The following is a 144,179-nucleotide window of genomic DNA, read 5'->3' on the forward strand; positions in this document are numbered from 1 at the left end:
CTCTGATTGAGGAGATCCCTGTTGTTATTGTAGGAATCTACCTGTCTCCTCCGGCAGACGTAGGTATCCTTCATACTCTGGTGCAACAAGTCACGTTATACAATGTTGAGAATGTCCTATTTATAGGTGACTTTAATATGACCCCAAATAGGGAATTAGACAGGATTAGACAGCGACATTTCCATCCCACTGATAGGGAGTTTACCTGCCTCTCCACCACACACCAAACCATGTCTCGCATTGACCTGGCTTTTGCCTCCACGACCTTGTGCAGAGGGTGGTCTCTGCAGAGATCCTCTCACGAGGTATCTCGGATCATGCCCCTGTGTTCGTAACCATCCGACTTTCTTCGGTGGTGGGCGAGAGGATATGGAGATTATCCAGGTTCTGGATTGTGGAACCGGAGATCCAAGAGGAACTACCGGAGGCACTGTGTGGATTTTGGATAAATAACGCTGACTCTGCTGGACCTCTGGTGCAATGGGACGCTTTTAAGGCCTGGCTGAGGGGTGAATACATGGCTCGCATATCTGAAAAAAAGAGGCATTCTGCGCAGTCTCTAAAGGCTACTGGAGGAACAGACTAGGTTGAAGGAGGCGGAATATGTGCGATCTCCTGATCAGACTCATTTTGTGCCCTGGCAGGACGTCCTGAGGGAGCTATCTCTTTGTAGGGTTGAGCTTACCAAGAAATCTATGTTGGATAGCGCCCAACGGGTATTCGAATATGGAGATAAGAATGGTAGATTGCTGGCCTGGCTTGCCAGGGGACAACATACTGTAACTCGCATTAGTAGGCTGAAAGACCTGGACGGCAGTCTATTGACGGCTTCAGCGGCTATTAATGCGAGATTTCTTGAATTTTACAAGACTTTATATTCCTCTAGAGCTGATTTCGATCAATCGCAGTTGATTCAATATCTGGACCGAGTAGCCCTCCCCTCTTTAGCGCCAGAAAGAAGCGCTGAACACCTAGATTAAATTTGTTTTCTACTTCTCCTTCTTTCATTTATAATTTGACGTATAATGACGACACGTGATGTCTCCGTTTTCAGGATATTATCCTGGAATGATCGGGGACTTAATTCTAAGTTTAAGAGGGCGATACTTTTTAGATACCTTAAATTTCATTCTCCACATATGGTGCTTTTACAGGAGACGCATCTCAGGGGCAGCAAGTGTTTGGCACTAAAAAAGCCATGGATTCAGCAAGCCTTTCATTCTTCTTATTCTACATATGCAAGAGGAGTATCGATATTAATCAGTAAATCTCTTCCATGTATAATGGAACAGGTCTATACTGATCCCCAAGGCAAATATGTAATAATAGTATTTACGGTGTGGGGTACGCGATATATAGTAGTAGGGGTGTATATTCCCCCTCCTTTTTCTTCGTCCACCCTATACTCAATCTTGGAGAAAGTAATTTCGTATTATCCGGCAAAACTGTTGTTGATGGGTGATTTCAATGCCATTATGGCCCCTGACCCGGACAGACCTGTTCCCCCAAAACAATTTTCTACAGATTTACTTACCTGGGCTCAAGTAATGGGCGTAAATGAGGTCTGGAGGTGGAAACATCCTGAGACTAGAGCCCACTCTTGTTTTTCTGCCACATATAAAACATCTTCTCGTATTGACCTCGCCTTTGCTAATCCGACTATGCTGTCTGATGTATTAGATGTATCATATCTACCCAGCGGACTCTCAGATCACTCGCCATTACTTCTTAAAATTCATGCCCCATCCTATAGAACTGCAGCCCTATGGCGCTTGGGGACCCACTGGCTTTCTCATGTAGACCTGACGACCAATATCACACCATGATCGGCGGAATATTGGGAGTTTAATGAGGGATCCTCCTCTGTTGCAATGATATGGGACGCCTTCAAGGCCTTTTCCAGGGGACAATATATCTCCTCTATTGCTGGGATTCGCAGGGAACAGGCAGCCATTGCAACAGCGTTACAGCAAGCTGTGCAACGTCAGTCTGATATTTATACTACTGACCCTACTAATATCCATTTTGACCTCCTGAATGCTGCAAAACGTAAGCTACATCTCCATCTTACTGAGATCACCAGATTAGATCTACATCGGAATAAACAAATGTTCTTTGAACAGGGGGACCGTAATGGTCGTCTTCTAGCGATGTTGGCACAGCCAGATTATCCTCCAACAGTGATTTCCAATGTGGTGTCTGCCTCAGGTGCATCAGTTTCTTTATTACCAGATATATTAGAGGTCTTTTGCCAATATTATAGTTCTCTTTATACCTCTGTGTTGCCTTCTGACTTTCAGCCCAAGGATTTGGCATCCTGGTTAGACCCATTGGCATTAGGCTGGATTTCAGATAAAGAAAGAGAATCTCTGGTGGGGCCAATAACCCCGGAGGAGGCACTGAGAGCAATCGAATCATTTCCGCGGGGGAAGTCTCTGGGTCCGGATGGCCTCCCCATAGAGTTTTATAAGACACATGGGAATATATTAGCTCCCAAGCTAGCACGACTTTATTCTCAATGCCTGACAGATGGAGCCCTTCCAACTTCTATGAGCCATGCCCATGTTATACTAATTCATAAAGATCTAAAAGATCCCTCATTGTGTGCCTCCTATAGGCCAATTGCCCTACTTAATACAGATTTTAAAATTTTGACTAAATTACTTACCATCAGACTACAGCCACTATTACCATCTGTTGTAGATATTGATCAAACTTCATGGCCAACAGGTCAACCGATGTAAATTTGAGACGTTTGTTTACTAATATACATGCATAGCATTTGAATGAAGGTACTAGGGTGGTGGCCTCCTTAGATATTGAAAAGGCCTTTGATACTATCGAATGGCCTTTTCTTTGGGAGGTCCTTAGAAGGATGGGGTTCCCCCTGATCTTTATTAAATGGATACAGATAATTTATCAAACCCCACCTCAGCTATCAAGTTGGAAGGCAGCTTATCACAGTCTTTTTCTCTGTCAAGGGGTACTCGACAGGGCTGCCCCCTCTCTCCAGCCCTTTTCGCCATAGCGACGGAACCGCTGGCGGAGGCTCTTCGTACTTCCCTCCATGTTAAGGGATTGCGCGTTGGCTGGCTGGAGGAAAGGGTCGCCTTGTATGCGGACGACCTACTCCTCTTTCTTAATGACGCAGGACCATCACTTAGGGGGGCCCTACAGGTCCTCAATTCTTTCTCCGCAGTCACAGGCCTTAAAGTAAACTGGGAAAAGTCACTTCTATTTCCTATAGACTCTGCGGCTCGTGCTACTGCTGATATGGATACCCCCCTAAGATGGGTGGAGAATTTTAAATATCTATGGGTGGTGGTTTCCAGACAGGTTTCAGACTATATATCTTTAAATTTAACACCTGTGATCCAGGAGACTCAACAACGGCTGAAGGCATGGGAGTCATTACCCCTTTCATTGTTAGGACGCATAAATTTAATAAAAATGAATGTATTACCTAAATTCACATATTTATTTCGACACTCTCCCCAGTGGATACCTAAATCTTTCTTTGCAAAGCTACATCAGCATTCATAAGGAGATCAAAGCCCCCTAGGTATAATTGGGCAACATTGGTACGCCCGACCTCCCAAGGTGGCCTGGCATGTCCAGATTTCCATAAATATTACTTGGCTTCTCAGCTAGTAACTACGGCCTGGTGGCTTAACCCAGATACCTCAAATTCCGCTACTCAGGTAGAAGCAGCAGTGCTGGGATCCCTAGAGGCGCTGAAATTTTTGATCTTTCGGGGCCCTCGTGCTCCATATTCATTGACACCATCTATGCTTACCACGCTACGTGTATGGGGAGAGGGCCTCAAAATTGAACGATATCCCCTACAGGCAATATCACCTAATGCTCCCCTCTGGTTAAATCCCACTCTGGAGCATTTCTATTCACTACCCGACCCCTATGCTTGGACTAATTTTAAGATAAAAACAGTGACACAGATCATTTTGGATAAATCTTTGATTTCTTTTTCCCAATTAATCTCTGATTTCAATATCCCTCAGTCGTATTCTTTTCGTTTCCTTCAACTCTCCCATGCCTTCAGCTGTCAATTCTCTGGCTCTCCTCTACAACTAGTCCAATCTGCCTTAGAGAAGCTTCTTAGGTTGGATTGCACAAAGAATGCAGCATCTAAATTGTATCTTCACTTAACAACTGCCTCTCTCCCTGATTTATAGAAATTAAGTTCAAAATGGTCTAAGGATATCCCTGAACTTAATGAGGATGATTGGGATAATATATGGGACTCTCCCTTCAACTCTCTCGTCTCCTTGAGAGACAGACTTATTCAGTTTAAGATAGTCCACAGGGCATATTACACCCCCCATATATTAAATAAAATTAATTCAGACTCTGCTCCTGGCTGTTGGCGATGTGGGGAGATTCCTGGAGACTTTACCCATATATTCTGGACTTGTTCAGCTATCGTAAGGTATTGGGAAGAAATACTAGCTTTTATATTCAAAATAACATATATCCCACTGCAACAATCAATGCCAATATGTATTTTAGGTCTGATAGAGCAATTTATTCCTATGACAGCAGGGCACACTTTGGTGGGGCTGCTTTTGTTCTATGCTCGTAAAGCCATAGCTCTCAGCTGGAAGAAAACGACCCCCCCATCGCTGACTTTGTGGAAACAACTCATTAATAATAACTTACCATTATACAAAGAAACATATATAAATAGGGGTTGTCTCCTCAAATATAAAAAGGTTTGGTCCAAATGGCTCACGGACCCCTTTACAGCCTCAATAGCCTCCTAGAGGAATATGACTCTTTGCAATCTCTCCATTAGTTATTGGGCTCTAGGTGTACATATGTAACACGGGATGACACCTTTCTCTAAAATTAAACTGGCATAGGAATCAGGTATGACCAATGTATGTATGTATGTATGTGGGGTTTGTTTTGTTTTTTTTTGTTTTTTTTGTGTTTCGTTTTCTATGTATATAGTTTCTTTAATTGCTGCAAATATTCATTTTTGTTTGTTGTCTGTTTTTTTTTTAAATTAATAAAAACGTATATTTAAAAAGAAAGAAGCGCTGAGCTGGAGCAGGATATTTCCTTAGTAGAGGTCCAGGATGCCCTGGTATCCATGCAGCAGGGAAAGGCCCCAGGACCGGATGGAATTCCCATTGAAATTTACTCTGTGTACCAAGAACTCTTAGCGCCCAGATTTACTTTGTTGATACAGCAATCTCTTGCTTTAGATGCTCTGCCAGACTCATTCTCTTATGCGATTGTGGTGTTGGTGCCCAAACCCGGCAAGGACCCTGAAGAATGTGCCTTGTACCGACCTATTTCTCTCCTTCATGCGGATGCCAAACTACTGGCAAAAATTTTGGCCAGGAGACTTGGGAAGGTGATAGAGGACCTTGTTCATGCAGCTCAAACTGGGTTCATGCCGGGGAAGGGTACCGATATCAACATACGCCGTCTATTCCTAAATCTGGCTGCTACCCATGATAATGAGGGTACAAGAGTCATAGCCTCTCTTGATGCGGAGAAGGCTTTTGACTCCGTTGAGTGGGAGTATTTATGGGAGGTACTGAGGAAATTTGGGATAGAACCTAGGTTCCTTCACTGGCTGGGTTTGTTATATAGGCCCCCCAGGGCTAAGATTAGGGTAAATGATTTCCCTTTCGGATGCCTTTCTCCTCTGGAGGGGGACCAGGCAGGGTTGCCCATTGTCCCCCAGTTTGTTTGCCCTGGCTGTAGAACCCCTGGCGACACTGGTTCGTGAATCTAGCCGTATTGTGGGACTGCGGGTTGGCCCTCTGGAGGAGAAGATATCCCTATACACCGATGACACCCTGCTATATTTACATGATGCGGATTCTTCGCTGCAGACCGCCCTGGAAATTTTTGATGAGTTTGGGCACTTCTCAGCGATTCGTATCAATTGGTCAAAATCTGTACTTTTTTTCCCTAGATGCGAGGGCCAGGGACCTAGCAACCCAACCTGTATTGAAGTGGGCATAGGAATTCACATACCTAGGTATCAGAATATCGCGCGACCCCCGATCCTATCAACGACGTAATCTTCAACATATAGTCGCACGTCTTAGAGACCACTGCGCCAAGTGGGCCAATCTTCCCCTTAACTTGCTAGGACGCATAAATGTATTAAAAATGATTTACCTACCTAAGCTTAATTATTTCTTCCTCAACTGTCCTATATGGATACCCCAGACATTTTTAAAGAAATAGACAGCTGCATTGGATCCTTTTTGTGGCAGGGGTCCTCCCCCCGGATAGCTAGATCGACTCTTCAACTCCCTGTTAGTTGTGGAGGCTTGGCCTTACCTAATTTGCTAGTATATTATTGGGTGGCCATGTAAGTCACGGTTAGGTGGTGGTTTGAACAGTCTAGGGCCAATGCTGCGGTCTGTTTGGAAGCCGCTATGGTGGGTTCTCTCAAGGAGCTCGGCAATCTGGTGTATCGTGGAGCCTCCTCCAGTCCTGCCTTCTTGGGACCCACTAAGACTACTTTACGCATATGGGGGGTGGCTAGGAGACGCTTTTTATCTCCCACTAGGTGGTCCCCCTACTGTCCATTATGGGGTAATCCTAACCTCCCACATTTTAGGACAATTCCTGACCCACAAATATGGGCCCCCTATGGTATTAAATTGCTGAGGGATATTTTCTCCTCCGGAGCCTTGCTTTCTTTTCAGGACCTAGTGGGGAGACATGGCCTTCCTATAGGGATGCTGTTTCGCTACTATCAGTATAGGCATGTGTTCCTTGCTCAGTTCCCGACACCACCTGTCCTCGAGACGGATGTGGTTGAGAAATTATTGGCACAGGAAACCCTGAATAAGCCCCTTTTGGTATTATACTTGACGATACTGCGAACAGACTAAAAAATTGGATGTACTGTGGAGATAAATGGAGGGCTGATATCCCATCCCTAGATAGAGAGACTTGGGAGGAATGCTTTGAGAATAGTTCCCAACTGGTGATATCGTCCAGGGACAAATTGATTCAAACCAAATTCCTGCATAGGATTTATTTTACGCCTCAGAGACTGCACAGAATTTACCCACAGAGGTCCCCGAACTGCCCGAGATGCCAATCTCTGGACAGCACCTATATACATAAGTTTTGGCTATGTTCTAGACTCTCCCGCTATTGGTCCGCTTTCTTTGAATTTCTTGATGTGCGTCTCCATTTGGAGCTGCCCAAGACGGCAGAGTTGGCCCTACTGGGTATACAAGACGATGACCAAAGACCTAGGTATACTAAACTTCTGCTTTCATTACTGCTCTTTTATGCCAAAAAAGAGATCCTGCTTAGATGGACTTCTCCCCTACCACCTACGGTGGAGTCATGGGTAAACTCAGTTAATGCCATTCTACCAATGTATAAACTAACTTATATGAATAGAGGCTGTCCCCAGAAATTTGAGAAGGTCTGGCAGCCATGGACTGATCCTTTGTGAATTGTAATGTCCTACTTAGTACACTTGCAGGGGCGGATCCAGAGCCTAGTCTCGGGAGGGGCACTGCCAGAAAATATATTTTTTTGGGGTACATCTATCGGGGAAATGGCTGGTGTTGGCGCTTCAATCATCACGGCACCATGGTTGTTATGGTGTCAGGATGATTGAAGCGCATTATTACTATAATTACATTGTTATAAAAAATTAAATAGTTTAACTCACCATAATGCAGAATCAGTGGGAGCCCCGAGTGTGTCACTTGCCATGTCACCTGTCACCAGATGCAGATTGTCACTTGCCACGTCGCCTGCCACGTTTGCGGATTGTCACTTGCCATGTCACTTGCCACGTCGCCTGCCACGTTGCGGATTGTCACTTGCCATGTCACTTGCCACGTTGCGGATTGTCACTTGCCATGTCACTTGCCACGTCGCCTGCCACATGTTGCGGATTGTCACTTGCCACGTCACCTGTCACCAGATGCAGATTGTCACTTGCCACGTCACCTGCCACATATTGTGGATTGTCACTTGCCACGTCGCCTGTCACCAGATGCAGACTGTCACTTGCCACGTTGCCTGCCACCAGATGAAGATTGTCACTTGCCACGTCGCCTGCCACATGTTGCGGATTGTCACTTGCCACGTCGCCTGCCACATGTTGCGGATTGTCACTTGCCACGTCGCCTGTCACTTGCCACCTGCTAAAGTGGTCTCTTGTGTCCCAGAGACAGGCAGCAGAGAGATGATGTAATCTCTCTGCTGCCGCAGCTGCCTGCATGGAGGGGGGGGGAGTTGAACTGCAGGGATGCAGGGCGGGCACCGGGCGGTGAGAGATGATGTCATCTCTCTGCTCCCCCGCCCGCCGGCTCCCTGATTGGCCAGCAGGCAGCAGCCCGCCCACATTGAGCGGCACATGTCAGCAGCAGCTCTCTCACCTATGGAGCCGCCCAGCGGCTCCCTCACTCACGGAGCCGCCCAGCGGCTCCCTCACTCACGGAGCCACCCAGCAGCTCTTTCATTCACGGAGCCTCCCGGCTCCTCTTTCATTCACGGAGCCTCCCGGCTCCTCTTTCATTCACGGAGCCGCCCGGCGGCTCTCTCACTCACGGAGCCGCCCGGCGGCTCTTTCACTCACGGAGCTGCCCAGCGGCTCTGTCACTCACTCACGGAGCCGCCTGGCGGCTCTCTCACTTACGGAGCCGCCCGCCGGCGGGCTCTCTCTCACACCCTGCTCTCTGTCACCCGCATTTCTCGGAGGGGGCAATTGCCCCGTTGCCCCCCCCCCCCGGATCCGTCCCTGTACACTTGTCTTATCTGTTTAGGATGTACTATGGGTGACTGAGCTCTGTGCTTCTGCGTCCACCCCCCTTCCTTATGACACTAGATGATGGATAACTCTTTCTGTTCATGTCCTGTGTAAGGTATACCTACGGTGTCCTATTGTTTACACTGCATAATGTGCATTGCTTATATACTGTTCTTCCACTGATGTATCCACTGCAATAATTTCATGTCTTATAATGTATTGTGATCCATTTTTCCAATAAAGACCAACCTTGTTGTTAAAAAAAATAAGTTCAAATAAAACAATCCAATGGTGTAATGACTAAAAAGTTCCTATCACCAATATTATTCATCCAAGAGTAGAAAAATATTTGATCTAAAGTGACCACCACCACTAATACAGGAAAACGCACATTCCGGAAGTGCGTGCCTATCTCACTACAAGATTACGCAAACACAGTATTAATTCCAAAGATATTCCAAACAGATGCAGTGCACTTTAATGCTTCACATCCACTACTGTGTTCTTCTCATTCATTGGTTAGATTTCATAGCTAGCAAAAAAATAACAAAAAACAGGCTCCCATAGTGTAGTATCTAAAACATCCAAATGTATTTGACACAAGTAATCAAGGTACTCAGAAAATCTTTTTTATGCATAAGCTTAACCACTTCCCGTCCACCTTATAGCAGAATGACGGCCGGAAAGTGGTTAAGTTATCTTGACTGGATGTCATATGACATCTAGCAGGATAAGCCGCGATCGCACAACCGCGGGGGAGCACAGAGCGGCGATCGTTGGTGTGGTGTATCAGTCTGACACACCGCATCACTGATCTCGGTAAAGAGCCTCTGATGTAGGCTCTTTACCATGTGATCAGCTGTGTCCAATTACAGCTGATCACAGCGTTAACAGGAAAAGCCGTTTATCGCATTTTTCTCCACATGCACTGACAGACACAAGTAGAGGAGAGCCGATTGGCTGCTCCCCTGGCAGGGGGGATCAGTGCTGATTGATTATCAGTGCAGACCCCCCGAGGATGCCCATCTGTGCCCGTTAGGGATACCCACCAGGAAGGCCCACCCAGGACCATCAGGTATGCCCACCCATGATCACAAGGGTTGCCAATCAGTGCCCATTAGAGGTGCCAATCAGTGCCTATTAGAGGTGCCAATCAGAAACTAAGAAAAACTTTTTTTTTTCAAAATTTTCTGTCTTTTATTTGTTTAGCAAAAAATAAAAACCCCAGTGGTGATCAAATATCACCAAAAGAAAGCTCTATTTGTGGAAACAAAATGATAAAAATTTTCTTTGGGTACATCGTTGCATGACCGTGCAATTTTCAGGGCAGCCCGGATCCTCCTCTTCTCGGGTCCCGAGCTGGAGCTCCTGGCCTCTCCCTCTGATTGAGTGCCCCTCACAGCAAGCATCTTGCTTTGGGGGCACCTGAGCCGAGCTGCAGCTTTGTGTATTCATTCAGACACGAAGCTGTGGCTCGGCCCCACCCCCTCTCTCTCTCCTGATTGGCTAACTGAGTTTGGTTGACAGCAGCGGGAGCCAATGATGACGCTGCTGTGTCTCAGCCAATCAGAGGGAGAGTGGCAGAAGGCACTCACGGACATTACTGGAAGGAGAGGGGGCTCAGGTAAGTATTAGAGGGGCTGAGGGGGGCTGGTGCACACAGAAGGCTTTTTATCTTAATGCATAGAATGCATTAAGATAAAAAAAAACCTTCTGCCTTTACAACCACTTTAAAATCAAGCATATGGTTGTGTTGGCAAAGATACACAGAGAAGCCGCCAGCAGTCAGCTACTCCAGTCCTTCCCAAATCACAAAAACAGCAAAAATTACAGGACACAGTTCCTACTCACTGCCAGCGTCAGGCACCCTGCTTGTTTGGTCTGGTCTTACTTCATCAAATGGGAAACCCCTATAAAATAGTAAATTTTGTTTAGTGCACTTATTTATTTATTTATTTTTTTAAGTCAGAGCTGCTGTATTATTAACACAATTAAACACAACATAACAGTCATCCTGTCTCTCCAATAGGAATCAACAATGAGTGGAATAAAGTACCTGTTAGGATCTCTCATCCTGGTTATCTGTGTCAATAAATACCTTTTAGGTAAGTACACCACATTTACTTTTATTAGCATGTAATATTCACATCTAACGCAACTGTGTCCAATGTTTTATTAAGGATGAGGGTGTTTTAAAATGTAAGATTACATACATGCAGGGCAGCCATCAGAAATTTTTGGGCCCCTTACACAGCTTTAGGCCCCCCTCACACCTGTATACATGCCAGCCCCCCCCCACACCTGTATATATGTCAGCCCCCCTCACACCTGTATACATGTCAGGCCCCTCCTCACACCTATATATATGTCAGGCCCCCCTCACACCTGTATATATGTCAGGCCCCCCTCACACCTGTATACATGTCAGGGCCCCCACACCTATATATATGTCAGGCCCCCCTCACACCTGTATATATGTCAGGCCCCCCCCACACCTGTATACATGTCAGGGCCCCCCCCCACACCTGTATATATGTCAGCCCTCCTCACACCTGTATACATGTCAGGCCCCTCCTCACACCTGTATATGTGTCAGGCCCCCCTCACACCTGTATATATGTCAGCCCCCCCCCTGTATACATGTCAGCTCCTCACATATAGACATCTGTAAACAAACAAAGCTCTGGCCCCTCCCTGTACACAAACAGCCCCCTCCCTTTTCTTCACAGCCCCTATTTGTAAAGGAGGTCTTCCTACCTGGTCCCAGCTCCTGTTTTCACAAAGCTGACATGTTGCTGAGACACAGAGGGGATGCAGCCGATCACACTATATAACACAGCAGACAGCACACACGAGGGGTGCACATGTGCATAGTAGCCAGAGGTGGCAGTAAAGAGCTCAATGTCTGAGCTCAATGCCACAGAGAGCAGACACTGCAGAGATTGTTTCTGCACTGCACAACACGGCTCCCCTTCACCCGCTCCAAGTTCTCTTAGCCTGGTCGGGCCCCTCCAGACACTTGGGCACCTTACAGTTGTATCGGCTGTACCCTCCCTGATGGCGGCCCTGCATACACGCTAAACTTTTGTATCCGCACTTTCTTGTGCAGTGGATTTAGGAGTTGAGACTTTCTCAAATAAAGTGTATTTTATCTGTACACCAGTGTAAACATGCAATAGTATAAATGCAATATATTTTAGAGGAGCCCCCTATAAATCCTCTTTACATGTTAGCTCACTTGTGACTGGATATCACAGTGATCACCCTGTGAACTCATTCCTGTACTCTGTCTGTATGAAAACTGGAGCAGACAGAATCTGAAGCAGCAGTGCACAGCAACCAATCAGCTTCAATCTTTCCTTTTCGAAGGTTAAAGCAGATTTCCACCCAACAGTAAAAGCTCCACTTATCTGTCTCCTCCCGTCCCCTGGTGGCATATTGGGGGGGGGGGACGGGTACCAGTCCCCACTTCTGAGAGATCTCGCTGCAGCGAGATCACTCTGAGGTTCGCCCCCCTCCTCCTTCGCTCGCCTCTGGGCCATTCAGAAAGCGAAGCACGCTTCGCGCATGCGTAGTAGGGAACTGGCTATGAAGCCGACAAGGCTTCACTGCTGGTTTCCCTTACCACGCATGGCGGCGGCAGCACCCGAGAGCCGATGGAAACATCGACCGGGGTGCAGACATTGCTGGATTCCAGGACAGGTAAGTGTCCTTATATTAAAAGTCAGCAGCTACAGTATTTCTAGCTGCTGATTTTACATTTTTTGCTGGGGGGGGGGGACTCTGCTTTAACTAAACAAGCTGAAGATAGAAGCTGATTCACCACCATGCACAGCTGCTCTAGATTCTGTCTGCTCCAGCTTCAATACATTCTCCCCATTGTATCTTTTTTTTACTAGCCAAAAGAGAAGAATGTAAAAAAATAAATAAAGATAAAATAGCTTGATCAGGGCTTATGCTTAGTGTCAGGGCCTGGGCCAAAGGAGCACCTCAGTGTTTTTAGGTGAGATTAAAAAAATCTTATTTTCAGGCAACAAAAGTCCGACAGCCTGTCCGACAGACTTTCGACGGACTTTTGGCGGACTTGCGGCAGACTTTCTAACGAACGGACTTGCCTGCATACGATCATACAAAAGTCCGACGGATTCGTACATGATGACGTACACCGGACTAAAATAAGGAAGTTAATAGCCAGTAGCCAATAGCTGCCCTAGCGTCGGTTTTCATCCGTCGGACTAGCATACAGACGAGCGGATTTCTGGGTCCGGGGGAGTTACGACGTAAAGATTTGAAGCATGTTTCAAATCTAAAGTCCGTCAGATTTGCGGCTGGAAAAGTCAGCTGAAAGTCCAGGGAAGCCCACACACAATCGGATTGTCAGCCGTATTTTGTCCGCCGGCGTCCGTCGGACTTTTGTAGACGAAAAGTCAGACCGTGTGTACGCGGCATTAGTGTCAGAGTCAGCATCAGTAGTAGTGTGTGTGTGAAGTAGGGATGAGCCGAACACCCGCCGGTTCGGTTAGCACCAGAACCTGCGAACGGACCGAAAGTTTGCACGAACGTTAGAACCCCATTGACGTCTATGGAACTCGAATGTTCGAAATCAAAACTGCTCATTTTAAAGGCTAATTTGCATGGTATTGTCCTAAAAAGGGTTTGGGGACCCGGGTCCTACCCCAGGGGACATGTATCAATGCAAAAAAAACTTTTAAAAACGTCAGTTTTTTCGGGAGCAGTGATTTTAATGATGCTTAAAGTAAAAAAAAAAAATATTCCTTTTAAATATCGTACCTGGGGGGTGTCTATAGTATGCCTGTAAAGTGGCGCGTGTTTCCCTGTTTAGAACAGTCCCTGCACCAAATGTCATTTTTAAAGGAAAAAATCTCATTTAAAACTGCTTGCGGGTTTAATGTAATGTCGGGTCCTGGCAATATGGATGAAAATCAGTGAGACAAACGGTACCCCCCAGTCCATTACCAGTCCCTTTGGGTCTTGTATGGATATTAAGGGGAACCCCGCACCCAAATTAAAATAAGGAAAGGTGTGGGGCCACCAGGCCCTATATACTCTGAACAGCAGTATACAGGCGGTGCAAACAAGACAGGGACTGTAGGTTTGTTGTTAAGTAGAATCTGTTTGTCATTTTGAACGGGTACATTTTTAACGTGTCCAGCCAAAATATCTTTTTTAAGCTTTTTGGAAAACATAGGGAAGGGTTATCACCCCTGTGACATTTGTTTTGCTGTCTTTCCTCCTCTTTAGAAGATTTCACCTCACTTTTTGTCCCAATGACAAATGTTTTTTGAGAATTTGGGGGTTTTTGTGGAACAAGGATTGGAAAGCATCAGTGGAAAGGAGAAATGTTTTTCCCATATTAACACTTACAGGAGAGAATTTCCCTTCCTAGGGGTAGATTTCATCTCACTTCCTGTTGTCTCCTTCCGTTTGCAAGTAGGAGTCGTTTGTAAGTTAGATGTTTGAAAGTAGGGGCCTGCCCTATATACTCAGCAGAAATTTGGGCCTTAAGTGTTGTTGTGGCCACAACAACGTAAGCCCTCACAGGGCCCTGCTGTGAAATATTAGATCAAGAATTGTAATTACATGCCCCTGTTGAACAGGGGCAGAAAAACTGGGCCTTTGGTGGTGGTGGTGGTGCTGGTGCCACAACACTGTAAGTCCTCACTCGCTCTTGGTGGGTGCAGAAATGGGCCCTGCTGTGAAATTTTAGATCAAGAATTGTAATTACATGACCCTGTTGAACAGGGGCAGAAAAATCGGGCCTTTGGTGGTGGTGGTGGTGGTGGTGGTGCTGGTGCCACAACACTGCAACCCCTCACAGACACTCTAGTTGGAACGCAGGAACGAGCCCTGCTGCTAAGTATTGCATCAAAAATTGTAATTACATGCCCCTGTTAAACAGGGGCTGAAAAATTGGGCCTTAGGCACTGGTGCTAGTGCCACAACACTGCAACCCCTCACAGACACTCTAGTTGGAACGCAGGAACGAACCCTGCTGCTAAGTATTGCATCAAAAATTGTAATTACATGCCCCTGTTAAACAGGGGCTGAAAAATTGGGCCTTAGGCACTGGTGCTAGTGCCACAACACTGCAACCCCTCACAGACACTCTAGTTGGAACGCAGGAACGAGCCCTGCTGCAAAGTATTGCATCAAAAATTGTAATTACACGCCCCTGTTAAACAGGGGCTGAAAAATTGTGCCTTAGGCACTGGTGGTGGCGCCCAGAACCAAAAATGTTCTTACAAGCTATCAGCGTGATGATTGATGAGGAAGAGGATAATTACTCAGGGATAGTCACTCAGCATCAGCATAGGCAGTCTTTGAAGGGATCTGAGATTTCAAAAAAAATTATTCGGTTACATCAGCATCAGGTGCTTGGTAGCTGGTGGTGATCCAAGACTGATTAATTTTTATGAAGGTCAGTCGATCGACCGAGTCGGTGGACAGACGCATCGGTTACCACGCCTCCAGCAGCACTGAATGTGCGTTCCGAAAGAACGCTGGATGCAGGACAGGCCAGTAGCTCAATTGCATACTGTGCAAGCTCTGGCCAGTGATCCATCCCCAAGACCCAGTAACCCAGAGGATTTTCGGTGGGAAAGGTGTCCAAGTCTGATCTTGCCCCTAGGTATTCCTGCACCATGTAAAACAGACGCTGGCGATGGTTGCTGGAACCGATCATACCTTGGGGCTGCGGACCAAAAAATTGTCTGAACGCATCGGTCAGACAGCCACCTTCTCCACGGCTCCTTCTTTGACTGACCGAAGCCTCAGCAACACGTTGTCCAGAAACAGGAGTTTGTAACCTCCCAGTCTCTGGGAACGCGTTGCACAGACCTTTCTGCAAGGCCTGCCGAAGATGTTTCATCCTCTGCTCCCTCTGCGATGGCAAGATAAGGTCCACAACCTTACCCTTGTAACGTGGATCAAGGAGGGTTGCCAGCCAGTATTGGTCCTTCTCCTTGATACCACGAATACGAGGATCCTTACGCAGGCTTTGCAGGTTTAGGGAGGCCATGCAGCGTAGGTTTGCTGAGGCATTCGGTCCGGAGTCCTCTGGGTCACTAAGGACGACATGGTCCGCAGCCACCTCCTCCCAGCCACGTACAAGTCCATGTGTTTCTTGGGACTGATCCCTTAAAGACTGCTGCTGTTGCTGAGTGCCAGGCTCCACCTCCATACTGACACAATCTTCCTCCTCCTCCTCCTCGTCCTCTTCCTGTGTGATCGGCGGGCATGCAGGAACACTGTCTGGATAAAGGGGGCCTTGAGAGCTAAGGAAGTCCTCCTCTTCCTGCCTCTGTTCTGCCTCAAGTGCCCTGTCCATTATTCCATGCAGCGTGTGCTCCAACAGGTGGACAAGGGGGACAGTGTCACTGATGCATGCACTGTCACTGCTCATCATCCTCGTGGCCTCCTCAAATGGTGACAGGACAGTGCATGCATCCCTAATCATGGCCCACTGGCGTGGGGAAAAAAAAACAAGCTCCCCTGACCCTGTCCTGGTGCCATAGTCGCACAGGTACTCATTGATGGCCCTCTGCTGCGTGTGCAGCCGCTGCAGCATGGCCAACGTTGAGTTCCACCTGGTGGGCATGTCACAGATTAGGCGGTTCTTGGGCAGGTTAAACTCCTTTTGGAGGTCCGTCAGCCAAGCACTGGCATTATATGACCGGCGGAAATGCACACAGACTTTCCTGGCCTGCCTCAGGACATCCTGTAAGCCCGGGTACCTGCCCAAGAACCGCTGCAAGTTAAGGACGTGAGCCAAACAGGGCACATGGGTCATTTGTCCCTGTAGGAGGGCAGAGAGGAGGTTGGTGCCATTGTCGCAAAGCACCATTCCTGCCTTAAGTTGGCGTGGCGTCAACCACCTCTGAACCTGCCCCTGCAGAGCTGACAGAACCTCTGCCCCAGTGTGGCTCCTGTCCCCCAAGCACACCAGCTCAAGCACCGCATGGCATCTTTTGGCCTGCGTACTTGCGTAGCCCCTTGAACGGCTACGGAGCACCGCTGGTTCCGAGGACAAAGCACAGGAAGAGGCCATGGAGGAAGAAGAAGAGGAGGGGGTGGAGGAGAGAGGTGTGTCACAATCATTAGCATTTTGGAGGCGTGGTGGCGGAACAACCTCCAACACTACTGCACCTTGTCCTGCATCCTTCCCAGCTGCCAGCAGAGTCACCCAATGCGCCGTGAAACTTAGGTAACGTCCCTGTCCATGCCTGCTGGACCATGAGTCAGCGGTAATATGCACCTTACCGCTGACCGCCCTGTCCAGCAAGGCATGGACATTGCCTTCCACATGCCGGTAGAGAGCCGGAATCGCCTTCCGTGAGAAAAAGTGGCGTTTGGGTACCTGCCACTGAGGAACCGCACATTCCACAAACTCACGGAAGGGGGCAGAGTCTACCAACTGAAAAGGCAGCAGTTGAAGTGCTAGCAATTTTGCCAAGCTAGCATTCAACCGCTGGGCATGTGGATGGCTGGGAGCAAACTTCTTTCGGCAGTGCAGCAGCTGGGGCAGGGAAATTTGCCTGGTACAATCTGACATCGGTGTACCAAAAGCAGATTGCCCACAAGTACTTGGCTGAGACACACCTAATTCTACACCTTCATTCCTCTCAGTGCAGGTCTCAGAGAGGACTGAAGGTATAGTGGGGTTGGAAATCTCAGCTGATGAGGAGCAAGGAGAGGTCCTCTTTGTTCTTTGGTGTGGGTCTTTTAGATACGCTTGCCAACGAACTGCATGGCAGGTCAACATATGTCTGGTCAAGCATGTGGTACCCAAGCGGCAGATGTTTTGGCCACGCGAGATACGCTTGAGACATATGTTGCAAATAGCAGCGGTGCGATCTGATGCACTCGTCTCAAAAAAGGCCCACACCAAAGAACTTTTTGAATAACGCGCAGAGACTGCAGCGCCCTGCACATGTGGAGCTTTGGGGTGTGATGCAGTCAATGTGCTGCCCTTATGATGTGCCACCTCCTCCTCCTCCTCCTCCTCTCTCCTATCAGGCACCCACGTTGAGTCAGTGACCTCATCATCCCCTCCCTCCTCATCACTGGAGCAAACCTGGCAGTATGCTGCAGCAGAGGGAGCATGACTGCCAGATTGCTGTCCTTCTTGGGCACCCCCTCTGTCCGTGATCATGTTACTGCCTTCATCGAGCTCAGTATCATCATCAGAGCCTTCCAAACGCTGGGCATCATCCTGGAGCATGTACCCAACACTGTGGTCAAACAGTTCGAGGGACTCCTCAGGAGGACATGGTGGGGCTAGGGAAGGAGTCACTGATGACATTGAGCCGAGGGAAGAGGCCGCTGCTTTGCCAGACAAAGTACCCTGGGCATGGGTGAGAGAGGATGAGGAGGATGAGGACAGCTTGGTCATCCACTCGACCAAGTCTTCCGCAAGTTGCGGCTCAACACGGCCAGCTGCCGAAAAAAAGGCCAAGCATGTCCCACGGCCACGTGCTGATGAGGATGCACCATCTCCACGACCAGCACTAGACACAGAGCCTGCTTGCCCTCTCTTATTGGCTTGTGACTGTCTGCCTCTCCTTCTTGGCCTTCCAGACATACTAATGGCCTGTAGCTGCACTAAGCTGGGATATATATATATATATATATATATATATATATATATGTACTGATACTGCAGCTAGCAAAATCAACTGCCTGCCTGTAGTATGAGAACACCACCAACCTTCTACAGGTAGCTTTAGCTGAACACTGTGAGGTAGACGCACCCCACTAACTTGTAGGTTTAGCTGAACACTGTGAACAGGACGCACCCCACTAACTTGTAGGTTTAGCTGAACACTGTGAACAGGACGCACCCCACTAACTTGTAGGTTTAGCTGAACACTGTGAGCAGGACGCACCCCACTAACTTGTAGGTTTAGCTGAACACTGTGAGGTGGACGCACCACACTAACTTGTAGGTTTAGCTGAACACTGTGAGGTGGACGCACCCCACTAACTTGTAGGTTTAGCTGAACACTGTGAACAGGACGCACCCCACTAACTTGTAGGTTTAGCTGAACACTGTGAACAGGACGCACCCCACTAACTTGTAGGTTTAGCTGAACACTGTGAGCAGGACGCACCCCACTAACTTGTAGGTTTAGCTGAAAACTGTGAAGTGGACGCACCACACTAACTTGTAGGTTTAGCTGAACACTGTGAGCAGGACGCACCCCACTAACTTGTAGGTTTAGCTGAACACTGTGAGCAGGACGCACTGCACTAACTGTAAATAGTCTAGCTGCCTGACTGTGGTACTAATAGGATCAAAAGAACACCAGTAATTTTCTTCAGGTAGCTGTATATACTGTAACAAGACAAGCCTGCCTGTCAGTAAGAAGATAACAGGAACGGATCTAGCTGAACACTGTGAGCAGGACGCACTGCACTAACTTGTAGGTTTAGCTGAACACTGTGAGGTGGACGCACCCCACTAACTTGTAGGTTTAGCTGAACACTGTGAGCAGGACGCACTGCACTAACTGTAAATAGTCTAGCTGCCTGACTGTGGTACTAATAGGATCAAAAGAACACCAGCAATTTTCTTCAGGTAGCTGTATATACTGTAACAAGACAAGCCTGCCTGTCAGTAAGAAGATAACAGGAACGGATCTAGCTGAACACTGTGATCAGGACGCACTGCACTAACTTGTAGGTTTAGCTGAACACTCTGAGCAGGACGCACTCCACTAACTTGTAGGTTTAGCTGAACACTGTGAGGTGGACGCACCACACTAACTTGTAGGTTTAGCTGAACACTGTGAGCAGGACGCACCCCACTAACTTGTAGGTTTAGCTGAATACTGTGAGCAGGACGCACCCCACTAACTTGTAGTTTTAGCTGAACACTGTGAGCAGGACGCACTGCACTAACTGTAAATAGTCTAGCATCCTGACTGTGGTACTAATAGGATCAAAAGAACACCAGCAATTTTCTTCAGGTAGCTGTATATAATGTAACAAGACAAGTCTGCCTGTCAGTAAGAAGATAACAGGAAGGGATCTAGCTGAACACTGTGAGCAGGAAGCACTGCACTAACTGTCAATAGTCTAGCTGCCTGACTGGGGTACTAATAGGATCAAAAGAACACCAGTAATTTTCTTCAGGTAGCTGTAAATACTGTAACAAGACAAGCCTGCCTGTCAGTAGGAAGATAACAAGAACGGATCTAGCTAAACTGAATACATTGTGTGTATATATATATATATATATATATATATATATGCAACACCTGGGATGCATATATATACACAATACACTGTAAGTGCAGCTAACTGACTGATAGGGATGAGCTTCGTGTTCGAGTCGAACCCATGTTCGACTCGAACATCGTCTGTTCGCCCGTTCGCCAAATTGCGAACGATATGGGCCGTTCGCGCCAAATTCGTGTCCACTTTTTGCTACAGGTAAGCCTATAATAAGGCTTACCTGTAGCTACCCCGGATATCTCTTAAACCTGCATGGTTTAGGAGATATCCCCTGTATCTGCATGTGCCCACGTCATCGGCACATGCGCACTGAGGAAATGGCACGTATGTGCCATTTGCTTCAGTGAGTATGCGGTTACCGGTGGCTCCCGCGGGAGTGACATCACGGCTCCGGCCAATCACAGTGCCAGATCCTCGATACCCGGAAGTAACGGGGGAGAAATGTCGCCGGCTGGTGCTGTGTATGGGCGCCGCAGGGGGGGCTTCAATCTCAGGTGAGTATTACATAATGAGCTAGTATGCTATGCATACTAGCTCATTATGCCTTTGTCTTTCAGGTCTTTTTTTTAATGTGGTATGTACAAACACTTTAATGAGGTAAAAACAACCCTTAACAATCTTTTGCAACTTTGGCATGTGCTAGTAAAACTGTCCAGATCATTTCATCTGCATAGTGTATCAAGATTAATTATACCTTGTTTCTTTTCAGGACAAACTGGGTCATTACCGTGACCTATAACCCCGAAAAATCCAACAAATAAATTTTCATGCCCCTGGTGTTTGTGACAATAACCTCAATGTGTAAATTCTTTTTAGTTTGTACCCGTAGTAGAAACAATAGTCCACATTTTGATGTCCTTTTTTAATCCAAACTACACACTAGGGATGAGCTTCGTGTTCGAGTCGAACCCATGCTCGACTCGAACATCGTCTGTTTGCCCATTCGCCGAATTGCGAACGATATGGGCCGTTCGCGCCAAATTCGTGTGGCGCGTCACGGCCCATAATTCACTGCGGCATCGCAGTGCATTGCTGGCTGATGATTGGCCAAGCATGCATGCCTGAACAGAGAGCCGTAATTGGCCAAAGCCAAGGAGGCTTTGGCCAATTATGGCTCAGGGGATTTAGTACACGCCCCACACTATATAAGGCCGCCTGCACGGCGGCCCTGTGTAGTGTGTGTTCCGGCGTTCATTGAGAGAGAGAGACAGACAGTGACATTTGATTTGAGTTAGATAGATTAGGCAGAACAGTCAGTCAGTTAGCTGCACTTACAGTGTATTGTGTATATATATGCATCCCAGGTGTTGCATATATATATATACACTGTATTCAGTTTAGCTAGATCCGTTCTTGTTATCTTCCTACTGACAGGCAGGCTTGTCTTGTTACAGTATTTACAGCTACCTGAAGAAAATTACTGGTGTTCTTTTGATCCTATTAGTACCACAGTCAGGCAGCTAGACTATTTACAGTTAGTGCAGTGCGTCCTGCTCACAGTGTTCAGCTAGATCCGTTCCTGTTATCTTCTTACTGACAGGCAGGCTTGTCTTGTTACAGTATATACAGCTACCTGAAGAAAATTGCTGGTGTTCTTTTGATCCTATTAGTACCACAGTCAGGCAGATAGACTATTTACAGTTAGTGCAGTGCTTCCTGCTCACAGTGTTCAGCTAGATCCGTTCCTGTTATCTTCTTACTGACAGGCAGGCTTGTCTTGTTACAGTATATACAGCTACCTGAAGAAAATTGCTGGTGTTCTTTTGATCCTATTATCTACCACAGTCAGGCAGCTAGACTATTTACAGTTAGTGCAGTGCGTCCTGCTCACAGTGTTCAGCTAAAACTACAAGTTAGTGGGGTGCGTCCTGCTCACAGTGTTCAGCTAAACCTACAAGTTAGTGGGGTGCGTCCTGCTCACAGTGTTCAGCTAAACCTACAAGTTAGTGGGGTGCGTCCTGCTCACAGTGTTCAGCTAAACCTACAAGTTAGTGCGGTGCGTCCTGCTCACAGTGTTCAGCTAAACCTACAAGTTAGTGTGGTGCGTCCACCTCACAGTGTTCAGCTAAACCTACAAGTTAGTGGGGTGCGACCTGCTCAGAGTGTTCAGCTAAACCTACAAGTTAGTGCAGTGCGTCCTGCTCACAGTGTTCAGCTAAACCTACAAGTTAGTGTGGTGCGTCCACCTCACAGTGTTCAGCTAAACCTACAAGTTAGTGGGGTGCGTCCTGCTCACAGTGTTCAGCTAGATCTGTTCCTGTTATCTTCTTACTGACAGGCAGGCTTGTCTTGTTACAGTATATACAGCTACCTGAAGAAAATTACTGGTGTTTTTTTGATCCTATTAGTACCACAGTCAGGCAGCTAGACTGTTTACAGTTAGTGCAGTGTGTCCTGCTTACAGTGTTCAGCTAAACCTACAAGTTAGTGGGGTGTGTCCACCTCACAGTGTTCAGCTAAACCTACAAGTTAGTGGGGTGCGTCCTGCTCAGAGTGTTCAGCTAAACCTACAAGTTAGTGGGGTGCGTCCTGCTCACTGTGTTCAGCTAGATCCGTTCCTGTTATCTTCTTACTGACAGGCAGGCTTGTCTTGTTACAGTATATACAGCTACCTGAAGAAAATTACTGGTGTTTTTTTGATCCTATTAGTACCACAGTCAGGCAGCTAGACTATTTACAGTTAGTGCAGTGCGTCCTGCTCACAGTGTTCAGCTAAACCTACAATTTAGTGGGGTGCGTCCTGCTGACAGTGTTCAGCTAAACCTACAAGTTAGTGGTGTGCGTCCTGTTCACAGTGTTCAGCTAAACCTACAAGTTAGTGGGGTGCGTCCTGTTCACAGTGTTCAGCTAAACCTACAAGTTAGTGGGGTGCATCCACCTCAGTGTTCAGCTAAAGCTACCTGTACAAGGTTGGTGGTGTTCTCATACTACAGGCAGGCAGTTGATTTTGCTAGCTGCAGTATCAGTACATATATATATATATATATATATATATATATATATATATCCCAGCTTAGTGCAGCTACAGGCCATTAGTATGTCTGGAAGGCCAAGAAGGAGAGGCAGACAGTCACAAGCCAATAAGAGAGGGCAAGCAGGCTCTGTGTCTAGTGCTGGTCATGGAGACGGTGCATCCTCATCAGCACGTGGCCGTGGGACACGGTTGGCCTTTTTTTCGGCAGCTGGCTGTGTTGAGCTGCAACATGCGGAAGACTTGGTCGAGTGGATGACCAAGCCGTCCTCATCCTCCTCATCCTCTCTCACCCATGCCCAGGGTACTTTGTCTGGCAAAGCAGCGGCCTCTTCCCTCGGCTCAATGTCATCAGTGACTCCTTCCCTAGCCCCACCATGTCCTCCTGAGGAGTCCCTCGAACTGTTTGACCACAGTGTTGGGTACATGCTCCAGGAGGATGCCCAGCGTTTGGAAGGCTCTGATGATGATACTGAGCTCGATGAAGGCAGTAACATGAGCACGGACAGAGGGGTGCCCAAGAAGGACAGCAATCTGGCAGTCATGCTCCCTCTGCTGCAGCATACTGCCAGGTTTGCTCCAGTGATGAGGAGGGAGGGGATGATGAGGCCACTGACTCAACGTGGGTGCCTGATAGGAGAGAGGAGGAGGAGGAGGAGGTGGCACATCATAAGGGCAGCGCATTGACTGCATCACACCCCAAAGCTCCACATGTGCAGGGCGCTGCAGTCTCTGCGCGTTATTCAAAAAGTTCTTTGGTGTGGGCCTTTTTTGAGACGAGTGCATCAGATCGCACCGCTGCTATTTGCAACATATGTCTCAAGCGTATCTCGCGTGGCCAAAACATCTCCCGCTTGGGTACCACATGCTTGACCAGACATATGTTGACCTGCCATGCAGTTCGTTGGCAAGCGTATCTAAAAGACCCACACCAAAGAACAAAGAGGACCTCTCCTTGCTCCTCATCAGCTGAGATTTCCAACCCCACTATACCTTCAGTCCTCTCTGAGACCTGCACTGAGAGGAATGAAGGTGTAGAATTAGGTGTGTCACAGCCAAGTACTTGTGGGCAATCTGCTTTTGGTACACTGACGTCAGATTGTACCAGGCAAATTTCCCTGCCCCAGCTGCTGCACCGCCGAAAAAAGTTTGCTCCCAGTCATCCACATGCCCAGCGGTTGAATGCTAGCTTGGCAAAATTGCTAGCACTTCAACTGCTGCCTTTTCAGTTGGTAGACTCTGCCCCCTTCCGTGAGTTTGTGGAATGTGCGGTTCCTCAGTGGCAGGTACCCAAACGCCACTTTTTCTCACAGAAGGCGATTCCGGCTCTCTACCGGCATGTGGAAGGCAATGTCCATGCCTCGCTGGACAGGGCGGTCAGCGGTAAGATGCATATTACCGCTGACTCATGGTCCAGCAGGCATGGACAGGGACGTTACCTAAGTTTCACGGCGCATTGGGTGACTCTGCTGGCAGCTGGGAAGGATGCAGGACAAGGTGCAGTAGTGTTGGAGGTTGTTCCGCCACCACGCCTCCAAAATGCTAATGATTGTGACACACCTCTCTCCTCCACCCCCTCCTCTTCTTCTTCCTCCATGGCCTCTTCCTGTGCTTTGTCCTCGGAACCAGCGGTGCTCCGTAGCCGTTCAAGGGGCTACGCAAGTACGCAGGCCAAAAGATGCCATGCGGTGCTTGAGCTGGTGTGCTTGGGGGACAGGAGCCACACTGGGGCAGAGGTTCTGTCAGCTCTGCAGGGGCAGGTTCAGAGGTGGTTGACGCCACGCCAACTTAAGGCAGGAATGGTGGTTTGTGACAATGGCACCAACCTCCTCTCTGCCCTCCGACAGGGACAAATGACCCATGTGCCCTGTTTGGCTCATGTCCTTAACTTGGTGGTGCAGCGGTTCTTGGGCAGGTACCCGGGCTTACAGGATGTCCTGAGGCAGGGCAGGAAAGTCTGTGTGCATTTCCGCCGGTCATATAATGCCAGTGCTCGGCTGACGGATCTCCAAAAGGAGTTTAACCTGCCCAAGAACCGCCCAATCTGTGACATGCCCACCAGGTGGAACTCAACGTTGGCCATGCTGCAGCGGCTGCACACGCAGCAGAGGGCCATCAATGAGTACCTGTGCGACTATGGCACCAGGACAGGGTCAGGGGAGCTTGTTTTTTTTTCCCCACGCCAGTGGGCCATGATCAGGGATGCATGCACTGTCCTGTCACCATTTGAGGAGGCCACGAGGATGGTGAGCAGTGACAGTGCATGCATCAGTGACACTGTCCCCCTTGTCCACCTGTTGGAGCACACGCTGCGTGGAATAATGGACAGGGCACTTGAGGCAGAACAGAGGCAGGAAGAGGAGGACTTCCTTAGCTCTCAAGGCCCCCTTTATCCAGACAATGTTCCTGCGTGCCCGCCGATCACACAGGAAGAGGACGAGGAGGAGGAGGAGGAGGAGGAGGAGGAAGATTGTGTCAGTATGGAGGTGGAGCCTGGCACTCAGCATCAGCAGCATTTTTTAAGGGATCAGTCCCAAGAAACACATGGACTTGTACGTGGCTGGGAGGAGGTGGCTGCGGACCATGTCGTACTTAGTGACCCAGAGGACTCCGGACCAAATGCCTCAGCAAACCTACGCTGCATGGCCTCCCTGATCCTGCAAAGCCTGCGTAAGGATCCTCGTATTCGTGGTATCAAGGAGAAGGACCAATACTGGCTGGCAACCCTCCTTGATCCACGTTACAAGGGTAAGGTTGCGGACCTTATCTTGCCATCGCAGAGGGAGCAGAGGATGAAACATCTTCGGGAGGCCTTGCAGAAAGGTCTGTGCAACGCGTTCCCAGAGACTGGGAGGTTACAAACTCCTGTTTCTGGACAACGTGTTGCTGAGGCTTCGGTCAGTCAAAGAAGGAGCGGTGGAGAAGGTGGCCGTCTGACCGATGCGTTCAGACAATTTTTTGGTCCGCAGCCCCAAGGTATGATCGGTTCCAGCAACCATCGCCAGCGTCTGTTTTACATGGTGCAGGAATACCTAGGGGCAAGATCAGACTTGGAAACCTTTCCCACCGAAAATCCTCTGGGTTACTGGGTCTTGAGGATGGATCACTGGCCAGAGCTTGCACAGTATGCAATTGAGCTACTGGCCTGTCCTGCATCCAGCGTTCTTTCAGGACGCACATTCAGTGCTGCTGGAGGCGTGGTAACCGATCACAGGGTGCGTCTGTCCACCGACTCGGTCGATCAACTGACCTTCATAAAAATGAATCAGTCTTGGATCACCACCAGCTACCAAGCACCTGATGCTGATGTAACCGAATAATTTTTTTGGAAATCTCAGATCCCTTCAAAGACTGCCTATGCTGATGCTGAGTGACTATCCCTGAGTAATTATCCTCTTCCTCCTCAATCATCACGCTGATAGCTTGTAAGAACATTTTTGGTTCTGGGCGCCACCACCAGTGCCTAAGGCACAATTTTTCAGCCCCTGTTTAACAGGGGAGTGTAATTACAATTTTTGATGCAATACTTTGCAGCAGGGCTCCTTCCTGCATTCCAACTAGAGTGTCTGTGAGGGGTTGCAGTGTTGTGGCACCAGCACCAGTGCCTAAGGCCCAATTTTTCAGCCCCTGTTTAACAGGGGCGTGTAATTACAATTTTTGATGCAATACTTAGCAGCAGGGCTCGTTCCTGCGTTCCAACTAGAGTGTCTGTGAGGGGTTGCAGTGTTGTGGCACCAGCACCAGTGCCTAAGGCCCAATTTTTCTGCCCCTGTTTAACAGGGGCGTGTAATTACAATTTTTGATGCAATACTTTGCAGCAGGGCTCGTTCCTGTGTTCCAACTAGAGTGTCTGTGAGGGGTTGCAGTGTTGTGGCACCAGTACCACCACCACCACCACCACCACCAATGGCCCGATTTTTCTGCCCCTGTTCAACAGGGTCATGTAATTACAATTCTTGATCTAATATTTCACAGCAGGGCCCTGTGAGGGCTTACGTTGTTGTGGCCACAACAACACCTAGGGCCCAAATTTCTGCTGAGTATATAGGGCAGGCCCCTACTTTCAAACATCTAACTTACAAACGACTCCTACTTGCAAACGGAAGGAGACAACAGGAAGTGAGATGAAATCTACCCCTAGGAAGGGAAATTCTCTCCTGTAAGAGTTAATATGGGAAAAACATTTCTCCTTTCCACTGATGCTTTCCAATCCTTGTTCCACAAAAACCCCCAAATTCTCAAAAAACATTTGTCATTGGAACAAAAAGTGAGGTGAAATCTTCTAAAGAGGAGGAAAGACAGCAAAACAAATGTCACAGGGGTGATAACCCTTCCCTATGTTTTTCAAAAAGTTTAAAAAAGATATTTTGGCTGGAGCTAAACACGTTAAAAATGTACCCGTTCAAAATGACAAACAGATTCTACTTAACAACAAACCTACAGTCCCTGTCTTGTTTGCACCGCCTGTATACTGCTGTTCAGAGTATATAGGGCCTGGTGGCCCCACACCTTTCCTTATTTTAATTTGGGTGCGGGGTTCCCCTTAATATCCATACAAGACCCAAAGGGCCTGGTAATGGACTGGGGGGTACCGTTTGTCTCACTGATTTTCATCCATATTGCCAGGACCCGACATTACATTAAACCCGCAAGCAGTTTTAAATGAGATTTTTTCCTTTAAAAATGACATTTGGTGCAGGGACTGTTCTAAACACGGGAAACACGCGCCACTTTACAGGCATACTATAGACACCCCCCAGGTACGATATTTAAAGGAATATTTCACTTTTTTTTTTTTTACTTTAAGCATCATTAAAATCACTGCTCCCGAAAAAATGGCCGTTTTTAAAAGTTTTTTTTGCATTGATACATGTCCCCTGGGGTAGGACCCGGGTCCCCAAACCCTTTTTAGGACAATACCATGCAAATTAGCCTTTAAAATGAGCACTTTTGATTTCGAACGTTCGAGTCCCATAGACGTCAATGGGGTTCTAACGTTCGTGCGAATTTTCGGTCCGTTCGCAGGTTCTGGTGCGAACCGAATCGGGGGGTGTTCGGCTCATCCCTACTGACTGACTGTTCTGCCTAATCTATCTAACTCAAATCAAATGTCACTGTCTGTCTCTCTCTCTCTCAATGAACGCCGGAACACACACTACACAGGGCCGCCGTGCAGGCGGCCTTATATAGTGTGGGGCGTGTACTAAATCCCCTGAGCCATAATTGGCCAAAGCCTCCTTGGCTTTGGCCAATTACGGCTCTCTGTTCAGGCGGCGCTGTGATTGGCCAAGCATGCGGGTCATAGTGCATGCTTGGCCAATCATCAGCCAGCAATGCACTGCGATGCCGCAGTGAATTATGGGCCGTGACGCGCCACACGAATTTGACGCGAACGGCCCATATCGTTCGCAATTCGGCGAACGGGCGAAAAGACGATGTTCGAGTCGAACATGGGTTCGACTCGAACACGAAGCTCATCCCTAGTGTGTAGTTTGGATTAAAAAAGGACATCAAAATGTGGACTATTGTTTCTACTACGGGTACAAACTAAAAATAATTTACACATTGAGGTTATTGTCACAAACACCAGGGGCATGAAAATTTATTTGTTGGATTTTTCGGGGTTATAGGTCACGGTAATGACCCAGTTTGTCCTGAAAAGAAACAAGGTATAATTAATCTTGATACACTATGCAGTTGAAATGATCTGAACAGTTTTACTAGCACATGCCAAAGTTGCAAAAGATTGTTAAGGGTTGTTTTTACCTCATTAAAGTGGTTGTACATACCACATAAAAAAAAAGACCTGAAAGACAAAGGCATAATGAGCTAGTATGCATAGCATACTAGCTCATTATGTAATACTCACCTGAGATTGAAGCCCCCGCTGCGGCGCCCATACACAGCACCAGCCGGCAACATTTCTCCCCCGAGTTACTTCCGGGTATCGAGGATCTGGCACTGTGATTGGCCGGAGCCGCGATGTCACTCCCGCGGGAGCCACCGGTAACCGCACACTCACTGAAGCAAATGGCACATACGTGCCATTTCCTCAGTGCGCATGTGCCGATGACGTCGGCACATGCAGATACAGGGGATATCTCCTAAACCATGCAGGTTTAAGAGATATCCGGGGTAGCTACAGATAAGCCTTATTATAGGCTTACCTGTAGCAAAAAGTGGATTGTAAGGGTTTACAACCACTTTAAAAGGTTAAGAAAGCAATACTAGCAGCAGTAACCAAAAGCAAACAGAAGATATCTTTTTTTTGGAGATAGGGTTGTCATCTGTCAGGGATTCACCCGGACAGTCCAGGTTTTAAACCATGTGTCGGGGTTTCAGTCCACCTGAAACCCGGACATAATATTTAGACAGAAATGTGGCTCAGAAGAGGGCCTGACAGGAAGGCAAGGGGGCACTGTGTGTCACTATACTCTTTGGAGTGTCTAAAGGTGTCCCAGGTCTGTTACAATCCTATAGTATATATTAAAAATCTGCTGTGCGCCGCTAAAGTGTTCGGGTTTGGCTTAAAAAAAAAGTGGCAACCCTATTTGGAGTACATTTACAATTTACTTTTATAGATTACCATTATTTTGCACTAGAATCAATTTATTATCATAAAAAGAGACATCCGACTAGTCCACCCAAAACATTATATATGGGTCTATGTGGTCTCATCTTTGTCATCTACAGTACAATGTCAAACTCCTCCTGTTGCATAGTCCATCATGTAAAACAAATATAATTGCAAGTGTGGGTGGGCCCTCCTAATTACCACAACAGTCTGCAAAGACGCTGTCTCTGGATTCCCAAAGAGAAAGAAGTGAGAATTCAAATAATTCAGCTCACCAGCATATGCCCAAGACTGATACAAATTTTCAATCTTTTACAGTAACCAGATTTCACAGATTTCAAGATAGTCAATTTTGAAATAGGATTACAGCAGACCAGTGTTACCACTGAGGGCAAAGTAAACTTCATGCACACTGGGCGTTTAGCTGCAGGTGGAGGACACCAGTTTTCCATCCAGTGTTGCTGCAGGCAGCATGTTCCATCTCTCCCTGTAGCTGCCATGGCTCCTGCTGACAGTGGTTAAGTTGCTTTCTGATAATATGAATGAATGAAAGTGGCCCTGACAGTTCCACATATACAGTATGTGCATGGCGGGAACAGGTTAAAGTACTTCTTCATGTATTTGAGTGTTTATTTACATTTTACTTTTTTGCGGGAATAAGTAATAAGGGGTACCAATGTACTGTGTACTCATTCCCTTGGGGGGTGCCGGGTATCTGGGGGCCCCCTAATTAGAAAGGGGGCTTTCAGATTCTAATAGATCCCCCCTCAACCCACAAACCCCCACACCCCTTTTAGGGAACAGAATGTGAAGAAGAGGACCTTGTACCCTCCAGTATGAGGACAAAGTGCCTTGCAATTGGGAAGGTTTTTTACATTCAGGTTGCATTCCAGCAATAGATTAGATAAGATGCTATTCCTTCCTTAAAATGTCCCAATATTTCATTACAATCATTTTTATATCATAACATTTGCTAGAGAAATAAGTAACACACACCGCCTACTCCTTTCCTTTAGAAAGAGTAACTCATTCCTATCAGTCACAAACGTTTCACAGGACCACACACCAATGTAGCGAATCACAAAACAAATGATCACAAAATGGCTGCAGCTGGCTCTCCACCCAACAGGAAAGCCTCTCTAACATGTTTCTCCCATGTAGGGCTTAATCGTAGAGGCCCGTATGATGGGGAAGTGGTGGGCAGTTTTTTACCCAGTGCCATTTATTTTGTGTCAATGGTGCTGGATAAAGCACCATGAGGTGGCCGCTAATCATAACTGGAGCAGACAGAATTTGGAGCAGCTGTGCATGGCAACCAATCAGCTTCTAACTTCATTTTGTTTAAGCAAGGTTTAAAAATAAAAGATAGAAGCTCACTGGCTGCCATGCACAGCTGCAACAGGTTGTGTCTTCTCCAGTTTTAATAATTTCCCTCATATACAGAGCCAGTCCAAAGTGGCTGTTTACATTGGGATAGCTGTGATTGGTCATAGAGAGTCCAATCACGGTGTTTCCCAATGTAGTGCTTACATCTGTAAGCCTGCCCTTCCTGTTACAATGGAGATATGGATGGAAAGAGGATCTAATTAATAAATTATCTACTGTACATTAACCATGAACCTCCCTTATGCCACACATTAACCCTTTCATCTTTATCTTTCCACTGTATGTAACCTGTACATTACCCACTTCACCACTTTCTCCCTTCGTATATGATCTATATATGCTGTATCTAGTGCACCGTTATGCAGATTCATATTTTAACCACCTCAATACAAGCATGGGGTGCACCTTGGGGTGTCTTTTCAAAAAGGGGTCATTTTGGGGGTGTCTGTACTGTCATGCCATTTTATTTTAATGGAAAATAGAGAAAATTGGTCTTTTTGCCTTTTATATAGTAAAAATTTAAAAAAATCTAAATCCCTCCAAAAAAGCTCTATCTATCCCAAAAAATGATATAAAATTATTTTGTGTCCAGTGTTGTATGACCAATTCATTGTCAATATAGCGCCCTCCTAGCATAGGTGCCAGGCAAATTTAGCTTTTGGCTCTTTTCTAATCAAAGGAGCAGTATATGTTTGGTCTGGTGTGTTCAGGGTCTTACAGGCTGAGAGTTTGATTGCTTCTCCTGGCTGAATAAGCTTCCAGAGCTTAGGGTGGGTGATTCAAAGTGCCCAGCCAGATTATTTATCAGGTTCCTGCAAATCCATGGAGGGGAAGTTTCCAGAAGGGGGATGGAGTGGGCATAAATAGCTTGAAACACTAGAGAGCAGGGTAACTTCTCCCCAGGGGGGTTCCAGAGGTGCAGAGGCTGCTGCTTCCAAGCAGCCCATGGACTCAACACTGCTCGCAGAGGCTTTAGAGGTGCTAAGATAAAAAGGTTCATAGGGTCTTTGCTGAGAGCTGAATGCAAAAGGAATATGATGTTCTGTTGAAATAGCCAACTCATCAAAATCTCCATCTACACTTCCGGTGACTCTCCAGCAGCAGATTTCGATGAGTTGGCTCTTTTGCCCATGCCCGTGTGTGCACCCGACAGAATAACAGAAACCCCCGGTAGCTGTTGGAAAACTTGATGAGTTTTCAAATAAGGTTAGTAATGTACCTTGCACATGCGCACTATGGCGATTGGTAGATCTGAGGAAAACTCGTTGAGTTCTTCAACAGCTGCCGACTGTTTCTGTTTTTCTGATGGGTGCATGCGTGCGCATGGTCAGTAGAGCCAACTCGTCAAAGGCTGCTGCTGGAGAGTCTCTGATAGTGACGTAGTTGGAAAGTCACTGAAAGTGACGTAGTTGGAGATTTCGATGAGTTGGCTATTTTGACAGAACACCGGTCCTAAGAGGTGCCATCTCACTCAATGAGTTTGTGTCTGGAGGAAGCTGGAAGGAGGCAGCTGTCCTGGGAACTCCTGAGTAGTAACATTAAGCTGATCCCTGAAGCTGAGTGCTGGATGCTACCAAACATTGCACACTGTCACAGGTTAACCAGATGCCCAAATTCTTACCCCATGGTCCACAGCTGTGGGGCCTTGGACTGTTCACTTTTAACCATTACACTACTGTTAGAAGACTGTCCTCTGTATACTAGCTAATGCTGAGCATATTTGGAGTATCCTATCCTCCAGTCCCTCTCCTGTTACAAATTTACCAGCAATAAATTGCATAAAGACAAACCCCTAGACTGTTTATTGGAGCCAGAGTGTATGGACTGTTGCTTAGGTGACTGGCAGTCTGTGTATTGTTCGGGAAAGGACCAGGTAAACTCAGTGGCCCTTGAGGGGGTAGCACTACATCAATAATTGGCTGTCAGGAATTATCTATCACACCATCGGGAAAAAAAGGAGAGATATTGGTGTTAATAGAGAAGGGGATATAGACAATAAAGTAGCCAAATTAATGAAAATACCAATTCTTTTTAAACATATCCCACAAAGAAATACTATTTGGAGGGTTAATGCTGCCAACATGACCTATAAGACTTTCACATGGACGTAGAACCCTTCTGCAGTGTGAAGACCTGTTGGGATTTTTTTTAAGCAGAATGGAACTGTGCACAAATAGTTCATATAAATGAATAGAGTGGTTGTACGGACTCACCTGCCCAGCCGTATTTGACAGGTTTGCAAGGATGGGTGCATGGCCCTGAATACAGACAGTGGGGGGAACTCAATAAAGCTGCTGTGCCACTCTTCTGGAGTTAATCCTCCTGTTAACGTATTGTGCCAAATTAATGAATCATATACACTTTAAAATCTGACAGCAACTCTTGCACCAAATTCAGGTAGTTCTAAAACGAGACACTTTTATGTTGTGGTGCAATGAATGTACCAAATTCAAAATAAAATACTGACACTTTGTATCTTACAAAAGTGGAGCTTATTAAGACCAACTCTCTTTTGGTGTACAGGGAGAAACTGGCGCATTTGACAGATTTTGCAAAAGTGTCTCATGAGCATTCTAAAAGTGTTGTAGAATGCACCAAATTCACCAAAGTATACAGTCTAGATATACATGAATTTGGCTCATTCTACACCACTTTTGGAATGCATGAGAGACACTTTCGCAAAATCTGTCTGTGCCAATCTTTATGAACTCCAGGGTGTCCATTCATCTGTATGGCCTGCCATGCTACTCTAAAAAGATAAATAAATGGCTCACGACAATGTACAGGGCTTAGTGTCCATGTGAATAAAGCCTAACAATAGAGAAAATACAGAATATATATGTAATTGTGACCTAGCTTACAACCACAATTTTAACAGAATGACTTCAACTTCCATTCATGTTTAGGATTTATAAGAGACCCAAGTGCATCCCCAACATGTCAGAACGGCTGAAGAATATCTTTGTTTTTTTAAATAGTTTTTCACAAAAAAGTTTTGCCTTTAGTTCTTTTAGAGCAAGAAGATTTAGTGTTACCAAAAAATGTATTAGATTGTTTGAAGTTTACTATTAAACACATTATTTTTCTTTTGGGGGAAATATTTTCTTCAATATATTGAGCAGCCATAGGAGCAAAATATAATCTGAGCATGTATAATGTATTAATAGGGAAACAGAAAGAGCCGTAATCTATGGAGTAGATTGCCCTCTTGTGGTGATTTCAAAGAGCTACATAGATGACTCCCTCCTGATATGGAAAGGTGTAATGAGTCTTTACGCAAACATACAGCTGAACTCAATATTAATCATATTAGATTGTCCTATCAACACAGTAAAAAAGGGATTCCCATTTTGGACTTGAGTTTATTTGTTCTTTTCAAAGAGTTTTATTTGTTTAACTATATATTGACTATATTCATCTTAAAAGTTGTAATTTTTCTGCTTGAGTTAACCTCCCTTTTGCGGTATGATTATTTTAAATTTTTGATGCTGAAAGCAGTACAATTATTTTGCATAGAAATTTGGCATTTTATATTATAGGCCTGTAATTCTTAGGAATAACTCACTTAAATCTGTCCAAACCAGAGTCTAGTAGACATCTCGGGTATGATAAATTTTGAAACACAAAATCATAAAATTATAATATAATAAATAACTATAAATAATTATACGAAATAATAATATAATAATAATAAAAATTATTTCATAATGTAATCAAATTAAAAACACTGAAATTTGCTCAGTTGCAGAATTGTCGCTGTCATTACTTTTCAGTGTTTGATGACGGATCTTCCCACAAATCACTATCGCTCAATTCTGCAAGTGATTCTAATTTATTATCGCTGTTTTCTAGCTGGTCTAAAACCACTTTTGATGTAAATGGACGGTTTTGGTTGCTATGACAATCTCCAGTTTCCAGGCAGAAAGAACAGTTTTTATAATATAAAACTGCATGCAGGGCACTGGAGAAACCACTAGGGACAAAAGGGATGTGAAATACTTTATTACAGTAATGTAATCTGTAAGATTACAGTGTACTGTATGTATAGTGTGTGTTTCACTTTTTGAATTTGGCGCAGTTCTCCGTCCCCGTGCGTCGCAACGCTCGCAGGGAAGGGAGAACGGCCATGATGAATCGAGCAGAGGACAAGCTGCACACACTGCGGGGAGACATCGCAGGATCCAGGGGACAACTTAAGTAAGCTCTTCATGGATCCTGCGATGCGATCCCGAGTCTGGCTCGGGGTTACCACTTTTGGTTCTGAAATTCCACCCCGAGCCAGACTCGGGAATACCGCCAGGGAGGTTAAAGTAGAATTAATGGCAGACCTTTTTTTCATTTTGGATAGAATAAGGGAGGATTATAACCCTGTTAGTTTTGTCTTCTTTTTTTGCTACCTGTTTCCCATTGGGGAGATTTTCCTTCACTTCTTGTCCTATAGCCAAAATGGGAAGTGAGAGGAAATCCCTTGAAAGTGAGGAAATCCCTGATTTTCATCATGGTCACCAGAACTAGTGTCCTTGTTGGAGCATTCCCACTCTACCACTGTTCTGGGGGCAACCCAAAATTTGGGATTTTGTTTTTAAACAGGACAAACAGAGAAAGAGAATCTCCCCAACAGGGGGTACATAGAGAGCCAGTCAAAATCTCCCGCCATTGCGAATTGGATGTGGGGTTTCAGCATCCAATTCGCAATGATGTGAACCCAGCCTAAAGGTTGTGCGGCCTATAAAATAAGTACAAAAATTACGATATAGCCTTACTACAGAAAATACTCTTTGTAACCTGTCCTTTTAGGTTTGTAATCTATCTTCTGCAGTGTCCATGTGGTCTATGATGTATAGGGCGGACTATATCACAGTGCAGATAAGAATAAGAGCATATTCTGTATATAATATCAGAATAGGTTGAGGCTACATTCACACTTAGCTGAGCGTTTTCAGGCATTTTTTCAAGCGTTTTTTTTTTTTTTTTAAGCGTTCTTGAGTGCTTTTTTGATCAGATTTGCAAATATTACAGACGGTTTTAAACTAAAAGTTGTGGAGTGCTACTGAAAAAGGGGCGGAGAGCTGCTGTTTGGACAAGAAAATTGTGCGACAAAACGCTACAAATGTTGTGTTTTTCAAGGCGTTTCCATACAAGTCTATGGAAAGCTGAAAAGTAGCTCATTTGCTTTCTTGAGTGACAGGCATTTTGCTACAAGCGACAAAAGGCTCAAATGTGAACAGCGGCCATTGAAATAAATGGGATTTTGCTTGTTGAGCGTTTTTGAGTGTCAAGCTTCGAGCTGAAAGACGCTCAAGTGTGAACGGAGTCTTAAAGACAAAGGGGTTGACTTGCTAAAACTGGAGAGTGCAAATTCTGGAGCAGCTGTGCATGATAGCCACTCAGCTTCTAACTTCAGCTTGTTCAATTAAGCTTTGTCAAACAAACTGGAAGCTGATTGGTTTCTATGCAGAGCTGCACCAGATTTTGCAATCTCCAATTTTAGAAAATCAACCCCAAAGTCTTTCTCTGCATTTTGCACAATGCCATCAAAAGATCCAAATGGGTAAAATATATTGGAATTGAAGTAGCATGAGCACACCGGAGAGTAAGTAATACAAATGCTCAGTTTCCAGGTTAGAGATGAAGTGGATTTAAAAACAAATATACAGCACATAAGCAAATAAAAGAGAGCGCATTGGTGCTAGTGCAATTTAGCTTTTTATTGGACCTATAAAAACATATGTCAATGCACTTACATATTCACATATTGTATCAAGCTCATCATCGAATAAGTCAATTGGGAATCGGTTAATTTTTTTTTTTTTCATTCAACTGCCGGTTGAATGAGAGATAAGGGGGTTGGGAGTCTGGTTCCCAGCCAGATACTCACCAAGGAGCTAGGGGGCAATAATATACATGGACAGTCACCTATATTTTAAGTCATTATTGCTATCTTTGTTATATATTATGTACTAATAAAGTTTTGTATTTAACTTTTTTACATGATTGTTCATATATGTGAACTTACCTTTACTACACTGTACCGAGATAGTGCAATTGCCCCCTAGCTCCTTGGTGAGTATCTGGCTGGGAACCAGACTCCCAACCCACTTATCTGTCAAATTTGTGGATGATGGTACAACCTTTATATGATTTTATTACATTAATACTGTTCTCCGAGGCCACTTCTAATTGCCGGTTGAATGAAATAAAAAAAATATCATGTATGTCTAATGCCGCGTACACGCGAGCGGACACTTCAACCGAGTCCGGCGGACAATTCGACCGTGTGTGGGCTTCATCGGACCTGCAGCAGACTTTTTCAATTGAAAATCTGACGGACTTTAGATTTGGAACATGTTTCAAATCTTTCCGACGGACTCGAGTCCGGTCAAAAAGTCTGCTCGTCTGTATGCTAGTCCGACGGACAAAAACCGACGCTAGGGCAGCTATTGGCTACTGGCTATCAACGTCCTTATTTTAGTCCGGTCGTACGTCATCATGTACGAATCCGTCGGACTTTGGTGTGATCGTGTGTAGGCAGGTCCATTTGTTCGGAAAGTCCGTCGGATAGACCGTTGGACCAGTCCGGTCGAAAAGTCCACTCGTGTGTACGCGGCATAAGTCTATTAGCTTGGAGAAAAGAGGAGGGGTTAGGGGAGCAGGTGAGTGCCTTGCCATCCTAACCTATTGGGCTGCATGTTTATATTGAAAGGAGATACAGATCTAATTCCTGAATGCAAGGGTGGCTCCATAGGATGCTGCAAGAGAAAGGAGCCACCCTGAAACAGGAAACCTGAGACAGCAGTCATGGCACCAGCTTAAACAAAAACATAGGAAATTAATAAAAGATAAAAAGCTGCATTCTCAGTAAGTAATATAATCAACTACTAAAAGTGCTTAAAAACTAAGGGTTTAATATCACTTTAAGCCAAAAAGTAATGTAACGGTAAAAAAATCAATTACGCATGCAAAATATGTGATGCCAGAATATGGTGTCATTGTCACTGAATTGTACTGTTCCATAACATACATATAATACTTAAAGGTACTGTGTCGAGAATAAGTACGTGAACCCCTTGGAATTAACTGGTTTTCTGCAGTAATCTGCCATAAAATGTGATCTGATCCTCAACTAAATCATGACAATAGACAAACACAATGTGCTTATGTTGATAACACTTAAAAAATTCAAATTTCTTTTGTCTTTATTAAACACACCCATTAAACATTCACAGTGCTGGAGGAAAAATAAAAAGCCGGCCATAGACTAGTCGAAAAACTAACAAAAATTTGTGTCGATCAGCATTTTCGCAATATTAGTGTGACAGCTGCGACACACGATTTTCGTGACGCAATCTTAACATGCTTGTTTTTTTTAGAAAATCAAAACAATTGATGGCACTATTGCCATTTTTCGACTTGTCTATGGCCTGCTTAAGTGAACCCTTGGCATTAATAGCTGATTGAATCACTTTTGACAGTAATGACTTCAAGCAAGTGCTTTCAGTAGCTCTAGATCAGACCTGCAAAACCTTCAGGAGGAATTTTTGACCTAGAACAGCCCTTTGATAAAAAGAAAGGAAGAAAGTCTTGGTTAGAATCTTGCTGTCCTAGTGTAATTTTCACTATCCCGAGAGGAAATAGACCACCACACTGACTGAAAAAAACATACCACACTCACCAACTCCAACAGCTGACGGTGCAGCAAATCACCTGTTTTAAACAGCAGAGATCAGCATCCCTCTATGGCCATCCTGCTCCATCCATCGATCCATCAACCTTTGGTCTTCTCACTGTAGCTGTGGCTCTGCACCACTAGGGGGAGTAGGAATACCACCATGCTGCTGTATGGAGAGAAGGTGATCACCGAAAGGAGCCAGACACCAAGAAGGGGCCAAATATAGTGTAACATTTTATTATATCAACTTAAAGAGTTACTAAACCCAGGGCCCTGCATTTACTATATCTGGTCTCTTGTGGTATACAGAACATGGAAATGCAATTATTTTAGTTAAAATAAACTGCTAAATACCTTTTCTCATCAGATCACATTTTATGGCAAATTACTGCAAAAAAAAAAACTGAATTCCAAGGAGCACACATACGTTTTCTTGCCACTGTATCTCCCAAGCATTTAATTGAAAAGATTTTTCTCATTTTACCCTTGAAGTTGTAATAAAATGTGGTCCTTCGTCCCATTAAATAGTATTTTTAATAAAATAATTTTGCATTGGTACATGTCCCCAATGACAGTGCCCAGCTACTTATGTTGATGCTCTTTTTTGACAATCCTTTGCGTATTAGCCTTGAAAATGGCCATAATTTATTTTTTTAAAATTTGCCTCCCTCCATTGACTTCAATGCTGGGTTTAGGTTCACAATTTTTTTGGACTTCATGATGATTTTTTCTAACGCCCCTCTAACCAAACTCAGGCCTTGCTGCTGCCTGTGTTGGGAAAGTGCATTGGGTGACACTTCTGGGCTTGCAACATGGATCCCTATGAGGGAAGATGGGCTTCAAAAGCCACCAAATCAAAAAGACATGGCTGGGAAAATGTTTTTTTTTTTCTGCAGCTATTGGCTATAGTAGTAGCCAGTAGGTATGACCTCTTGGTAACCCTGAGGTCTATATATCCAGTAAGTACATTGTATTACTTTTGGTGGTGGTCTCATTCCTTGTGTGAAACATTTAATGAGCAAGAAATGTGCAAGCGCCACAGCTGGATCTTTATAAGCACTAGAATATGCTTTCAATTCAACAAACTTCTTACTTTGCCCTCAATGGGCAAAGTATGGGTCTGCTTTATTCCTACAGCTAATTGAAATCTGGGCACCCTCCACCACAACAGCACCTGCCCACCATTCACCTCTGCACCCTGTTGTCGACCATTTTCCTCTGCATTCCCTCGTTCACCACTTGGTAGCAAATTCTCACTCCAAAAGCAAGTCCCTCAAAGCCACCCTCCACCGCTCACTTCTGCACTCTCTTCCATCGTCTACTTCTGCCCCCTTGTGCCTCTAGTCTACTGCCTACTTCTGCCCACTCCCACACCTTTCACCTCTGCACCACCTCATTCTCTACGTTCCAGCAAAATTCTCCATTCAAATACACCCCCCAAAGCTGCCATCCATCTCTCACTTTTACATTACTCTTCAACCACTTAACTATGCTCCCCTACAAATTTTACCCAGTGCACGCTTCTGATACCTATACACCACTCGTTTCTGCTTCCCCTGCCCACCATATGCACCTACACCCCTGCATTCATCATGATTTTCTAAGGCCCAACAGTCATTTTTAGTACTATTTTTTTGGGTGTGTATGTCAACAGCAGATTGTGTTGCTGTGTTGCTGCTGTCCTCCCTTGGTTTTATGGTTGTTGCTTTTTTTAAATTGATATTTGTTCATAGAGCAATGAAAAATTGAAGTGGACACTGTTTCTGTTCACATCTGTTTATTGAATACATTGTATCAGTACTGGATTTGTTTTGATATGTAATTTTATCTTTATGTTTTAATTGAAACTTTGGGGGAGATTTACTAAAACTTGAGAGTGCAAAATCGTATGCAACTGTGCATGGCAGCCAATCAGATTCTAACTTCAGCTTGTTCAATTAAGCTTTGACAAAAAACCTGGAAGCTGATTGGCTACTATGCACAGCTGCACCAGATTTTGCACTCTCGTGTTAGTAAATCAACCCCTATGATATTAGGATCACGTTCTTATTGAGGTATACATCACTGTGTTGTAGTATATGAGATATGATAAATTTCATTTATTTTAAACAAAACTAACTCTTTCTTTTTGTGGTTATGAGGTGACATTTTTCTCCTTGGAACAGCAGAAAAAAAAACTTCTCAGTTAAATTCCCCTGCATGTCACCCCTTTTTTATTTGGATAGTTGTGTAACAATGAGTTCAGATAAAAATGTTATAGTGCATAAGCTGAACTTGACAGGGATGAAAAATGAGCAAAAAACTCACAATTCACACAGTTTCTCCCCCATTAATTACCTTTGAATTGGCTAAAAATAATTAGAAAGACAGCCAAGTCTCAGACAAAAATACATTAAAAATGCTAAATACAAACCTGTAGAAGTAAAGGCTTTGAGTGCAAATGTAGCCATAATGTGATGAGCGATTCAGTAGTGAACAGTTTATTTAAAACATGCAACATTTTGTATTGCCCTATCTTTACTGAACACATAGTTTAAAATGAAGGTTACTAATGGAAAAAGAATATGAATGTTAATTTTCTGACACTGAAGCAAGAGTAATTGAAGTCAGATATCCCAGCAAATTTTAGTTGTTGATCTGACCTGTTTACTACTTTTTATTTAACAAATCTGGATATCTGCACGTCATCATATAGATGACTTCAGGAAGGATCTCATAATACTGGAAATGGTTAAAAACAGCATATGAATGACGTATAACATTATTGCTACTCCCTCCAGGGGTGGGTGTTCCACAAAGGTCAGTGCTGTTTTATGTATAGAACAGTTGAGCAAGAGCCCTAGAGTGATAGCTAAGAATATGTTGGTATTTCACGCACTTTATTCCATTCAGGCTCCTGTATTATAACCATTTGACCTCCAGAAGATTTACCCCCCTTCATAACCAGGCCATTTTTTGTGATATGGCACTGCGTTACTTTAACGTCCCTAGCGGTATTCCTGAGTGTGGCTCAGGGTGAATTTTCAGTACCAAAAGCGGTAACCCCGAGCCACAATCGGGATCAGGGCTGTCTTTAAGGTAGGGCAAAAGGGGCAGCTGCCTGGGCCCTGTCATTGTTGTGGGGCCCAAAGCAGCTGCCTCATACTTGCCAACTATCCCAGTTTCAATGCCCTCATTCCTTGAGGTTTTAGTCCCGTGCTGTGTCCTGATATCTCAGTTTGAAGTTCTGTTACTAATGCTGCCCTGCTCTGCCCTATTGTTGTGTACAGATGATTCACCCGCAGACCCTGTGTTTACATGTAAATACCGGCACTGATATGTACATAGCAGCAGAATTCATATGTATATAAGGGTGGACCGACAGCATTCATATGTAAATAGAGGTGGTATTCATATGTATACCATGCCTCCCTGAGGTCATATCCACCATCACCTATTCTGAATGTTGCCCACTGGGGAGATAAAGGGACATGCTTGAAGTTCCTGCCTACAACTGTGGTCATTAAACCTACCATCAGCATGTTCTGCAAAGGTAAGCAAATTGGTGTGGGGGGGAGGGTAGTGTGGGGTGTGCAGAGGTAGGCAGAGAAGGAATTACAGTTTGGGTGCACATGTGAGCAAGGAGGGGATGTATGAAGGTAAGGAAGGTGGGTGCAAAGATGAGCAGAGGAGGCAGGTAGAGTTAAAGGGGAGGGGGATTGGTGTGAAGAGGATGGGGCAGTTTGGGGTGCAGGGGTTAGCATGGGTTTTAGGATTGCAAAGGTGTACTGACAGGGTGGATAAAGATGCAGGTCATGTGTAGAGCAGCCTATTTATTTCAATGGGCTGCTCTATGCGCTACAAATGCGGAAGAAAATCCCAAAACCTTTTTCAAAATCACACAGTGCCAAGGCACATGTCAGCAGATGCGTGAGGGTGTCATTAACAATTAATGGCACTGCTGTGTATCTGCTAAAGGGCAGCACGTTTCTGTGGTGTCAGGAAAGCGAGTTTGCATGTGTTCCTGACACAATCAAATGTGAACGCAGGCTAAATGTCTCAGTTACATTGGTGGTCAGTGTAAATTTTCTCATTACATTGGTGCTTGGTGTAGAATCCTTTCATTCACACTAGTGGCCAGTGTGAGCGCCCCCCTTACATTAGTGGTCAGTGTAAATCCCTCCCTACATTGGTGGTTACTGTGAATGCTTCTATTACATTAGTGGTCAGTGTAAACCCATATTACATTGGTGGCCAGTGTTGAAACTCCTCCTCTTTATATTGGTAGTCGGTGAAAAAAAAAATCAGCATTGCCACTGATCTAAACAAGAGCGAAACTGCATGGCGGGGGGGGGGGGGGGGCGCAATAATTTTTTTGCCCAGGGTTCAATCAATATTAAAGACGGCCCTGCTCGGGATCGCATCACAGGATCCAGGCAAAGTTACTTACCTTGTAACCAGGATCCTGCGATGTCTCCCCACTGTGTATGCGACCTGTGCCTCCGCTCGATTGATCACAGTGCCGAGCTCCGTTCCCTGCGAGCGTTGCGACGCATGGGGACGGAGCACGGCGCAAAATTCAAAAGGTGAAAAACACAATACATGTACAGTACACTGTAATCTTACAGATTACATTACTGTATCAAATTATTTCACCTCCCTTGTCCCTAGTGGTTTGTCCAGTGCCCTGCATGCAGTTTTATATTATAAATACTGTTCTTTCTGCCTGGAAACTGGAGATTGTCCATAGCAACCAAAAAGCATCCCTTTACATCAAAAGCGGTTTTAGACCAGCTAGAATACAGCAATAATAAATTAGAATCACTTGCAGAATTGAGCGATAGTGATTCGTAGGGAAATCCGTCATCAAACACTGAAAGTAATGACAGCGACAATTCTGCAACTGAGCAAATTTCAGTGTTTTTGATTTGATTACATTATTAAATAACTTTTATTATTATTATATTATTAATTATAATTAGTTATTTATTATATTATAATTTATTATTTTTGTGTTTCAAACTTTATCATACCCGGTATGTCTACTAGACTCTTGTTTGGACAGATTTAAGTGTGTTATTCCTAAGAATTACAGGCCTACAATATAAAATGCCAAAATTCCATTCAAAACAGCATAAAAAATCAGACATAATCATACCACCAGGGAGGTTAACTGACAATTGAGCAGTCATGCAATGCTGTACCCAAATAAAATGCATATCATTTTTTTACCCCAAAACCCTTGTCTGGTGGCTGTGGGGGTCTTCGGGCGGGGGGGGCTTATCAGAATCTGGAAGCCCCCTTTAAGAAGCGGGCCCCCAGATCCTGCCCCCCCTGTATGTGAATGGGTAGGGGTACATTGTACCCCTACCCATTCACCAAAAAAAGTGTAAAAAAAGTAAAAATAACAGGAGATAGGTTTGGACAATTCCTTTATTAAAAAAAAAAAGTGTCCCACAATGTCCATCCATCTTCAATCACAGCGCCGACAGTCCTGAAAACCCCCCCCAAAAACCGGAAAAACTCCACCTTGATGGGAGGCATGTCTTTTCGCGGTGACAGCTGTTATATAGTCAAGGGCAGGGCCACCCATTGACATAAACAGTGACCCCGTCCCATCTGACGTCACGTGACATCGCGTGACATCAGAAGGGGCGGGGTCACCCGGTTATGCCCTTGGCTATATGAGAGCTGTCGCCGCAAAAAGACAGAAGTCGGCAGGACACCTGCAATGGAGGCAGAGTTTTTCTGTTTTTGTTTTTTCTCTGGACCTTCGGCACTGTGATTCATGATGGATTTACATCACGGGACACTTTTTTTTTTTAATAAAGACATTTTCAAAAACTGCTGTCGTTTTTACTTTTTTGACTGGGTAGGGGTACAATGTACAATGTACCCCTACCCATTCATATAAGGGGGGCCAGGATCTGGGGGCCCCCTTGTTAAAGGGGGCTTCCAGATTCCGCTAAGTCTCCCGCCCACAGACCCCCACAATCACCGTGTAAGGGTTGTGGGGATGAGGCCCATGTCCCCATCAACATGGAGACAAGGTACTTTGGGGGGGACCCCAAAGCACCCTCCCCATGTTGAGGGCATGTGGCCTGGTATGGTTCAGGAGGGGGCGCTCTCTCGTCGTCCCCCCTTTTCCTGCGGCCTGCCAGGTTGAATGCTCGGATAAGTGTCTAGTATGGATTTGGGGGGGGCCCACACCATTTTTTTTGTTCATTTTGCGTGGGGCTCCCCTTAAAATCCATACCAGACCTGAAGGGCCTGGTAAAGATTTTGGGGGGTCCCCCACGCCATTTAAAAAAAAAAATTGTCATGGAGTTCCTCTTAACATCCATACTAGACCCAAAGAGCCTGATAATGGACTGGGGGGGAGGACCCATGCCGTTTTTTTTTCAATGATTTTTTTTATGTATATTGCCGGGATCCGACAATACATTACATCCGCGAGCAATTTTAAATGACATTTTTTCCTTTAGTAATGTCATTTTGCTGCAGTACTGTAATAAACATCGGAAAGAGGCGCTACTTTACTGGCAGATTAAGGGGACCCCCAGGCACGATATTTAAAGGAATATTTCATTTTTATTGTTTCACGTTAAGCATTAAGTAAGGGTTATGGGGATGAGGCCCTTGTCCCCATCAACATGGGGACAAGGTACTTTGGGGGGCACCAAAAGCACCCTCCCCATGTTGAGGGCATGTGGCCTGGTATGGTTCAGGAGGGGGGTGCTCTCTCATCCCCCCCCAGGCAGAGATTACTAGTAAAAAAAAAAATTATTAATAAAAATGCCATAAAACTATCCCCTATTTTGTAAATGCTATAACTTTTGCGCAAACCAATCAATAAACGCTTATTGCGATTTTTTTTTACCAAAAATATGTAGAAGAATACATATCGGCCTAAACTGAGGAAAAAAAATGTTTTTTTATATATTTTTGGGGGATATTTATTATAGCAAAATGTAAAAAATAATGCTTTTTTTTTCAAAATTGTCGCTCTTATTTTGTTTATAGCGCAAAAAATAAAAATGGCAGAGGGGATCAAATACCACCAAAAGAAAGCTCTATTTGTGGGGAAAGAAGGACGTCAATTTTGTTTGGGAGCCATGTCGCACGACTGCGCACTTGTCAGTTAAAGCGACGCAGTGCCGAATCGCAAAAAACACACTGGTCAGGAAGGGGATGAATCCTTCCGGGGCTGAAGTGGTTAAAATAAACACTTTTGATTTTTCACTTTTGTGTCCCATAGACTTTAACGGTGTTTGCATGTTCGTACAAATCTTTTGTCTGCTCGCAGGTTCTGGTGCAAACCGAACCGGGGGGGGGGGGGTGTTTGGCTCATCCCTAATTTGCGGTTTGGACCCTTCTTTTTCAATACCTCTGCAATTCACCCTGGCATGCTGTCAATCAAATTCTGGGCCACATCCTGACTGATGGCAGCCCATTCTTGCAAAATCAATGTTTGGAGTTTGTCAGAATTTGTGGGATTTTTTTGTTCACCCGCTTCTTGAGGATTGACCACAAGTTCTCAATGGGATTAAGGTCTGGGGAGTCTGCTGGCCATGGACTCAAAAGTTTGATATTTTGTTTTCCAAGTCACTTAACTGTCGCTTTGAATTGATTGTCACAAAAAACAAAAAAATGGTAAATAGGTGTAACTCCCAACCCTACGATGCCTCCCCCGGTTCTATGGACAGTGAGTTGGAGGGAGATGAATTTGTCTGAGGTTTCGACTTCACTCTGGTTTCCACACTAATCAAAGCGGTCAAAGAGGCCCTTAAGTGGGAAGAGCCTTCCACTCCCCCAGCTAAACAAAGGAAGTTCTTTAAATACCTGGGGAAGGAATGCTCTAACTTTCCACTTCTTTTGGAATTGAAGGATATCATTGATGAGGAATGGAGCAAAGTTGACAAGAAAACTTCTATGTCAAGCAAAACCTCCAGATTATACCCCTTCAAGACAGAAGAAGTGAAACATCTGGAAAACTCTCCTCCTGTGGACGCAGCGTTGATGCGTCTGGCTAAACACGTTACTCTTCCCTTAGAGGATGCTGTATCCTTCAAGGACGGGCTTGAGAGGAGAATAGACCAAGACCTCAAGAGAATTTAAGGGCTAGCCGGTATGGCTTGCAAACCCGCCCAGGCCCTAGCAGCTATGTCCAAGGCTATGGAAGCCTGGACAGAGAACGTGGACTCCATACTTAGGGGTGTTTCAGAAGAGCTGACCAGAGGGTCGGCAGTCCAGGAACTGAAGCTGGCAGTGGACTTCCTGGGGAGGCTTCTATCGATCTTATCTGCCTGCTGGCGCGAACTATGCTATCCTCGGTGACGGCTAAGCGGGCCTTATGGTTGCGCCCTTGGCCTGCTGATCCAGCATCCAAACAAGCCTGGTGCAGGATTCCCTTCGAAGGGTCTTCATTATTTGGCAACAGGCTAGATAGTGCTATAGCCCAGGCCACGGGTGGGAATTCGGGCTTCCTACCCCAGGATAGGCGTCTGGTCGTTGAGAAGAGACCCCAGCCCAGAAGATGCAGTATTGAGTGTTCAAGCGAAGCACGCTCTTACAGGCCCAGCCAGGACTTCAAAAGAAATTGGAGCAGAGGGCAGGCACCCTTCCAAAAGTCCGCTAAGATCCAGGCGTGCAGTGGACGTGAGCCAGATAAGTCGTTTTGAGATTGGGCCCGCCCAGGTGGGTTGGGTGGGGGCTCATCTGCTTCTCTTCTGGCACGTCTGGGTGGCCACTATCTCGGACTATTGGGCCATCAAGACGGTCTCATTAGGCTACACATGGTCCTTCACCAGTACTCCTCCCCCCAGATTTATTTCTACCCTGCTACCACAGTTAGAAGAAAAGAAGCAGGTGTTGCTGTCCTACGTGGATTCGCTGAAAACACAGGGAGCTGCGGTGCCCGTCCAGAACGACGAGGAGTTCCAGGGGGTATACTCCCCTCTCTTCTCAAGTATAGAAGAAAAACGGTTTATGGCATCCAGTGACAGACCTAACTTACCTAAACAAGTTCATAAAATACAAGAGATTTAATATGGAGACTTTGTCTACCATCCACCAAGCTGTGCAACCAGGCGATTGGCTAATCTAAATCGACTTAAAAGATGCTTACTTCCATGTGCCTGTGGCAGAGGAATTCCGCAAGTATCTTCGGTTCCAAGTCAGGCAAGAACATCTGCAGTTCACCTGCCTCCCTTTCGGGCTGACAGCCTCACCCAGGGTCTTCTCGAAAGTTCTTCTGGCCGTGGTGGCCCCCATCAGAACAAAAGGGATACGCTTGTACAACTACCTCGACGACCTCCTGTTGCTGTCCTAAGACAAGTAGCAGCTGTTGGTCCACAAGGAGCAGGTTATCTCCATGTTGATCAAATTTGGGTGGCTCCTAAACCGGGAAAAAAGCCAGCTAGAACCAGTCCAGCACCTGGTATACTTAGGGGCTCAGTTCGACACGGTGGAAAACACCATCTCTCTCCCAGTGGAGAAGATCCCAGTCATCCAAGAGAGAATTTCTCAGGCTCTGAGCTCCCCATGCCTAAAGGCCTCACAGTGCTTGAGAATTATAAGCACGATGGTCTCTATAACCCCCATGGTCAAGTGGGCTCTATGGAGGTTACGCCCTTTTCAGTCAGGGTTTCTTTAGCAATGGAAATCAGGGGACATCAATCAATCGATTCATATAACATCATTGATGAGGAGCAGCCTCTTCTGGTGGCTTCAGCGCAGAAATCTGCTCAATTGCCACTCCATTGCCTCCGTCTCATGGGTCACGGTTACAACTGACACCAGCGGTGCTGGTTGGGGAGCCCTCTGCAGATCAGAACCTGCACAAGGCAAGTGGAATGCTCATCCTCACAAACCGGGCTCAAACGTCCTGGACTGCGGGCAGCCTGGTGTGCCCCTTCAGTCCTTCACTCATTTCCTGAAAGGGGAATCTATGTTATTAAGGATGGACAACACCACAGCGGTCTCCTATGTGAAGAGACAAGGGGGCACTTGGAGCTCCACCCTGCTCCAAGAAGTTGCGCCCATCATGTCTTGGGCCCAGAAAAACCTGGCCAATATTTCAGCGGTCTTCATCCCCGAAGTCCAGAACATCCAAGAGGACTTCCTGTTGCGCACTCGGTTAGACAACGAGTGATCTCTTCACGTGCAGACCTTCGAGTGGATCCTGTCCCTGGGAGTCAATCCTGAAGTGAATCTTTGCTTCCCTCTGCAACTTCAAGATCAAGAAGTATTACACTCAGGCCTTCGGAATAGATGCCCTGACAGATCAATGGAGCTTCAACAGGGCATACGCCTTTCTACCGCTCCCGATCATCCTCAGGTTCTTACGGAGACTCCAAGCAGAAGCGGTCGATGTGGTGGTAATAGCACCTTACTAACAGGCCATGGTTTCCCCCCGATCCAGCTCAGCTTCTGGAATTTGGTGCCTCTTCCTTTCAGGCTGGACCTTCTTTCTCAGGGGGCAGTCCTGCAGCCTTGTCTGGCATTACAGAGACTGATGGTCTGGTTTTCGAGAGGGAGAGGCTGGGATCTTTTTGGTGCGCTATAAGGGTGATTTCCACCCTCATGAGGTCAAGGAAGACGAGCATGAATAAAGTTTATGGGAGAATATGGGCCAAGTTTGTTGAATTCTCATCCTCTACGGGCAGATCATTCAGAAATCCAGAAGTCCAGGATATCCTCACCTTCCTTCAATCCAGCCTAGATCTATCTCTATCCATATGCTCTCTTAGAGTACAAGTCTCAGCCTTGTCGGCCTTCTCCGGAACATCATGGGCTGTTCAGCTTTTAAAATGGCAGTTCTTCCATAGGGTGTCAAGACTCGGGCCCCAAAGAAGGCCAAGATTCCCCAAATGGGATCTTCCCCTTGTTCTCGAATCAACGTCTGGACTCAGTACCACGGGGTCTTACCCGCTTTCTATCAAAGACCTTTCTGCAAAAGTCGCTTTCCTAGTAGCCATTACCTCGGCTAAGAGGGTTTCTGAGATCGGTTCCGTAGGTCATGAAGAACCTTTTCTGACGTTCTTTCTGGAAGGGGTGGTCCCCATCCCTATGCTCGGCTCAAATCCGAAAGTCACTTCAATGTTCCACGAGAACCAAGAAATCGTCCTACCTATGTTCAGGACCCGAGGGTCCACTGAAGCTCATCCTCTGGACGTAGGCAAAATTCTGAAAGAATACCTGCAAGTTACTTCCCCTTTTAGACACTCTGACTACCTGTTTATCCTGCACTCTGGCAGTAACAGAGGGAAGCGAGCTTCGACCAGAACGATTGTGGCCTGGATTGTCCAGTCCATCCAGCAGGCTTATAGAGCTAAGGGCTTGGCAAAGCGGCCTCATGTGCCTTCATTAATACCTTTATGTCACATTACTGTATTGAGCCTGCTTCTCTATCTTCTGTGAACTTTGGTTTAAAAATCCTGTCTGTTGACGGACCAAATAAAATTTATTTTCTGTTCAGCATACCCGCCCGTGTGGTCTGGCTAGTTATTTGCCACACGTAGACTGTCATGGAGTCTATCAGGAAAACGGAAAATTTATTATCAAATACTTACCGTAATTTTCCTTTCCTAATGGACTCCATGGCAGATGGATTTCCCCTCCATCAGTCAAGAGTAGGCTAGTTACGGAATGCAGTCCCTAGCGGTGAGTTCAAATTTATGGGAATGGGGTCCTATAGCATTGGCGAGGGGGCGGGGTTAAACCACACGTAGACTGCCAAGGAGTCCATCAGAAAAGGAAAATTACGGTAAGTATTTGATAATAAATTTTCAGTTTTTTCTCAGCTGATGTATTTTTTCTGATTAGCATAATTTTGAAGAATGTTCTTTTTCTTTAGCATCTTCTTTTATTGTTTAGTTGTCTGAAGTGTTGCACATTAATTACTATATTAAAAAGATACAGCAAATTCTGTTTGCCACTTGTACATATTAAAATAATTTAAATATGTGCATTCATAGTTAAAAAAATAAATAAATAGTTAAAAACTAATAAACATTGTAAATAACTTAGTTTGTTCCTGCAATGTTTAATTTTAAAACAATTGTAGAATGGCTGTGTACAAATTTTCTTTATTTGTTATGGTCAGTACTGAAAAATAAGATATATTTTTTTAGTTAAGTAAAATAATATACAGTATTACATATTGTTGTTTTGTATATATGGAAGGGGTAGCTTCTAGTTTGATTTTCACAAGTTTTCTAGCATCTCCTTCGCTCCCTTGTAAAACAACTATAGTTGATAGAACTCAGTTGCTGAAGGTGAAATCCCACCCAGCAAGTGATCAGAGTAGTGACTCGTTTCCCCTCCCTCTACCTCTGTTCAGACAGCATCATACAAACTTTCCATTGGAGGGGCTGATTTATTTAGGGATATGTATGTATACTGATATATTTATTGTGCATGGACAACCAAATAATATCCTAACTATGCCCCTGAGATGCACAGGTTACATGATACATGCATAGAATTGACTAATATATTTTACTTATCAATGGAAAACCTGAACCTGGGATGATGCACACAACCACCATGGTAAAATTAATTTAATATTATAAGCCCCCTTCACATCAGGTGTCCTGCTATCCCATCAGAGGTCCATCCCATCAGATCTAAATTTTTCCTTCATGTCAGAGCCCCCTCCATCATTTCAGAGGTCCCCCCATCGCATCAACGCCCCCCCCCCCCATTTTTGCCTGCGTTTCCTCCATGTGTTCGACTTTCCTCCCACACTCTAAAAGGCATGCTGGTAGGTAAACTGGCCCTAGTGTGTGTATTCATGCATGTGAGGTAGGGATCTTAGATTGTAAGCTTCTTGTAGGCAGGGAATGGTATGAATGTACAATATACATAAAGCACAGTAATTTGTCAGTGCTATATAAACGCCTGCAATAAATAATAAAGAATAAAATAAAATTAAGATACACTTCATTCCCACTGGAGCTCCTGTAACACAGAGGATCCAGTTGTGTGACTGACTGCTAGGTCATAGGGGTTGCACACACCAGAGTGGGCATAAAGGGGAAACTCTGGCAACATGAGGAACACCCACGGTTCACAACGTGACTTTAAATACCTGTAAATCCAGGACAATTCTCCCCTCTAGCAACAGGTCACACTGTTGCTAGAGGGGAGAATTGATGAGGTAAGCAACTGAATATGCAGTAACACTGAAGCTCTCACTGCACACCCATGACTGCCAGACAAATATTTCCTGTCACTGTGATCTAGGAATCCAAAGAAATATGTATGAAAAATATGCTTTGCTTTGCTTATCTTATCTATCTATTTATCTATCTATCATACATAGGAAACCTAACAGTTATGCCGCGTACACGCGATCGGACATTCCGACAACAAATGTTCGATCGGGAAATTTCTGGGTAGGCCGCTTTGAGTTGCAGCTGCAGTGCTCCGCTCTTTCCCTCTCTCCTCCTGTGTATCAGGGAGCTGGCTGGGTCTGTGTTCTGCGGCCACGCTGTAACAAGGTCCCGCCCCCCAGACCGGCTTATGTAATAGTAGACTGAATCAGTGTTCAATCTACTGTACTGTAGCTGCAACTCAAAGCGGCCCCAGGGCAGGCGGCCTACCCAGAAATTTCCCAGTATCCCGGTAGGCCAGTCCGGCCCTGGCTGGGGTCACTGGGCAGGTGGAGAGGCAGTGGAGAGGGAGAAGGTATGAACTAAGGTATTTTGTAGCATAGAGGGATCCACTAAGAGCAAACAAAATCAGCGTTCTGAGGTTCTAACAACTTTGGACTCTGTCTCTGGTGTTGATGGCTGCAGCTCTTAAGTGAAAGTGACAGCAGGTGTGATTAACCTCTAATGGCAAAGTGTCAATAAGAGCAATGGCTCTTCTTCAGCCCGCATCCTTAACAACCATGAGTCACCATCTGTCAGCGGGCTTCCCCACTGACAGAATAAAATAAAGAAAAGAATGCCGACAATCAGTGCCATCTTAAGAGCATTGCAGCCTCACAGTGCCCGTGAATGCAGCCTCACTGTGCCCACCATTGCAGCCTCACTGTGCCAGTGAATGCAGCCTCACTGTGCCCACCATTGCAGCCTCAATGTGCCCACCATTGCAGCCTCACTGTGCCCGTGAATGCAGCCTCAATGTGCCCACCATTGCAGCCTCACTGTGCCTGTGAATGCAGTCTCACTGTGCCCTCAATTGCACCCTCACTGTGCCCATGAATGCAGCATCACTGTGCCAATTAATACAGACTCACCATCGCCTGGTAAAGAGCGGAGCACTGCAGCCGCAACTCAAAGCAGCCCCAGGGCAGGCGACCTACCCGGAAATTTCCCGGTATCCTGGTAGGCCAGTCCGGCCCTGGCTGGGGTCGCTGGTCAGGTGGGGCCCCCCAGGCAAGTGGGGCCCCCGGGCAACTGCCCAGCGTGCCCATGCGAAAAGACGGCCCTGCCGACAATCACCCCGTCAATAAAAAAGTGTTTAAAAAAAACGGTATAGGGTCCCCCCAGTCCACGGCAATTTTTTTTTCCAGACCCTTATCCGAGCATGCAGCTCGGCAGGTCAGGAAAAGGGGGGGAGGAGGGAGCGGCCCCCTGAACCATTCCAGAGCCCCCTGGCCCAAAGTGCCCACCCCCCTATGTTGAGGATATGTGGCCTGGTATTGTTCAGGAGGGGGGGCACTCGCTTGTCCCCCCCTTTCCTGACCTGCTGGGCTGCATGCCCGGATAAGGGCCTGGTATGGATTTTGGGGGGACCCCACGCTGTTTTTTCTTTCTTTTTTTTAAATAACCGTGTGAAAGTCAATTGTAACCACAAGCCAATTTAAATGTGATTTAATTCGTTTATTTCTTTAGAAATGTAATTTTTGCTGCAGCATGTGTTATACATGCTACAGATGCGCCACTTTGCAGGCAAACTAAGGGGCCCCCCCCCAGACACTACATTTAAAGAAATATTTAATTTTTATTGTTTCCCACTTTAAATATAGTGCCTGGGGGGTCCCCTTAGTCTGCCTTTAAAGTGACGCTTCTGTAGCATGTATAGAATATGCTGCAGCAAAAATGAAAATTTAAAACAACAAAACATGCATGAAATTGTTTTTAAAAAAACGGAGTGGTGTCCCCCCCAGTCCATACCAAGCTCTTCGGGTCTGGTATGGATTGTAAGGGGAACCCCATGCAAAACTAACAGTGTGGGGCCCCCCAAAATACATAACAGACCCCTATCCGAGCATGCAGCTCGTCAGGTCAAGAAAGGGGGGCGAGTGAGTGCCCCCCCTCCTGAACCATACCAGGCCACATGCCCTCAACATGGGGGGTGGGTGCTTTGGGGCCAGGGCCGATCCTGGACGGGGTGCATGGGGTGCAGTGCACCCGGGCGCCACAGAGGTGGGGGTGCTGCAGTGCCACAGTGCTCCCCTCCCTCCTTCTCCTCCTCTCCTTGTCCGTAGGCGGCTCTCTCTGCTGGTCACCGCAGCCGCCGCCGCTTTATTTTTTGCTGAAGCGAAGCCCGTCCCCCCTACCTCCTCCTGTCAGAGGAGAGCGGAGATAGCTGGAGATCGGAGCGGCTGTGTCTCTGTGTGCAGAGAGACCAGCCGCGAAGTGACATCACGGGGGGGGGGGGGCGGTCCGTGCCCGTGTTGCAGACAGTTCTCCTCCTCCTGTGTCTCACTCCCGCCTGCTGCCCAAGCCTGACATGCTCTGTTCTCCACCCGGGCGGCGCGGCTGCACACTGTCATCTTCAGCTGCCGCCCAGGTGTTTTTTAATTAGCTCAATGGAGGGGGTGGTTTATCGGGGGTCTATAATAATGGAGGAGGGGGGTTGTCCTGGGGGGGTCTATACTAATGGAGGAGGGGGGTTGTCCTGGGGGGGTCTATACTAATGGAGGGGGGTGGTTTTTCCTGGGGGGTCTATACTAATGGAGGGGGGTTGTCCTGAGGGGGGTCTATACTAATGGAGGGGAGTTTGTCCTGGGGGGGTCTATACTAATGGAGGGGGGAGTTGTCGTGGGGGGTCTGTACTAATGTAGGGGGGGTGGTTTGTTCTGTGGGGGTCTGTACTAATGAAGGTGGGTGGTTTGTTCTGGAGGGGTCTGTACTAATGGAGGGGGGTGGTTTGTCCTGGGGGGGTCTGTACTAATGGAGGGGGGGTGGTATGTCCTGGGGGGGTCTGTACTAATGGAGGGGGGGTGATTTGTCCAGGGGGGGTCTGTACTAATGGAGGGGGGTGGTTAGTCCTGGGGGGTCTGTACTAATGGAGGGGGGGTGGTTTGTCCTGGGGGGTCTGTACTAATGTAGACGGGGTGGTTTGTCCTGTGGGTCTGTACTAATGGGGGTGGTTTGTTCTGGGGGTCTTTACTAATTGAGGGGGGGGTTGTTTTGGGGGGGTCTGTACTAATGGAGGAGGTGGTTCTGTACTAATGGAGGGGGGTGGTTTGTCCTGAGGGGGTCTGTACTAATGGAGGGGGGTGGTCTGTCCTGAGGGGGGTCTGTACTAATGGAGGGGGGTGGTTTGTTCAGGGGGGTCTGTACTAATGTAGGAGGGGTGGTTCTGTACTAATGTAGGGGGGTGGTTTGTTCTGCAGGGGTCTGTACTAATGGAGGGGGTGGTTCTGTACTAATGGAGGGGGGGTGGTTTGTCCTGAGGGGGGGTCTGTACTAATAGAGGGGTGGTTGGTTTGTCCTGAGGGGGGTCTATACTGATAGAGAGGGGCGTTTTGTCCTGGGGGGTCTGTACTGAGGGAGGGGTTTATACTTAGTGGGGGGTCTGCACTGATGGAGGGGGGTCTATACTTAGTGGTGGAGGGTCTGTACTGAGGGGCGACTATAGTTGTTGGAGGGGGGATGATACCATGTTTTACCGCACCGGGTGACACCCCTCTCCTCTTCACACGCGCTGCTGTACTAGTGAGCGGCGCACTGTTTCTTCCCCCGCCTTAATATCGGCCAGGGAAGAAAAAAAAATGGAGCAAAGAAGAGGATTGTGGGATATGTAGTCCCAAGGACTGGCAGCCCCACTGTAACACGGAAACTGCAGCCCACACAGCATGCTCAGCTGAATGGGAGAGAGAGAGCCAGGAGCCCGGGAAAGCTTTCAGGGAAGTACACCCAGGACTCCAGAGGGAGAGGATAGTGCTGAGGGAACATCATCAGAGAGAGAACCCCACTGCCCTGCGCCACATGAAGGAAAGCCACACAGCCTAGCGCCATCCCAGGTGGAGAAAGGAATGGAGTCATTGCCAGAATACAGATCTGGGTGCTACTCGGCGGACTCGCCACGGGCAATTTAGAGTGAGCTGACTCCTGATCAGAGGAACCGTTGTTGCTGTATCGCTGGGTCAGGTGAGAGGGCCGATCGGCCATTATTTACTAACGTCCATAGGAACTGCAGTCTCTGACCATCTCTTGTAACATGTCTGCAGTCTCTGACCATCTCTTGTATCATGTTTGCAGTCTCTGACCATCTCTTGTATCATGTCTGCAGTCTCTGACCGTCTCCTGTACTATGTCTGCAGTCTCTGACCATCTCCTGTATTATATCTCCAGTCTCTGACCATCTCCTGTACTATGTCTGGGGGCTCTTTCTAACAGGCTCTCTAACAGAAGCCATCTCTGTGTGCATCAGAGAGACTCCCCTCCAGGTCTCATTAGTGTACGCTCTTCCTGTATTTTCTTTATTGTTAAAAGATCATGGGAGGATCCTAGAGTAACGAAGACTTCTTAGGGGAGCATCTCTGTGTTTGAGTCGTTGCCATAGTAACATTTGTAAAGGGGAGGAGTTGGTAAAGATGACCACGCCCACGTGGGGGCACCAGAAATATTTCTGCACCCAGGCGTCTGTGACCCTAGGATCGGCCCTGTTTGGGGCAGGGGGGGCTCTGCAGCTTTTTATTAAAAATATCTTCTTCTTCCCCGCTTTTTCCTCCGGTCTTCCTCCATCTTCTCCTGCATCTTCCTCCTCCCGGGCTTCTCCTGCTTCTTCTTCCGCTCTTCTTTCGATGGCCATGCCCCCATCGTTATCTAAGAAATGCTTGACATCAGCGCGGACAGATCAGCGGGAAGCAGCATCAGAGGAGGGTCATCGGCCGCAGAGGAAGAAGAACACCAGACAATGATGACAGGAGAAAGAAGAAGAAGCCGGAGAAGGAGAAGCCCAGAGGAGGAAGATGAGGGAGAAGATGGAGGAAGACACGGGGAAGAAGAAGATATTTTTAATAAAAGACTTGTCAAAAACTGTCTACTGTATTTCTTCACACTACACGTATATACGTGATTCTGCACTTCTGAGGTTTGGGCGCGAGTGCACGCTGGAAGCGGATCACTCCCGCTGTGATGTCCGCCAGGACCTGCCAATCGTTTGGTACACTGACAGAATGCCAGTCTGCCTATGTAAACATGGCAGATTGTCATTCTGTCAGTAAGGAAGACATGGATCCTGTGTTTTTGTAAAGCAGAAATACGGATCCATGTCTTCCACTAGTAAAAGCACCTCCCCCACTACACTGAAACATTAGCTAGGCCCACATTTAACCCTTTGATCGTCCCTGATGTTAACCCCTTCCCAGACAGTGTCGTTAGTACAGTGACAGTGCATATTTTTAGCACTGATCACTGTAAAAATGTCACTGGTCCCCAAAAAAGTGTCAAAAGTATTAGGTGTCCGATTTGTCTGCCGCAATATCGCAACCCCGCTATAAGTCGCTGGTCGCCACCATTACTAGCATAAAAATATCCCATAGTTTGTAGACACTATAACTTTTGCACAGACTAATCAATATACGCTTATTGGGATTTTTTTTTTACCAAAAATATGTAGCAGAATGCATATTGGCCTAAATTGATGAAGAAATTTGATTTCTGGAGGGGAGATGGGTGGAGCCTAGCGGAGCAGACATGCATTGTTAGAGCTCCGCACTGCTGAGGAGAGAAGAGAAGGACAAAGCGGAGCCTGCAGGCTCAAAAGGTATCCATTTGAACCTTTTTGCCCCAGGGAACAAACTGTGAAAGTTTGGGCAGGAAATATGGTACTGGGAGGAAACCGTGGCAGAAATAAAAATCACCTCACAAAGAGCTCACAGGCACTCACTGCAACTAAAGCAGCTCCAGTCACCTCACAAGATACAGCATCAGGGCGCTCTCACAGACAGAAAATGTCACAGCAAGACTCTCCATTTGAGTCAGATACAGAACAAATCCTCTCACAAACTTCTCCACAAGCCTCCTCAGCATCCCCAGTAATATTATTACAATTTGAAAAGATGCTTCATAAGGCTTTAAAACAAACCTCAGACCAAATAACAAAAAGCCTAACCAAAGAAATAAGAGAGCTGGGAAACCGCACCGCAGCCCTAGAAATAAAAATGGATGAAATTGAAATTACAACCCAAGTAAATATAAGAGAATTGGAACAATTAAAAGAAGAGAATTTAATACTTCAAACTAAGCTCAAAGATTACGAAAATAGAGCCAGACGTTCAAACTTGCGCATAAGGGGAATACCCGAAACTGTGACAGACCTGCAATCTACTATTACTGCTCTATTACAAGAACTAAAGCCAGATATCCCTATTGAAGGTTTAGAACTGGACAGAGTACACAGAGCCCTCACAGCCAAAAAGAAAGATGGACCCCCACGTGATATAATCACAAAATGTCATTATTACAGAACGAAAGAACAAATACTAATTGCTGCAAGAGAAAAAAAGGAACTTAATTTTCAAGGACACAATTATCAAATTTTTGCTGACCTATCCCAACTTACTATTACTAAAAGACGATCCATGAAACCCCAACTAATGGAACTGCAACGCCACAACATTATGTATCAATGGGGCTTCCCCTTTTCAGTCAGATTTAACTACCAAGGTACAATTTACAGAAGCAGATCAGCAGATGAACTACAACAAACCCTTTTAAAATTAAATCTGACAGAACCCACAAGCAGCAACTCTCCCACACGCAGAAGAATGGCATCATCTTCACCTTCAGGCAGCACTCGGAAAATTTCAGAACAAAATGGGAATCATCATTCTCGCAAAGAGGCCATTATGCCACATCATCCATGGACCAAGAAGATTCAATGGACTGACATCCTAATTCCTGATATCTCTTCATTTATTATACTAAGAGATGGTTCTCTATAAAAAACCTGTATTTATAACTGAATGTAACTGCATTCTGATAGTCACACACTGTGTGGGATCATGTTACATTCCAGTTATATTTCTTATTACTTCTGATTCATATAGCCTTAGAATATATAAGTGAAATAAGAAAATTCTTGTTCAGTTATATATTATCAGGTAATAACAATAGATTTATTACTTTTTAGGACAAATATGTTCAATAATCCAGAAGTAATGGAAGCTTTTTCTTTCTTTTCTTAAAACAAATATATTATTACCTAACTAGTTCCTAGAATTATGTTTTTGTTTATTCTAATCTGAAGCAATACAACCTCAATTTTATGAGTTAACATATCTAAACAGTTACATATGAATAAAATATGTAATTGTTTACTCTAAAAGGGTTAAAATCCCAAAATAATTCAAACTATCTTCATCAATACCAAAGTTATTAACAGTACCTTTCTAACTGAATTATTTAGCCTAGGGCAAGACTAACCATATACAACCACCCTGGAATAAATAATTTCAACATAAACTATATTCTGCACTCCAATTAATGAAACATCATTTTGATGTCTTTTGACATAGCACTTCTCTCCTGTAAGCGGAAGATCCGTGTACCCCCATTAGCCCTCCTCATTCTGCCAACCATATTATGTGGGAGTGTGACGAAGGCACTTATTCCCCTGAGAGAGATATTTATTCTCTTTCACGGGTAAATTGTGATTACTTGCAAAAAATAATTTATACAATGTATCATCTAATCTCATGTTTTTTGTTTACTCTTTACTCCAGAATTCACTGGTTTCTTTTCTATCTATTCATCTCTTCAGTCCACACAGGTTGATCTGCGCAGTCAGCTCTGCATAACAAAAAGTAAGTCAAAACTATTTGATCTGTTGCCATGGCACCACTGAATATACTTTCCCTGAATGTTCAGGGAATAAATGTCCCTCAAAAAAGGACCAAAGCCTTCCGTACTTTCCATAACAAGAAGGCTCACATAGTATGCCTCCAAGAAACACACTTCACCAAAGATTCTACTCCAAAATATATTTCTCCTTTTTATCAACAAATTTACACGGCATCTGCCTGTACCAAGCAAAGGGGAACTCTAATTGCATTTCACCGATCCACACCATTCACCTTATCATCAGAAATTAAAGACCCAGAAGGTAGATACCTGATACTCATGGGTTATATAATGGATACAGCAATCACGGTGATTTCCTACTACGCTCCTAACAAACAACCTACACCATTCCTCTCACATATATTACAAGTGATTAATACACACAAAATAGGAACAGTGATAATGTGTGGGGATTCAAACCAGGTCCTCCTCCCATTTCTAGATAAATCACCTTTTACACCATCCAAAATAACCTCTAGATTACCTTTTTCTCAACTTCTTTCCAAATACAATCTGGTAGATTCGTGGAGAGAAAGTAACCCAATGAAAAAGAAATTCACTTATTTCTCGCACCCTCATCAAACCTTCACCAGAATAGATCATATTTTTCTAACAATAGGAATGATACCAGAAATGATTGCATCAGATATAATTCCGATTCCGTGGTCTGACCATAATGCAGTATACACTACTATAGCCTCAGCCATACCAAAAGCGCATGACCCAACGTGGTACTTACCGGACATAATGCTTAAACACCCACTACATCAGATGGCCATTGAACAAGCTTTAAAGGAATACATATCAATTAATAATACAACAGACATCTCCCCAATAACACTGTGGGAAGCTCATAAGCCTGTCTTGCGTGGTACAATACAAAGACAAATGGCACTATTTAAACGGGAACGCAAAAATCTAGCAAAAAAACTAGAACTCAATTTTAATGCAGCCTACATATCATTTCAAGATAATCCATCTCAGAGTACAAAATCTCATCTGGAAAAATCTAGATTGGAATACGAACTATTTCTCACTGAGTCAGTTGATAAATCCCTCAAACGCTCCAAACACAATTTCTACATGAATACAAACAAACCAGGTACATATTTGGCTCGGGCATTAAATTCAACTAACAAATCTTTCAAACCAATACGTTTGAAATTATCAAAAAATGTTTACACTTGTAATCCAGTTAAAATAGTCCATAAATTTCACTCACATCTCGCAACTTTATACAAGACAAACAATGAATTTAATCCTACAGAGGCTGAATCCTTCTTCTCAAAAATAACCTTACCTGAGTTATCTCAGAATCAAAAAAGCAGTTTGGATGAGCCTATAACTATAGATGAAGTTGCTAACGCCATAAAAGACCTAAAACTTAACAAAAGACTAGGCCCAGACGGCTACTCGGCTTTATACTATAAAACATTCTCAGAAATACTCTCTCCCATTCTCACTGAAACTTTTAACAAACTTCTAGATGGACATTCTTTTCGGCAAGAAACACTAATGGCAATTGTTTGTATGATCCCAAAACCCCTTTCTGATGATACTTCCTGTGTGAATTATCGGCCTATCTCTCTGTTAAACCTCGATATTAAATTATTAGCAAAAATAATAGCAAAACGCCTCAATAGCATTATAGGAAAATTAATACATAGAGATCAAGTAGGCTTCATGCCAAATAGACAGGCAGGCGATAATATACACAGGGCAGTGTTATTGGCACATATTGCTAAAAAACAGAAAATCCCTTTATGTTTTCTATCTCTCGATATTAAGAGGGCATTTGACACAGTATCCTGGCAATATATGCAATATTCATTACAAAAATGGGGTTTTGGACCCCACTTTTTAACATGGATCAAAGCATTATATAATAAACCCAAAAAGCAAAAGGGTTCCCCTAGGTGGACTTTACTGGCACTTGCAAAAGTAAGGAGTAATAAAGTGTATAGAGGATAAGGAGCAATATAAAAAAGATTTAAATTTTATTCAAAATCACAGGTACATTGAGATAAAAACAAGCAGTAAATGTATGGACTAACATAGTAAAAACTACATAATAGCCATCATAAGCAATTAGGACAAAACAAATGTGATGAAAGAAGCTCTTCTCAGGCCCTACGCGTTTCGGGGTACTTAATATCTGTACAATCCTTCTTCAGGGGCATAATCAGAGAGAGATGTTCATCTAGGCTGAGAATGTTTGCTTATTTGCTTGAGAAGAACTTATTGTTCTAAAAACAAGAAGAGTCATGGAGGAAGGGCATGGTGTGGCAAGAAGTTAAGTACATATTGTAACTGGTGTAAACCAGAGTATTTAAATAATGATGAATGCAGGTTGGTGGGCTGCAGTCACCATGGGGGGAATTTTTTGGCAACACTCCCGTCTCGCCCGACCAATGCGCGTACAAATCAGAGCGGCGTGCTGAGGTCACAGGAAGGCGCCCCTTGAAAGGAGTGTGATGACAGCCTCACAGCCAAGCGTCCAGAGAGTGTAACGTTACAGACTAGACGTTACACTCTCTGGACGCTTGGCTGTGAGGCTGTCATCACACTCCTTTCAAGGGGCGCCTTCCTGTGACCTCAGCACGCCGCTCTGATTTGTACGCGCATTGGTCGGGCGAGACGGGAGTGTTGCCAAAAAATTCCCCCCATGGTGACTGCAGCCCACCAACCTGCATTCATCATTATTTAAATACTCTGGTTTACACCAGTTACAATATGTACTTAACTTCTTGCCACACCATGCCCTTCCTCCATGACTCTTCTTGTTTTTAGAACAATAAGTTCTTCTCAAGCAAATAAGCAAACATTCTCAGCCTAGATAAACATCTCTCTCTGATTATGCCCCTGAAGAAGGATTGTACAGATATTAAGTACCCCGAAACGCGTAGGGCCTGAGAAGAGCTTCTTTCATCACATTTGTTTTGTCCTAATTGCTTATGATGGCTATTATGTAGTTTTTACTATGTTAGTCCATACATTTACTGCTTGTTTTTATCTCAATGTACCTGTGATTTTGAATAAAATTTAAATCTTTTTTATATTGCTCCTTATCCTCTATACACTTTATTACTCCTTACTTTTGCAAGTGCCAGTAAAGTCCACCTAGGGGAACCCTTTTGCTTTTTGTCTATAGACTATTGGACGTGGCACGGCTCCCTTGCCTAAAACTGTTTGGTCACCCCCCTTTGTTGCTATATAATAAACCCAAAGCCTATATAAAATATGCTGGATACAAATCTGAAGCCTTTAATATCGAAAGAGGTACCCGACAGGGTTGCCCATTATCTCCCTTATTATTTGCCCTTATACTCGAACCCATGGCCCAATACATCAGAACAAACCAAACTATAACTGGCATTGAAGTAGGAGGTATTACACACAAATTATGTATATTTGCAGACGATATATTACTTTTTCTATCATCACCACAGGTCTCTGGTCCTAACTTAATACCAGCTCTTGATGGATTTGCAGCCCTATCCGGCCTTATGATTAATCCTAAGAAATGCCTAGTGCTTAATATTTCACTCACAAACATGGAATTGATCCCGGCTAGGGCTGCACTCCCATTCACATGGGCAGAAAAATCAATCCCATATCTTGGAATTCATTTAACAGCATCTCATTCTGACTTATTCTCAACCAATTATCCTCCTGTATTAAGACAGATCACAAATCTAATAAAACAATGGTCGCAACTTCCTTTATCCTGGATAGGGAAGATTAATGCAATCAAAATGACTATTCTACCCAAATTGCTTTATCTCCCTATTCCCTATTCCAATTCCTTCCTATTTTTTGAGAATAGTACAAAAAAGAGCAACTTCGTTTATATGGGGCTCTTCTAAACCACGTATACCTATACACACACTACATCTTCCCAAAAATAAAGGAGGCCTGGGATACCCTATATTTACTAACTACTACAGAGCAGCACATTTGGCCAGTCTGTCCAAATACCATGCAAAACAGGAAATCCCATTATGGGTATTTATAGAGGCTTCAGAAAATGACCCTCTATTAATATCAAATTTATTATGGCTTGATCCTAAAGACCGCTTTAAAATTCATAATCCCATAACTAAACACTTCTTATCTCTCTGGGATAAACTAAAAACCAAATATCAGTTACAATCTCCACACAATCCTCTCCTTTCTTTTATCAGAAATCCGGCCTTTTATCCGGCATGGATCTACCCAAATTCTTTTAAAGCTTGGACAACATCAGGCATTCAGACACTAAATGACTTCATAGCATCTAAATCATTCCTTTCATTCCCATCACTTAGAGAAAAATATGATCTACCAAACTCTGAGATATTTAGATATCTCCAAATCAAAAATTTCTATACACCATTCCTAAAGGGGGATACACCATTATCCCAATTATCCATTTTTGAATCAATCTGTACAAAAGATCCATTTGCTAAAGGTACAATTTCATCACTTTATAATCAATTATATGGAGTAGTAAATCTTAATAGACCCTCTTACGTTCAGAGGTGGGAGGAGGACCTGGGACGAACTTTAGAAGACACGGACTGGTCTAACATATGGCTCACATCTAAGTCATCTTCACCCAACATCTTAGCACTGGAGACAAATTATAAAGTCCTAACTCGCTATTACCTTGTACCCGCTAGAGTGGCAAAATATTCACCTAATACCTCAGCTCTTTGTTTTCGAGGATGCCCAGAAATAGGCACATATTTACACATATGGTGGACGTGCCCAGTAATTCAAACCTTCTGGAAGGAAGTCTTCGTGATTGCATCTAAAATATTTAAAAAAATAATACAACCAGATCCATATTTAACTTTACTTAATCTAAAACCGGAATGGTTAACACTCTCTCAATTCAAACTTATGATCCAACTAATAACGGCTGCAAAACAAACAGTGGCCAAGGCATGGAAATCTCCTACATTGGTACTAGCAGAAACAATTCACAGAATGAATAATACAATGTCCCATGCTAAGATGGTAGCCATCGATCAAAATCAAATTCCAAAATTTGAAAAACTTTGGCATCCTTGGATAAAACAACAGTTCCTGTCAAACTTCAATGACTCTGTCCTGTTGCCATGGTAACAGATTAAATGACTTACAGAGACACCCATTCTAAGGCTTCAAAGAGAACTAAAAAGAATAATAAACTGACGAGCGGGACAACCTTGTGGACCATACCTCTACCTTTCAACCCTTTTTCTTCTTTCTCTTTCCTTTTCTCCACCTTACGATTAAAGCTCATTATCAGAATTTATTTGACCTATATACACTCTACTTGTAAACAATATGTATAGTAGGTATAAATCATTTAAATACCTACAAAAGTAACTAAGGAAATGATATATATCTTTAATTTAGGTTTACGTGAACCCAATGTTTAATATTTGAAATTTCATGATATTTACCTATATAAACCCTACTGTAAAACAATGAGCTTACTTTATAGATCCTTGTAAACTTACTTTATGTATCTTTATAACATTGTATACTCAATAAACTTCTTTTGACAAGGAAATTTGATTTGTTACATTTTTTTACTGGGTGTGTTTTAGATCAGAAAGTAAAAAAAAAAAAAAATGTTTTTTGTTTTTTTTTTAATTTTTGGTCATTCTTTGTTTCTAGCGCAAAAAAAAAACGCAGAGGTGATCAAATATCACCAAAAGAAACCTCTATTTTTGACAAAAAAAAGGACATACATTTTATTTGGGTACAGTGTCGCAAAAAATAGCCTGGTCATGAAGGGGGTAAACCTTCTGGAGGTGAAGTGGTTAAAAAAAGGCCTGGACTATTTCCTAAATGTACATAATATACTAACATTTATAAGTGAAATTGATCCAGGATATATCCGATTGCCTCTTTGCTGTTTTGTTTTTTTTTGCCTTTCTCTGGATCAACTATGGGTATAGGGTTGTGTATATAGGATGGTATGATTTCTTTATTTTTTTTTTAGGATTTCTTTTCCTTTTTATTAGTTGAACTAGAATCTAGTTCTACCAATAAAAAGGTAAAAAAAAAATAACTTGTGTCTTTTTTTAACCAGACTTATGCCCCGTACACACGGTCGGACATTGATCGGACATTCCGACAACAAAATCCTAGGATTTTTTCCGACGGATGTTGGCTCAAACTTGTCTTGCATACACACGGTCACACAAAGTTGTCGGAAAATCCGATCGTTCTGAACGCGGTGACGTAAAACACGTACGTCGGGACTATAAACAGGGCAGTGGCCAATAACTTTCATCTCTTTATTTATTCTGAGCATGTGTGGCACTTTGTCCGTCGGATTTGTGTACACACGATCGGAATTTCCGACAACGGAGTTTGTTGTCGGAAAATTTTATAGCCTGCTCTCAAACTTTATGTGTCGGAAAATCCGATGGAAAATGTCCGATGGAGCCCACACACAGTCGGAATTTCCGACAACACGCTCCGATCGGACATTTTCCATCGGAAAATCCGACCGTGTGTACGGGGCATAACTATGTAACTTTGTATTTTATCCTTGTGTTGTGTATCTAGTACTTTAAAAGCAATTTTTGTTCATACAGGAGGATGCCAGTTTGTATGTTTTCTTTAAGAGCCCTTGCACACTGGGGCGGTTTGCAGGCGCTATTGCGCTAATAATAGCGCCTGCAAACCGACCCGAAAGTGCCGCTACTTTCATTCCAGTGTGAAAGCCCCGAGGGCTTTCACACTGGAGCGATGCGCTGGCAGGACGGTAAAAAAAGTCCTGCCAGCAGCATCTTCGGAGCGGTGAAGGAGCGGTGTGTATACCGCTCCTTTACCGCTCCTGCCCATTGAAATCAATGGGACGGCGCGGCTATACCGCTGGCAAAGCGCCTCTGCAGAGGCGCTTTGCGGTGGTATTTAACCCTTTCTCGGCCGCTAGCGGGGGGTAAAACCGCCCCACTAGCGGCCGCATACCGACGGTAAAACACCGCTAATAATAGCGGCGTTTTACCGCCAACGCCGCCCCCACCCCAGTGTGAAAGGGCTCTAAAATACTTGTCCAAGTTCATTTTAAATTGTATTTTGTATACATTTGTTATTTGGAGCATTAAATAAAAGAATATCGTTTGTTCTAAGACCCCTTTCGCACTGGGGCTGTTTGCAGGCGCTATTGCGCTAAAAATAGCGCCTGCAAACCAACCTGAAACAGCCACTGCTGTTTCTCCAGGGTGAAAGTGTGAGGGCTTTCACACTGGAGCGGTGCGCTGGCAGGACGGGAAAAAAAGTCCTGCTAGCTGCATCTTTGGAGCGGTGAAGGAGTGGTGTGTCTACCACTCCTCCACCGCTCCTGCCCATTGAAAGCAATGGGGCAGCGCGGCTATACCGCCGGCAAAGCACCGCTTTGCGGTGGTTTTTAACTTTCTCGGCCTCTAGCGGGGGTTAAAACTGCCCCACGCTAGCGGCCAAATACCGCCGCTAATAAAAGCGGCCCTTTACCACCGACGCACCTCCCGCCCCAGTGTGAAAGGGGCCTAATATTTGACCTTTTCAATTTAATTACACTTTCTCAATGACATCATCGAAATGTTGGAGAGAGTGTGGTGGTGAGGGAACGCATGCCCATATATGGTGGTACTGTCCAATCACATCCCTTTATATAGAGAAAGTGTCAGGAAGGGCATGCCAGCAGCCAAGATGGTGGCCACAGAAAATGTCCTGAGCTTTCAATTCCTGTAAGAAGAATACCGCTGGTGTGCCTGCGCGCACTGGTGCGCACGTGCGCGTGCACACCCTGTGACAGTTCATGGCCCCAAATGGACTATTTAAACTGTGTCAGCACCCAGAATCAATGCTGTCTGCTCTACAGCGTTCCCAGTGTGTCCTTGCTATCTGTTGCCTGATACCTGTTCAAGTTGTTTGACCCAGCTTGTTCCTGACGTCCCCTGCTATCTGCACCTTGGCTTGTCTCTGACTCTGCACCTGCCTGCTCCTTCTGCTACCTCACTGCCAACCTGTTCCCGATCCGGCCTGTACCCTGATTCCGCTCCAGCCTCTGCATCAGTTGCTGACTTGCTCGCCTGTGTATGATCCAGCCTGCCTGTACCTGCCTTCTCTCCAACCATTTTTGTTGGACGCAGCAAAAGCATTAATCCTGAAATACTGAAAATCAAAGAAAATACCAATGACAAACTGGTTCAAAGCAGTAGATAAAACTAGATTAATGAAGGAACTGATGCATGTCCACAGTGATTTCTATATAAGATTTTATGAAATCTGGAGTAGCTGGATTGAATTTAAACAGTCTTTGGTTTATATAAGATACTGTAGATAATGAAAATGTTTTGGATGATGGGAGGGAGAGGCAGAGGAATCCCCATAACAGGAAAAAGAGGTAGCGGTAAGAAAAGGAGAGAGGTCAGCCTGGGTTTTTAGAGAGAACATTAAAAGAGAGGTATTTTTTTTTCATAATCATACTTACCGATGTTGCATCTGTCCCCCGCCGCCTCTTCACTGAGAACCAAGCCACCGAACACCGCAGATGGCTCACTGGAGCACTGAGCTGAGCTGTGGAGGGGCAGGGAGCGGCCATCTCAGTGTCTCAGCTCCTCGCTGAGATGCTGAGACTGCCATCAGTGAAGGCAGCTGGCGGTCCATATTTCATTAGTCCTAAGCCTCGACTGATCCTCGTGACGTCAGCGGAGAGCGCACTTCAGACCGCTCTCCGCTGAAAACGGGTCACAGGAGTGCAAAACGAATTGCACTCCTGTGACCCTGAGGAGAAGCCCAGCCTAAAAAGCTCAGGCTGGACTTATCCTTTGCTCTTGATGGTGAGTTACTTCCCCCCCCCCCCCCCCCCCCAAACTGTCCTCTCTCTCTCAAGGGTATGGTCAATGGGTGGGTGGGAGAATTAAAGTTGTTTTACAGTCAGAAGGTTTTTTTATCTTAATGCATTAAGATAAAAAGCCTGCTGTGTGCAGAAGGTGGTGGATGGGAGATGGCAGAGAGGGGAGAAAGAAGGGCAAGAGGGTGAGAGAGAGGAATGTGAGGTATAGGTAGTAGGGCCTGGTAGTCACTATCACGTGCTGTCCCTTTTTTCAAGGGGAACGAATAGGGATGTTGTGATATTTGAATGTGGTTCTACACCTTCTTACAGTGTCTTGAAAAAGTATTCACACCCCTTGAAATTTTCAACAATTTTTGTCATGTTACAACCAAAAATGTAAATGTATTTTATGTGAAAGACCAACACAAAGTGGCACATGATTGTGAAGTGGAAGGAAAATGATAAATGGTTTTAAAAGTTTTTTACGAATAAATATATGAAAAGTGTAGCATGCATTTGTATTCAGCCCCCCTGAGTTAATACTTTGTAGAACCACCTTTCGCTGCAATTACAACTGCAAGTCTTTTTGGGTATGTCTCTACCAGACAATGGCTTTCTTTCAACAATGGCTTTCTCACTCTTCCATAAAGGCCAGATTTGTGGAGTGCACAACTAATAGTTGTCCTGTGGACAGATTCTCCCACCTGAGCTGTGGATCTCTGCAGCTCCTCCAGAGTTACCATGGGCCTCTTAGCTGCTTCTCTAAATAATGTTCTACCTGCCTGGCCTGTCAGTTTAGGTGGACAGTCATGTCTCGGTAGGTTTGCAGCTGTGCCATACTCTTTCCATTTTCGGATGATGGATTGAACAGTGCTCCGTGAGATGTTCAATGCTGCTTTAAACTTCTCCACAACATTATCCCTGACCTCCCTGGAGTGTTCCTTGGCCTTCATGTTGCTGTTTGTTCACTAAGGTTCTCTAAAAAAACCTCTGAGGGCTTCACAGAACAGCTGTATTTATACTGAGATTAAACTACAGACAGGTGAACTCTATTTACTAATTAGGTGATTTCTGAAGGCAATTGGTTCCACTAGATCTTAAGGAAATCTTTAGGGGTATCAGAGTGTATACAAATGCACGCCAATCTTTTCAGATATTTATTTGTAAAAAAAATGTATCATTTGCCTTCCACTTGACAAATTATGTGCCACTTTGTGTTGGTCTATCACATAAAATCCAAATAAAATTCATTTAAGTTTTTGGTTGTATCGTGACAAAATGTGGAAAATTTCAAGGGTTATGAATACTTTTTAAGGCACTGTACAGTAGTGTTTATAAGTTTACATACCCTGACAGAATTTATGATTTCTTGGCCATTTTTCTGAGAATATGAATGATAACACAAAAACTTTTCTTTCACTCATGGTTAGTTCATTTGTTAGTTGGTTCAGTGTTTGGCTGAAGTCATTTATTATCAATTAACTATGTTTACTATTTTTAAATCATAATGACAACAGGAACTACCCAAATGACCCTGATCAAAAGTTTACATACCCCGTTCTTAATACTGTGTATTGCCCCTTTAACATCAATGATAGCTTGAAGTCTTTTGTGGTATTTGTGGAAAAAGCCTCCAGTTCCTGTAAATTCTTGGGCTGTCTTGCATGAACTGCACGTTTGAGATCTCCCCAGAGTGGCTCAATGATATTGAGGTCAGGAGACTGAGATGGCCACTCCAGAGCCTTCACTTTATTCTGCTGTAGCCAATGACAGGTCGACTTGGCCTTGTGTTTTGGATCATTGTTATGTTGGAATGTCAAAGTACGTCACATGCGCAGCTTCCTGGCTGATGAATGCAAATGTTCCTTCAGTATTTTGATAACATACTGCATTCATCTTGCCATCACTTTGACCAAATTTCACTGTGCCTTTGTAGCTCACACAACCCCAAAACATCTGCGATCCACCTCCATGTTTCACAGTAGGAATGGTGTACCTTTCATCATAGGCCTTGTTGACTCCTCTCCAAATGTAGCGTTTATGGTTGTGGTCAAAAAGCTCAATTTTGGTCTTATCACTCCAAATTACTTTGTGCCAGAAGGTTTGTCTCTGTGCTGTTTGGCATATTGTAAGCGGGATACTTTGTGGCATTTGCGTAGTAATGGCTTTCTTCTGGCGACTCGACCATGCAGCCCATCTTTCTTCAAGTGCCTCCTTATTGTGCATCTTGAAACAGCCACACCACATGTTTTCAGAGAGTCCTGTATTTCACCTGAAGTTATTTGTGGGTTTTTCTTTGCATACCAAACATTTTTCCTGGCAGTTGTGGATGAAATTTTAGTTGGTCTGCCTGACCGTAGTTTGGTTTCAACAGAACCCCTCATTTTCCACTTCTTGATTAGAGTTCGAACACTGCTGATTGGTATTCTTAATTTCTTGCATATCTTTTTATATCCCTTTCCTGTTTTATACAGTTCAACTACCCTTTCCCACAGATCCTTTTGTTGTAATATGTTCACCGATTTATGTGGGACATTATATTATTATATGTATGTTAAAATTCAGTTGGCTCGGACAAATCAACCATCGTCAATCATCGTCATCGTACTGTATGTGTACATACATATAATAATATAATGTCCCACATAAATCGGTGAACATTCTTTTGCTTTCCCCATGATTCAGAATCCAGAAACGTCAGTGCAGCACTGGATGAAAGATGCAAGGGGCTCGCAGGAGTCCAGAAACTCATTGACCTTTTTTTTTTTAATTGGAAAAGGCCAGATTTATTGAATGCAAACTCAACTGCAATATAGAAATATTGCAGTTCCCTTGCTATGGCATCATGTTCCGTTAGTACTAATATCCGGTATGGGTTTAGCCTTCACATTTGCTTGGGTGCTGTCCCCAGAAGTGATGCCAGCAGCCAGCATGGGGAGTGGTCTGATAGTGCTCTAGGTGCTAATCCCGATCCCACGACTTTGGGTAGGAGGGTTTTGGATACTAGGATATAATCAATTCTGGACATAGTTCCATGACTAGTAGAGTGGCATGTGTATGCTCTAGTGGTAGGGCATTGATGTCTCCATTGATTGATGGGGCAGAAAAATCCAGGGGTCTGAGAGAATTGGATAACATGAGGGGATATTCGGAAGGCATTTCCGCCAGTCCTATGGCAGGTATAGAGAGTGTCATGTGTATAATCCCCAGTGTGTATGACACCGTTTACAGTATTTGGAAAAATCCTGTGCCCTTCTCCCCTGCACAGTCTCAGTCCCAGCATTTCTGGATGCATGTAGGAGCAGATAGGGATATGCAGTGGAAAGATAGGGGACAGTGGGGGGGGGAGAGTAAGGCTGTATTCAGGGGTGCATCGTTAGTACTCATTCTGGCATTCAATCTGTGTGTCTCCTAGGCTGGTCTCTCTCTCCTGTCTAGCCAGGCCGCAGCTGCTACTGGGTCTTCAAAAAACTGTACTTGCCTGCCTTCTTCAGCCTTGCTGGAACAACATGGGATGTATTTGAGATGTAGCACATGGAGGCAACGTTTTACATCCTGGAACTGGGATCTTCTTTTCTGCACTTCATTGGAGAAGTCAGGGAAGACTGCCACATGACTGTTGCCCACAGGGATATTGCCTTTGTCCCTCGTCAGCCTCATTATTTTGTCCCGGTCTCTAAAGTTCAGGAATGAAGCTGGTGGATCTGTCTCTGCGTGTCCTCCGTGGTATGTTGCAGGGGGGTGTATGATATCCTCTGCTACGCCAATGCAGGTTTCTGTCTCCGTAACCCTGTCCTGCAATTTGGATAGGTCTTGTCGGAGCAGAGAGATATCAATCTTCACCTCATCTATTTTTGCAGTGAGTGTGCCCTGTAGTGTGGCTATGGCATCCAGCACTTTGGCTGTATCTGCTGCATGGCGCTCCTCATCCTGACTCGTGTCTGCTCCATCTTTGGCCTGTTGGTCTTTGTCTAAACGGCGGTATTTAGCCAATTTATCTGCTGAGTCTGTAGCTTTTTTCGGCGGCGACATGTTCCCCCTTAGGTCCCTGTAGTCTGGATAGGCTTTGTGGGTCTGTATATGTCCGGAGATTTGCTCAGGATATCATGCAGCATAAACAGCAAGGAGCTCCCTTCACCCATGTCCTACTCCATCGCTCTCCAGGGCACGCCCCCCCCCCCCAACTCATTAACCTTTTAGACGCACACACACTAATTACAAGCAAACAGAGCGCAGGTAAGGATGATTACCTTTATTAGCCATTCAAATCCCTTTGTGTCAACTTGTGTGCCTGTTATCAGGCCAAAATCCCCAGGGTATGTAAACTTTTGATGAGGGTCATTTGGGTAGTTTCTGTTGTCATTATGATTTAAAAAGAGTAAATACAGTTCATTGATAATAAAGGGAAAATTGACACATGTCCTCAATTTGGTGGTTCAGCATTTCTTAAACAGATACCCAGGGTTGCAAGATCTGCTAAAGCAGACCAGAAGAGTCTGTAGCCATTTCAGGCAGTCATACACAGCCAGTGCTCGGATAGCTCAAATTCAGCGGGAATTCCACCTGCCCATAAGCCGCCTGATTTGTGACATGCCTACCAGGTGGAACTCAACTTTGGCAATGCTGCAGCGGCTGCACATGCAGCAGAGGGCCATCAATGAGTACCTGTGTCAGTATGGCATACCTGAGTATTTCCTGGCTGGGAGGTGGCAGTTCCAGATACCGTAATCCTCAGTGACCCCGAGAACTCTGCTTCTCATGCTTCTGTAAACTTGCAGTGCATGGGCTCCCTAATGCCCCGTACACACGAGCGGAATTTCCGTCAAAAAAAGTGTGTTGGGAGCTTTTAGTCTGATATTTATTTTGTGTATGCTCCATCCAACTTTTTCTGTCTGAATTTCCGCCAGCAAAAGATTGAGAGCTGGTTCTCTATTTTTCCGACGGAAAAAGTTCTTGACAGAAATTCCATTCATCTGTATGCAATTCCAACGCGCAAAAAAAAACGCATGCTCGGAAACAAATCGACGCATGCTCAGAAGCATTGAACTTCATTTTCTCGGCTTGTCATAGTGTTGTACGTCACCGCGTTCTTGACGGTCGAAAGTTCAGAGAACTTTTGTGTGACCGTGTGTATGCAAGGCAAGCTTGAGCGGAATTCCGTCGGAAAAACCATCCAAGATTTTTCCGATAGAAATTCCGCTCGTGTGTATGGGGCATTATTCTTAAAGCCTGCGAAAGGACCCGAGAATTTGTGGCATCAAGAAGAAGGAACACTAGTGGTTGGCAACCCTCCTGGACCACCGTTACAAGGAAAGTCTCAGATTTCATCCCGTCCTCACAGAGGGAGCAGAGGATGAAATATCTTAAGGACACCTTAAAAAGGAGTTTATGTAATGCCTTTCCAGACTCTGCTAGGTTACAGTATCATGGAAAGGCTAGTTTTGAGGCTTTTGTTGGTCAAAAGAGGAGCAGTGGAGAAGGGGGCCACCTCAGTAATGCATTTCAAAATTTATTTAGTCCTCGGCGCTCAGGGCTGTCAGCTTCCACATCCCATCAGCAGCGTCTGCATCATATGGTGGGAGCTTATCTAGAGCTTATCTCTGGAGCTTTCCAGTTGTAATGATCCACTGGGTTACTGAATTATGAGAATAGACCACTGGCCAGAACTTGCCCAGTATGCAATTAAGCTGCTGGGCTGCCCTGCATCCAGCATACTTTCCGAACAGACATTCAGTGCTGCTAGAGATTTTGTGACAGATAAAAGAGCACATCTGTCCATAGACTTCACTGAATCATTAATCCATTAATCCATTAATCCATGAATTATTCCTAGATTGTCAGCAGCTATCAAGCCCCTGTTGCCGATGTTGCCGATTGAGTGTTTTGGAGATGTGGAATTTGTGCAAGACTTTCAAGACTGCCTACCTTTATGGGTGTTGATTTTATTGTGAAGAATTTTTTTGATATAGGTTTTTGGTATATATGGGCACAATTAACACCTAAGGACTAATTTTTCCACACCTGTTTGGCAGGTGCATATCATTTCATTTTTTGACAGAAAGGCAAATTCTTGCTTTCATCAAGATTACATCTATAGGGTTATGGTGTGAAGGGACCACCAACACCCAAAGCCCAATTTTTCCGCACCTGTTACTTCTACTTCGAAACAGACACCAGAATTTATCCCAAAAATCTCTAATCTTGTTCCAAGCGCACTAAATTGCGGCCTCATCATACAGATCGGCTTCCCAAGCTGTTTATAAAATAAAGAAAACTTGCAGGAAAAATGTAATTTTATTGGCTTTATAAATGTCATTTTTGCTGCAGCAAATTCTATACACGGTACAGATGCGCCACTTTACAGGCAGACTAAGCCCCCCCCCCCCCCCCCCGGCAGTATATTTAAAGGAATTTTTCAGTTTTATTATTTCCCCTTTTAAGCATCAGTAAATCACTGCTCATTTAAAAATTATGTTTTTTACAAACTTTCTTTTCATTGATACATGTCCCCCAGGGCAGTACCCAGACCCCCATACCTATTGTATGCCTAATAACTTGCATATAAGCCCTCAAAATGGGCACTTTTGATTTTTCAAATTCGGGTACAATGGACTTTAATGGGGTTCGTTATTTGGCTCTGAACTTTCGCAATGTTTGAGAGTACTGGCGCAAACCGAACAGGGGGTCGTTCGGCCCATCTTTTTTTTTTTTTCTCAGAAACTAAAGTTTATTAAAGAACACACGTTACAATTATGACATAAAATACAGGTTCAACAAGTCACTTTGTACAAACAGTTTTCCATATCAGCACCTCCCCACAGCCTTTAGCAAAGCATTTCAAGCATGCATTTACCCACAGATCATCCTAGACACCCTGTCACTCAAACCAGCTCTTAGCAGATTAACCCTCCAACGGCTGGCTCAGCGTAGCAGCCTGTCCATTATGAGATCTACTGGAGACAGGCCCGGGGTACCCAGCCAAGGTGACCACTGCGCCTTAATTTTGCTAGGGTGTCCTCTGTGTTGAAAAATAAACTTTTCTAGTCTTAAAGTGTCCCCCACCTGTGCATTTCGGCCCATCTTTAGCTGTCAATGTCCTATATGTAATTGTGATTAGTAATCATGCTTTGCCATGGAAAAGGCACAGGAAAGCATGGGAGAACACTGTGGAGTAACAAGGTGTAATGGGACACCATAGCAAAAGGGCCCCTGCTTTTTTAATCTTCATAAACCTACTGTATATGTAGCACTACCCGCTGCTGGTGAATGGTCCCCCAATTCCTGTACAGCCAGACAACAAGCATTTTTCACTCACATCCGGATACTATAAAAACAGTCTTTGAGCTTGGTTTATGTTGTTTATTAGGGGTAATAACTTGGATGGGGTAGAGGGGTTATGGTATGCCCATCTTGACTGAGACAATGGATGGGGACAACTTCCTTCCTATGTACAAAATCCTGGACTGTTCTCCCTCTTGGCCTCCAACAGTCTTTAGTGATCAAAAGCAAAAGTCCCTTGAGAACTAGGAGCTCTTAGCGCCTTTTAAAAATAGCACAATATTTTGTAAGCTGCATTCAGGAGAATCTCCTCTCCTATGTAGAACTGCTCTCAGCTCTACTGCCTGCAGGAACTACCTGTCCTCTTTGCTGCTTGTCCACCAGCCTACCTGGCTGTTCCGAAGGTTTCCCAGGGCAAGGGATAAGAAGAGTTAACCACAGCGCTGTCTTCCTGAAAGCTTGCTACATGTGGAAGTCTCTCAGATTGTGAATTCCTGGGTGTGCTGATATACTCACTCTGTCCTCTTTGCTCCCTGCTGCTCCTTAGGCAAGATTCATTTTAAACCACAATGCTGTCAGGATCTTCCCAAGCCACCCTGAGCCCAGCCTGGTGGCAGAGACCCCCCAGACCCAGGGGTCCCTTCTAGGCCACCAACAGACTCCTCAGCACTCCACCTTTCACCCAGCTCCCCTGCTGGCGAGACTTCTCCATATTTAAGGGCTGACTCAGCCACCCTGCCCAGACATTCTGCCTGGGGATTGGCCAAGTTCCCTCAAGTATGCAGATCAGCTCTCCTGGCCTTCACCCACTAACTTCTAGAAGCTTCTCCAAACTTTTCGATCCAGGGGGGAGGCACCAGAGACCTGCCAGCTTGACCTGCAGTAAACCCTGACCCAATTTCAGACTCATAAACTAACAATAAGTCATAACTTAAATTTGTCTACACTAACACCAGTAGCACACTAGAGGGTGCTACATATAAATGTTCTAAAAATATTATAAATTTATTTTATCCATTCCACCTTCCAAATGTTATTCAATAACATTTATAGCCAGACAGATTTGGGTCCCCTGTGCATCTGTGTCCTAAACAAGTTCCATGGTCTACTATGGCAATAGTTAAACCCTTGGGAGGATATGTGAGGCAACATGGTAAGCTAATCAATGCTCACCAGGGACTAAAAATGGCACTTACTGTTGTGAACTCTTTGTTTTGACCCAAGAGTTGTATGGATTTATTTAAACAAGCCTGTTTTACTTGGTGACAGCAACACTGCTGCTTGCATTATTTAGCTGTGTTTCTGACATCTGGTCTCTTCTGAACCAGTTTTCCCAGCATCTGCAGCTACCAATAAACATTACAAAGTGCATGGGCATTCCTTACATATAAAACTACCGTTTTTTGTATTGTGGGAAAGATTTATTATTTGTTTATTTCAGGTATTTATATAGCTGATGATTTACACAGTGCTTTACATACAGTACATTCTCAACAGTCCCTGCCCTTAGGACCTTACAATTTACGGTGCCCATCATAACCAAAAACAAACGAAACATGCACTAGAGCCAGTTTAGACTGGAACAAATGAACCTACTACCTTGTCTGTGGGAGGAAACTTACACAAACACAGGGGGAACATGCACACTCCATGCAGATAGTGCACTCACCAGGATCCCAAGGAGGGACTCCAGTGCTGCGGTACACAGAGAAAACTCACACAAGCACAGGGAGAACATACAATCAAGCAATTGGTTGCATAAAATACATCAGGCATGTATTCAACAACTTAAAGAGGAACTGTAGTCTGCTCGCATAATTTGTAATAAAAACATCTTTGCCATTCTGAAGCTTCCCTCCAACCACTTTGCAAATTATTTTATATATACTGTTATTCTGTACTTGCCAAATATGCTGCAGAAATCTCCCTCCACTGAGTCTGGCTGCATCCATTTTAACCTTGGGCAGCTGAAGCTGCTGTCTGGTCACTTCCTTGATTTACACAGACACACCTCCAGCTCTTAATCCCCGCAGCTCTCATTGGCCCTCTTTTGACTCATCCCCCCTCCCTTCCTGGCAAACTCTCATGAGAGAGAGAGCTGTGCATGATGTCATAAGCTTAGGCTAATGATCAGACAAGAAACAGGAAGTGGGCTGTATAACGTATGTACTGGCAGAAAAAAATGTTTTACTATCCAAAGTTAAAACAGCAAGGGCAAAAGATAGATAAAAAATGACTGAAGGTCCACTTTAATTTTTTGGAAATGATCACCTTGTAAAACAACCCATTTGGTTTAACCACTTCAGCCCCGGAAGGATTTACCCCCTTAATGACCAGGCCATTTTTTGCGATACAGCACTGCATTGCTTTAACTGACACTTGCGCGTACCCAAACAAAATTGATGTCCTTTTTTCCCACAAATAGAGCTTTCTTTTGGTGGTATTTGATCACCAGGGATAAAGCGATAATTCTACCACTCTGCAAGACTCTGGTCCGGCCTCACCTGGAGTATGCTGTCCAGTTCTGGGCACAAGTCCTCAGGAAGGATGTACTGGAAATGGAGGGAGTACAAAGAAGGGCAACAAACCTAATAAAGGGAATGGAGGATATTAGTTATGAAGAAAGGCGAGCACTGAACTTATTCTCTCTGGAGAAGATACACTGGAGAGGGGATATGATTTCAATTTACAAATATCATACTGGTGACCCCACAATAGGGATAAAACTTTTTTGGGGTAGGGAGTTTAACAAGACACGTGGCCACTCACTAAAATTAGAAGAAAAGAGGTTTAACCTTGAACTATGTAGAGGGTTCTTTACTGTAAGAGCGGCAAGGATGTGGAATTCTCTTCCACAGGCAGTAGTCTCAGTGGGGAGCATCGAGAGTTTCAAGAAACTATTAGAAAAGCAGCTGAATGGCCACAACATACAGGGATATACAATGTAATACTGAGATATAATCACACACATAGGTTGGGCTTGATGGACTTTGTGTCTTTTTTCAACCTCACCCACTATGTAACTATGTACCTATGTAACCTCTGCGGTTTTTATTTTTTGCGCTATAAACAAAAAAAGACAATTTTGAAAAAAATAATCATTTTTTACTTTTTGCTATAATAAATATCCCCCAAAAAAGGGTAAAAAACACATTTCTTCATCAGTTTAGGCAAATATGTATTCTTCTACATATATTTGGCAAAAAAAAAAAGCGCAATAAGCGTATATTGATTGGTTTGCGCAAAAGTTATCACAGCTATAAAATAGGGGATAGATTTATGGCATTTTTATTGTTATTTTTTTTTTTTACTAGTAATGGCAGTAATCAGCGATTGCGGCGGACAGAACGTACACTTTTTTGGGACCAGTGACATTATTACAGTGATCAGAGCTAAAAATAGCCACTGATTACTGTATAAGTGACACTGGCAGGAAGGGGTTAACACTAGGGGGCGATCAAGGGGTTAAGTGTTCCCTAGTGTGATGTTTCCAACTGGGGGGGGGGGTGGACTGACTGGGAGTAGAGAGAGATCGCTGTTTCAGATCACTAGGAACAGATTATTTCTCTCTACTCCTCTGTCAGAACGGGGATCCACCTTGTTTACACTGGCAGATCCCCGTTCTGGCTCTCTGTGGAGCGATCGTGGGTGGCCGGCGGACATCGGCTCCAGCGGGCGCGCGCCTACTATAGCTATTGCACGGAGCGCCATACTGAAATGGCGATTCGCGCAATAGAGCCGCCCTGCCACAGTATACAGTGGGGACAGAAAGTATTCAGACCCCCTTACATTTTTCAGTCTTGATTTTAGCAAATGGTTGCAATATAATAATTTAAGTTCATTTTTTTTCCTCATTAATGTACACACAGCACCCCATATTGACAGAAAAACACAGAATTATTGACATTTTTGCAGATTTATTAAAAAAGAAAAACTGAAATATCACATGGTCCTAAGTATTCAGACCCTTTGCTGTGACACTCATATATTATGTCCATTTCTTCTGATCATCCTTGAGATGGTTCTACACCTTCATTTGAGTCCAGCTATGTTTGATTATATTGATTGGACTTGATTAGGAAAGCCACACACCTGTCTATATAAGACCTTACAGCTCACAGTGCATGTCAGAGCAAATGAGAATCACGAGGTCAAAGGAACTGCCTGAAGAGCTCAGAGACAGAATTGTGGCAAGGCACAGATCTGGCCAAGGTTACAAAAAAATTCTGCTGCACTTAAGGTTCCTAAGAGCACAGTGGCCTCCATAATCCTTAAATGGAAGACGTTTGGGACAACCAAAACCCTTCCTAGAGCTGGCTGTTCGGCCAAACTGAGCTATCGGGGGAGAAGAGCCTTGGTGAGAGAGGTAAAGAAGAACCCAAAGATCACTGTGGCTGAGCTCCAGAGATGCAGTCGGGAGATGGGAGAAAGTTGTAGAAAGTCAACCATCACTGCAGCCCTCCACCAGTCGGGGCTTTATGGCAGAGTGGCCTGACAGAAGCCTCTCCTCAGTGCAAGACACATGAAAGCCCGCATGGAGTTTGCTAAAAGGACTCCAAGATGGTGAGAAATAAGTTTCTTTGGTCTGATGAGACCAAGATAGAACTTTTTGGCCCTAATTCTGAGTGGTATGTGTGGAGAAAAATAGGCACTACTCATCACCTGTCCAATACAGTCCCAAAAGTGAAGCATGGTGGTGGCAGCATCATGCTGTGGGGGTGTTTTTCAGCTGCAGGGACAGGACGACTGGTTGCAATCGAGGGAAAGATGAATGCGGCCAAGTCCAGGGATATCCTGGACAAAAACCTTCTCCAGAGTGCTTAGGACCTCAGACTGGGCCGAAGGTTTACCCTCCAACAAGACAATGACCCTAAGGTAAAATAACGAAGGAGTGACTTCACAACAACTCCGTGACTGTTCTTGAATGGCCCAGCCAGAACCCTGACTTAAACCCAATTGAGCATCTCTGTAAAGACCTAAAAATGTCTGTTTACCAACGTTTACCATCCAACCTGACAGAACTGGAGAGGATCTGCAAGGAGGAATGGCAGAGGATCCCCAAATCCAGATGTGAAAAACTTATTGCATCTTTCCCAAAAAAGACTCGTGGCTGTATTAGATCAAAAGGGTGCTTCTACTAAATACTGAGCAAAGGGTCTGAATACTTAGGACCATGTGATATTTCAGTTTTTCTTTTTTAATAAATCTGCAAAAATGTCAACAATTCTGTGTTTTTCTGTCAATATGGGGTGCTGTGTGTACATTAATGAGGAAAAAAATGATTTTAGCAAATGACTGCAATATAACAAAGAGTGAAAAATTGAAGGGGGTCTGAATACTTTCCGTCCCCACTGTATCTGTGGAGGCTGGTCCGCAAGTAGTTAAAATAGAAATAAAGACAACATTTTTTGTATAGATATAAAAAAACATTATAAATAACTTTTTTCCCTTTTTTATAAGTGATCACATTCCCTCTGTTCTCAGCTTCATAACAGCTGGGGGAAGAAGCTGAAGCACACTGAGCTTCCCAGTGAATAGCTGTGAGGGGGGACGTGTCAGGACAAGTCTGATCATTGAATGAGAGGAGGCAAAGTTCCCAGCATAGCCAGAGAACTAGAAATAATGTATACATATATTATTATTATTATTATTATTATACAGGATTTATATAGCGCCGACAGTTTACGCAGCGCTTTACAACAACATTAGGGCAGACAGTACAAGTACAATACAATTCAATACAGGAGGAATCAGAGGGCCCTGCTCGTTAGAGCTTACAATCTAGGAGGGAGGGTCAAGTTATACAAAAGGGTAATAGCTGTGGGGGATGAGCTAATGGAGAAAATAATGCAGTTGTTAGATGGAGGCAGGATAGGCTTCTCTGAAGAGGAAAGTCTTCAGGGATCGCCTAAAAGTGGATAAATTTGGAGACAGTCTGACAGATTGGGGTAGGGAATTCCAGAGGATGGGCGAGGCTCGGGAGAAGTCCTGGAGGCGGATATGGGAGGAGGTGATGAGGGAGCTAGAGAGCAGGAGATCTTGGGAGGAACGGAGATGGCGTTTAGGTTGGTATTTTGAGACTAGGTTAGTGATGTAGCTGGGGGCACAGTTGTGGATGGCTTTGTAACTTATTGTTAGTATTTTGAATTTAATTCGTTGGGCGAGTGGCAGCCAATGGAGGGATTGGCAGAGAGGGGTAGCAGACACTGATCGGTTTGTAAGGTGGATGAGTCTGGCAGCAGCATTCATGATGGACTGAAGGGGGGATAGTCTATTTAAAGGTAAGCCAATGAGGAGGGAGTTGCAGTAGTCGAGGCGAGAGATAACCAGGGAGTGAATCAGGAGCTTTGTAGTTTCACTGGTTAGAAAGGGACGTAGTTTAGAGATGTTGCGGAGGTTGAGGCGGCAAGCTTTGGAAAGTGATTGGATGTGGGGCTGAAAGGAGAGTTCAGAATCTAGGATAACACCTAGCACCCTGACATGTGGGGACGGGTGGATGGTTTTGCCATTGCTCTTCACAGAGAAGTCAGGGGAAGAGGCACGTGGGGGAGGAAATATTATAAGCCCGGTTTTGGACAAGTTGAGTTTGAGGAAGTGGTGTGACATCCATACAGATATGTCGGTTAGTAAGTTAGTGATGCGTGAGGAGACTGATGGAGTGAGTTGAGGGGTGGAGAGATAGATTTGTGTGTCATCAGCATAGAAATGATATTGAAAGCCATGAGAGGCTATCAGCTGACCCAGGGAAGAGGTGTAGATTGAAAATAAAAGAGGTCCAAGAACAGAACCTTGGGGGACCCCGACAGAGAAGGGAAGAGGAGTGGAGGAAGTAGAATTGTAAGTGACACTGAAGGTGCGTTGGGATAGGTAGGATGAGAGCCACTGAAGAGCACAGTCACGGAGACCGATGGAGTGAAGTTTTTTGAGGAGGAGGGGGTGGTCAACCGTGTCAAAGGCAGCTGAAAGATCCAGAAGTAGGAGTACAGAATAGTGTCCGTTGGTTTTTGCAGTTAGTAGGTCATTTGTGAGTTTTAAAAGAGCAGTTTCTGTGGAGTGTTGAGGGCGAAATCCAGATTGAAGGGGATCAAGAAGGTTGTTTTTAATGAGGTGGTCACTCAGTTGGTTGTAAACCAGGCGTTCAAGGAGTTTAGAGGAAAAGGGGAGCAAGGAGATAGGGCGTAGGTTGTTAAGATTGGTAGGGTCCAAGGATGGTTTTTTGAGTATGGGAGTGACCAGTGCATGTTTTAGAGCATCGGGGAAGACGCCAGAGGTGAGGGAGAGATTGAAGATGTGGGTTAGAGAGTGTAGGATGGGGTCAGAGGGTGACCGTAGCATTTGAGAGGGAACAGGGTCCAGGGGACAGGTAGTTAGGTGGGCGATAGAAAGGAGTTTAGCAACTTCGTCTGGAGTAGTAGATTTGAATAGAGGTAGTGTCAGTTGTATCTGTTGACATGGGGTCTTAGCTGGGGGAGATACCTGTAGAGTGGAGATTTCATCACGGATTGTATCAATCTTGTTTTTGAAGTGATTAGCGATTTCCTGGGCAGTGAGTAAATCAGTGGGGGGAGGCGGTGGAGGACAAAGTAGAGAGTTGAAGGTAGAGAAGAGTTTACGGGGATTGGATGAGAAGGTATTAATAAGAGTTGTAAAATAGGTTTGCTTGGCAGTGTGGAGGAAAGAATAGTATTTTTGGAGGGCAGATTTGTATTGGTTGAAGTCTTTGAGAGACTTAGTCTTGTGCCACAGACGCTCAAGAGCGCGACTACGTTTTTTGAGAATTTTAGTGTCATCTGTTTGCCAGGGTTGTAGGGGTCGAGGCCTGATTCTGCGTGTAGTAAGGGGAGCGAGCTTGTCCAGGGTGGAGGACAGAGATTTATTGTAGATGGATATGGCTTGGTTGGGGCAGGACAGGGGGGAGATTTTGTCATAGAGGTGGTCGGTAGCAGAGTAGAGGAGAGAGGAGTTGAAGTTGCGAAAGTTTCTACGGGTGACGGTTAGGCGATTGGAGGGAAAGGTGGTGGAAGACAGGGGGAGAGAGAAACTAATAAGGTGGTGGTCGGAGAGGGGAAAAGGATTGTTTGAGAAGTTGCATGGAGTGCATAGGTAAGAGAATACAAGGTCAAGAGTGTTGCCATCAGAGTGAGTAGAAGCCTGTACCCATTGCTTCAGGTCAAATGAAGAGGTTAGACTAAGAAGTTTAGAAGTAGCAGGAATGTTTGTATTAGCAGGGATGTTGAAATCACCGAGAAGGATTGTGGGAATTTCCGAAGAGAGAAAGTAGGGTAGCCAGGCAGAAAACTCATCAAGGAAAGTCGATAATGGTCCAGGGGGCCGGTAGATCACAGCAATTCTTAGGGAAGTGGGAGAGAATAGACGTATACAGTGGGCTTCGAATGATGAGAGTGAAAAAGAGGGAGGAGGGTGAATAACCTGGAAGGTGCTCTGGGGGGATAGGAGGAATCCCACTCCACCTCCCTTGCGTCCATTAGGCCTGGGGGAGTGAGTCCAGTGAAGGCCACCCTGGGAGAGGGAAGCAGGAGAAGGGGTGTCATATTCGTGGAGCCAGGTTTCTGTGAGAGCAAGTAGATTAAAGGAATTAGTGACAAAGAGGTCATGAACAGCAGTGAGTTTGTTGCAGACAGAGCGGGCGTTCCAGAGGGCGCAGGAGAGAGTGAGGCTGGTGTTGGCAAGAAGAGGAATGGAGACTAGATTGTGTAGATTGCGACTACTGCCAGAGGGTGTAGGGTGATGGTGATGGGTGTGTTGGGCACAGTTAAATAAAGTGGGCCCAGGGTTTGGGGAAATATCTCCAGCGATTAGGAGAAGCAGAAGAGTGAGGGAGGTAATATGAGAATATGATTTGTATGAGGGGACATGCTTCAGTATCCTGGGGGGTATGTTAGCAAGTGGGCTTAGAGTTAGAAAGAGGTGATGAGTGCAGTAATAGGGGGAGGGGAGAAGTGAGGGTGATATGTACAGGTTGTGGGGTGGAGCAGAGGGATGTAGAAAAGAGAGTTTGAGGAGAGAGGCAGCAATTGTGAAAAGGAGGAGAGGTAAAGAGTGCATGTTTCAGAGAGGAAGATGATAAGATTAGGAAATGGGGTCACCTGCAGTCTTTTATAGTTTGCTTTGTGCAAATCGCTGAAGTGCAAGAGCGGAAGTGCCACTTATTTTAAGAACGCCACTTCTTTGGAAGAACCCCCTGTATGTGCAGCCCCCTGTATGTGTTCCCCCGTAAGGAAGGCCTTGTTTTTATACTGTGTGTTGGGTGTGGGTTGAATCTGGCAATTAATCAATTAGGAGGGCATATTAGCAACACAGCTAGCAGGGCATAACTTTCACACCACAATCAAACTGCAAGGGGACTAAAAGGCCAAAATTGTAAAGATAAGGGAACCCATAATTTAGGTAAGACTTACTGGCTAAATAAACATTGAAATAATGTGAGCATGGCTACAGATGGAGTTGAAACAGTGGTGACAAACAGATTTACCCAATAAGCTTTTTTGCAGTCATGCAATGTTCAGTTTTAAGGTATGTGGAGATATAAACGCAGGTTTACCCAATAAGCTTTTTTGCAGTCATGCAATGTTCAGTTTTAAGGTATGTGGAGATATAAACGCAGGTTTACCCAATAAGCTTTTTTGCAGTCATGCAATGTTCAGTTTTAAGGTATGTGGAGATATAAACGCAGGTTTACCCAATAAGCTTTTTTGCAGTCATGCAATGTTCAGTTTTAAGGTATGTGGAGATATAAACGCAGGTTTACCCAATAAGCTTTTTTGCAGTCATGCAATGTTCAGTTTTAAGGTATGTGGAGATATAAACGCAGGTTTACCCAATAAGCTTTTTTGCAGTCATGCAATGTTCAGTTTTAAGGTATGTGGAGATATAAACGCAGGTTTACCCAATAAGCTTTTTTGCAGTCATGCAATGTTCAGTTTTAAGGTATGTGGAGATATAAACGCAGGTTTACCCAATAAGCTTTTTTGCAGTCATGCAATGTTCAGTTTTAAGGTATGTGGAGATATAAACGCAGGTTTACCCAATAAGCTTTTTTGCAGTCATGCAATGTTCAGTTTTAAGGTATGTGGAGATATAAACGCAGGTTTACCCAATAAGCTTTTTTGCAGTCATGCAATGTTCAGTTTTAAGGTATGTGGAGATATAAACGCAGGTTTACCCAATAAGCTTTTTTGCAGTCATGCAATGTTCAGTTTTAAGGTATGTGGAGATATAAACGCAGGTTTACCCAATAAGCTTTTTTGCAGTCATGCAATGTTCAGTTTTAAGGTATGTGGAGATATAAACGCAGGTTTACCCAATAAGCTTTTTTGCAGTCATGCAATGTTCAGTTTTAAGGTATGTGGAGATATAAACGCAGGTTTACCCAATAAGCTTTATATAATTATATTTATATATTTATATATATAATATATAAATATACAAGTGATCCTGCGCAACACCTCTAGCATAAATATATCTTTGAATTAATAAATAAACAATAAATACAATTGAAATCTCCAATAACCAGTGGTGTCTATATAAGTGAATAAAGAGAAAAAGTCCAGTGATAATAATATGAATTAGTGAAAATATTGATGATAGTCCTGATAACAATATATCACAATTGTGTAAGAATGAAACAAATTCAAGATACGGTATAACAAAAATAAATAAAGGTTATTAAAAGTCCATTAGTAACTTCCGGTTCCGGCGCCACATGAGGAGGAGGTGAGCAGCTTCAGCTCCCGTACAGCTCCACACTAAACCGGCATTTAATCCGGCCACAGCTCCGGGGGGAACCCCTACTGCCTCTGCTCTCCACCAGGCAGACATGGATCGCTTCGTGGAGCGATCCTATGCTCGGGCACTGTCCTCGCCCCCCTCCACAGCTCCTCCGGCGGGAGACATAGCGGCCGACACAGCCAAGATGGCGGCCGCTCCGGACACAGCAGAGAAACCTCAGCTGCAGCCACAACCTCCTCCTGTCTCTGCTATGGCAGGGACGGACCCCACATCCCCTGCCAACATTGCCCAGGCTGTGGTACAACTTTTAGGACCATCCCTAACAGCCACTGTGGACGCAGCGGTACACAGAGGGCTGGAGCAGCTGCACATAGAGCTCCAGGCTCAGGCCCAATGCATCACTCAGGTGGAGGAGAGAATATCCATACTTGAAGATGATTGCACAGCCTCATCTGCGGCACTTGCACGCATCAATGCCTCGCACAGGGACATATGGGACAAGCTGGACGATTTAGAAAATCGCTCAAGAAGGAACAACTTGCGCATAATCGGCTTGCCAGAGTCGATCCCGGCCTCCCACTTTACAAATATATGTGCGAAAACCATCCCAGAGCAACTGGGCCTCCGCATACCCTGCACTGTTGAACGGGCGCACCGTATGGGTCAGTACTCTGACACACGCGCTAAACCTCGGCATGTGATAGTGAAGTATTTGAACTATGCTGACAAAAACGCTATAATGCAAAAATTTCGTCGCAGGCGCTCACTGGTGGTGGATGGCGCGAAACTGCTGCTCTTTGCGGACTATTCCAAAGAGGTAATGAAACAACGCAAAGCATTCTCCTCGGTATGCTCCACTCTACACCACAATCAAATCAGATTCTCCCTAGCGTATCCATCTGTCCTGCGCGTCCAAACTCCTGAAGGGGAACAACTCACCTTTAATGCACCTGAAGAGGCGGAAACCTACCTAGCCAATAGAAGCCTCGAAATGGAACACAGTACCGCTACAGAGGGCTCACCATCATCGTCTTCACCGTATGCAAATGCACCCCCTAAGCACCCCCGAAGCCCGACCAAACCTCCATACAAACGCAGTCGTTTCACCAACCAAGAAGAACGCTCTGGGAATCGTTGAAGGACTCCACATCACCACCCTCCTCACCTCGCCATCTACTAACGGGTAGTATCAACCCACCTTATATGTTTTTCTCTTCTTAATTTTTACCCCTAAGACAAAGGTACTTTTGATTCCTATAGAAACTGCCATACCTGCTCTTTATGGAGCACTACCCTTACCAGCCTGTTGCTAAAAATTATGCATTTATAGTTATATGGTCATGCAACTCAGTAAATGGAGTGGCCTCCCACTACCTGGGGGACCTTCCTTTTCAGGGACGCCTGTAATGTTTTTATAGTTTGCTTAGTTTAATCTCTAGAAAGGGGCCTTCCCCTGTCTTTAGCATACTTCGCCATTTGCTTGTTTAAACCTGCACTGCTTCCTCAGGGTATCCCCCCCCAGACTACCCTACCTTCCTATCCTATATCCACTCCCCCCTCCCTATTCCCCTTCCTTTCCCTACCCTCCCTCCCCTCACCCCCCGTAGCTAACACCCTGCCCCTAAAGTGAGGAGCTGGCAGTTAATGGGAGCTATGTTAGATAGGTGAAGCCTCATGTGGAAAAAAGAGAAGTTCACATGGCACGTTCTGTATTTCCTTATCCGATACTTTGCCTTATTAATGTTTATAACTTACTGTTGCTTAGATAACTTTAAGTTCATGTTTGCCAACCTAGTCCATATGTCTTCAGGGGTTCTGCGGCGCTATGGTGGCTCCCAAAAGGTAGATTACACATCTACAAAGGGGTTCTTATACAAACCCCTAAACCAAAACACTTTTAACTACCAGTCATGTCACAATCTACAGATGGGAGTCACCTAAAGTTTGTCTCATGGAATGTTAAGGGGCTGCGTTCTCCAAACAAACGCATGTCTATCCTCAGACACCTGTGGCGTCTCCAGACAGATGTGGCTCTACTTCAGGAGACGCATCTGGCTGCAGACGACCTGCAACGTCTTCGTAAAATGTGGGTGGGCTCTGTCTATGGTTCACCGGCAGTAGGCCGTAAAGCAGGTGTCGCTATCCTTCTGCACAAAAATTTACAACACACTGTTAGAGACGTCAAGATTGACTCGGAAGGAAGGAAAATGATCCTACATCTGACTATAGACGATAAACCTGTAGCACTTACCAACATTTATGCTCCCAACTCTCCTGACGCCTCCTTCTTTCAAGACTTAGTGAAATGGGTGCTAACTACCCCAGAGATGTTACACCTAATGGGTGGGGATTTTAATTCAGTCATGTCCTCTCTAGCTGATAGAACAGGCCCCCCTGCACATAGAACACATACTCGTACCCCCACATCATCTGCATCTACCCTCCTGGCACAATCCGTCGCATCCATGCAATTTGTGGATGTCTGGCGCTTGATGCACCCGACGGATCGGGAATACACTTTTTTCCCGCCCCCGCACAATACGTTCTCACGAATAGACTATTTTTTTGCCTCCCCAGCTCTAAGCTCCGTAATAAATGCACCAGACATACAAGACGCAGTGATTTCAGACCACAGCCCAATTGTTATACACTTATCCCAAACGGCTCGTTCATTCCCCTCCCCTACTTGGCGCTTCCCTTCCTATCTAGTAGACAATGAGGACTTCCAACATACACTATACTGCGCCTGGGAGGAATACATCTCTACTAATGGAGCCCACATTACTGACCCTAACCTTTTCTGGGAAGCAGGTAAGGCCTTTTTACGGGGTAAAATAATTTCATACACAGCCCAGTTCAAAAAAAGAGCCAGACAACAGTATAGTCAGTCGAGCGAAGCTTTACGCTTGGGACATGAACAGCTCACATTAAACCGCACCATAGAGAACATACAAAAATGGAGACAGGCTAAAAGCACCTTTGACCTCTGGGCAGAACAACATGAAGCGGCCAAAACGTCGTACTCTCAGTTACATTTCCATAGGTTTGGCAAAAAGGCTGGCAGGCTCCTGGCCAAGCTGTGCTCAGGACCTAGACATCCTACCCGTATCTCTGCTCTTAGAGCTACGACAGGCTCTCTGGTCACTTCCCCAGCTGAGATTAGCAATATACTTGTGGAATACTACACTAATCTATACAAAGCTGACCCGACTGACCTACCTACTACTGACTCTCTTCTTGACAAAATACGTTTGCCTAAACTACACCACACACATTTGGAGACAATTAATGCCCCCATTACTGTTGATGATATCCGATCTACGATCAAAGCCATGGCCTCGGCCAAAGCCCCGGGACCCGACGGATACACCACCGAATTTTATAAAATGACCAGGGAATTTATTCCAGATACCTTAAAACATGTATACGCAGCCATGTGGGACGGAGGGCCCTATCTTCCTACGGGAACACATCAAACTAATCTCTAAGAAAGGGAAAGATCCCCTATTGCCGGGATCATACCGACCGATATCGTTAATTAATGTCGATGTCAAAATTTTATCCAAAATAATTGCGTCACGTCTAGCTCCCCTACTACCATCTTTACTGCACCCAGCCCAATCTGGCTTTGTTTCGGGGAGATCAGCTACACTAAACATCCGCAAAGTATTAATGGCTCTGGAATATGCTAAAACCCACCCTAACCAAGACATTGCCATCATGTCCTTAGATGCGGAAAAAGCCTTTGACAACATCAGTTTCTCTTGGCTCTTTAGAGTGATGGCACAATTTGGATTCTCAGGCCAGATTATGCGATTCCTTCTACAAATGTACGCATCACCTACCGCGCGTCTTGTTACCCCTGATTTTGTCTCTGACACGATTCCGTTAACAAAAGGAACGAGACAGGGTTGCCCCCTGTCTCCACTCCTGTTCAATCTAGCAATCGAACCCTTGTCCAGAATATTAAACTCAGCGGATGGAATCAGTGGCATCACTCTAAATAACCATACTCTCCGTTCGGCACTATTTGCAGATGATATACTATTGTTCTCCACCGACCCTATAGCAGACTTTGACAGACTCAAACAACTTTTTACAGATTTCAGATTATGCTCGGGATTCAGAATTAATTTCGACAAGAGTGAGATCCTACCATTGCACCCACATCTCTCCATTAAATGGAAACACCTATCCCCCCTGGCCATAGCCAACCAATATATTACATACTTGGGTATTAAAATAGGGCGTGAACCATCCTCTCTGTACTCATTGAATTACCCCCCTTTGATAACCAAAATTGTGAAGGAGTTGGAGGCTTGGGGGACCCTACCTCTCTCGCTCTTTGGGAGATGCCACCTTTTCAAAATGGTATCTTTTGCACGCTTGCTTTACCCAATGCAGACCATAACTCTTCTAATTAAACATTCAGATATCCAAAAACTTCAGAAGGCCCTAACTGCCTTCATATGGTCTTGCAAGAAACCTCGAATAGCGCTGCAGAAACTATGTCTCCCGAAGGGCGAGGGCGGGGCGGGACTACCCAACATGCGCTTCTACAACCTGGCATGTTTACTTAGGCAGGGCCTAGACTGGTTAACTGGAGGTTCTAAATATTCTAACTTATCCCTGGAAGAGGCTATGGTGCACCCATATGACCTTTCGGCCATCCTCCATTCCAATCCCAATGTATTACCCCCCCCACCTCAAAACAAGTGTTCTTATTAAGGATACGGTCATTGCATGGAGAGAAGTAAGAAAGCTGCTTAAACTGCCATCCAGCATCTCCAATTACCTCAGAATACAAGGCAACCCTATGTTCCTTCCATCTATCATCCATAAAGCTTTTGGCCAATGGAAACTTAAAGGCCTTACTGCTGTCTCGTCCTTTTATCTCAAGAAGCCTGGCAAACTCAAACCCTTTCAAACCCTGATGCGGGAGTACTCCCTACCACCAACTCATGTTTTTTTCCATCACCAACTGATCAACTATCTCAGATCATGCTCTGGTCCCAATACCAATCCACTCTAAACATCCTGCAGTGATACTCTTCTCAAAAGCTTTTTACTCCATCTCCAATATTTACTCCTGTCTCATACAGCATCAAACATGGAAATATGTTCTCAAACCCTTTCAAAAGTGGTCACATCTATTAGAAGACGAGTCTCTGCCAGAAAAGATCCTTGAGGGGTACAAAACTGTCCGCAATCTTACCGCTTCCGAAACATGGAGGGAAACGCAATTCAAGATCATTCACAGGGCTTATTTTCCATTTCGCTTCAATAAGGCAGACCCCACCCAAGCGCAATGTTCCTGGTGTAACTTACCTCGCCCCACCTTGCTACATAGGCTCTGGGACTGTAACAACATTGATGCTTATTGGGACAAGGTGATCACTTACATCAACGGGGTCCACAAAATTCAGTTGACTAAGGACCGTCTATTATGCCTGTTTAGCATACCTCCCTCACCCTCATCGCCAACGAGGGTCCCACAAAATATTCCACATTGGGCTCACCTGTGTCTCCTAGTGGCTCGCAGGACTATTATGTCTCACTGGATATCAGCGACTCCACCTACCCTTACAGTGTTTAAAAGGGCCTTGGCCTCACTTTTCCATCTGGAGAGATTGGATACCATCACCCTTAATTTTCGATCAACTTCCCGTTTTTTCAAAAGATGGAGAAAATATATCGAAGCTACATTTGCTCCACAGGCACTAATGGATATAATGCACCCATCATTCCGCTACACGAAATGGTACTTAACAAAGGATATCACCAACTCACTTGGCGCCTTAAAATACCCCCCACCCCGGATTCCTTTACTTTTAAGCCACTGTAGGATATCCACAATTCCATTTTGCTCCTTGGCATCCACCCTTCCACATTTATTACTCTATATTTCTATGTATAGTGAGATCACTCAGGTTATTTACTATACCCTGACCAATATGTACCATGCTCAGCCAGGTATGTACAGACACTGCCTCCACTCCTGAAGATATCTAGATGTTATGATTTCATGCTTCGAGCAAAGTTGTGCTCAATAGTGTTGATAAGATGGCAAACATGAACTCCCCTGACCTCCCCTCCCTCTTCCCTCCCCCTCTTTTTTTTTTTTTTTTTTTTTCTTTTTTCATTCTTTATTTTAACTGATATGAGAAGTCTCTATTTCATCTAATATGAGAAGTCATTGTTCTTTAAAGATTGTAATAATTAATGCTTTGTAACCTTTGATACACTCAGTTTTATACTATTGTATGCTATAAAACCCAATAAACATTTAAAAAAAAAAAAAAAGTCCATTAGTGATACTGTGTGGTGGGTAAGATGTTAATAAATAAACTTCAACAGGAAAGAAAACAAAGAGTTGATAGATGATCTCGTGACTTTGTGATAGACACACCACCGCTAAGTGCTCACAGAATTCTCACCTCAGCGGCATATCAAATATGCCTAAATGTATCCTCTGGATGCGATCCACGCTTCAGGAACAATGATGTTGTCCGTTTATGCAATGGGGTTATATCCCCTCCCAGTAGTTGGTGAGATCCACATGTAAAATAATTAAGCCTCCAATAGGGTGATATCGCAAATAAAATACATTTAATAAAATAAAATAGGCGCTTACACTGTGGTAAATACAAGCGCGCCAAACATAAACAAGGAAACAGCGTGACACGGCACCCATCATCAATATTTTCACTATTTCATATTATTATTATTACTGGACTTTTTCTCTTTATTCACTTATATAGACCCCACTGGTTATTGGAGATTTCAATTGTATTTATTGTTTATTTATTAATTCAAAGCTGTATTTATGCTAGAGGTGTTGCGCAGGATCACTTGTATATTTATATATTATATATGTATACATTATTTCTAGTCTATATTTAGTGAGTGGTGTTCACTTTTTGATTTCGCAGCAATACCATTACACAGACTAATTATTTCTTAGTTTTAATATAGTAGCGCAGAAGTCCTTCTACAGATCACTTTTTATAGCAGGAGAACTGACCATGATGTGTTCTTTTGCTTAGTGTGGTCAGTTTTTAATAGGAAAGCATGGGGACTAGCAGGAACACAAGGAATGTCACATAAAGGAAGCAATACAAAGAGAAAGGATACTTTCTTATACCAGTACATGATACAGCAGGCACATATCAGGAATATGAAGTATTGGGATAACAAACGCTTTAAACAAACTTGTCCAACTCCTCAAAAACACCTATTTCTTGTGTAGAACAAATACATTTTCGATACAAACTCTCTTTATTTAAAATTCTAAAGGTGTAAAGAGGAATCAGGTTGACTTTTTGACCTATTGCTGTTCTTCTGTTGGGCAATATTTCGATGGGCCTTTATTTGATACTGCTAAATGAATTTGTAGTCACTGCATGCTTTTTTGGTCAACTTCATGTAGCAGGCTTTATTAAAAAAAGGGAATTATTATCTTAGAAATATGTCTTTATTTACAGTAGATCCTATAATATATAAGGTGATAAGGTAAAAAAAAAAGTGTTTTCTTCTTTATCATTTATTTTAGTAGGTAATTATAAATGACTTTACATGAATAATTATCTTCTTAATTGTTAAAATTATAAATTCCTTCACTGGTAGGTGGAGCTTGAGCCTCCTTTTTAATTTTTTACACTCCTACTGGAGCTTCAGCATTTTTGTAACAGGTGTATTTTGTGCAAATCTGAGTAGCTCAAGCTGCAATTTACAGATCTAAAGGAATGACTCACCAAGGTGACAAATATCTTATGAAACATCTCAAAGTTTCAATCAGTCAAGAATAACTGCTGTTTTTTTAAAGGCACAGAGAATTCCTTGCACAGGTGTGCACAGCCTAATGCATTAGGGTGTGCACCCTTAAGCTCAAACATACATGCATGTGTATGTATCTACATATATATGACCCCGGCACATTGATCTCCCTGCTAGCACAGTGAAAGAGAAAAGGATAAACACTTCTCTTATGGCAGAGCCGGTAAGAGGGAGATCTTTCCCATGTTCCTGTTGCTACACAGAACGATAACACTAATGCGCATGGGGGGATTAGGGTGTGCCTAGGCACACCCTGTTTGCACGCCTATGATTCCTTGTAAAGCTAATGTCACATATGCAATCCTGTTGCTGAACAAAGGACTCCAGTGGCAGGATCACTGACATATGCAGGAAAAACTCACTTGCTTTGTTTTTGTAGCCCCTTTGCCAGATTCAGGAGCAAAGTTTTACCTTGCTGTCAAAAACACTTTAGAGTAAAAGTAGTAAGAGATTGATACAAATAAGCAGATGTTTCACCTACCTACTGTGTCCTCCATAGTGATCCAGCCACCAATGAGTTCTCGCCAGCAGCATTATCCCAAGTGTAACATTAACCCAGGGCATTACATGTGTAGCCAGGTGCTGGTACATGGACCCCTTTAATGGAAAAAAAAAGATGAAACTTGCAGATTACTATGTGGGACAATATGCCCTTGCATGACCATTCATTATGTTCCCATTAGCTCTGCATGTGCTCCATTGATTGAGTGACATCTGACTGTGAAGGAGGAGATGCTGTTAAGAAAAAGACTGTGGGAGGTGTAGTTTCACTATTTACAGGTGGCGCTGCTTTACAGCGGGGAGAACCATGCGGCCTGAGGGAGGAGTGAAGACATTCTTAGTGAACTGTTCAGAATTGGGGAAGAGAGCAGATATCCAGGCTAGAGTGCTGAGCCATTCAGGCACTTGCCCACCATTGCGGCCTTAGGCGCAGTGGCCACAGTGTTCATGTGCGGGTTCGTTGGCCATCTTCAGCATCCACAATGTTCAAGTGCAGGTTCGCCAGCCATCTTCGACATCCACAGTGATCCAGTGCAGGTTTGCTGGCCATCTTCTACATCTCCAGCATTCCAGAGTGGGTTCCACAGGGCTCAAGCCATCAACCTATGAGGGCCACCCCCCACTATTGACATCTACAACTGAAGCACAGGATTGGTGAGAGGTTTATTAATCCATTGCTCATACTATACAGCCGGAACTGAAACTTTTGCCCAAAACAGTCATTCTTGAACGCTGCTTCACCTGTTTTACAGTAAAGTCCTGCAGGCAGGCTTGACCCTAACAGGGTCACTCCAGGGTTCTGGTGGAAGTGTAGCCTCAATTGATTTATACTATCTGTCAGGAGAATACCTGTAATGAGTGGAGACCAATGGCCGACAACGCCAGACAAGCTCAGTTCTCAGGTCTGCAAAAGATAGGGAAGTCCGAGTAGCTAGACCTATGATCAGTGTTGGGGGCACAAGCCAAGGTCGATGCAGGAGGAGAGTTTCATAGTCAGGGGTCACAAGCCAAGGTTAATGCAGGAGGAGAGTTTGGTAGTCGGGTCACAGGCCAAAGTAGTTTCCAACAGCAATAGACATAGCTCAAGCAGTAAGCAGGATCAGACCACAATAATCTGGCGACAGGAGGTAAGCCTGGAGGCAAGGCTTATATAGCAAGTTTATGGGAGGAGCAAGGAGTTCAAGGTTCAACAGCAATCAAGACCCGAAACAGGGTTGTCCCAATAAATCAGGCAGGATTTTCCAATAGATCAGAGCTGTCAAGCATCCAAGATAGCTCAATGTGAAGAATCAATACCACACACAGAATAGGTCACAGGTTTGAGCCCAGGAATTGAGAGTAATACTCTCTTCCCAGGGCGTCTTAGAGCCAGGTTTTTGAGGAAATCTCTGCTGAAATTCTCTTAATAATCTAGGGGCATGAATGTGCTCCTCAGACTCACAAGAATCCTCTTGTGGTCCATAGCCTTTCCATCTTAATAGATATTGTAGTTTACCACAATGAATACGGGAGTCAAGAATTTTATCCAATATGAATTTTTCTTCCCCTTGCACCTGGACAGGGCCTGGTGGGAGATGTGTATGACCAGAAAAGGATTATTTCTGAAAGGAAATCTCTGCTGCAATTCTCTTAATAATCTAGGGACATGAATGTGCTCCTCAGACTCCCAAGAATCCTCTTGTGGTCCATAGCCTTTCCATCTTAATAGATATTGTAGTTTACCACAATGAATACGGGAGTCAAGAATTTTATCCAATATGAATTTTTCTTCCCCTTGCACCTGGACAGGGCCTGGTGGGGGATGTGTATGACCAGAAAAGGATTATTTCTGAAAGGGTTTAAAAGAGCCGTATGAAACACAGGATGGTTTTTCATAGAAGGCGGTAGTTTAAGTTTGTAGGCCACAGGATTCATTTGTGCAATTACTTCAAAAGGTCCAATGAACTTAGGACCAACTTTCTGAGAATGAAGTTTAAGTTGTAAGTGTTTAGTGGATAGCCAGACCTCATAACCTAATGCATAGGGAGGAATGGTTCGTCTATGTCTATTTGCAATTTCCTTATAGGATTCTTGAACTTCACGTAAGGTCTTCTTCAGTAATTCCAGAAACCCTTGCATTTACAGTTTGTAAAGATGACTCTATGGGAACTCCAGGGATAAAAGATGGATGACATCCATAGTTGGGAAAGAATGGGCTTTGAGAGATGGAACTATGGCAGGAGTTATTGTAAGCAAATTCTGCTAACGGTAGATATTCGGTTCAGTCATCCTGAAGATGGAAGATGAAACAATGAAGCTATTGCTCTAAAGTTTGATTAGTTCTCTTAGTCTGCCCATGTTATCATGGATGAAAGGCAGTTGTTAATTTCTCATACTAAATATTTCAGCAGTGTCTTCAGCTGAAGGAATGCTAGTGATGGGCACACAATGAGCCAACTGGGTTAAACGGTCCACCACCACCATGACAGTTGTAAATCTCTTGGAAGGAGTTAGGTCCACAATAAAATCCATGGAAATGGATCTCAATGGTCGCGATGGCACAGGGAGAGGCTGTAGCAGACCTACCCGGAGGGAGCATGGTACTTTGTGTCGGGCACAAGCCTCACATGAGAGAACATACTCCTTTGCATCATTCCGATAAGAGGGCCACCAAAAAGTATGAGGAAGGAGGTCTACCATTTTCCAGGGTGACCAGCAGATTTTGAATCATGCACCAACTGAAGGACCTTAAGTCGTGCCTCTTCAGGGACATACATTTTTTTTCAAAAGTTCAGCGGCCCTCATGAAAGTCCATGTGTAAATCTCTTGGTGGATTGTTTAAGAGTGGGTTCCTATCATAAGTTTCTTTAATCTTTGAAAGAAAAGTCTCTGTCTTATGTTTTGGATTAGAACCAGAACCAAGGTCTGGTATTTTTATATCTGCCCCTGTTCAAATTGAATATAGAGCGTGCACGCTGAAGCAACTCACGCTGAGACACTTAGTTCAGAGTCAAATTACTTTCTTTATTATTTCCTCTTTTCGAGACTTATATACTATTTCGTTAAGATTAAGATACGTCAGATAAGGCTGGTGTATGCAAACCACAAAACAACCACAAAATATATATATTCATTGTGACAAAGTAGGCTTTAGCTGGGTCGTCCATATGAGGAAGTAGCAACTGGTCATCCAAGTGAAGTACTGATCCCAGGGGTTGGAGAGCCCTGAATTCCTTTTTAGTTCCTTGGACAAACCTTCAAGTTTCTGGATGGCTAAGGTCACTTTACCATTTGGGCCTGTGTTATCTGGAATATAAGTACAGCATGTACTTGTTTCAGGTATCATTTTGCACACACCCCCTTTTCAGCTAGGACCATGTCTAAGACCAAGCGGTTTTGGAAGGTCATGTGTGAAATGACTTCTAGTTGTTCGGCTAAACCTTGGAGTGCATCTCTAGTGTAATTGACAAACCTTTGTTGGTTATAGTAGATGTAATTTATCCAGTCTACATTCTTTTTTACAGCGATGATGGGGATCAGGGACTCAAATCCTGCTTCTACTTGGTCTCTTGCTTTGAACTCATCTGGGACCCCTCTAGGGACCCCCATGTATACATGAGGGTCAAATCTTCCTGCTGGGGCACACCTACACTTCCTATTAGGCCTGGGTGCATTATTGCTTCTGGTTTTTGGTTCTCTGAGAGAATATGTAGAGGCATTATGGCCTTGGCCAATGCACATTCTCCAGTCCACTGTCCTGCCAATCTGCTTCTGATTTTCATGCCTCCGCAGACCCAGTACACGTCTCCCAAAGCCTTGACTTGATTCTGCACCAGATCTGTAGACCCCTCACTATAAGATCCACAGTAACCATTAGTGAAATTCCCAAGCCCCCCCCCCCCCCGTGATATCTTCCATAACATGTGTAATTTCCAGGGTATATGGTGATACCTTCTCCTGGCTTGGGGGTCTTGGTGACTATGGGATATTCCTTCTTCCAATGTTGACACAGAGAGTGGTTAGTGGTTGTGTTGGTAAACAGGCTAAGGAAACATGTCTCATGCTCTGGGGGTATGTTTAGGGGTACCATTCCTAGATGGGGTCTAGCCCCCCCACACACATAGCAATTGGTCTTATTGTGTTTCCCTGCACTGTACCTCATCCATTCAAGCCACAAGTTGACATCTGAGAACTCGGTTTCTGCAGCCATAGTATCCTCAAAGGTAGGGTCTGCTATGGCTACCATGTCCTTTAATGTCTGTATATGGGGCTTCAGGGGGTTTGAGCTAGATGTAGATTGGGGAACTCCCCACTCTGGGTTATTGAACATATCTTTCAGTTGGAAAGGTTTTCTAAAACTGGGATACCCACTTCCCCACCAGAACATAGGTCCCGCTGTCTCCTGGGCTAGGATTCTCAATGGCCAGCCTGAACTCCTTAGTGAAATACTGATCTGTATGTTTGTTGATTGTCATTCTATCTGAGTGACTTCCCATTTTTGTCCTTTCTATTCAAGACGTTCTCAGGCTTGTACCCCCAGTTTGTATCCCCAGTGTTCCATCCCACTGCTCCCCAGGAATCACAGTTGTTACCCGAATAGGTGTCAGTAACGCATACCTACACAGTCATGGGAATTCATGTTTTATCCCAGGACCTGATCCTGTACATAGCACCTGGAATTATCTGTTCATAAGACAATATAAAAGTGGCAACATGTGTATTGGATGAGTTATACCAGAATTGTGTTATACCATCTTTTTGTTTGATGGCTACCTCTTGTGCCTGAGCAATGATCACAATGAAAAGGATATACAGAATCATGGTTTGGTCTCCTCAGCCTCTTCCTCAGGCACAGGGACCTTCTTGCAGTGGGAGGCGTGTATCCACGAGTTCTTTCTGGTCACCTTTACTGATGTGGTAGTTGTTAGGAGGACCTGGAAAGGACCATCATATCTGGGTTCAAGGGTGTGCTTTCTCACAAACTTCTTTACCAGGACCCAATCACCGGGAACCAGCCTGTATGTTCCTGTATCTAAATCAGGATCTGGAATGGAAGAAAACACTTGCGAATGGATACTGGTTAATTCTCGAAATAAAGAAATCACATAATCAGTCAATACATCAGATTGGAGCTGTAATTGCTGTGGAAAGTAACAACCCAGTCTGGGGGCTGAACCAAACAATATCGCATAGGGTGACAGGCCATGGTTCCCCTTGGAGTGTACCTAACACTGAATAAGGCAATAGGCAGGCTATCTGGCCAACTCATTCCTGTCTCCTGAGACATTTTTAGCATTCTAGACTTTATTGTGCCGTTTAATCTTTCAACCTTCCCACTGCTCTGAGGATGATATGGGGTGTGGAAAGCTAGTGTGACCCCTAAAGCTGCCCATATTTCCTTGGTCACTGAGGCTGTGAAAGCCAGCCCCTGATTGCTCTCTATGACCTCTGGGACACCATATCTGCACACTATTTCTGTTAGAAGTCTGTTTCCGTGGTCTTTGCCGTCATGTTGGTAACGGGATAGGCTTCAGGCCATCCGGAGAACATGCAAATGGGACACGTGGCAGACACTGTCTCTTGTTTAATTCCACGATTCCTTCAGTTTCTGTGGCTCCTTTCTTGATCCACACGTCTTTCTCTTCTTTGCCAGCTGCCATTTGTTACTCCCTTGAGTTGGGTCCTGTTCACAGGAGGGTGTTGTAGAATCATGGTAATTTGCACAGTCTCTTCAGGGTTATCTATTGGGTCATCCTGGATGGGTGCATTCACTCTGCTGACCACTTCTCGCGTTCCATTTGCAGCTTGTTTTGCAGCTGTATCTGCCAGGTGATTGCCCCATGCTTCTTGAGGCAGGACAACACAGGACTGATCAAGCACCTTGAGACGATTCAGTTCGCATTTGTTGCTCTATACAAATCACTCACTCACTCACTCACTTGGGACTTGCGATTTGCCGCGTGCCTTCACCTTAAGTATAGCCACTTGTGTTGGGAGGAGTAAGGCATCCATTAAGTCCTTGATAGCTGCACTGTGTTTCACCGGTGTACCTGCTGCTGTTAGGAACCCTCTGGTTTTCCAGATGTCGAAATCGCAGGCAACGCCGAGGGCATATCTTGAATCTGTATAAATGTTGGCTCTTTTTCCTTCTGTTAGCTTGCATGCCATGGTTAGGGCCTGGAGTTCTGCTTCCTGGGCAGACATGAAGGAAGGCAATGCTGAAGCCTGAAGAACTGTATCTTCGGTGATGACTGCGTATCCTGTGTGGTACTGTCCAGTGCTGTCTGCATACCTGGAACCATCCACAAAAACTGTCAAGTCAGGATTCTCAAGGACTGTGTCACTGTCGGTAGGTGTGATGTTTCCATCTTCATCACTTCGAAGCAGTCATGAGCGGTGAGATGAGGGTCATTCTCCAAAGAGGTTACCCCCTCGAGAAGAGGAAGCAGAGTGGATGGGTTAAGGGTATCACATTGGAGGATGGTGAGGTTATCGGGGGAGAAGCAAGGCACACTGGAGTCTCAGGTGTCTTGTTGAGGACAGGTGTTTGGGCTGTACTTGGTTTAGTATGGCAGTTATGTCTTGAGGGGCAAGGAGGATCAGAGGGTGGCCCAACATGAAGTCAACGGTCTTTTCCAAGAGAGCTTGGGCTGCAAAGATGGCTCTGAGACAGGAGGGCCCCCCTAGCCACTGAGTCCAATTGGAAGGAATAATAACCAATGGGTCTGAGCCTGTTGCCATGGGCCTGAGCCAAAACTCCTGTGGCATGCCCTTGCCTCTCTGAGACAAACAGTTTGAAAGTCTTTTCATAGTCTGGGAGGCCCAAAGCAGGGGCTGTTGAGAGGATCTACTTCAGAGTTTCAAAATTGTCCACAGCTTCTGAGGAAAGCAGGAAAGGATCACATTTCAGGGCATCATAGAGGGGTTGCATCAAGAGGGAGGCTCCTGGGATCCAAGAACGGCAGTAGGAGATCAATCCTAGAAAGGCAGGAAGGGGCTTTTAACCTTGAGGCAAAGGGATGACCTTGATTGCAGCAACTCTTCAGTGAGATGTCGGGTGCCTTGGAAGATGCAGTGACCTAGGAAAACCACCTTCTCTCTGCGCCACTGGACCTTTTGCTTTGAGGCCTTGCATCCTTGCTTGGCTGTGTAGTGGAGGAGGCTTTTGGAGAAGATTGAGGCGTCTCCAAGAGTATCTGCACAGAGCAGGAGGTCATCTACATACTGGAGAAGTACAATGTCTGGGTGTAACTTCATCCAGGTGTCCAGAATGAGGGCCATTGCCTTGGCAAATTGGGAAGGGGAGTTCTGGGCTCCTTGTAGCATAACAGTCCAGGTGTAGCCCCGCCCTTCATGGGTGAATTTCCGAGGGCTTCAGCATTCCCTTTTGATTTTGGCCGGGTCTTCCGCAGTTGTAGCAGACACGCAGAGTTGGTACTGGTGGGCGCAGATACTTATGACTCAGGATGTGACTTCGTGAGTCAGTTAAAAAGATGAGCTCAAGACAGCTTGGCAGACCAAGCGACTAGTATACAAGAGATTACACAGGAAAAAGGCGAATCCGTTGAGAAATATCACAATAGTATATCACAAGTGTTTACTGATTTGGGTTTTAGCATGCTGAACAAAGCACACAAACACATGCTAGCTGCCGCATCTGTCTGCTCCTATCATGCCAGAGTATAGAGTAATGGATCTTGAGACATTGTTATTAGTGGCAAAAGGTCTAGAATCCTCACAGAGCAGTAGAAAGGTAGCTCCTCTCATGATGGCCTCTGACACACCCATACTCACTGGTTCTAAGTTGGTAGAAGAGTCACAAGAAATTCTCGACAAAGCATCTGCTTTTCCATTTTTACATCTGTAAAGAAATTACAAAATGGTCTGTAAGAAATTACAAAATTGAATCTTGAAAAAAAAAGGGTCCATCTTGCCTGCCTTGCATTGAGTCTCTTTGCGGATTTAATAAATTCAAGATTTTTGTGATCAGTAAGGAGTTACGGGATGTGTAGTGCCCTCCAGAAGGTGTCTCCATTCAGAGAAGGCTTCTTTTATTGCTAAAAGTTCCTTGTTGCCGATATCATTGTTCTGTTCTGCAGTTGTCATTTGGCGGGAATAAAAGGTACATGGGTGTAAAAAAATTTTTTCACCAATTCTCTGCGAAAGAACTGCTCCGATGGCTGTATTGGAGGCATCTACTTCTACTATAAAGGGAAGTTCTGGGTTAGGGTGTACCAGTAAGGGTGCAGTGGTGAATACGTTTTTCAGATGTGAGAAACCCATTTCTACCTTTGTGGACCACAGTAAGCGTTCCTCCTTCCTTGTCACATAAGTAATGGGAGCCACGATTTATGAAAATTTTTAAATAAATCTCCGGTAAAAGTTTGCAAACCTTAAGAACCATTGCACATTCTTAAGGCCAATCTAGGATGGCTTGGATCTTGCTGGAATCCATGTTCAGCCCTTCAGGAGAGATGATGTAGCCCAAGAACTGTATACGGGTCTTTTCAGACATACTTTTTTACAATTTAATATATCATTTATTTTGTCATAGTCATTCAAAGTCAGTACGAACATGATCCTGGTGTTCCTGTAAATTGGTTGAAAAGATAAGTATATCATCCATATAAGCTACCACAAATTGGTCTAACAAGTCTCTGAAAACATAATTTATGAAATGTTGAAAGGTAGTTGGTGCATTACAGAGTCCAAAAGGCATTACTAGGGATTCATAATGTCCATATCTTGTCCGAAAGGCAGTCTTCCATTCATCTCCAGGTTGAATGCGAACAAGATTATATGCACCCCGCAGATCAAGCTTGATGAAAATGTTTGCTGTCATTAGTCTTTCAAATAGTTCCAGAATTAATGGAAGTGGGTAAGGATTCTTGACTGTCATTTTATTTAATTCTCTGTAATCGATGCATGGGCGCAGGGTTCCATCTTTGTTTTCAACAAAGAATAGCGGGGCTCCAGCAGGAGAGGTTGAGCGATGGATCAACCCCTTCGTCTGGTTCTCTTGTAGAAAGTCCCTTAATGCCTTCAGCAAGTTCAGCAAGATTGTAAAGGTGGTCAAAAGGAATTGGGGCTCCTGGTACAAGCTCTGTTGGGCAATCATATGCCCAGTGAGGTGGTAATTGGTCTGCATTTTTCTTATCACAAATGTCTTTAAAGTCTTGGTATTGAGGGGACAATTTTTCCAGGTTAGTTGATGTCAGTCCGATAATAGTAGATGAGATGTCTCTCTTTTGACAATGTAACTCACAATGTTCAGAGGGTAAGGCAAGGTTTTCGGCCTGCCAGTCAATAGAGGGGTTGTGAATTGATAGCCATGATATTCCTAAAATAACAGGAAACTAAGGAGAAGAAATCAGGTTGAAAGATATTAATGCTTGATGTCCGGGCTCGATACTTAACTGCAGAGGAACAGTCTCATGAGTGATTAATCCAGAGGTGAGTAGAGAGCCATCCACAGTCTCCATATGTACTGAGGATGGTTTAGGTATTTGGGTGATGCAATGTGCTTCAGCAAACTTAAAATCCATAAAGTTACCACCAGCCCCAGAATCCAGCATTGCTTTGGTGGAGAATAACTGGTCTTTCTCTTTAAGAGTGACGCTTACAGAAAAATGTGGTTAGTAACAGACAATCTCATTTTCTCTTTGTGTTACGGAAGACAAGGGTTATGTAATGGATCCCACTTGTTCCCTAGATGTGGACAATTCTCTTTGACCCGCCGCTGCAATGGTTTGTCTTGTTCGTCTTGATTTATTTGGACACCTGAGGGCGTAGTGATCTGACTGACCGCAAAAGAGGCAAAGATTCAGTTCACGTCTGCGTCTCTTTTCAGCAAAGCTAAGAACTCCAATCTGCATAGGTTTGGGTTCACGTTCCGGTTCATAGCTGGCAAATGATTTAGGCATTGATTGACGATGGAACAAGGAGCTGAAGTCAACAGATCTTTGTTTCTCACATTGTCTCTCCATAAATCGTCTATTGATCTTAATGCTTAATTTAATAAAGTGATCAAGCCCATTGGGCGTATCTATTCTGGAAAGTTAATCTTTTATATATCTTATATATATATATAATCTTTTTCAGAAAGTGCTTTCAGTTACCCATCAATGAAATTCGGCAGCATATTCAGCAACAGTACGTCTTCCTTGGCACAAGTTCAGTAAAACGGTTTCAGCTGTTGCGGTGCGATTTGGATCAACAAAAATTTAATTCACGGTCATCACAAACCCCTCACAATCTCCTAGAATCTCATGGTCTTGCTCCAAGTATGGGGAAACCCATGCCATGGCCTCCTCAATGAACAGAGATATAACAAAGCCTGTTTTGGAGTGTTGGGTTGCAAATCGGTAAGGTAGCAGCTAAAAGTGCAGTTGACATTGATTCAGGAAGCCTTTATAGAGATTAGCATCCCCATTGAATTTATCAGGTAAAGGGAAGCGGTTTGAATCCCTGTTAGTAGCTGTCTGTTGGCGTTACTGTGCAAGTTGTGTTTGCAATTCAATTACTTCACCTTGTTACTCTTGCACTGGTGCTTGTGGGCCTTGAACAGCCTCAGTTAGCGAAACAACATGGTCACTCAGGGATCGTGATGGTGCGGCGGTCTCCATGTTGTGCCCAGATTATTCTGTTAGGAGAATACCTGTAATACCTGAGTGGAGACCAATGGCCGACAACGCCAGACAAGCTCAGCTCTCAGGTCTGCAACAGATAAGGAAGTCCGAGCAGCTAGACCTATGATCAGTGTTGGGGTCACAAGCCAAGGTCAGTGCAGGAGAAGAGTTTCGTAGTCGGAGTCACAAGCCAAGGTCGATGCAGGAGGAGAGTTTCACAGTTTGGGTCACAAGGCAAGGTTGATGTTGATCCCAACCAAGGTTCTGCAGAGGAATTAAGGGAAAGTCCCTGTTATGGTTCGAAACAATGAGTACTATTAAGGGAGGTGCATTTTGCCACTCCAGTGGCTGGCACCAGTTTAGTGGAGGGAACTCTTGAAGAAATCTTAGAAGGAATACCTCAACACCAAGGATTCCCCACTACCTCCTGATTGGAGAAAGAAAGTCAAGGGGCGACTCCTGAAATGGCAGTAAATATTCTCGAGCAACGACTATGATGTTGGATGTGCTAAAAGTGTACAACACTGTATTTGGCTACAGGAAGACATGCCATTTATTGAGAGAGCATGTTGAAAGTGAGCTGGAAGACCTGCGCAAGCAACTCGCAAAACTAAAGAAGGCTGGCATCACAGGAATCACAGAGCCTCACCTGGTTAGAAAAGGTTCTGCAGAGACTCCATGAAGAGGAGCTAAAGCTGTCCCTGGAGAAATGCCAGTTCTACAGAACTGCGGTCATCTACCTGTGGCATCTACCTGTGGCATGTTCTCTCTGCAGAGGGGATAGCAAATGACCCAGAGTAATTCGAGGCTGTCACTGCCTGCCTGGACCGACCAATGTCACAAGATCTTTTTGGGGTTCTGCTCCTATTATCATAGATATGTGGAAGGGTTTCCCAGGATCACTCATTCTTTGACTGAACTGTTGAAAGTGGAAGAAGAGGGGGTGCAGGGGACACCGAAATCTGCCAAGGGGCCATGAAAGTCCAAGGAGTCCATGCAACATCAATTGACTGAATAATGTGAGCAGGCCTTTAATCAGCTGAAGAAGAACTCGACCAACACTCTGGTACTGGCTTATGTGGACCCTTCCAAGCCACATCAGTTTCATGTTAAAACCAGCCAAGACAGGTTCAGCTGGGTGCTGTATAAAAAGAACGAAGGGCACTTGTGCCCAGCTGCTTATGTCAGTAGAAGTTTTACCCCCGGCTGAGTTCTTAACTCTTAATTGGGCTGCAGTAGACAACTTGAAACATTATCTTTATGGGGCCGACCTCGTGGTCAGGACAGGCAATAATCTCCTCACTCATGTCCTTACCATAGCCAAATTAGATGACACCAGGCATCGATGCCTAGCCGCCTTGTCCGGGTTTCAATTCAGTATGATATAACACCCAGGTGTGGGTAATTAAGATATGGAAGCTTTCTCTCGAAGACCACACAAAAAAATAATTCTTTAGGTGACTGGATCAGAGGGAGTACAGGCTTTGTGCCAAGGAATGGGACATCAAGCTAATGGAGCCATGGGAGTCGAGGCCATTGGAGTAACTGCAGATGCGATACCATAGCTCTACTGTAATCTTTACCGCAGCTAACAAAGAAAGATCTATGGGAAGATCCCCTCTTGCAACTTGCGCTGAAGACACTATGGGTGTGTAAATCAGACTTATTATTAGTAGATGCCCCAAAGAAAAACAGGTCCATAGACAATGGGAGCAATTTCAGCTAAGAGACAGGATGATCTACCGAAGGGGCCCCTCAAACAGGTCAGGGGATAGATGGCAGCTGTTGCTACCCAAAAAACATAAGGAAACAGTGCTCAAGGTGTTGCATGATGAGTCACCTAAGGCCCAAGTGCACTTTCAAGCTCATTCCTGATTCAGATAATGGCCATGCATGAGGACTGAAGTGGAAGGGTGCTGCCATTCGTGCCTAAGATATATTTGGAAGAAGCCCCTGTTGACCAGCAAGTCCCAGCATGCTCATTCACTATGTTCCCATTAGCACTGCATGTGCTCCATTGTTTGGACAATATTTGACTATAGAGGAGGAGGTGCTTAAAAAAAAAAAAGGATTGTGGGAGGTGTAGTTTTACTATGTAAAAGTGACGCTGCTCTACATGGGGGGGGGGGCTACAGGTCCCAGGCCACCAAGTGACCTGAGGAAGGAGTGGAGATATTCTCTGTGAACTGCTTGGGGAGACTCTGTGCTCTCAGTGCCAGAATTTGGGTAGAGAACAGATGTCCAGGCTAGAGTGCTGAGTCATCCAGGCACTTTCCCACCAGTATGGGCTAAGTAGTGGTGGCCACTGTGCTCCAATGAAGGCTCGCCAACCAACTTTTGCATCCATAGTTTTCCAGTGCAGGTTCACCAGCCATCTTCCGCATCTCCAGCATTACAAGGGCTCCTCCGCTATTGACATCCATGGCTGAAATGCAGGACTGGTGAGAGAGTTATTAACACATTGCTCATACTATGCGGCAAAAACTGAAACTTTAGCCCAACACAGTCTCTTCCTCCTGCTTCCTGGCCACTGCCCTGCCTGTTTAGTCTACCGTAGAACACTATCATAGCATCCATCCAGGATTGCCCTGGTGACATAGAATTTATTTTTTTAATCTGTTCCATTTCCTGCTATGGTTATGTTCCCCTGCCAACTGACTCCACGAAACACTTCCCCAATAATTTGTTCTTTTCAATTAAAAGCAGACAGAAGCCACCGAACATCACTAGCTGTGCACCACCATAAGGGCCCCAACAAAAGCAGGCAGAATTACCTATCCTAAGAGTGCCTATTCTGTCTCACAGCAATCTGAATAGATCTCACCACCCATCATTCTTGAAAACTGCTTTACCAGTTTTAAAGTAAAGTCCTGCAGGCAGACTTGGAACTAACAGGGTTACTTTAGGGTTCTAGTGGCAGCGTATCCTCTGGGGGTTTATACTGTCCTAAGTTAAAGTGCCCTTTTTCACTCTTGGTGACCCTGCCATAGTTTAAATTGGTCAGAGTATATGGTATGGTATGAGCAGAACACCCCCGGGTTCTGTTGTACACCAAAATGCCAGAACAGGTGTATGGGACCAGAATCCAAAAAATCAAAAGTCCCTTTTAAAGTCCTTTCTAAAGTCCCTTTTAAGGCTTATATGCAAGGTATGGGTGCCCGGGTACTGCCCTGGGGGACATGTATCGATGCAAAAGAAACCTTTTAAAAAACATAGTTTTTAAATGAACAGTGATTTTAATGATGCTTAAAGTGAAACAATAAAATCGAAAAATATCCTTTAAATAAAGTGCCTGGGGATCCCCTTAGTCTGCCTGTTAAGTGGCCCATCTGTACCCCATATAGAACCGGCTGCAGCAAAACTGACATATATAAAGGAAAAAAATGACATTTTAAATTGATTTTCCCTGCAAGCTTTCTTTATTTTGTAAACAATGGCTTGGGGAGCCAGTCTACATGATGAGGCCACATTTTAGTGCACTCGGAACACGATTATAAATTTTTTGGATAAATTCTGATGTCTCTTGCATGGAAAAAACAAAGTTTTACACCACAGTAAGCAAGCCTTATATGAAGAAAGCAAATTATAGTACACTCAAGCCAAGATTAATGATTTTTTTTATAAAGTCTGGTGTCTCTTTCGCAGACTTTGGATAGAAGTAACAGGTGTGGAAAAATAGGACCTTGGGCATTGGTGATGCCTTCACACCATAACCCTTCACAGTTATCCTTGGCAAACGCAGGATTGGACTCTGCTCTTAAAAATATGCCACACAGGTGTGGAAAAATTGGGCCTTGAGTGTTGGTAATGCCTCTGCACAGTAACCCTATAGAGGTATACTTGATAAAATAAAAAATTGGCAAGCATTGGCTTGCTGTAAAAAATGGAATCATATGCACCTGTCAAACAAAAAATCGGACCTTAAATGTGCCTGCACATTGTAACCCCTCACAGTTGCTTTTGGGGAACGCAGGACTTTACCCTGATGTGAAGAAATTAAAATTATATGCACTTGTCACACAGGTGCAGAAACATTTGGCTTTATATGATAATTGTACCCATGAAACCTATACCAAAAAATTACTTAAAGATAAAATAAACACCCACAAAGCTAGGCAGCCTAGATAGTCATGCAGAGATTCCCAACAAATTTGATTAGCAGCATTGACATCAGGGGCTTTATAGCTGCTCCTAATCCAGGACTAAATAATTTTGAGAAATGTCAGCCGGTCAACAGAGTCTGTGGAAAGACGCACTCTTTCATCTGTCACAAAACCTCCGGCAGCACGGAATGCCTGCTCGGAAAGCAGGGTGGATGCAGGGCAGCTCAATTGCATACTGGGCAACATCTGGCCAGTGGTCTATTCTCATGACCAAGTAACCCAGTGGATCGTCTACTGGAAAGCTCTCCATGTCTGTTTTCACCTCTAGATAATCTTCCACCATATGATGCAGACACTGTCAGTGGGATCTGGAAGCTGACAGCCCAGGGTGCTGAGGACTAAAACTTTTTTAAAAGCATCACTTAGGCTGCCCCCTTCTCCACCGCTCCTCCTTTGACCAACAGAAGCCTCAAAAATACCTTTTTAATTAAACTGTAACCTACCAGAGTCTGGAAAGGTTTTGCATAAACTCCTTTTTAAGGCTTCCTCAAGATATTTCATCCTGCGTTCCCTCTCCTCAAATGGTGACAGTACAGTGCATGCATCCATTATCAGCACCCATTGGTGTGGAGAAAAAAAGCCGAGCTCCCCTGAGCTTGTCCTTGTGCCATACTCACACAGGTACTTGTTGATGGGCTTCTGCTGCATGTGCAGCTGCTGCAGCCTTGCCAAAGTTAAGTTCCCCCTGGTGGGCATGTCAAAAATCAGGCGGTTTATGGGCAGGTGGAATTCCTGCTGAATTTCAGCCAACTGAACACTGGCTGTGTATGACTGCCTGAAACTGCTTGTTTTGCCGCCACATCTCCATACAGCTGGTGGTGATGATGATGTGAGATCTGTCAGCCCCTCCTCCTCCTCAATGCCCTCTTCTGCTGAATTGTCCTATGAACCACCAGTACCCCATAAGCATTCAAGGGGCTATTTAACAAGCCAGGCTAAAAGATGCCATGCAGTGGTTCAGCTGGTCTGTCTAGGGGACAGGAGCCACACCGGAGCAGAGATTCTTTCTGCTCTGCAGGGGCAGACCCAGAGGTGGTTAATGCCATGGCAGCCTGTACCAGGAATGGTAGTGTGCAATAATGGCACTAACCTTCTGTCTGCCCTTTGACAGGGAAAGTTGACACACATACCATGCCTGGCACATGTTCTTAATTTGGTGGTGCAGAATTTCTTAAACAGATACCCAGGGATGCAATATTTTGTAAGGCAGGCCTTGGATTGCTTTTGCAAGCGGTAGGAGGGTTCTCCCGCCATCTTCCACAACTCTCCCGAGCATCTCATCACTTCTGGTTTCACCAGTTGTAAACAAACCATTAATAGTTTGAAAAAAAGCATTGGCTCATACTGATTTTGTTATGATCTAAAGCTTTAAAGGGCAGAGGAGAGATTTGGGGTCTAATAGACCCCAGATCAGTGATGGGAGTAAGTCACACATGTGCAAGTCACAAGCAAGTCTCAAGTCTTAACCTTCAAGTCACAAGCAAGTCCCAAGTTACTGTGGCGAAAAGCAAGCAAGTCAAGTCGAGTCCCTGCTAGAAGTCAAGCAAGTCAAGTCAAGTCATTTATTTTGGTCAAGTCACAAATTAAGTCAAAATACTGATCTACCCCGAAGCCGGGACTCGGGGGAGCTTTCTTTTGTGGGGGGGCGGCTTTTGCCTAGGCCAAGACACAGAACTGGTGGTGCCAAGTCATTGCAAGTCATTGCAAGTCAAATAGCCCAAGTCAAAGTCAAGTCGCAAGTCATTAGTGACAAGTCAAAGTCAAGTCGAGTCATTTATTTAATTTTGTCAAGCAAGTCGCAAGTCCTCAAACAGGTGACTCGAGTCTGACTCGAGTCAAGTCATATGACTCGAGTCCCCCACCTCTGCCCCAGATCTCTTAGTAAAAAGTGTATGTCACTGCCTGTTGCTATCACAGGGGATATTTATATTCCCTATGGTAACAACAATGTTAATTTTGACATCAAATTTCAATTTAGTTTTAGTCATAGTCATTTGACTAAAATGACACTTTAGTTTTAGTCGTATTTTAGTCTTTTGACTAAAATGGTATTTTAGTTTTAATCGTATTTTAGTCATCTGAATTGTTTTAGTTGACTAAAATAGTATTATTTAGTCAACAAAATATTTTAGTCGATGAAATGAACTCTGCTCATGGTCTTTTATCAATTTTATTTATAAAAAATAGAATGGCATGCAGCACCACACTTGGATGGGTCAGAAGACTTCATGGAGACTTGGCCACCCTACGTTTCTCCTACAGTGAGACTTTAACCACTTCAATACCAGGCACTTAGACACCTTCCCGCCCAGGCCAATTTTCAGCTTTCAGCGCTGTCGCAATTTGAATGACAATTGCATGGTCATGCTACACTGTACCCAAACAAATTTTTTATCATTTTGTTCCCACAAATAGAGATTTCTTTTGGTGGTATTTGATCACCTCTGCGTTTTTTTTTTTTTTGCAACAAATAAAAAAGCCCGAAATTTTTGAAAAAAACAAGTTTTTCTTTGTTTCTGTTAAAATTTTTTGTAAATAAGTAAGTTTTCTTCTTCAATGACAGGCACTGATATGGCTGCACTGACGGGCACTGATGATGGGCACTGATAGTGGCACCAATGATAGTGAGGTGGCACCAATGAGGTGGCACTGATGAGGTGGCACTGACGGGCACTGATGATGGGCACTGATAGGCAGCACTGATAGGCACTGATAGGTGGCACTGATGGGCACTGATAGGTGGCACTGGTATGCAGCACTGATGGGCACTCATAGGTGGCACCGATGGGCACTCATAGGCGGCACTGATGGGCACTCGTAGGTGGCATTGATTGGTACACATGGGTGGCACTGGTGGGTACTTATGGGTGGCACTGATAGGTGGCACTGATGGGCACTGATTGGTGGGCACTGATGGGCACTGATGGGCACAGATGGGCACTGACAGGTGGCACCGATGGGCAATGACAGGTGGCACTGATAAAACTTATTGGTGGCATTGCTGGGCATAACTGAAACATAATGGTGCCAATCAGTGCCCATTTGTGGGCACTGATTGGCACAGATTGGGCACATTGAGCACATGTGGATGGCCATGGGGTACATACCTGGCCATCCACATGTTGCCCCTTCCCTGGTGGTCCTAGTGGCGATCCCTGGTGGTCCAGTGTGGTGATTTGAGGGGGGCTGGGCTGATAAACAATCAGCGCAGACCCCCCTGTCAGGAGAGCTGCCGATCGGCTCTCCTCTACTCGCGTCTGTCAGATGCGAGTGAGGAAAAGCTGGTCAACGGCTCTTCCTATTGACATCGTGATCAGCCGTGATTGGACACGGCTGATCACGTGGTAAAGAGCCTCCGCCGGAGGCTCTTTACCAAGATTAGTGTAGCGGTGTGTCAGGCTGACACACCGCTCCACCGTTCGCCGCAATGCGCGCCCCCGCGGGCGCGCGGCGGCATACTATCCTGCTGGACGTCATATGACGCCCAGTCAGGATAACGGAACCACCGTCCGGCCGTCATCTGCTATGGGCTGGGCGGGAAGTGGTTAAAGGTTTTAGCAGCTATTTTTATACCTCTGGATTGTTGTCTATCTTTTTTGTAGCTATCCATCACTCTGTACACTACATCTCACAGACCTCAGTACACTGCCCTAACATCCTACTGACTTCTGCATACTGCCCTACACTGTACTGACCTTTTAGCACTCCATCACTGAGTCCTGCCATGCATCTTTCCTAGTTGCAAGCAGAGTTACCTAGTGTACTGTGAACAAAATATATCTTCCCTGACCATGCTTGCTGGACCATATGTCAGCAGTAAGGTGGACCTTGCTGCTGACTGCCTTGCACAACGATCTTCCATGTGATGGCACAAAGCTGGAGAGGCCTTACATGCAAAGAAATAATGACTGGGAACCTGCCATTGTGGTACAGCACATTCTGCAAATTCCCGGAAGGGAGCAGAATCCACTAGAGGGAAAGGCAGGAGTTGTAAAGCCAGCAATTTGGTCAAGCTGAGAATGTTGCCTGCTATAAACTACAGCTGGTGGTGTGCTGCTGGCAGACTTGTTGCAAGGACCTGTGACACCCTTTGGTATACTGTTGTAGGAGTCAGAATATCGATAAATGACTTTGCTGGACACAGGACTCGATTAAGGGAGTTTTATTCCACTTTGGCCAAAGCAGTGGACACCTGACCCGACTCTTGTCTGCATGCCAAGTGTCCCAATTACAGCTTACACAGTGTAAATATCATTTAAGTATATTGCGCCACAAGCGAACAGGCGGTATATTTCCGTTATACAAACATTTTTAACCTTTTAAAAACAGCCAACCTACTCTTATTGATGCAAAGCAATTTAGCAAAGTTATTTCCTTGTATTCTTGCAAGAATCTTGCAGGTTTGCATTTGCGGTTTTCCTTATCTACCTTGTTAATCAGCTAACATACTATAGCTTCAGGAAGGTCAGTGTCAGTGTGGTAAGCACAGATGTCTGTGCTGGGGGGGGGGGGGGGGATGGGTGAATTCAGTGTCTAACCGCAGCCTGTCACAAGTGCACTGAACATGAGATGTATAGAATGTTTTTTAGCTGAAACTCTAGATCAGTCTTACTACGCACATAACTATGGCCACATAAACTGACCCTCGTTTCCACTTCAATACCATCATCCCTATCAGTGGAAGATGCTGAGAGTTCTTGATATATAGTGGGAATAGAGATAAGGGGTGAGGATTGAGGAGAAGTCTGTCCCTTTTGTGTGGCTTTGAGGTGCTGTTGCCAACAGGCTGAGTGGTGAGAGGTTAAATGCATTTTCAAGCATATGGTACCGAAAATGGATGATGTTTTTTCCACACTTGGTCTGCTTGTGGCAGAGATTGCAAATTGCAAAGTGTGATCAGCTGCACATGTGCTAAAACAGGTCCACACTGCTGAGCTCTGGGAAGTGGGCCAGGAGATAAGAGCTCTACAATCTGATAGAATAGGGTGGCTGCTTCCTACTGTTCCATGATGGCTGTCTCGTTGGGTTTTGCCTCCCCCTCACTTTCCTCTTCTGCTCTATCAGGCACCCAAGAAGAGTCAGTGACCTCATCATCATCATCCCCTCCATCCTTATCACTGGAACCAACTTGGCAATACACTGCAGCTGGGGGAACATGACTGCCAATTTGTTGTTTCAGTGTGAACCATGTCCATCTTTGCCTGTGGACACTGCTGGCCTCCTCATAGTGGCAAGGGAACTTCTGCTTCTCCTTGTTGGCCTCCAAGACATGATGGGGGGGCTTATTACACACATTTATTAGATAATAGGAAATGGGTGATTGTATGCACTTTATTTAATGAAATGTGGTGTTTGGTGCACTATAAACTGTGTACAATTGAGGACTGCCGCTGATTTGAAAAATGAAAAAAAAAAAAATATATAAAAAAGGGGGAACACCAGCGTCACAGTAAGACAAACCGTGGCTGACAATTTTAAAAAAGGGGGCAAACAATAACAATAATAAAAAAACCGCAAAAAAATATATATATATACAGTGGGAACGGAAAGTATTCAGACCCCCTTACATGTTTCACTCTTTGTTATATTGCAGTCATTTGCTAAAATCATTTACGTTCATTTTTTTTCCTCATTAATGAATACACAGCACCCCATATTGACAGAAAAACACAGAATTCTTGACATTTTTGCAGATTTATTAAAAAAGAAAAACTGAAATATCACATGGGCCTAAGTATTCGGACCCTTTGCTCAGTATTTAGTAGAAGCACCCTTTTGATCTAATACAGCCACGAGTCTTTTTGGGAAAGATGCAACAAGTTTTTCACATCTGGATTTGGGGATCCTCTGCCATTCCTCCTTCCAGATCCTCTCCAGTTCTGTCAGATTGAATGGTAAACATTGGTGGACAGTCATTTTTGAGTCTCTCCAGAAAAGCTCAATTGGGTTTAAGTCAGGGCTCTGGCTGGGCCATTCAAGCACAGTCACGGAGTTGTTGTGAAGCCACTCCTTCGTTATTTTAGCTGTGTGCTTAGGGTCATTGTCTTGTTGGATGGTAAACCTTCGGCCCAGTCTGAGGCCCTGAGCACTCTGGAGAAGGTTTTCGTCCAGGATATCCCTGTACTTGGCCACATTCATCTTTCCCTCGATTGCAACCAGTAGTCCTGTCCCTGCAGCTGAAAAACACCACCACAGCATGATGCTGCCACCACCATGCTTCACTGTTGGGACTGTATTGGACAGGTGATGAGCAGTGCCTGGTTTTCTCCACACATACTGCTTAGAATTAAGGCCAAAAAGTTCTATCTTGGTCTCATCAGACCAGAGCATCTTTTTTCTCACCATCTTGGAGTCCTTCAGGTGTTTTTTTAGCAAACTCCATGCGGGCTTTCATGTGTCTTGCACTGAGGAGAGGCTTCAGTCGGGCCACTCTGCCATTAAGCCCCGACTGGTGGAGGGCTGCAGTGATGGTTGACATTCTACAACTTTCTCCCGACTGCATCTCTGAAGCTCAGCCACAGTGATCTTTGGGTTCTTCTTTACCTCTCTCACCAAGGCTCTTCTCCCCCGATAGCTCAGTTTGGCCGGACAGCCAGCTCTAGGAAGGGTTCTGGTCATCCCAAACATCTTCCATTTAAGGATTATGGAGGCCACTGTGCTCTTAAGAACCTTAAGTGCAGCAGAAATTTTTTTGTAACCTTGGCCAGATTTGTGTCTTGCCACAATTCTGTCTCTGAGCTATTCAGGCAGTTCCTTTGACCTCATGATTCTCATTTGCTCTGACATGCACTGTGAGCTGTAAGGTCTTATATAGACAGGTGTGTGGCTTTCCTAACCAAGTCCAATCAGTATAATCAAACACACCTCGACTTAAATGAAGGTGAAGAACCATCTCAAGGATGATCAGAAGAAATGGACAGCACCTGAGTTAAATATATGAGTGTTACAGCAAAGGGTCTGAATACTTAGGACCATGTGATATTTCAGTTTTTCTTTTTTAATAAATCTGCAAACATGTCAAGAGTTCTGTGTTTTTCTGTCAATATGGGGTGCTGTGTATTCATTAATGAGGAAAAAAAATTAACTTAAATGATTTTAGCAAATGACTGCAATATAACAAAGAGTGAAAAATGTAAGAGGGTCTGAATACTTTCAGTCCCCACTGTATATATATATATATATATATATATATATATATATATATATATATATATATATATATTTTTTTTTTAGTTTTTCAATTTGTGTCAGCGGCAGTCCACAACACATTTCCTTTTTTTTTTATTATTGTTATTTTTTGCCTGCCCCCTTTTTTTAAATTGTCAGCCACAGTTTTTCTTACTGTGACGCTGGTGTTCCCCCTTTTTTATAAATTTTTCAATATCAACAATTCTGTGTTTTTCTGTCAATATGGGTTGCTGTGTGTACATTAATGAAGAAAAAAATGAACTTAAATCATTTTAGCAAATGGCTGCAATATAACAAAGAGTGAAAAATGTAAGGGGGTCTGAATACTTTCTGTCCCCGTGTGTGTGTGTGTATATATATATATATATATATATATATATATATATATATACACCTGAATATTAATAAAAAAAGGGGGAACACCAGCATCGCAGTAGGACAAACTGCAGCTGACCATTTAAAAAAAAGGGAGCAGGGGAAAAAAAAAAAGACGCAGCAACAAGAAAAAAAAAGTGTGTATACAGCACTAAAACACTGCACTACACTGACACTACACTGACACTATACTCACACTACAATGACACTACACTAACACTACACTGACACTCACACTTACTAGCTTGCTAAATATTTATTCTCACTGAGCCCTGCTCTATCTCCAACTTCACACTGCAAAAGGTTCCGTGGGAAAGAACATTTTATAGTGTGAGGTGGAACTATGAGCACTGAGCCATGATTTGGCAAAGTCATCATGACGTTGTACACTCAGGGCTATTAGAGTGCTCTGTGCCCTGTGCCCTGATTGGGCAAAGCCTTGCCTTGGGACCAGCGTTCAGATGCATTGCTTCGGCCAATCAGGGCTGTTACAATGCACTGTGCAGCGGGCAGTGCATTGTGGGACGCTCGGCGGGATGTCCTCCGAACACCTAAATGGGCGTTATTCGGGGCTAAACAGATGCTCGGCCCAGACAGTTTGCCCATCTCTACTCGTGTGTTGCTTTCTGTGTGCAATTTTGGTATAGAATTACTCTGTATAGGAACAGTATGTTAATACATTTTGGTCACAGTTTGTATTACCTTGCTTCTATTTGACCAATACATTTTGTACATTGTGTCAATTTACTCTGGTGTTGTTCAACTTATTAAAGGGGATGTGTCAGAGTGGTAGAGGCAGTATTCTGAACAGCCAGGAAAGAAACCATTTTCAGAGGGCTTATTAACCACATGCCAACCAGCGCACGACAATGTACGTTGGCACGGCTGGGCAAATTGGCGTACAGGTACGTCCCCTTTAAATTGCGGCGTTATGGGTGCGCACGCAGCAAACTCTGTGACCGTGACCGTGCCCGCGAGGCCCGTGAGGCCCGCGGTCTTGATGTCCGCCGGGGGCCCACGATTGTGTCATGGAGCGGCAGAATGAGGAGATGCCTATGTAAACAAGGCATTTCCCTGTTCTGCCTAGTGACATGACAGGGATCTACTGCTCCTTGTCATCGGGAGCAGTGATCGCTGTCATGTCAGTGGTAGCCCCCCACAGTTAGAATCACTCCCTAGGACACACTTAACCCCTTGATCGCCCCCTAGTATTTAACCATTTCCCTACCAGTGTTATTTACACAGTAATCAGTGCATTTTTATAGCACTGATCGCTGTATAAATGACAATGGTCCCAAAATAGTGTCAAAAGTGTCCGATGTGTCCGCCATAATGTCGCAGTCATGATCACCGCCATTACTAATAAAAAATAATAATAATAATAATAATAAAAATGCCATAAATCTATCCCCTATTTTGTAGATACGATAACTTTTGCGCAAACCAATAAATATACGCTTATTGTGATTTTTTTTTTTTTGTACCAAAAATATGTAGAAGAATACATATTGGCCTTAACTGAGAAAGAAATTCATTTTTTATATATTTTTTGTGGATATTTATTATAGCAAAAAGTAAAAGATATTGCTTTTTTTCCAAAATTGTCACTCTTTTTTTGTTTTTAACGCAACAAATAAAAACCACAGAGGTGATCAAATACCACCAAAAGAAAGCTCTATTTGAGGGAAAAAAAGGACGCCAATTTCGTTTGGGTGCAACGTCGCACGACCGCGCAATTGTCAGTTAAGGTGACGCACTACAGTGAAAAAAGTGCTCTGGTCAGGAAGGGGTAAATTCCTCCGAGGCTGAAGTGATTAAACTAGCGGCACCTAAGGGGGTGCACAACAAATGTTTATTTTGAAAAACAGAATTTAAACACATAGTAAAAAAGGATAAATAGATAGTTGAAACCCATATATAAAAAAAGAAACCAAACCATCATAGTTTAATTTTAGGGCAAATTGAAGTGCATCATATTTTACCAGAAAAGAGATCTACAAAAACATACAGTACAGAGATAAAGGAAAAAAAAGTATTTAAAAAAACTGTTTATGATACACAGCGCCGTAGCAAGGGAAATGTCCAGTTAGGGCTTAGATCTACTTAAAGAGAAACTTCACCCACTTTTTTTTAAAGTCAACCGCTTTATTTAGTTATTTAGCACCTGACTTTGTAAATTCAAATACTTACTATCTCACGGAGTCCAGCATTGCCCTCTCGTTGTTTTACTGTTGATCCACTTTAACCGCTCGCCGACCGGCCGTTGTCGATTGAAGGCGGCGCAATGGCACTCCTGCACGAATGCTTAGGAACAACAATTGGTTTCCTCCCCCAGGCAGTCCCATCCCCCCACAGTTAGAATCACTCCCAAGAATTCATTTAACCCCTTGATCACCCCCTAGTGTTAACTCCTTCCCTGCCAGTGACATTTATACAGTAATCAATGGCTATTTATAGCACTGATCGCTGTATAAATGTCAATGGTCCCAAAATAGTGTCAAAAGTGTCCAAACTAATCAATATATGCTTACTGCAAATTTTTTTACCAAAAATATGTAGAAGAATACATATCGTTCTAAACTGAGAAAAAAGTTAGGTTTTTTTTTATATATTTTTTGGGGATATTTATTATTGCAAAAAGTTAAAAATATCTTCAAAATCGTTGGTCTTTTTTTAGCGCAAAAAATAAAAAACGCAGAGATGATCGAATACCACCAAAAGAAATCTCTACATGTGGGAAAAAAAGGACAAAAATTTTGTTTGGGTACAGTGTTGCACTACTGTGCAATTGTCAGTTAAAGTGGTGCAGCACCGTATCGTAAAAAATGGCCTGGTCAGAAAGGGGGTAAATTCTTCCGGGGCTGAAGTGGTTAACTACAGTATGCCATCTGTAGCACATGATGGCTGTTTTTAATGGTGATTAGTTGCAAAGGCAAATATATGTGGGCTCCTACTAAAGAGTTATAGATAACAATTCTGTTTGCTACATTTACGTTTTCAAGAATCTAAGATAGTTTTTTTTCTTTTCTTCTATTGGTAATGTATATAGTTTGTGTGTCATATTTATTCTTTAATTTTCTCCAACAGGTTTGGCACAGACAATAACTACAGCTTCAAATTCAGAAGGTGCAAACAGCACTGAGACACAGTGCACTAATATATCTTCCCTAACGCTTGTAACACCATCAGTACACAGCTATCCAGAAGAGAACATAACTGTCTCAACAGTTCGAAGCAGAAGCCTATTAGGTGTCCGAATTATTACAGAGATGATAAACAACGTAGAGGTGAAAAGTCTGCTAATAAATAAAACCTCAGTTGTCAATATTGAGACGAAGACCATCACCCCAAGTAAAATCTACATAAAAACGACAAACTCCATCTCACCTACAACAATACGAGTTCTTATCGGAAGTGGACAATCTGAAACATTAAATAATGAGACAAACCCCATCGTCACCACTACTGAAACTACAACTCCGAACCCAGGGAATTTAACAACTAACTCCTACTGCAGTAAGCCAGCCCAAACCAACACCACCACCGAGAGCTCGACAATTGCTGGAGACACCTGCTCCAAAATCACCTCTGCTTCCTCCTCCACCACCATTACCACAACTGAGGAGGTCATTGTGCTGGGTCCAGATGGCTCTTCCCAGACCTGCACTTACTACTAAGTCTGTGTGCCAAAACTAATCTTATTGCTACAGTACTTGTAACACAAGCAAATGGGACTAAAACGGGCTATTATTTTCTTCTGTACTAACAGGTTTACTAACTAAATAAAATTCCTCAATACATTTCTGTATGCATTCATTATTTTAGCACTATTAATACTACTCCCTATACTAAACATGTTATTTCCATAGATGTTGTGTTACATATTACATGGCTACGTTGGATTTAATTCATGCAGTTGATATGGTAAATTTTATTGCTGAATACATGGGAAAAAAGAAAAAAACATGCAGCGGAAAGTGCTTTGGATTTGAATGTGTAATGAAATGTCTGCCATTAACACCTATTGTTTTCTAGCTGAAATGTTATATGTGGCTTTCATGTTCTATGTTATTTCTCTTGCTGGGAACAAATAAAAGGTCACTCTTGCATAACAGGTGCACTTGTTCATTGAAAGAGCTAAATGTGTTTTCATACCTCAACTGAACTGGTTGAGCTAAAAAATGGGGCTTAAAGTGTATTTCCACTGTTGCAGCCAAATTGGGATAACACTTACTTTACTTTTGCTACATGTCTCCATCCACATACCATAACTTAAAAAATCTAATTAAAATTCCAGCTCATGTTTTTTTAGATGCTCTATTCTTGGCCACCCAGCATCATAAAATCCTACTGGTTCTCTTTGTTTAGGAGCTCTGGGTAGCAGTGTTTGCCATAGTTAACCCTGTCTGTGGTGTGCAGGTAGATCTTTATTATCAATTTCAACTAGATTTGAACTGTCCTAACAAAGAGTTGAAGTTTTAGAAGCTAGGCTTCTTGCACTGTATGTCAGTGAGGACAGATGTAGCAGTACCCCCATAGGGGCTGCAGAAAGTAGTAGTTCCACCTGTTACCCTGCCCAACCTGGCATTCACTTCCAGACACCCCAAGACAATGAACAGTCCATCAGCTTTGTTTTTGTTATTTTATTGAGGGATTTATAGGATGTCCAGAATCAATAGCAGAAATCAATATGATGAACAATTGGAACCTCTATTTACATCTTCTAGAGCTCCAGCCTCCTAAAGCACAAAGCTTATTTGTAGACTGTTTCTCTCCAACTACAATGCCAGTAACATGACAGTCTCTCCTGCTGGCTCTAAATTCACTCCTGACATGCCTCTCCCAGCTCTCCTGACACTCCCGACACTCCCTGTCACTCATCGGCACCTGGTGGATCCCTCCTGAAGACTTGCCCGGCAGTGTTCCCTGCTGTCCTCTCCGGCTCTTGTTCGAGACACCCCTTGGGTTGTGTTGGGTTCCTTCACAGCTCCAAGCCCCTGGCCCAAGGTCACCTCCCCAGACTAGGGGGCTCCCTCCCAGCCTAACACTCCATCCCTCAGTTCTTCCACTCGAACAACTCCTCCCCAGCAAGGCTGACCCTGGGTACATCAATGAGGCCTGCCCCCTGCCATTCCTAGTTGGGGATTGGTCAAGGCTCCCTGAGACACCTCATGCCACTCCACTCCTCTTTCCCGCCTCCCTTCTAGAAGCCTCTAGAAGCCAGAGGGAGGTGACAGAGAAATGATGCTGCATGTGAGTTACCTGCTGCTATTCTAGGCCACTCCCAGCCCCACAGATCAAAACAAACTGGCCTAGCTCACAGCTAGGCCTGAATAAATTTACAGGTGCTCACAAAAATCTACATCTAGCGCCTACCTAAATTAGAGGGTGTGCCACAGACTTAGGACAGGCTTGTAGTCAGCCATTACTACTTCTGAGAAATATCTAATAGGTGAGAAATAATGAAAAAATAAAAACTATTTGGATATGTTGTGTGAATGGGAACACATAACAATCATATGGTAGGGTTTTCACAAATGTGACTGAAAAAGTAGAAATACTAAAAAAAAAAGTAATGCAATAGGGCTTCTATTTTTGGTTTATTGCCAACTCATCATCAACCAGGTGTGGCTTCTTTGGTCATTCAAATAAAAAAAAAGGACGCAAAAAGCAAGAAGCACTTGGGCCAAACAGAGACCGCCTGAATTTTAGCCATGTGGCTTGTATGTGGCTTTCATCCAACCAAATCAATAGAGAAAATTGTATATTGTAAAGTATACATTAGTATACATATCGTAAAGTATACATTAAAGTATACAGTGTACTTTACCATATATATTTTTCTCTTTTGATTTGGTTGGATACAAGCCATGTGGCTAAAATGTAGGTGGTCTCTGATTAGCCCAAGTGTTTCTTGGGTCCTTTTTTGTTTTGAAAAGTAGAAATACACTTTATATCACCAAATACTAAATGTTTATACAATTTGAAACATGAAGAAATAGAATTGTATTGTAGTATAAGCTTCTACCGTACATTAAAGGATAACTCTATGCAAATATATATTAAAAAAATCCTTCAATCCAGTATGTCTTTATTAACGTGTTATAAAAAAATATATATAAAAAAAGGCAGCTGCTCTTCAAATCAATAAATAAACAATGAAGGTGTGCACAAGCCTGCCGGGCTTCCAATAGTGATTAGAAGTGAAATAATATATACGTAAATATATAAATAACCAGTATTAACTGTGTAAAGTGAATCAAATATATAATAGTTAGGATATATAATTCCAAGAGAGGCTATATAAACTAGTTTGACATCTGACACTAGAGGACCCCTTGATAACGTCCTATTGGCCGAAAAGCTTTGGGGAGCAGATGCTAGTGCTGACGTCAGGCCACTGTCCAATACCGGGTCAGCAGTGGAACCCATTGTCATATGTTTTTATGATTCATTTTGTTTTGGCTTTTAACTTACAATTCCAATAAATACTACACTATGGAGACTTCATCTGGTTCCCGGTGAGCTTTATTTACTACAGCTACATCTGGATGGTACAAGTTGCTGAAAAGCCTTCCCCACAACAGATGGAGGATCTACACTGAGTGCGTGTTTGCTGCTGTAACGGCAGCCAGCTTTTCCGGTGAGTGTCCATTTCACAGGGGTGCTGTAGATGATTCTGGAGCACTGTACTGGATCACCTCTTCATTTTTCAAGTCACCACCAAATTTTTGTGCACATCTTTGCACTGAGCTATTGTGTTTTCACCTATAAATTTTTTTATTACTGATCTTATCATGTGCATTTAAATCTATATTTTTCACTACTTTTTTTATCGTTGATTTCCATCCACATGATTGGACTTCTATATATTAATTTTGTTTTTTCACTTTAGCTTTTTTTCACTTTTAACACTTTTTTGGATTTTATTTCAATGTGCTGTCCATTTATAACACAGTATTCTCATCTCATCGCTGATCATTTACTTTTGGCGCTACACACTTTTTCTTAAGGTTTTACATATATTTTCTGTTCAATAATTTTTATTGAGGAATACAGAGAAAGACAAGACAAGAAAATATATGTACATTTGCTTGTGGTACACACATTTTGAATAGTACCGTATACATGCTCTTACGCGAAGGAATGATTAGCAAGAATATGATCTAAATATAAGCGAATGTAACAGGGTGAGTTAGGGAACTGGGGTGAGGGACTTAAATCTTTTAGTGAACATAATGGAGTGTGCCTCCAGACCATCAAACTGTGAGCAGGTGGGGGCATTTCCATAGAAATGCTGAAGGAAAAGACTGAAAGCCGGAAGGAATATTGTATGAGTTGCGTAGTTTGCAAACTATGTGCAATTTCAATTCAAGACACCTGTTAGTACAAAGAGGCGGTGGTAACAGATCATACAACTATATTACGTAGTAGGAGTTAGTCCACAACAGAAACCTGGGAGTAGGAATATATATGTGTATCACACTGTTATGGGCGTGATGCTGTAAATAGAAGAAGGAAGGTGAGAGAGTGATAGGCCCAGGAGCGGGGCTGATGTAAGTTGTACCTAGTTGGGTTTGCTTGGAGGACAGGTGATAGACAGGTGGTACAGTGTCTCGCCCGCACTAAGTAAAGAAGCTTGTAGAGATAGAATGAAAGGGAGGGGGTAAGAAGAGGAGGGGTGGGAGTCTCCCACATCGGTGGTATGTTTCACGCCTCGGAAATGCCTCTAGTTGATGTTTAGGCGAGCTATTCGGGCAAGGCAATATCAAGAACTCATTAAAGTCAGGGGGTAAACAGTGTTTGACCCAGGGTTGCCAAGTCTTATGGAACTTTTTAATTTTGTCCCCTTCAATAGCTGCCATTTTGGCGAAGATAAGGGCTCTGTTCATCCGATACTTAGCCTCAGCCACAACCAAGTGTTGGGATTTCCACGCTTTAGCTATGGTTTGTTTGGCTGCAGTAGTAAGTAGTGGGTAAGTTCAGCCCATTTAAAAGGGCTGTGGCTGGGTCAGGGGGGATGTCTGTTTCTAGGGCTTTGGAGGCCATCGCAAATATTCCTTTCCAAAATTCCTGGGCAACCGATCATTGCCACCATATGTGGATATGGGTACCTGGATCTGAGCATCCCAGGAAGCAGGACCCAGTGTAATGCCCTGTACACACGGTCGGACATTGATCGACATTCCGACAACAAAGTCCATGGATTTTTTCCGACGGATGTTGGCTCAATCTTGTTTTGCATACACACGGTCACACAAAGTTATCGGAAAATCCGATCGTTCTGAACGCGGTGACGTAAAGCACGTACATCGGGACTATAAATGGGGCAGTAGCCAATAGCTTTCGTCTCTTAATTTATTCTGAGCATGCGTGGCACTTTGTCCGTCAGATTTGTGTACACACGATCGGAATTTCCGACAACGGATTTTGTTGTCGGAAAATTTTATAGCAAGCTCTCAACTTTGTGTGTCGGAAATTCCGATGGAAAATGTGTGATGGAGCCCACACACGGTCGGAATTTCCGACAACAAGGTCCTATCACACATTTTCTGACGGAAAATCTGACCGTGTGTACAGGGCATAAGAGGGGATAAATTTAACTATTCTAGCCGGAACTTGATACCACCTTGTAAAAACTTTAAAAATTGGTCTCTAGTGCCAGGCAATTTGGAGAGGAGAACCTGGTGGCTAGCCAAATACTGGACCAGTCTGCGATATCGAGTGTGTGGTCAATATCTTCTGACCATTTGGTTGTGTAGGAAGGCATGGCTTCACTGGGGAGTGCGTTAAGGATTTGGTACAGGAGTGAGATCAGTCCTCTAACATGTGGGTCGCTATGGCATATGCATTCGAATTGTGTCATTTGGTTCAGTGCTGAACCTGCCCGTAGGAAGGGGGTGTAGAAATTCTTAACTTGCAGATAGCGAAAGTGTGGATAGTGTTGGTAGAGACCAGTTTATGCAGTCGAAATAAGTCTGCGTTAGACCAGGCTGCGAAGCCATTGGGGATTCCCATGCGGGGTAGAAGGCGGGATTCCTGAGGAAGGAGAGAAGGGGGTTGTGAGGGGATTGATGATTATGGGATTCCCTAAATTTATCCCAGATATCCAAGGAGTGTTTAGTGATGGGATTGGAGAGGTGTGCCCTATCTTTGGGTTGGAGCCACAACATGTTGGCTTTGAGATGGGGTCGCTGTCAATTGATTCAACAGCAACCCACAGAGGTGTTTCCATCGTTGCATGATATTTGGGTAATTGCGCTATTTGTACCGCATAATAGTAAGCAGAGAAGTTGGGTATACCTAATCTACCACATAGTTTGGGAAGGTAAAGCATCGATTTAGGGACACGGGGCTTGGTGGTGCCCCATACATAGGACATAACTCTGTGTTGCGTGAGTCTTAGGAAATATGACGGTAATGTTACGGGGAGTACTCTGAACAGGTATAGGAATTTGGGCAGCATCCACATTTTAATGGCATTGATCCGGCCTAGCCAGGATAAGGGAAAAGAAGACCATTGTTTCAGAAGTCCTGTGGCTTGTCTCAGTAATGGTAAATAGTTGGCTGCGAAAAGGTCTGTAAAAGAGGTTGTGAGTTGCACTCCCAAATACGGAAGGTGGTGTGGTACCCAGGTAAATGGTAGGGATGATTGGGCGTGGTGGAGTTCTGGCTGAGTCAGGGAAACCTTGAGCACTTTCCATTTTTTAGGGTTGACGTGAAGTCCCGAAATATGGGCAAATTAATCTAGTATGGCTAGCAAGTTCAAGGCGGATATGTGCGGCTGGCTTAAGAAGACTAGGATATCATCCGCAAAGAGGCAGAGTTTGTTGTGGTGGCCACCTAATTCTATCCCTTTGACGTCAGGGTTAGATCTGATTAATTGTGCTAAGGGCTCTATCAGGAGGGCAAAAATCAGCAGGGACAGAGGACACCCTTGTCTCGTGCCTTTCCTAATGTTGGTCATCACTGATTTGTAGCCCACATATTTAACATACTGTATGCCCGCGGATTGTCGTATAGATAGGAGACCCAAGTCAAGAAATGGTTCCCAAAACCCCATTTCCAGAGGATTTAATGCATGTATGGCCAAGTGACCAAGTCAAATGCCTTTCTGATGTCTAAAGAGAGAAGACAAGTCGGAATGCGTCTGGTCTTAGCTGCGTGGGTAAGTAGGAGAGTACGTCTGATATTGTTGCCAGCCTGGTGCGACGGCATGAAACCTGTTTGGTCTCGATGGATCAGTCAGCCTATGATTGTGTTCAGCCTGGTCGCCAGAATCTTGTCTAATAGCTTAATGTCGAGGTTTAGAAGGGGAATGGGGCGGTAATTGGTCCAGGAGGTGAGATCAGATCTAGGTTTGGGAAGCATAGAGATTATGGAAGTCAGGGTTTCAGTTCTAAATGAGTGTCCCGTTAGCAGGGAGTTGAAGGCTCTGGTAAGGATAGGTGTCAGAAGTGGTGCAAATTGTTTAAAGTATGTTGCCGAGAACCCATCTGGGCCCGGTCTTTTGTTGGGTTCCAGTGCTTTTATAGCTTGCTGAACCTCCACGTCTGATATGGAACACTCAAGTAGATCCGCTGTTCATGCTCAAGAGTTGGAAGGGTAACATCGGAGAATAAGGAATCTGCTTTTGTCGTATCAAATTCTTGAGTAGGAGAATAGAGCTTGGCCAGGTTGGATCGAAACACCTCCAATATTTTGACGGGGTTACTAGTATACGTGTCACGAGAGGTTTTTAATCTTTTGACGACTGTGGGTGGTGGATCGCCCGCAAGCTGCGTGCCATCAGGGTGTCGGATTTGTTAGCTTTTGATGTAGGAGATATGTTGGCATTTACGAATGATTTTGTCCGCTGAGTCAGTCAAGAATAGGTCAAAGTCTCTAAACGGGCTTTATTCAATTTCGCATTAGTAGTGGCATTTGGAGTGGTTTGGAATGCTGTATGGCTGGCATTGAAGTTAGCCTCTAGCTGATCAAACAGGGTTTTACAGTCCCTCTTGAGGGCTACAGCCTGTTGTATTAGTCTGCCTCGAATGACTGCCTTATGAGCTTCCCATAGTGTCAGGGCGGAAATATCATTCGTATCATTTATTGAGAAGTAATCTTTAAGGGCTACCTCAATCTCCAAACGATGGGAGGGATGGGTTAGCATGGTGTTGTTAACACACCAGGATGTGTCGTGGGACCTGGGTACCGGGGAGGCTATGGTGTTGTACACAGCGCAGTGGTTAGTCCATGTGAAGGAGGTGATACTAGAGCAGATTATGTCATTGAGCATGTTGGTGGTGACTAAGACGTGATCTATGCGCAAGCAAGAGTTGTGCAGATGGGAATAGTAGGTGTAGCGTCTGCTGGTGGGGTTTAACTAGCGCCAGGAGTCTACCAGACCATGAGCAGAGAGCAGGTGTTGAAATGTTGTTTTGCCAGGGCTAGAGAGCGGGGAGGGTGGTGATTTGTCTAGGAAGGGGAAAACCGTCGCATTGGAATCACCACATAGGATTACAGTGCCCACCTTGTGCGTTTCAACAACTTGGAGTAGATGAAACAGAAAAGCGGTGGGGCGTTTATTAGGCACATAATACGATACCAATGTAATCACAGTGTCAGAGACATAACCCGTAAGTATTATTGCACGTCGGCCCTGTGTAGTGTGTTCCGATGTTGAGACAGAGATAGAGAGAGAGAGAGAGAGAGACAGTGTCATTTGATTTAAGTTGGATAGAGAAGGCAGGTCGAGTCAGTTAGCTGCAGTTACAGTGTATTGTGTGTATATATGCATCCCAGGTGTTGTATGTATATATATATATACACTGTATTCAGTTTAGCTAGAACCTGTTCTTCCCTTCCTAATATACTGACAGGCAGGCAGGTGTTTTTACAGTATTTCCAGTTACTGTACTGTACCCTGCACAGTCTCACCTACAGCCAGGTGCTTGTGTAGGCTCTTTGAAGTATTTCCAGTTACTGTACTGTGTACCCTGCACAGTCTCACCTACAGTATAGCTACCTGCAGCCAGGTGCTTGTGTAGGCTCTTTGAAGTATTTCCAGTTACTGTACTGTGTACCCCGCACAGTCTCACCTACAGTATAGCTACCTGCAGCCAGGTGCTTGTGTAGGCTCTTTGAAGTATTTCCAGTTACTGTACTGTGTACCCCGCACAGTCTCACCTACAGTATAGCTACCTGCAGCCAGGTGCTTGTGTAGGCTCTTTGAAGTATTTCCAGTTACTGTACTGTGTACCCCGCACAGTCACACCTACAGTATAGCTACCTGCAGCCAGGTGCTTGTGTAGGCTCTTTGAAGTATTTACAGTTACTGTACTGTGTACCCCGCACAGTCACACCTACAGTATAGCTACCTGCAGCCAGGTGCTTGTGTAGGCTCTTTGAAGTATTTCCAGTTGCTGAACTGTGTACCCCGCACAGTTGCACCTACAGTATAGCTACCTGCAGCCAGGTGCTTGTGTAGGCTCTTGATGTATTTCCAGTTACTGTACTGTGTACCCCGCACAGTTGCACCTACAGTATAGTTACCTGCAGCCAGGTGCTTGTGTAGGCTCTTGACATATTTCCAGTTACTGTACTGTGTACCCTGCACAGTTGCACCTACAGTATAGCTACCTGAAGACAAGTGCAGGTGTTATCATACTAATAATACTAAAGGCAGGCAGTTGATTCTGCTAGCTGCAGTATAATCGGTATATATATACATCCCAGTTTTGTGCAGCTCACTGCAGGCCAATAGTATGTCTGGAAGGCCAACAAGGAGAAGCAGACAGTCACAAGCCAATAAAAGAGGGCAAGCAGGCTCTGTGTCTAGAGGCAACAGTGCTGGTCGTGGACACGGTGCATCCTCATCAGCACGTGGCCGTGGGACACGCTTGGCCTTTTTTTCAGCAGCTGGCCGTGTTGAGCCGCAACATGCGGAAGACTTGGTCGAGTGGATGACCAAGCCGTCCTCATCCTCCTCATCCTTGTTAAGTAGAGCCTTGAAATAAAGGACATCAACGCCAATAGAGCTGCATTCGTCTCATGTATGTTTACTTCAGAATATGCACTGTACATACAGCGGATCACATCTTTTTTCAAGGGAATGTGATAAAGAATACAAGTTGATACAGCCTTTTATAGAAAATCATAACATTGCAGTCTATGGCAGGCACAAACCCAAAGTTACACATCACAAGTATGCATTTTACTAAGTATTTCAACATAACTTTTGGTCAACTTTTTGGGTCAGCTTGACCTGGCTGATTTATTAGTTTGACAAGTTATTTTAACAAAAAGGGAAGAATAATTATTTCAAGGGATTTAATTTGACTTTTAGACAGGGACTTTCTATGTCAACATCTTTCCATATCAACATCTTTTCCGAGAATTGTGTCATGTCATTGGCAGAACATTTCATGTCAACTGGAGGCCAACCAAGACAGCCACATGTGTTGCAATACCAAAAGAATTCAGAAACATTTTAAGAAATACAAATTATAAGAAATACAAATTCATGTTGAAGAAAGAGGAACTCTGGATACATAGAAAGATATGTCTTGTATATTTCATATCGTCACAGCCCCTCCTGTGTTTAGAATTCTTTCGGTATCCCTTTTAAGCCTCTTCTGTGTCTTTAGGTTGATCTCCAGGTATACGGACCACCATCTCATGAGCAGTTCTGACTCAAGACCTTAAGGGCTCAGAAGAACCGATATTAGTACAAGCACGTGTGGTTATCTTCAAACAACATTTGCATAACATAGGTGCGCATTTAACTATTAAGATTATGAGGACTATAATTCCTACAATATATAGAATACCATGTAAAATACCAGAAAACCATCCTGTACCTTTTCTACATGCGAAATGATGGCATCTTCAGGCTTAGTATCATTTCCAATGTAGTTACAACAAGTAGTTCCCACTATGGTGCATATTCCTCCTTGACTGGCCGTGAGATAATCCAGCACCAGCCGGTGCTGCAAAACCTCTTTTTTGATCATCTTTAATTCCGTAGCAAGGGCTATAAAGTTTCTATCATACAAGGCAGTAATGTTATCCATCAGGTCTGCCAAATCAATGATGAAACTGAAAGCCTTTTAGTACAACATCTATTTACCCAAGGAATATAAAACAATGGTTTAATCTCTCTGTCATGTGATTCAATATTTGTGAAGTTATCATCTGACTTAGGATAAGATGTAGGCCTATCAGGATAATTGTAATTTTTTCCATTAATTTCAGAGTCTTCTTCTTTATCTTGTCCTGGGGGTTCATCTTCTCCTGGAACTGACTAACCAGTGAGGTCCCTTCTGCTAAGATGCACAAAGTCTTTTTTAAGAAAGTGTATAGGTATTTTGTGAAGCTGTGTTTCTTGAAAGTCATTATCCTCCATATACCAAGTAGCAGGTATGACTCTACCAAAGTAACAAACCCCTTTAGAATTCAAAGGAACCCAAGTATATGCTTTCTTTCCACATATGAAGTAATAGCCTGGTGGGGCAGCACAAGCTTTATTGAAATTATATCCTTGCAGGCACATCAATAGTTTCATATTGTTCTGCCGGGAATGTTGACGATGTGTGTAGTCATGTAATTCCTGTTATCTGTCAGTACTCCACACAGTATCCTTACGATCAAACCAGTACCTGATATCGGCATTATCCATGCAATTGGAGTTCGGGTAGTACTCTGGTAACCCTGGGAAAGTAACTCAGGTGTATAGGTTTGAGTACAGTTAATGCAGACTGCTGGTTTTTTCAATAGAGCATTTGTGAACAGTAAAAGTGAAATGGCTCTGTCAATCATTGTTTTACTGACTTCACCAAAGTGTGCACTGTCCCCTATTTCAGTTAAAGTGCTAGGTATTCCTAACAAAGGTATAGTCTTATGAGAAATAGGTGCATGTGTGCATATCCAGCAATTAGTGATATTCAGTTTCTTGGCAGCTTGCAGGTGCAGAGATACAAAAGAGTTATGGAAAGGCTCTGCTAGTTTGGCATCATATTCATGTGCGGCTTCCCTCCGTGCTCTTAGGTCAGCATCTGAAACCAGTTCAGGTTGTGACATTTCTTCCATTACAGTAGCATTTAAAAGAAAAGTGTCTTGTATCTTACCCTTTTCTTCTTGTATGTCCATTCATATGCTATGACTGTAATCCATACCACCGCTCCACCACAGAGGATAACACTCCAGAGCTTCACATTCATTTTAGGCCCTAGGAGATTCATTCTGCAGTCTTCTTGCTCTAGCACGAGTCAGTGGAGGAGACCTGGAAGGTAAAAGTACAGAACAATTCTTGCCAGTAGCAGACCAGCTTATATTCTCTTTTGGAACTACAGACTTCTTACAGTGTGAACCATGCACCCAATACTTATAATCTTTCAGTTTCACTGCAGTAGGAGACACAAGAATGACCTGATATGGTCCTTTCCACTTAGGGGACAAAGTAGTCTGGGGTGTGTGATTCTTGATATACACCCGATTTCCTGACTTTAGTCCGTGAGTTCCTTCACTCTTGTCCAAAGGTTGTCCTGCTTTGGCTCTGGAAAAAGTATCAGAAAACACATTTGCCAATTTGCGAACATATTCTATCATGGAATCTTGACCATTTATTAAAGTTACTGTCTCTGGCTGCACAAGAGATGATTGTAGTATTTTAGGCGGTCGTCCAAACAATATGTCAAAAGGTGACAGTCCATGTTTCTCCTTAGGGGTAGTCCTAATGGTCGCCAAGGCTATAGGTAAAGCTTCTACCCATGTGCTTTGTCCATTAGCAGTTATTTTGGCCAAATACCTCTTCAGGGTTTGATTGCTGCGTTCCACCATCCCACTAGCCTGAGGTCTGTAAGGAGTATGCAATTGCTGTTTCATACCCAAAATGTTCACTACTTCTGCCATGACTTTGTTATCAAAATGTGTCCCTCTATCTGAGGAAATTATTGATCCTATACCAAACCTTGGGATCAATTCCCTCGTCAGACATTTTACCACAGTTCTGGCATCATTTTTGGATGTGGGCCAAGCCTCTGGCCAATTCGAAAATTGATCAATGCAAACCAAAAGATACTTAAATCGACCACAAGGGGGCATATCTGAGAAGTTGATTTGCACAATTTGAAATGGCTCCTCAGTATGTGGAATATGCTTCATGGGAGTGGGCACTGACTTTCCAATGTTATGCATTTGACATATAGAACATTCAGTAACCTGTTTAGCAGCATATGCAGGAAAACCTGGAGCCCACCAATCTCTGGCTACCACCCGACACATCCCTCCTGTTGAGACATGGCAAGGCCCATGGCTCAAAGTAAACAAAGAAGGAAACAGACTCGGAGGAGCAACCAGTCTGTTTTTTAATCTCCATAGACCATCTGCCCCACAAACAGCTACCTTTGTGGTCCAAGAGGATGTATGAGGCGAGCTTGCCTGCAGGGCTGATAGGATGTCCAGATTCACTTGAAGATCTGTGAGCAGGAATGTTGGAAGCGCTGTAGTTGGCTCATAAGAATGTATAGCATCTTTAGCATACCTATCAGCCAAAGCATTCCCACGCGATATACTATCATCTGCTCTGGTATGTGCTTTACATTTAATCACTGCAACTTTAAGAGGCAGCTGGACCGCTTCCAATAATCTGACAGTTAACTCTTTATGCTGTATTGGAGTTCCTGCCGCTGTCAGATAACCCCTCTCTTGCCAGAGTTGTGCAAAACTATGCACTATGCCTAGAGCATAGGCTGAGTCATTATAGATATTTACAATAGCCCCTTCTGTTTGGAGTTAATAAATTGCTGGCATAAGGAGCAAATCTAAAGTCTCCATTTACTTCAAGTATGTTTTACTCCCATTCCTTCAGTGGTTAAAACTATAGTTACTCCTATATTTATTAGTATACCTCTGTCTAGCAGACTGCCAGGGGAGTATGGCGATAAAACAAAAGAACATTTATGACACTGACCTCCCATTCTTACCTATAGAGGCTCAGTGACTTTGGCAGTAATTACATCATTACTTACCCCGACCAAAATTACCTGCTGATTCGAAGTGGAAAAATTGGCATCACGTATATTTAACAAACTCTTTGAATCGCCTTTATCTATTAAACACAGGATAGATAAACCATTAACTGACACATCAATCATTTGTTCTGTATTTTGTCCCAAATTCAAGACAGCAAGTTCAGGGAAGGAATGAAATTTTTATTAATCAAATCACCACACTCCACTATCTGCTGAACCCGGGCCCCCACTCTTGGTGCATTTCTAACATACATCTTAGTTCTGCTAGATTTAGCTCATCTTTCCCTTATAATTTGAACAGCTAAGACCTGCACCTCAATACCTTCCATATGCAGTGCTGCTTTTCCCCAGTACGGGAACTTGTTATACATTCATTATTATTTATTTTTATCTCTATCCTTATTAATCTCTCAGATTCTGTAAGATTCAATATTCATTAGTTTTAGCGATGGCTTCTTTCTCTATTCTCTAACTTCCTGTAACAATCCTCCCATGAAACTGTCAACCAGACCATGTCTTGGACAAAGCAGTTTCATCTACTGGGATCCAATCCTTATGCTTTTGAATAGCATCTTTAAATCTATTCCAGTAATCTAACACATCCTCACCTTTCTTCTGAACAACATCCATCAATGCTCGCATATCTTGCCCCTTATCAAAAGTGGTTGTTACCCAAGCTTTTAAGATTTCATTCAATCTGTTAATTGTTTCCTCATACATAACCGGGTCTAGTGGTGGATCTTCCACCTTCATTATCCCTTAAACATATGCTCCCTTATTTCTTACAAATATATTCCATACAACCACATACTTCTCTGGCACAGCACAATCAATCAAGATCCACATATCAATATATGTAGCTTGTTGCGTTTTCTCTATCCACATATACTTTTTATACCATTTTTTTGGACATTTCTCTAAGTTGGGCAGATCAGCAACAATTGCCCTAATTTCATTGGGTTTCCAAGGGACATAAACTTTTCCTATCCTTGTGGTATAATTCCCCTGGTCATCTTCTTCCCCCGGTAAAGCTACCTCTCTCAAGGGCATTTGTCCAAATGGTTCTAATTTGGATCTAAAATATTCTTTCGTCCTATGTCTATCTTTTGGGGTACGCTGAGGTAGTAATCCTAACCGTTTTACCTGTTGCCTAGTTAACACAGGTGAGGCATGATCCCTAGATCCCCCTGCTGGAAGAGTACTAGTATCAGATTTACTTAATTTATTAAATCTTGCCAAGGCATCTGCTCTTGCTGGAGTGTACTGCCACAGTTCCCCATCTTTTTCAAATGTCATTGTACCATCTACATCATAGAGTGGTTCCTCTCTACGGTAATGTGGGAAATACTGTTTGGAAACAAGTTTACCTATGTGTCTACGCTGTGGAGTTTCTGTCATAATACTTGGAGTGGCCTGTTGATAACCAGATGCCTCTCCTTCATCATCACTAGCTGACTCCCCTCCTGTAGTTTCCACTTGCTGTACCATAGGTGCAGACGCTCCTGACAATTCCCTTCTTATTGAGTCATAAGGGGAAGCCCATGCATTGGGCATTTCATCCTCATCTTCTACATGTAAAGCAGCTTTCTCTGAGCACCTTTTATGGGGGGGGGGGGGGGGGTTATATCCTTCCCGGATACTTCTTCCCAGGCTGCTAAACATTCAATCCCCCCACAATCAGACATTTTAAAAAGCAGATTAAATAATGCATTAATTGTAGGTGTATTAAGGGACCCTATGGCGCCCACCATTTAGATGGGTCCCCTTTATACTCCTTCTTTGTTAGTTTACACCATTTCACATGATGTTTCAGGGCATCTGGGTCTCCACTAGGGATGAGCCGAACACCCCCCTGTTCGGTTCGCACCAGAACATGCGAACAGGAAAAAAGTTCGTTCGAACACGCGAACACCGTTAAAGTCTATGGGACACGAACATGAATAAACAAAAGTGCTAATTTTAAAGGCTTATATGCAAGTTATTGTCATAAAAAGTGTTTGGGGACCTGGGTCCTGCCCCAGGGGACATGGATCAATGCAAAAAAAAGTTTTAAAAACGGACGTTTTTTCAGGAGCAGTGATTTTAATAATGCTTAAAGTCAAACAATAAAAGTGTAATATCCCTTTAAATTTCGTACCTGGGGGGTGTCTATAGTATGCCTGTAAAGGGGCGCATGTTTCCTGTGTTTAGAACAGTCTGACAGCAAAATGACATTTTGAAGGAAAAAACTCATTTAAAACTAACCGCGGCTATTGCATTGCCGACAATACACATAGAAGTTCATTGATAAAAACGGCATGGGAATTCCCCAAAGGGGAACCCCGAACCAAAATTTAAAAAAAAAAATGACGTGGGAGTCCTCCTAAATTCCATACCAGGCCCTTCAGGTCTGGTATGGATATTAAGGGGAACCCCGGCCAAAATTAAAAAAAAAAAATGACGTGGGGTTCCCCCTAAATTCCATACCAGACCCTTCAGGTCTGGTATGGATTTTAAGGGGAACCCCGCGCCAAAAAAAAAAAAAAAAACGGCGTGGGGTCCCCCCAAAAATCCATACCAGACCCTTATCCGAGCACGCAACCTGGCAGGCCGCAGGAAAAGAGGGGGGGGCGAGAGTGTGGCCCCCCCTCCCTCCTGAACCGTACCAGGCCACATGCCCTCAACATTGGGAGGGTGCTTTGGGGTAGCCCCCCAAAACACCTTGTCCCCATGTTGATGAGGACAAGGGCCTCATCCCCACAACCCTGGCCGGTGGTTGTGGGGGTCTGCGGGCGGGGGGCTTATCGGAATCTGGAAGCCCCCTTTAACAAGGTGACCCCCAGATCCCGGCCCCCCCCCTGTGTGAAATGGTAAGGGGGTACATAAGTACCCCTACCATTTCACGAAAAAAGTGTCAAAAATGTTAAAAATGACAAGAGACAGTTTTTGACAATTCCTTTATTTAAATCATTCTTCTTTCTTCTATCTTCCTTCATCTTCTGGTTCTTCTGGTTCTTCTGGCTCTTCTGGTTCTTCCTCCGGCGTTCTCGTCCAGCATCTCCTCCGCAGCGTCTTCTATCTTCTTCTCCTCGGGCCGCTCCGCACCCATGGCATGGGGGGGAGGCTCCCGCTCTTCTCTTCTTCTTTTCTTCTCTTCTTCATTTTCTTCTCCGGGCCGCTCCGCAATCCATGCTGGCATGGAGGGAGGCTCCCGCTGTGTGACGGCGCTCCTCGTCTGACAGTTCTTAAATAACGGGGGGCGGGGCCACCCGGTGACCCCGCCCCACTCTGACGCACGGGGAATGCCACAGGGAAGTCCCGTCATGTCCCGTGCGTCAGAGGGGGGCGGGGTCACCGAGTGGCCCCGCCCCCCGTTATTTAAGAACTGTCAGACGAGGAGCGCCGTCACACAGCGGGAGCCTCCCTCCATGCCAGCATGGATTGCGGAGCGGCCCGGAGAAGAAAATGAAGATTAGAAGAAGAGAAGAAAAGAAGAAGAGAAGAAGATGAAGAAGATGAAGAGAAGAGCGGGAGCCTCCCCCCATGCCATGGGTGCGGAGCGGCCCGAGGAGAAGAAGATAGAAGACGCCGCGGAGGAGATGCTGGACGAGAACGCCGGAGGAAGAACCAGAAGAGCCAGAAGAACCAGAAGAACCAGAAGATGAAGGAAGATAGAAGAAAGAAGAAGCATTTAAATAAAGGAATTGTCAAAAACTGTCTCTTGTCATTTTTAACATTTTTGACACTTTTTTCGTGAAATGGTAGGGGTACTTATGTACGCCCTTACCATTTCACACAGGGGGGGGGCCGGGATCTGGGGGTCACCTTGTTAAAGGGGGCTTCCAGATTCCGATAAGCCCCCCGCCCGCAGACCCCCACAACCACCGGCCAGGGTTGTGGGGATGAGGCCCTTGTCCTCATCAACATGGGGACAAGGTGTTTTGGGGGGCTACCCCAAAGCACCCTCCCAATGTTGAGGGCATGTGGCCTGGTACGGTTCAGGAGGGAGGGGGGGCCGCACTCTCGTCCCCCCCTCTTTTCCTGCGGCCTGCCAGGTTGCGTGCTCGGATAAGGGTCTGGTATGGATTTTTGGGGGGACCCCACGCCGTTTTTTTTTTTTTTTGGCGCGGGGTTCCCCTTAAAATCCATACCAGACCTGAAGGGTCTGGTATGGAATTTAGGGGGAACCCCACGTCATTTTTTTTTTTAAATTTTGGCCGGGGTTCCCCTTAATATCCATATCAGACCTGAAGGGCCTGGTATAGAATTTAGGGGGACTCCCACGTCATTTTTTTTTTTTTAATTTTGGTTCAGGGTTCCCCTTTGGGGAATTCCCATGCCGTTTTTATCAATGAACTTCTAAGTGTATTGTCGGCAATGCAATAGCCGCGGGTAGTTTTAAATGAGTTTTTTCCTTCAAAATGCCATTTTGCTGTCAGACTGTTCTAAACACAGGAAACATGCGCCCCTTTACAGGCATACTATAGACACCCCCCAGGTACGAAATTTAAAGGGATATTACACTTTTATTGATTGACTTTAAGCATTATTAAAATCACTGCTCCTGAAAAAACGGCCGTTTTTAAAACTTTTTTTTGCATTGATCCATGTCCCCTGGGGCAGGACCCAGGTCCCCAAACACTTTTTATGACAATAACTTGCATATTAGCCTTTAAAATTAGCACTTTTGATTTCTCCCATAGACTTTTAAAGGGTGTTCCGCGGCATTCGAATTTGCCGCGAACACCCCAAATTGTTCGCTGTTCGGCGAACTTGCGAACAGCCAATGTTCGAGTCGAACATGAGTTCGACTCGAACTCAAAGCTCATCCCTAGTCTCCACTCACCATCATTCTGATGATAGGAGCACTTGGTTGTAATTTGGCAATACTTAGCCCTGTTGCTTTTGCTATTTTTAATAACTTTTTGCCCTATCTTTTGTTAACCCAAATGTATTCATGACAGGCAAAACATTTTTCTCAAGCAAATTTCCCATATTTATCACAATTTCTCATTAGTCTCTTCAGAAATGACAATAATTTGGAACTCCAGGACCGAGAGCTCCACCGTTTATCGTTATGGCTGTGTACCAGCAGCCCAGTACATAAGTTGAGATATCTCACTCGTTCTACTCTCAGAAGGACGTCTCCTTTCTGAGTGGCAATAGGCTAGTCCCTACTCCAGAGAACATACAGCAAGTCATTCACCCATTTGTGGCTATCCGCTGAAGGCAAACCTATCCGCCTTAGGACCACAAATGTTCAAAAAATCATACATACAAAAAATTCAACACCACCAACTTCTACTCACTCTTTAGAAATTGTGGTACCTGCACTTATACATCCCTTCACAAAATATATATACATTGTCATTTCTGGAGATAAGGAGAAAAGGCAAGCGCTTAAAATGATCATTCTTTAGCATGCTTAAATTATAATAGGTACCTTTAACATTCTCAGTAATCATGCAGAGACAGAATGCAGGCAAAATCAAATAGGTAACGTGTTTACCTTCTGTGGCTGCACTTCCCCAACCGGCCCCTCAACACCGCACAGAAAAGACAGTATTTAATATGAGAAAATAAAAGTTTTCTCACCTGAGGCCTCTTTGCTGCTGTCCGTTCTGGTGCGGGTGGAGAGCCGGTGGTGGAGATGCAGACAAGAAGACACGAATCGGGGTCACCAAATGTTAAGTAGAGCCTTGAAATAAAAGACATCAACGCCAATAGAGCTGCATTCGTCTCATGTATGTTTACTTCAGAATATGAGAGGGGTAGAGAAGGAAGCGCCACCTGAGTGTAGTATTAACAAATGATGTTTAATGACACCAGGTAAAAACACACTTACAGGATAAAAACATATAAAAGGCTCATCTGTATGGGTATGTGGTCCTCGGTGTTCCCTCTGATCCTGTGGTGGTGACGCTGCAGGGATGCTGGGCTGCAGAAGGTGGATTACCAGTCGGGAGCTCCTTCTGTGGCCATCAGGAAGAGACTAGGGGCCGGCGTGGAGCACACGTGAAGCGTGCATGATGTCACAGGTCGTCCGTCTGCTTCCGGGTTTGGTATCCAGGGGAGGGATCGTCCAGGGAGGAGGGCTAGCAGAGAGGTTGAGAGAAGGCTACGCGCTCGGAGCCACTGCTCCTTCAATAGGCCTAGCATCCCTGCAGCGTCACCACCACAGGATCAGAGGGAACACCGAGGACCACATACCCATACAGATGAGCCTTTTATATGTTTTTATCCTGTAAGTGTGTTTTTACCTGGTGTCATTAAACATCATTTGTTAATATTACACTCAGGTGGCGATTCCTTCTCTACCCCTCTCTCATCCATCACAGAGCCAGCTCTCTGAGGAAACAGCAGCCGCCTAGCCTACCAGCCTACTTTAACCATTACATTACCGGTTACCACTTAACCCTTGAACTTCCAGCCTGTCCCCTATAGACTAAGTTGCTCAGCCTTTTATATCTCCTGTTATATATGGACTTGTGTGTTTGCGCTTACAGTTACCAATACTCTGTTTTTACTTCAGAATATGCACTGTACATACAGCGGATCACATCTTTTTCAAAGGAATGTGATACAGAATACAAGTTAATACAGCCTTTTATAGAAAATCATAACATTGCAGTCTATGGCGGGCACAAACCCAAAGTTACACATCACAAGTACGCATTTTACTAAGTATTTCAACGTAACTTTTGGTCAGCTTTTTGGGTCAGCTTAACCTGGCTGATTTATTCGTTTGACAAGTTATTTTAACAAAAAGGGAAGAATAATTATTTCAAGGGATTTAATTTGACTTTTAGACAGGGACTTTCTATGTCAACATCTTTCCATATCAACATCTTTTCCGAGAATTGTGTCATGTCATTGGCAGAACATTTCATGTCAACTGGAGGCCAACCAAGACAGCCACATGTGTTGCAATACCAAAAGAATTCAGAAACATTTTAAGAAATACAAATTATAAGAAATACAAATTCATGTTGAAGAGGAACTCTGGATACATAGAAAGATATGTCTTGTATATTTCATATATTCACATCCTCTCTCACCCAGGCTCAGGGTACTTTGTCTGGCAAAGCAGCTGCCAACGTGGCCTCTTCCCTCGGCTCAGTGGCATCAGTGACTCCTTCCCTAGCCCCACCATGTCCTCCTGAGGAGTCCCTCGAACTGTTTGACCACAGTGTTGGGTATATGCTCCAGGAGGATGCCTAGCGTTTTGAAGGGTCTGATGATGGTACTGAGCTAGATAAAGGCAGTAACGTGAGCCCGGACAGAGGGCCTGCCCAAGAAGGACAGCAATCTGGCAGTCATGTTCCCCCTGCTGCAGCACACCAGGTTTGCTAGAGATATGAAGAGGGAGGGGATGATGAGGTCACTGACTCCACGTGGGTACCTGATAGGAGAGAGGAGGAGGAGGCACATCACCAACAAGGCAGGATGCCCTTCAGGGGCCAGCCTAAGGACAGCACACTGACTGCATCACACCGCAGAGCTCCGAATGTGCAGGACGCTGCTGTCTCTGCGGGTTATTCCAAAAGTTCTAGGGTGTGGGCCTTTTTTGAGATGAGTGCATCAGATCGCACCGCTGCTATTTGCAACATATGTCTCAAGCGTATCTCGCATGGCCAAAACATCTCCCGCTTGGGCACCACATGCTTGACCAGACATATGTTGACCTGCCATGCAGTTTGTTGGCAAGCGTACTTAAAAGACCCACACCAAAGTACAAAGAGGACCTCTCCTTGTTCCTCATCAGCTGTGATCTCCAACCCCACTATACCTTCAGTCCTCTCTGAGACCTGCACTGAAAGGAAGGTATAGAATTAGGTGTGTCACAGCCAAATACTTGCAGGCAATCTGCTATCGGTACACCGACGTCAGATTGTACCAGGCAAATTTCCCTGCCCCAGCTGCTGCACTACAGAAAGAAGTTCGCTCCCAGCCATCCACATGCCCAGCGGTTGAATGCTAGCTTGGCAAAATTGCTAGCACTTCAACTGCTACCTTTTCAGTTGGTAGACTCTGCCCCTGAGTTTGTGGAATGTGCGGTTCCTCAGTGGCAGGTTTCCAAACGCCCCTTTTTCTCACGGAAGGCGATTCTGGCTCTCTACCGGCATGTGGAAGGCAATGTGTTGGCCTCGCTGGACAGGGCGGTCAGCGGTAAGGTGCATATTACCGCTGACTCATGGTCCAGCAGGCATGGACAGGGACGTTACCTAAGTTTCACGGCGCATTGGGTGACTCTGCTGGCAGCTGGGAAGGATGCAGGACAAGGTGCAGTAGTGTTGGAGGCTGTTCCGCCACCACGCCTCCAAAATGCCACTATTAGTGATTCTGACACACCTCTCTCCTCCACCCCCTCCTCTTCTTCTTCCTCCATGGCCTCTTCTTGTGCTTTGTCCTCAGAACCAGTGGTGCTCTGTAGGCGTTCAAGGGGCTACGCAAGTATACAGGCCAAATGATGCCATGCGGTGCTTGAGCTGGTGTGCTTGGGGGACAGGAGCCACACTGGGGCAGAGATTCTGTCAGCTCTGCAGGGGCAGGTTCAGAGGTGGTTGACGCCACGCCAACTTAAGGCAGGAATGGTGGTTTGCGACAATGGCACCAACCTCCTCTCCGCCCTCCAACAGGGACAACTGACCCATGTGCCCTGTTTGGCTCATGTCCTTAACTTGGTGGTGCAGCAGTTCTTGGGCAGTTACCCGGGCATACAGGATGTCCTGAGGCAGGCCAGGAAAGTCTGTGTGCATTTCCGCCAGTCATATAATGCCAGTGCTCGGCTGGCAGACCTCCAAAAGGAATTTAACCTGCCCAAGAACCGCCTAATCTGTGACATGCCCACCAGGTGGAACTCAACGTTGGCCATGCTGCAGCTGCTGCACACGCAGCAGAGGGCCATCAATGAGTACCTGTGCGACTATGGCACCAGGACAGGGTCAGGGAAGCTTGGTTTTTTCCCAACGTCAGTGGGCCATGATCAGGGATGCATGCACTGTCCTGTCACCATTTGAGGAGGCCATGAGGATGGTGAGCAGTGACAGTGCATGCATCAGTGACACTGTCCCCCTTGTCCACCTGTTGGAGCACACGCTGCGTGGAATAATGGACAGGGCACTTGAGGCAGAACAGAGGCAGAAAGAGGAGGACTTCCTTAGCTCTCAAGGCCCCCTTTATCCAGACAGTGTTCCTGCATGCCCGCTGATCACACAGGAAGAGGAGGAGGAGGAGGAGGAGAAGGATTGTGTCAGCATGGATGTGGAGCCTGGCACTCAGCATTAGCAGCAGTCTTTAAGGGATCATTTATAGTCCTAAGAAACCCATGGACTTGTACGTGGCTGGGAGGAGGTGGCTGCGGATCATGTCGTCCTTAGTGACCCAGAGGACCGAATGCCTCAGCAAACCTACGCTGCATGGCCTCCCTGATACTGCAAAGCCTGCGGAAGGATCCTCGTATTTGTGGTATCAAGGAGAGGGATCAATACTGGCTGGCAACCCTCCTTGATCCACGTTACAAGGGTAAGGTTGCGGACCTTATCTTGCCATCACAGAGGGAGCAGAGGGTGAAACATCTTCGGGAGGCCTTGCAGAAAGGTCTGTGCAATGCGTTCCCAGAGACTGGGAGGTTACAAACTCCTGTTCCTGGACAACGTGTTGTTGAGGCTTCGGTCAGTCAAAGAAGGAGCGGTGGAGAAGGTGGCCATCTGACTGATGCCTTCAGACAATTTTTTAGTCCACAGCCCCAAGGTATGATCGGTTCCAGCAACCATCGCCAGCGTCTGTTTTACATGGTGCAGGAATGCCTAGGGGCAAGATCTGATTTGGACACCTTTCCCACTGAAAATCCTCTGGGTTACTGGGTCTTGAGGATGGATCACTGGCCAGAGCTTGCACAGTATGCAATTGAGCTACTGGCCTGTCCTGCTTCCAGCGTTCTTTCGGAACGCACATTCAGTGCTGCTGGAGGCTTTGTAACCGATCACAGGGTGCGTCTGTCCACCGACTCGGTCGATCGACTGACCTTCATAAAAATGAACCAGTC

General features: G+C 44.5%; 1 protein-coding gene across 1 annotated transcript; it reads left to right on the forward strand.

Annotated features, from left to right (window-relative positions):
* Positions 1-10,800: 10,800 nt before the first annotated feature.
* LOC141130023 (uncharacterized) lies at positions 10,801-120,959 on the forward strand. The gene is made up of 2 exons (XM_073618013.1): positions 10,801-10,875; positions 120,225-120,959. Exons 1-2 carry the CDS (start codon positions 10,809-10,811, stop codon positions 120,812-120,814), a joined length of 657 nt encoding a protein of 218 aa, XP_073474114.1. The 5' UTR covers positions 10,801-10,808; the 3' UTR covers positions 120,815-120,959.
* The last annotated feature ends 23,220 nt before the right edge of the window (positions 120,960-144,179 follow it).

This window comes from Aquarana catesbeiana, linkage group LG02 (assembly GCF_042186555.1).
Source record: "Aquarana catesbeiana isolate 2022-GZ linkage group LG02, ASM4218655v1, whole genome shotgun sequence".
Lineage (NCBI taxonomy): Eukaryota > Metazoa > Chordata > Amphibia > Anura > Ranidae > Aquarana > Aquarana catesbeiana.

Bases quoted from the DNA above. Each gene is read 5' to 3' on its own strand.
- LOC141130023 (XM_073618013.1), top strand. From the start codon at position 10,809: ATGAGTGGAATAAAGTACCTGTTAGGATCTCTCATCCTGGTTATCTGT. The intron at 10,876-120,224 runs GTAAGTACACCA...TTTCTCCAACAG, and splicing joins TGTCAATAAATACCTTTTAG to GTTTGGCACAGACAATAACT.